At 40.4% G+C, this 125,094-nt stretch overlaps 7 protein-coding genes across 13 annotated transcripts; 3 read left to right on the forward strand and 4 right to left on the reverse strand.

The window, feature by feature from the left end:
- Window positions 1–2,189: 2,189 nt before the first annotated feature.
- Window positions 2,190–12,022, reverse strand: ndufa8 (NADH:ubiquinone oxidoreductase subunit A8). The gene is made up of 4 exons (XM_080873985.1): window positions 11,826–12,022; window positions 9,539–9,702; window positions 3,974–4,139; window positions 2,190–2,650 (listed from the first exon to the last, which is right to left on the reverse strand). The coding sequence occupies exons 1-4, from the start codon at window positions 11,874–11,876 to the stop codon at window positions 2,513–2,515; spliced, it is 519 nt and encodes a 172-aa protein (XP_080730111.1). The 5' UTR covers window positions 11,877–12,022; the 3' UTR covers window positions 2,190–2,512.
- Window positions 12,023–12,232: 210 nt separating this feature from the next.
- Window positions 12,233–25,327, forward strand: morn5 (MORN repeat containing 5). Its single transcript, XM_080861102.1, has 5 exons — window positions 12,233–12,371; window positions 12,494–12,641; window positions 16,031–16,142; window positions 16,455–16,586; window positions 25,123–25,327. The coding sequence occupies exons 1-5, from the start codon at window positions 12,325–12,327 to the stop codon at window positions 25,242–25,244; spliced, it is 561 nt and encodes a 186-aa protein (XP_080717228.1). The 5' UTR covers window positions 12,233–12,324; the 3' UTR covers window positions 25,245–25,327.
- Window positions 25,328–26,348: 1,021 nt separating this feature from the next.
- On the reverse strand, window positions 26,349–40,406 carry lhx6a (LIM homeobox 6a). Of its 2 annotated transcripts, XM_080907918.1 has the most exons (9): window positions 39,878–40,406; window positions 38,890–38,961; window positions 38,443–38,625; window positions 36,581–36,702; window positions 29,780–30,000; window positions 29,335–29,435; window positions 29,145–29,240; window positions 28,114–28,288; window positions 26,349–27,962 (listed from the first exon to the last, which is right to left on the reverse strand). In XM_080907918.1, exons 1-9 carry the CDS (start codon window positions 39,953–39,955, stop codon window positions 27,883–27,885), a joined length of 1,128 nt encoding a protein of 375 aa, XP_080764044.1. In that variant the 5' UTR covers window positions 39,956–40,406; the 3' UTR covers window positions 26,349–27,882. The 2 variants fall into 2 exon arrangements, with proteins under 2 accessions (XP_080764044.1, XP_080764045.1); XM_080907919.1 differs by lacking the exon at window positions 39,878–40,406 and having other exon boundaries at window positions 26,354–27,962; window positions 38,443–38,654; window positions 38,890–39,186.
- Window positions 40,407–41,443: 1,037 nt separating this feature from the next.
- Window positions 41,444–56,979, reverse strand: rbm18 (RNA binding motif protein 18). Of its 4 annotated transcripts, XM_080907942.1 has the most exons (7): window positions 56,772–56,979; window positions 55,688–55,801; window positions 51,106–51,232; window positions 50,231–50,317; window positions 46,684–46,796; window positions 46,051–46,151; window positions 43,116–43,253 (listed from the first exon to the last, which is right to left on the reverse strand). In XM_080907942.1, exons 2-6 carry the CDS (start codon window positions 55,792–55,794, stop codon window positions 46,067–46,069), a joined length of 519 nt encoding a protein of 172 aa, XP_080764068.1. In that variant the 5' UTR covers window positions 55,795–55,801; window positions 56,772–56,979; the 3' UTR covers window positions 43,116–43,253; window positions 46,051–46,066. The 4 variants fall into 4 exon arrangements, 3 of the variants coding, with proteins under 3 accessions (XP_080764066.1, XP_080764067.1, XP_080764068.1); XM_080907940.1 differs by lacking the exon at window positions 46,684–46,796 and having other exon boundaries at window positions 41,444–43,253; window positions 56,772–56,977; XM_080907941.1 differs by lacking the exon at window positions 46,684–46,796 and having other exon boundaries at window positions 41,444–43,253; window positions 50,237–50,317; window positions 56,772–56,976.
- Window positions 56,980–57,087: 108 nt separating this feature from the next.
- On the forward strand, window positions 57,088–85,873 carry mrrf (mitochondrial ribosome recycling factor). Of its 2 annotated transcripts, XM_080874193.1 has the most exons (8): window positions 57,177–57,229; window positions 60,742–60,841; window positions 61,684–61,860; window positions 61,996–62,148; window positions 70,539–70,657; window positions 82,757–82,848; window positions 84,152–84,311; window positions 85,095–85,873. In XM_080874193.1, exons 3-8 carry the CDS (start codon window positions 61,686–61,688, stop codon window positions 85,170–85,172), a joined length of 777 nt encoding a protein of 258 aa, XP_080730319.1. In that variant the 5' UTR covers window positions 57,177–57,229; window positions 60,742–60,841; window positions 61,684–61,685; the 3' UTR covers window positions 85,173–85,873. The 2 variants fall into 2 exon arrangements, with proteins under 2 accessions (XP_080730318.1, XP_080730319.1); XM_080874192.1 differs by lacking the exon at window positions 60,742–60,841 and having other exon boundaries at window positions 57,088–57,229; window positions 85,095–85,872.
- Window positions 85,874–99,597: 13,724 nt separating this feature from the next.
- LOC308391614 (coxsackievirus and adenovirus receptor homolog) lies at window positions 99,598–107,998 on the reverse strand. Its single transcript, XM_080874268.1, has 10 exons — window positions 107,920–107,998; window positions 106,975–107,035; window positions 106,534–106,790; window positions 106,076–106,172; window positions 105,535–105,801; window positions 104,214–104,324; window positions 102,719–102,787; window positions 102,517–102,570; window positions 102,257–102,383; window positions 99,598–101,213 (listed from the first exon to the last, which is right to left on the reverse strand). The coding sequence occupies exons 2-10, from the start codon at window positions 107,027–107,029 to the stop codon at window positions 100,727–100,729; spliced, it is 1,524 nt and encodes a 507-aa protein (XP_080730394.1). The 5' UTR covers window positions 107,030–107,035; window positions 107,920–107,998; the 3' UTR covers window positions 99,598–100,726.
- A 4,068-nt stretch (window positions 107,999–112,066) lies between these two features.
- LOC308391451 (plasminogen receptor (KT)-like) lies at window positions 112,067–117,733 on the forward strand. 2 transcript variants are annotated; one of them, XM_080874047.1, is made up of 5 exons: window positions 112,067–112,161; window positions 112,474–112,570; window positions 115,462–115,592; window positions 115,709–115,818; window positions 116,712–117,733. In XM_080874047.1, exons 2-5 carry the CDS (start codon window positions 112,490–112,492, stop codon window positions 116,837–116,839), a joined length of 450 nt encoding a protein of 149 aa, XP_080730173.1. In that variant the 5' UTR covers window positions 112,067–112,161; window positions 112,474–112,489; the 3' UTR covers window positions 116,840–117,733. The 2 variants fall into 2 exon arrangements, with proteins under 2 accessions (XP_080730173.1, XP_080730174.1); XM_080874048.1 differs by lacking the exon at window positions 112,067–112,161 and adding an exon at window positions 112,189–112,382.
- The last annotated feature ends 7,361 nt before the right edge of the window (window positions 117,734–125,094 follow it).

Genomic DNA, 125,094 nt, shown 5'->3' on the forward strand with positions numbered 1-125,094 from the left:
ACCCTGTTGAAATGTGCCTGTCTGGTTCAACTTCAGCTTTCAAACAGCACTCTTTGATATGATGCACAATTCATAGTCAAATCTGTAAATGCGCTCTGCCCAGTCAGTTAGGCAATAAAGCAACCCCAAACTATAACATTTTCACCACCATGCTTCATAGTTGATTTGAGGTTCTTCCCCTGAAGAATCGCCTACGGTCTGCATCGAGCTGGTCTAACGTCACTGCGGACAAAACTCTAACATCCATCTGTCCAAAGTACATTATTTAGAAACTCTAGTTTTGCATGTACTACTTACACAGAACCCATCACACCAGTTTCCTCCAGGCGCTTGAATAAGATCATGACAAATATTGAAGATTTCTTTTTGCATTAAATGATGTGCTAAGCCACTTCTGAATACCCTTTTAGTCACTCAAGTCCCTGCAATACTGCATATTAATAATTCTTGCATTCTTTATCTTTTTTATATCTTTACATTTGAGTCTTTATTCATCTCGTTTGCACACTGTGGGCCAAAGATGGAACTCTTATTTTGTCCTGTTTATATGGCAATACTGACTTTGATAGTTCTTACATGGAAACTGTTAATTGCAAATAAATGGGAGATCTTATCACAGTCATAGGTATCCAGAAGGCCCCCCCCCCCCGTGAATCCTTTTGCTATCATACCTAGCTTTTGGCATGATAGCATCACACTCTTCAACGTCAGAAAGAAAAGCAGACTGTAGATGTCAGAAGTTTAAGTAAGAGATCGTAGGGCCTGCAATTTTGACTTACTTTTTCCAAGCCCCTTGGAAAACTATACTCAATAAGCAAGAAAACGGATCATTCTGAAAATGACCAAATAATGTCAGTTAAGTGTAATTTCTTTTAAGTATCTTACCTTTTTAAATAGCCACTTCAACAAAGATCACAAGCTAGCTTGTATGAACACATAATTAAAAGGCAACCAAATTTTGGTGGGGTGTATGCAAGGGATTATTTTTTACATGACTGCATTCAGTGTTTCTGTACACAAAGAAAGAATATGATTGTTTTGGGAAATGGGGTGCTGAAATTGTTGTGTGTAGGATAAAATGTAACTTGTGGGAAAATAATAATATATACATATATACATACATACATACGTATATACATACACACATATATATATATATATATATATATATATATATATATATTTGTTGTGTGTAGGATAAAATGTAACTTGTGGGAAAATAATATATATATATATATATATATATATATATATATATATATATATATATATATATATATATATATATATATATATATATATATATATTGTTGTGTGTAGGATAAAATGTAACTTGTGGGAAAATAATAATAATAATATATATATATATATATATATATATATATATATATATATATATATATATATTCATTCTCAGAGACCGTCAGCAGAAAACTATCCTTTGTTAACTCACTTTGTTTTTGCACCATTAAAAAAAGTGTTTTTTAATCGTACATAAAAACCCCAGGGCCACATCTCTGCTTGTGAGTATGAGAAAGATGTCAAATTTTATGTTACCATTTTTCCCACAGAAGTCACCCACATGGCAGAGGTCAGAGACTCGTCTCATGTTTGGAATGGACCAAATCGCGACTGCTGCTGCCAGTATAGATTTTAAACAGTTGCTATGTGGGCTGAGACAAACTCTGAGGCCTTACAGTAAGTTGTCTTCAAACCGGTCTCCCGCACCACACTGTAGATAAGCTTGGATCCTGGACACCATCCCAGTGATACGTGAGCACGTGTGTGTACATTGGCACAGTCTTACATGTTCCACAGACCAGCGGGCCACTTTCAAAAGGCTTCTCACCTCCTTCCACTCAAGGTCATGAACACGTGCAGCAATAAACACACTTCACCGTGCATCTCTGAAAATTACCCTTCTGGTCTTCTTCCAGTCCAGGTCAGAGGCAGGAAGTGAGCCGAGAGAAAATGAGGAAGCAGCAGCAGCGCTCTCTTGCTTCAGGTAGTGACCCTGAACCCTGACCTTTAACCTCACCTTGAATCACTCTGACAAAACACAGACTTGCAGCTCCTAATAACCTTAAAGTATATATTTTTTTAAAAGTCAGAAATGCTTAAGATGTTAAAACACATTAGTAATATTAACTGAGCATTGAAATAAACTTAAAATAAAAACAGAAAGCTCCTTTATAATTTATCTCTTTATTTTCGGACAACAATAATAACAGTATGTTGCTTTTGTTCACTTTTTTACATTTACAGAAGTGGTGGACTCATGGACTTTGTTCCTTAATCAAACTATTGGACAATGTTTGAGGTACAGCTGCAAAAAAAGAAATGACTGTTCAGGCATGAACCCTGTCCAAATCCAGCATCCTTAATGCTCGTGTTTGCAGGTCAGAAATTCAAACCTTAGAACTATCTTAGAAGTATCAACAGTCACAAGAAGCCTAGCTGTTTTTGGACAGAGCCCACGGCTTTGGAGGGTGACTGATTTTCCAGAGCTGCCTCACCAGTTCCAGAAGAATAACCTGCTGCCATGTTTGGCAGGCTCCAGTTTGCCCTCGATGGTTTGGTTGGGCTCTGGACGAGGTCTAGAGTGGTAGGGGTTCTCTGGCAGGGGCCGCGAGGTTGACACTTTGGTGACCTAAGGAAGAAAAGCAACACACAAACCATAAATTCTCAGACATACACAGTATAAACACACTGAAGACTCACTCAAATATTAATTGACACACTGATGTCAAACATGGCAGTTATTAGGAAACAATAGAGCACATGCTCCGTGCCAATCTCTGACAAGAGATTATGCTTAAACCGCATAATAGGTCCATGCTAAAATGAAACCATACAAAAGTTGTCAACAGCTGAAGCCCTGAACATTTCCTTAGCCTTTCACTGGGCCTTCCATCTCATCCCTTGTCATGATTTATATCCCTGCACCTCTTTGTTTCCCCCAAAATCATCCAGACTGTCCCCTTTGTCCCACCTTCACACCATTTGCCTCCTAACCTTTCTTACAAAAAACAGTTTGCTAATTTAAGTTCCAAAATGAGTAACAAAAATGGAATCTGTTTTAAATATATAAGCAGCCAGAAACTTGGTCCAGATGCACATTAACTCATTCACTGCCATTGACGTCTATAGACGTCAATTACGTTTTCAATGGGAGGGGCTAGAATACAACCTCGGGCAGCTTGTCAGTGAACATCAGACTGCTTGAAATGTATTTTTCACAAAAAGCTCGTTTTCTCCCTTTTTTTGGTCAAAACAGGCATTTTTGGTGGAACCCACCTCTCTTCTACAGCTGATTACTAAAGAACGGAAAATGGTAGAAACAAGCTTTTTTTTTGGATGGAAGAAGAGAGTCTGTTCTTCATTTTGGTAGGTTCAGCGTTTATATGATCATAACACACAGTTTTCTGTGGCTCTTCAAAAATGAGTAAAAATGCTCAAAAACCCTGGCAGTGAATGAGTTAAACAAGAACATTTTTCACAGTTTTACAAAGTCACATTTTTGTTCTTTTCTTTGCTGGCTCACATGTTTGAGTCGGTGCACAATATCTCTGTCTAACAAATGAAAGACAGCCAGAAAGTTGATTACAACCATTCAAACGCTCCCAGGTTTTTGGGTTGTTGTTTTTTTTTTTTTTTTGCAGAAGTCCTTTTAAAAGACTACATAAATAAATGTCTAATAATCTATTGTTGGCATCGCTTTTTGGCTCCGTTTTGATTGCTGATACCTAAATTAGTGATTGCCAGTGTTATACAAGCCCCTTAAAAATGCTGGTTTTATGGAAAGAGAAAAAAACAAAGCAGCATAAAACTATTTGCCTGCTCAGAACTGTAGCTGAATGAGACTGCATAAGATGCAATCATACATACCCCACAATCAACATGAATAGAGCCCATCAACCGAGCTACAGTACTCACACTGCAATGGCACAAGTTAATCCCTCACCAGTCTCACCTTAGACAGATCTCCCAAGTCAGGTCTCTCCCATCCCAGTTTCTCAAGGACGCAGCTGTCGAAAGCGTGCTGCTGTTTACGGCAGTGACGGAGTTCTGCCAAGTTTGAGTAATCCAGGCAGGTCCAGTACTCCGTGAAGGACTCGGCACAGTTCCCCTTGATTTGCCTAAAAGGCACAGTGCAGACAGACACACATCATAACATGCAGAAGCAGGATTAATCTTCATACAGACTGAATCTGCAACGCATGAAGTGGAAATCTTTCTCTTAAAATATAATTCATTTTTATCCATCATCCATTATTGAAACATTAAAACCACAAAGATGAAATTCATAATATTGACTGTATTGTTTAAATGCGGTGTTCTCTGGGAAATGATCCCAGCATTCATGTGACTAGCACTTTGACGCACACCACCCATGTCGCAGACAGACACCAACACACCCACTGCTAACACCTTCACCCTCCAAAAAGTGAAAGCACTCCCCGACAGCAGTGGCCTCCACCCTGCGGAAATGTGCCCTGTCAGAGTGCAAAAGTGGCCTAAGTCACTGGCCTGACCTCCAGAGTTCCTAGATCCCAATCTGGGAAGTTTGGAGGAAGCAAACTAAGTCAGATGCACAGAGGCTCCTCTCCACATCCTACAGGACACCATCCAGAGATCCCATCAATCCAGCGACCACTGAGAGATGTTTTGGTGGGTGATAAGGGGTACCTACACAATATTAGGCAGGTAATTTTGATGTTTTGATGCCTAGTTGTATGATACTGGTGCTGACACCAGTCAGCTGACACCAATCAGCACCAGTATCCCACCAGTCAGTGGGATTTTCAAAAGAATGCATATCATAGGAGTCAATAATTCAAGAATGTAAAGGACAGAGCTGCTCAAATTTAAGAAACCAAATGTATTTAAGAACTTATATCAGCGTATGGTTACTCTGCTTGTGAGCAGTCACTTGTTGATTGAATCTGATTGCTATGGGCTGGTTTTCTATAACAAGAACACCTAAAGGTGGCTGGCAGTTGCCAGAAACACCAGAGAATCAAAACAGGCCCCTGGTGCAATTACAACTTTTCTCAAATCTATCTTCATTATCATAATTGCAGGTTTTTCTCTCACAAAAGCACCTCAGTTGCTGCACAGGCATCACAACATAACCAAAGCTCAGAATAAAACTTTTCAGTAAACACAGACACTGCACTTAAGAGTGAAAAAGGCCAGACCACAAAGTTTTATGGACACAATACGCTTCATGGGTAATTTTCTTATTCATGTTCTAAATCGGCCACTTTTTCTACTAAAGAGAGGGAAAATTACTGGAGTGTTTTCTACATCACACTTAATGAGCTCAAGTTGATGATTTATTCTTATGTTTTTGGATAATTTAGAGAAGAGGCTGAGTAACTCAGAACAGAGAAATGACCATCTGGAACTGATTTTTATAAAGTCAAAATCAATATACTGATCAATAAGTAAAGAGAACATGATAAATAAAAAGCTTTGTGGAAACAAATAGTGACTCAACAGGACAAATGATGCAAAAGTGCAAGCGGCTGTGTGATTATCACACATTACACAATGGAAAATAACTCTTCAACGTATGCGGCAACAACCCTAAAGTTGAAGTAACTGAAATTTTGATGAAATATCTATTGAGGCTCATACTGATCTCATTAAAAAATGTCACTGCATAAATCAACCAGCAAAATACAACAAGATTTAAAGGTTTCTTCCCATAACTTAGTGCACAAGTTGAGCACTCATCCTCCCCCATCTTACATTAGGATGTACTTTGGATAATTGTCACACTGAACCACCGACCTTCTGATCAGTAGATGACCAGCCTTACAGGGAGTGCAGAATTATTAGGCAAATGAGTATTTTGTCCACATCATCCTCTTCATGCATGTTGTCTTACTCCAAGCTGTATAGGCTCGAAAGCCTACTACCAATTAAGCATATTAGGTGATGTGCATCTCTGTAATGAGAAGGGGTGTGGTCTAATGACATCAACACCCTATATCAGGTGTGCATAATTATTAGGCAACGTCCTTTCCTTTGGCAAAATGAGTCAAAAGAAGGACTTGACAGGCTCAGAAAAGTCAAAAATAGTGAGCTATCTTGCAGAGGGATGCAGCAGTCTCAAAATTGCAAAGCTTCTGAAGCGTGATCATCGAACAATCAAGCGTTTCATTCAAAATAGTCAACAGGGTCGCAAGAAGCATGTGGAAAAACCAAGGTGCAAAATAACTGCCCATGAACTGAGAAAAGTCAAGCGTGCAGCTGCCAAGATGCCACTTGCCACCAGTTTGGCCATATTTCAGAGCTGCAACATCACTGGAGTGCCCAAAAGCACAAGGTGTGCAATACTCAGAGACATGGCCAAGGTAAGAAAGGCTGAAAGACGACCACCACTGAACAAGACACACAAGCTGAAACGTCAAGACTGGGCCAAGAAATATCTCAAGACTGGTTTTTCTAAGGTTTTATGGACTGATGAAATGAGAGTGAGTCTTGATGGGCCAGATGGATGGGCCCGTGGCTGGATTGGTAAAGGGCAGAGAGCTCCAGTCCGACTCAGACGCGAGCAAGGTGGAGGTGGAGTACTGGTTTGGGCTGGTATCATCAAAGATGAGCTTGTGGGGCCTTTTCGGGTTGAGGATGGAGTCAAGCTCAACTCCCAGTCCTACTGCCAGTTTCTGGAAGACACCTTCTTCAAGCAGTGGTACAGGAAGAAGTCTGCATCCTTCAAGAAAAACATGATTTTCATGCAGGACAATGCTCCATCACACGCGTCCAAGTACTCCACAGCGTGGCTGGCAAGAAAGGGTATAAAAGAAGAAAAACTAATGACATGGCCTCCTTGTTCACCTGATCTGAACCCCATTGAGAACCTGTGGTCCATCATCAAATGTGAGATTTACAAGGAGGGAAAACAGTACACCTCTCTGAACAGTGTCTGGGAGGCTGTGGTTGCTGCTGCACGCAATGTTGATGGTGAACAGATCAAAACACTGACAGAATCCAGGGATGGCAGGCTTTTGAGTGTCCTTGCAAAGAAAGGTGGCTATATTGGTCGCCGATTTGTTTTTGTTTTGTTTTTGAATGTCAGAAATGTATATTTGTGAATGTGGAGATGTTATATTGGTTTCACTGGTAAAAATAAATAATTGAAATGGGTATATATTTGTTTTTTGTTGAGTTGCCTAATAATTATGCACAGTAATAGTCACCTGCACACAGATATCCCCCTAAAATAGCTAAAACTAAAAACAAACTAAAAACTACTTCCAAAAACATTCAGCTTTGATATTAATGAGTTTTTTGGGTTCATTGAGAACATGGTTGTTGTTCAATAATAAAATTATTCCTCAAAAATACAACTTGCCTAATAATTCTGCACTTCCTGTAGTTCCTGAGCCTGGGTGATGTCATGATCGAGATGCTGAATCACCCAGTAATGTTTCACATACTTTAAATTAGCCATTGCAAACATTTTAGGCAAAACTGATTTCGCAACAGCAGTGCACACAGTCTCAAACCAAATGGTAGCATGGATTTCAGGATGACATACTTTGGATTTTATCATTACAATCTTTTTAATTAATTAATTTGTTTAACTGATCTCATGCTGCTCTTTTAGCTGCTTTAATACACTGGCAGCATCTCCTCCTTTTGTGTCTGGAAAACACAAATACATTGTTTGCATATTGATTTTTGTATACCACTTATCATCCCTTGGTCCTTGGATAACACCCATATAAATTTTTATGTGATATAAAAAATGTCATATCACTATATCATTGCTATAGCAACGCCATAAATTTATGTTCCCTAGTGCACAACAACAGGATCAGCACGGCCGTGTCTGAAAGCCAAGCATCAGCCTCCCATGATGAGTACCTAAAAGGCAGCTACCTCAACAAACTCCAACAGTTCTTTCCTGTTCCTGCTAAAGGTGGAAATTAACACATTTATTCGGACTGGGTTGTTTGATACCAGGCTGCGAGAGTTGAGGCTCGGGTGTGAAATTTATGGTTTTCAGGGATTTTATTGTTAGCTTGGTTTCCCTGGGTCTTTTCTCGTGTTGTAGTTGTGTGTCTTGTTTTGAAAGATATATTTACCCGTTACCATAGCGACCAGAGAGCATAAAGGGGCAGAGAGGAGGGTGTTACTCTCAATGTTGTTGGTGCATTTCAGGAGGACGCTGCTAATAAAGTTACACAATTACACAGTGAATTCGCTTATTATTAATAAATTTACAAAATACCACAGTTTTTGTCTTGGTCGTATCATTTTATTTTGTTGTATTCATCCACGGCACCTTAAAGGCTGGTCCGTGAAAATATTGTCTTACATTAAACCGGTCCATGGTGCAAAAAAGGTTGGGGACCGCTGTATTAGGTGATAGTACCAGGTACATGGTACTTTTTTAGTACCTACTCAATCGAGGTTCAAAGCAATCAGAAAATGTGACGTTGTCAGACTGCATGTCACCGATTGGCTAGTCAGTAGCATCACTTGATAAATAATGAGAGTGTCTCCTTCACAAAAATCAAAACCACCATTTTTGCAAACCAGCAACAAGGGAACTAACACTGACTAACACTAACAGAACTAACACTGTGGTCCCCGATTCTGACAAAAAGCCACTGACTGCACTGCAGGTATAACATCACCTCAATGTTGTAGCATTCATGTTGCATACAAATGATGTCACGGGACGTTGAGCCGTGTTAATATAACAACCCCACGTACACATTAGGTAGTACTCGACTGTAATGGAAAATGACTTGCCGCATTGAGACGAGTAGGTAATAATGGAAAAAATGCTTACTTCTCTAGAATCTAGTTGCTCTTCTCCATCCTTGATGTTACATGGAAACCTGATTATCACCACCTTTTTCTTCCCTTGCACTACTTTTAAGTCACATATTCAACTTTACCATGACGTTTACTCAGTTATGTTAATAATTTATTTTAACCAAAAGTCAAAAGATTGAAAACCTTATTAGCAGTAGAAGACACAGAATATGAAACTTCCCAACTCTGCAGTCTTCAACAACTTTGAACTATGAAGGCACAACTGCCCAAGAGCAGCATTGGAAACCTCAGAACACATTCTCTTACCCACATGCCCATCATCAAGAAATGCAAAAGTATCTGACCAGAGTTTCACATGGACTCCCACAGTCTGCACTTTCAGCTGGCTCCAAAGTCAAGCCACATTTTCAATCACTCTCTGACCACAAGCACACTGTTCACTTTTGCAGATGACAACAATGCAGCAGCCCTCAGCTCTAAAAATATAATTACTCTGCCTAATCACCGGAGTATCGCCTTTCTGTCAAATATCATGACAACGTCAAGCCAAGGCATAAGGAAAAATGTTATTCTCGCAGAAATGACAAAGCCCATCCTTTCACCATTCAGACTGCTCAGACAATACGTCTAAGACCTCATCAATCCAGTCCTGTTTGTATATAGTCTCCTGCTTTCAGTGTTCACTTTCAGATATTGTGTCCATTCATACCAGAACTATATGGCACCAAACTACTACCTGAAGAAGTTGAGTGCACACTCATTGACCTTTCTCCCTTCCTCTAGGCACTTCCGGGGATCCTTCTCCTCCCAACGGCAGAGCATGAACTCTTTGTTGGGTTTGTCACATTGGGAGCCATAATGGTGGGCAGCAGCCTTCAGTACCGAAGAGGACACTTTTATCTGCACAGAAAGCAACACATGGAAGACAATTAGAATGAAAAAGGAACATAACTACAAGAGACACTAACAAATAACAATTATGCAATTGGTGTTTTCATGAGACACACTTTAGTTCACTTCAATTTTATGTATATAGCACCAACTCAACAAGAGTGTATATTAAGGTAGCACTTAGTACTAGTTTTATTTTGGTATATCAACAAGAAACATAAGACAGACCACAGTGAAGCCAAAGTTTATTTGCAATGTCTCTCTCTAGATGGGCTGTGTTTAAAAAAACACAAACAAAAGCCTGGATGCAGTTCCCAGTAGGAATTGTAAATGAACCTTGTATTGATCAGTTAATAAAGAAAAAACAGCATGATGTGACATAAAGAAAGAGCTGTGTTGCTACTTTAATATTCCCATTACAACTGCCTTGTAGTGATCACTACTAATGTGATTTAATTTATAGCTGCTATATGCATTATTATCTCATGAAGAGCAGGCACGCTCAACATATTAAGAGCTTCTGCTGTGAAAACATGTCCTTGAGCATCTGAACTGTTGACTGTTTATTTTTGTCCAATAAGAAACACAACCTATACAATAAATAAATACATTATGAAGCAAAACTCTACACAGAAGTACAAATTCTAACATGAGAATGACCACTTTAGCCCACAAATTCTGGCTTTTTTAAAATCTGAATATTTTACTAGGACTGCCCCCATGGTAAAATTGCGGCCTGGTCAGTGTTATAATAAAACTTTAGCTATAGCCAACGCATGCATCTACTTGTTTTGCATTTCCATTTTATCAAAGGAAAACATTTGCTTATTTATTTCTGAACTTTTTTTAATCTCCTCGTCACCCTACACATGTAAACATTTAGCCAGCACAAAATTAATGTGAGAAAAAACAAAAAACAAAACAAAAACAGACATCAACCACTGTTTGCCATTGATGCCATTTGACACATTATGAAATGTAATGATTTGTTTTATTTTTGAAAAATAATGCAAATAATGTTTAAGGTGAAATCAAATGTTCACAAATGAAACAGGAGTGTAAACATTATTTGTGACAGTTTCAGGATTTAAATATACAAAAAGCTAAAGTAAAAGAAAAAACTGAGATTAAATAATAATATCTCTGTTGCTGGTGTTGAATTATGTAGTAAAAATGACATTATTAAATGCTATTTACATTTAAATGATTTATATTATCTACAACAATATTTCTGAGGGCTACATAAGTTAATGATATAGCTGTTTTCTTTGTGTCTTCTCTTTTGGAGGGTAAGGCAGCTTTAACAATATGAATGCAGGTCAGATATATACAAGCATTGCTTCTATCTGACCCTGTTCAGCCATTACTTCCAATATAAGTGAATTTACTATCTGTATCAAATATCAATATCAAAATCTTTCAACAAGGTAAACATGTTGGTGCATTTCTACAACATGTAAATATATCTGTGTATATATACACTATATTCTTCTCTTCATGTTCTCTTTAAAATATCTGCAGGGGTCTTGCCAGGTATTTAACAAAAGTCATACTGTACTTAAAGAAAGTTTGTCTCACAAGCTGAAAGAGTATGCTTTAGCAAAAGCTTGATCAAGTGCTAGGATGTTAGGACAGATCTAATTTAATGGTGCAGGCTCGTTTATTATATCCACGGTGCTATTATTGTTGGACAGGCACAGGCTGCTGCTGCTGACAGCTATCACCTGACTTCCAAGGACAAGTTCAATATGTCAAATAGCACTGCTACAACAGACTGGTATAAGAACCGAATGGAATCGAAAGCTCCTTTCACCCTGACAGGTATAACCAAATGTACATTCTGAATGCACATTTGCTAAACTTAAAAGACTCAAGACGTTAACGCCATATATTGTTGTCAAAAATAGTTATAAAGGCGCCCGAAATATTTAACACCTTCCTGTGCTATAGTAAATATTCACTCACGTGTGTATAGCATTCATCAATATAATATAACTATCTTAGCAAGTAAAGCTAGTGGCTTAAAGTTTACAGCTTTTCAAATGAACCGTGCAGCAGCTATCCCTTCAGCTAGCTACTTAGCTGGCTTGTCCCGTCTTCTTCATTCATGCTAAACAATAATGGCCGCTCACCTCGTCCACCTTCATCTCCTGCAGGGTGGGTACTTCCAGCTTTGTGGGCATGACTGTGTAGATGTGCAGTTAAAGAAATCAAGAAGCTCAAATACCGCTGGTGAAAAACATTCAAGGTCCTCGTCAGACGTGCGAGCGACGAGGCCGTAAAGAAGGTCAGTTAACTTCCCCTGCTACTGTCAGCTAGTGGCCGCGCTCTGATGACGCAATTCACAGAGCGACGCGGAGCCGCATGCGCACTGTCAAAAGACTTTTGAGAAAATAAAATTGGATTGACATTTATCATATTTTATTTAAAAATGAATAAATCCAACAAACTATGAAAAAAACATTTTTTTTAAGATGAGTAGAAACCAATAACTTGTTCAACAGTCGTATTGTTGCGTCATTGCCATGGTAACGGTATACCGCTTCACTGCTGTTTTCAGTTTTTTTTATTGTTTTTAGATCGACTTTGCATGCTTTTTCCACCCTACATAGAAAGCAGGACATTGTGTTAATGGAGCATATCGGAAGCAGTTACAATGGGGCAACAAAATTTGGCAGGTAGTTTGGCCGTTGTTGTGAAAAAGAGCCACAGACACAGTGTTTGCATGTGTGCGTGTGTTTGTGTGTGCTCGTATACTCAAACACAGTTCATAAAACAGTGTGTTTTTTCTCTGCTTCAGGATGGAAGGTAAAGGAGAGTACACCTTCCCTACAAATACAAGATATGTGGGAGAGATGAAAGATGGAATGTTCCATGGCAAAGGAGTGCTGTACTTTCCAAATGGAAGTAAATATGAGAGCACCTGGGAAAACGGCATAGCCAAACAGGTGAACAGTTTTGTATGCGTGTCCATCCCTTCATGTCAGACTGTCTGCAGCCACATGCATAACTGTGTGTGTTTCACATTGGTTATAGCTGATATTATCTGATATTACATCTGGTCCCTTTTAGTAATCACTCACAGTTATTATCGTAGTAATTAGGTTTGCCTTTTTTCGGTAGGATCTTTAGCCTCTCCTGCTCTAAAGTAAACTTTCATGAACCTCACTGCAATAGCAATCACTACAATTATTATCATCACTGCTGTTGCGGTTCATTTGAAATGATAGTAGCTCTTACCCATGACAAACCTTGGCCCAGACAACCCAGCACCTGCTTTTAGTGCCAGTGAAAGACCTGCAACTTACCTCCATGCAGAACAAATCTAAACAATTCAATAAACCCAGAAGTTTCCTCCAATTTTTGCCTTTTCTATGCGATCCTTTTGTAATACCAATTAGCTTTTTTAAAAGAACTGGCAAATGTAATAAAAAAAATAAAAGAAAAATAAGAAGAGCACAGATTACAGGCGCTCAGGATCTTTATTCACAGCCTTAGTTAGAGTTGTGCAGGTGCTGAAACTGCTTCTGGCAGTGGAGAATGAGCAGGCCTGGAGGTTCCAAGGAGCAAAGGTATGAGGTTGGAGCCCAGAGAGGCTATATGTCAGAAATGTGGCTGGCTGGCACACAAAAAGAGCTCTAGAGCACAGAGAGTCATGGGAGCAAAAACTAAGCAAAGATTGTGAGTAAGCATGACACACTTCCACTCAGTCAGACAGTGGCTGCATGATTTGGTCTTAATACATAAGGAGCAGGCTTGAAAACCAGGGATCCAGGAGAAACCAGTGAGCAGCCATGCTCCTGGGAAGACCTTACAGCATTACGACCCATATATATGCTGTATAGTTAACAGCATTAATCAAAGCTGCTGCTCCTGGATCCCTATCAGCTCACTGACATGAGATAATGGTGCACTTCAATGGAGCAGATTTATTGGTTACACACCTAGTGCAGGTTTCAGAGATGTACTCTGAATATGACTTAGACTAAATGTCAAGGTCTTAGCTGTTTTTTGTTTTGGGGATATTGAATTCCTTGTGAATATATTTGAGTTTGGGCTTCTGTGGAGGTTTATTGTTATTTCAGGTGTTTCCCGTTATGATCTCTGTGTTGGATTTCTGGATTCCTGTTTTGATTTCTTTATTGTAGTAGATTGAGAGCTTTATCTTAGGTGACATTCCTGTTTGACTTTACAGTTATCCTTTTCGGATCCTTGTCCTTATTGTCCTTACTTGTATCCAATTACTTTTTTCAAGTAATGAGTAGAGTAAGGGATTACTATTGCAAAACAGTAATTAGATTACTGTTACTTTCCCATAAGCACGCTACGATACTGCGTTGCTAAACCGTGATTTTGTTTGTGAGAGTGTCTCATGACAATGTCTTACAAGTGTGCGACATCTGTGGCAGCAACAGACGTGTGTAGATCAACAATGGATAGTATGGAGTGCAGGAGAGAGCACGACCATGTAGCGTTTAAAGCTTGGAAGTACTTAAATTACTTCAAGTTTTATTCTGCAAAAAGTGACAAAAACATAAACTCCACTGTAAACTCTGCATAGGAGGAAAACTTCTTTCTACAGCAAAAAATTAAACTTCAAATCCGAGCAATTATCTAGGACACTGCCATGAATGTGAAATTCACAGAGAAAGCCCCGGATCCCCCCGCTGACATGACAGTTGCGGCACCTGGCAAACCCCTGACAGCCCCATTTCTGCTAAAAAAGTGAAAATAGATTTAAGAACGACAGGACTTAGTGCTGCTGGATCTTTTATTTTATTTATTTTTTGCTGTTTTACTTGCATCTATTTGAAAGAGTGAGTGTAAACACAAAATTATTTTATATGCTGGAATATGCAGAAAATAGGTTTTGTTACGACTCCTTCTGCTAGGCGGCAGGGGCAGTCTCACTTCCTCCAAGGCCCAGGGCCGTAACAGTTTAAATGTTAAACAAATTTCTTCAAAGTCAAAGACTGTTGCATATAATTTATTTTTTGCAAGATGCGATGTGCATAAAGTTAAAAGATTTAAAACTAATAAAACAAGTTTTAAAAAGAGTATTTTTTATTTGATTACAGGTCTATTGCTTTATTATGTATTCAGGTTGTGTATCATGTTTTTTAAAAGTAACTAATAAAGTAACTAATTACTTTTGAAAAGAGGAAATCAGTAAAGGAACGGGATTACTTTCTTGGAGAAGTAATCAGTAATTAGTAACTAATTACTATTTTCAAGTAACTTGACCAACACTGCTTATGAATGGCTTAAAATATTTTTTCAAGTGGCTCAAAAAGCTTCAGTCGAGTCATGCAGAATGTAAACAACTAAATAAATAACTATACATAATAAATGCCAGGGAAGTCTGTTTATGTTATGTGTGTCTGAAAGGGAAAAAATATCCGCTGATATGTTGCAATACCAGATTTGTAAATAGCCAAATATCAGTATTAATATTGGTCTTGAAAATATCACTATAACAGTTGAACTCTAGTTAAACTCTAATTAAAACTATCCAGAGTATCTAACTCTACTTATGCACTGAAAGAAAATGTGTGTATTTTTTGGAAGATTTTGACAGTTATAAGGATATTTTTATTGGGAAAAATTAGGAAAGCATGGAAGAACAATGAAAAAATATAGATATATAGCTAAAAATGACTGGAAAGTGTAATGCTGTAAAAAACAAACTAAAAAAAACAGGCGGCCGTCTGCCGCCATCTGCTGTGACTGGTTGGGGGGGGGAATGAGGGAGAAAAGAGGCAGAACAACAAACAGCGTCTTTCTTGTATCATCCCTTGAGGATAAATAAAGTTCACCCCAAATACCAAAAGGCATATTTTTCCACTTTCTCCTTGAGATATGTATCTGTGCAGACAGCTTTGGTTTTATCTGCTGAGGTTTGGAGATATTCATCACTGAGAGCTCTGCGTCAATCGAAAGACAATGGAGGGAAATTTAAATTCTTCTGGGTTCTCAGAGAACTCAAAACTGACATTTGAAAACCGCAGCTTCAACTTATCTTTCCAGAAACCATGCCTGGGGTATGCAGAATAACCCAGACCCAGACCTTACATGCAGCAAAGTTTGCTGGAATATTCCGTACGATAACTGTCATCAGTGAGATCTGTGCATTATCTTGGGTTTTTCACTGATTTGAGGAGCACACGTTACATTTCTTTCACTAACAGTGCACTGGGATTGGGGAGGATACAGATATTACAGCTTTGGTAAAGAAAACCCTCACTTTCCACTTGTAAGATATCACTGATAGGTGGTTTTTATTAAGCAGACTTAATTATAAGGATACTTCACAGGTCTGTGTGTGCTTCCACACCAGGGGACATTTACCTTTGCAGACGGACTGCAGTACCAGGAGAAGGACTGGAGCTACTGCAATGGTTATGACAGACGCTTCTACACGGAGAGGTGCAATGGCCTCAGACCTGCAGGTTGGATCTTATTTTCTAGACCACTCCTAAACAAACACACAAGGAATGATGAGCATATAGTGTACAAGCCAAGTCTCTGTATTGTTTGGCTGAAAGCTTCCTCTCAGTGCTGGATAATTTGTAAACTATGAGTTTTATCTGAACAGCTCTTTCTATTTCGGTCCCTGTTTTTACCTAGCAAAGTTATGCAGGCAGTTCTGTCATCCTGCTTCATGAGCCAGAGTCTGTGTTCATCACTGGCCTGACAAATAGATGGTTTTACCTCTAAGTCATTCCTCAGTCAAATCATAATAATTCCATCTATTCATACAGGAAAATCTCAGATAACAGATTTACATCCTCCACGAGCCATTCCTGATGGATGTTATGACTGTGGAGATGGTTTCTATAACCCCAGCACCAGAGTGGTCACAGCCTACACCGGCAGGTTTCTCAGGAGCGCAGGTGAGAGCAAAGCTCGCTAACCATTAGGAGAGGTGTGCTCATTCATATTAATTTTTTGTTATATACTAGTGGATACTTTGTAGCTTGTACCCCTGATCCACACAAGAAGCAGAATTATCTGTATTTTCACAACAAAATCCTCCTCTTTCACTGCTTACCCCACTGCGGTTTTGTGCACATTTTTCCACTTGTTTTGTTGCCAAACTGGCTCTGTCCACTGCTGAGCAATATCCAGGCACCGTGGCCTGTTGCGCCAAGGTAAATTAGAAAGATTAAAGGCAAGCTCAAACACAAAATTTCCATTTCAAATTATGTACACAAAGTGTTACGTCCAGTAAAGCACCTGTCAGTGATGGATTGCTTCATGTTAAAATATATTTATTCAGTAACCTAATAAAGTATGTCCATTTGTTTCTACGACTGACCATAGCTAGAAACAATATTAATTCCAGTAATCATGTAATTAATTTAACCTTAGCTTCAAATTTACCGCATGTGTATGTACAGCAAATATAAGTTTTGCACCTATGTTTAAACTAATGCTTGGATCATAGAAGAAAGCAAATATTTCCTCACAATATGGTTCTGTGTGACTGAGAACACGCGTTGCTGAATTCAAACAGGAGGGAATCAAGTAAAAAACAAGGCTGAGAGGTTAAATGATTGATTGATTGATTGATTTGGCGTGAGGTACACAGGTGAGGAGTCTCTGGTGATCGGGTTTTACTGTAACATAATATTTAAGAGGCTACTGATGGAATGAGCTGTGCACAAATATTCCCTGATGGAGGGAGCGGTGGAGCAGGGCTGAAGAGTGATGCTAAAGAATCTGGACGGATGTGATGAACTTAGTTGGAAGGACAACAACCGTGAACACTGGTGGTGATGTAAAGCGCGAGGCGAAGAAAAGGGTTGCACTAATCGGATGCTGAAATGACCGCTGACAGGAGCAGAAGACTGTTTCAAGACTATCGCGGTGCATCCAGGTGGGAGGTGGGCAATTGTGTGAAAAATATCATATGACACCAGTTGAATTTCACAAACAAGACTTTTCTGATACTACTGCACAAGCTTGATTGATTAAAAAAAAGTAAAAAGTAGGGTATGGGGTGTAGGTGAATTTTTTCACTTTTGAAATGGGCTGTTCTAGACGTTCGAGAGCTGCTGATGAGACATGGTGAGAGAGAGAATGTAAATTGCATTAGTCTTTCTGATTGAACTTTTGCTAAACTTCATTAAACTCTATTGAAGCTACTTTTAAACATAGTAAATCCTCAGTTCCTCTTTCAGAGTTTCATACGTTCTGTTCTGTGCATCTGCCTGCACAGTATGTCTGTCAGCGAGATTACACAAATAGTTCAGGCAAGCGAGACATGGTGGAAAGGTGGATCTGATCAAAGGAAAAATCCACGAGTGACTCACTTTAAAAACGTGAGTTATGGCAATGGCATCAGTGAAGGATTTGCTTTACTAGAGCGCTTTTAGGACCCTTTTTCTTTCATCATATTTAATAACTACAACTCTCAAAGTATACAGTGTGGCCATATGGAAAGGTCTTGATAAGACTGAACCCATGGAGTGACATTAATGGATTATCCTTGCATTATCTGATTGCAGATCACTGTTGCATTTCATCTGATAGGCAAGCCTCTATAGGCTACAGCAGTAATTTTTTTTTCTCTTTTGTTATTTGTCAAAAGTGGAAAATTGAAGACACATTTTTCCACTGAACGAGTGCCCAGACTGGAAGTCTTGATTCGAAGTGAACGCAGTCTGTCGGGTGTCCCAAATTCTGACATCCTCTGTTTGTCGTGTCTCCCTGCCATGATTTTTCATCACTAGAAAATGTAAGACGTATAGTCAGTGTCATGTTTCTAGGGCTGACAACATCAGGCTGTCGTCAGGTGGCTTCCCAGTCGATCCAACAATCTGATCTGGATAAATATCTCAGCTCCCACATAGATAGCTGTGCACTTTATTCAGGCCTTAGTAGGCCTCATGCCTGTGGGGTTTGCAGTCCTTTCTCTGAACATGTGCTCTGCAATGTATTGACAAACTCCTGCAAAACTCTTGTAACACTGGTTTTAATTGCCGTAAGCCTACAAGTCAGTGTTTTCTGACATTCTTTCATTGTTAAATAAGACAGAGTCCAGCTTCAATGTCTGGCTTTTTATCTAACCATTTTCAAATCTGCTTTATTTTGTGTTTGAATCTGATTGACTCTTTTTCCTCTTTAGGAATCACAAACAAGTCTTAAGAAATGATTCTTGGCACAAGTTACAAGGTGACTCACGAGCTCCCTGAGGTATTAATGTATTTCGGGGCAGGATATTTGTATTTAGATGAGCTACTTGTAACACAATGCAGATTACTTCCACCGGTACACAAACCTCATTTACATATGTGTAGAGAGAGAATCAAACAGATCCACATCCTTGCCAGATGTCATCGGTATGTGTAAGAAGACAAAAATTTGGTTCACGATCCTTTCCTTAATGCGAGTTGTTCATCATCATTATAGTTCTGGTATTGATCTGCAGAGTGATGAAGAAAGGGAGATATGGGGGAAAAGAATAAGGGAGGATAAGAAGGAAAGATTTTTTTTGGGGGGGGGGTTGGAAGTTGAGTTGAGTTTATTTAGATAAATATGAAGTCAAACAGGAACTGTTTAATGGGTCTGTGCCTCTTTTTTTCCCCTTTGTTCATATGCAGTTTGTGTGGAGTGATGTGTTGTGTATGTGGTGAATGCTGTTACATACACTCTTTATGCTTATGTGTACTCTCCCTTTTGTCTTGGTATACAATTCTTGAGAAGAATGTCTTCGTATCCTGTATGGATTTATTTTTCAACCCTGGGAGGTGAAGGCATATTTGTCAGAGTGGGTGTGAAGACTGAATTTATTGCCTCGTGGTTTCCGCCCAGGATGAGGACTGCGGGGATGATGGGGCACAGGGAAGGCCCGCCCTCCCAGTGGAGAAGTTTGCATGCAGCAAGTAAGAGGAAGGAGATCCCTATGTCGCTGTGGGGAAAAATTAAGCCAATGAAGACAAAGTCTCATGTTGTTTTAGTTTTGTTTTTAAGGTGCAAAAATTATTATTTTTACCCCCTGGAACCACATGTTGCTGCTTGGATATATCTGGCTAAACTTTCCTTACCCGCCAAATTGGACCTTCTGCAAAGAAGCCGTTGCAAACTTGGACAAACAGTCCTTCTTGGAACAGTGCCAAGCAGCAAAACAATAGGATCTGTTGATAATTTTCCCCAAGAGGTTTTAGATTATTTTTGGAGTCAAAGCGCTTTCTTGTCAGTTCCCGTATGTATGGAGGGATTTGTCAAAAACGGACCATGTAGAGTGATAGTGATAATGGAAAGTGGTGGGAGTGGACACAAAATACAAAATAGCTACAGGGAAGAGGATTCAAGAGTGAGTTCGAACTATACGTTGTGTATTAAGACGGCTGTAGCCAAGCTGATTGTACTTTTTGGTTAGCAAAGTCCATTTGTAAAGACTCGAGATAAGCATGTTTTGGAACCAGAAACAAAGAACTCAAAGGGCATTGTTACTCTAAAACACCTTGTTTTCGCCTCCTTTTGGCTGATGCTGATCATAATTTAGAAAATGCTGTATCCAATAAGAAACCAGTGACTGAGACTGCGAACCTCTCAGAAAAATGTTTACCGAGGTCATTGTTAATGCCCTCTGCTGGCCATTGGAAAGAGTGCAACGCTAATGCACTTCCATCTTTTATATACAGTCTGTTTACAATCTCCAAATACGCTGGCTGTCCACACTCATTCTCAACTACGGTGCTCTTTTGCTTTATAAGCCTCAGATACAGATACAGCTGTATTTCATGAAAGAGGATGCTGGCCATTAATAGAACGATTGGGAATTTGTTCCTCATATTCAAGTTTACTCAAGCTCAGCACCAAACCCTAAACCACTCCTCAAACGTGAGTTACTCTGGATAAATGCCAACGCCAAATAGTTGCAACTCAAACAGTGACAACAGTAATGGATGACCCTCTCTTTCTGAATCCAAGTGGTCTGCTCAGTTAATTCCACAAAGCCCATTACAAATATTCACTTTAATCATTGACCAAAATGACTCTGCAAGCCGACGGAATGATCTTTTTAACCTATAGACGATAAGTGTCCTCCTCCAACACGCTGACGCATGAAGTCAGTGTGTCGTTCTTGGCTGCTGTTTATTATTTCATTTAAGGTCATACAGTCTTGAAAAGCTAATCCGTCCTAAATTATCTGCTAAATTAGTTTTATGATTCTAATCAAGCAAAGAATTATCTTCTTTTTTTTATTATTATTATTATATCTAAAGTTAGTGATTTCATAGCCTCAGTTAAAATAATTTCTCATTAGGATTCGAGAGGCATTTCAAAGACTGGCACAGCTCCGCACAGTTATTGTTTTTGGTTGGATGACACTGGAAGAAGGGAGTTTGGAAAAGGGTCTCGAGCAGGAGTCAAACAGGTCACTTGGATACAAAGCTACCTCCTGCTTTGAACAGAGGACAGGAAAAAAGGAAGTGTGCACTGTGCAGTTATTGAAAGCGATTCAAAATACACATTCATCTATCGCAGATTTTGTTTCTGGTTTTACTACCTCTTCTTAAGTCCCACAGCAGTTTGTAGGTGGTGCAGTAGGTTACTTATTGCTCACCTGGAGAATAAACCAAGGGAAAATAAGAGTATAGTGCATGTCAAGCAGCAGATAGAGGGAGCACCTTTGTGCTCTAACTTTAAGAGTAGGGATGGGTATCGAAAACCGGTTCTTGTTGAGAACCGGTTCCCACTGTTTCAATTCCTTGGAATTGTTTGCCATTTTTGCAAACGATTCCCTTATCGATTCCAGTCACTCCGAATGATGTCACCACGTTGCGGAACGCCATTTAGCTGGCAGGAAACATGGCGGCTCAAACGCTCAAAAGTTTGATTGTACTTTACGAGAACAGGGCAACGTGCAATACTTGCAAAGTAGATATTTAATTAAGGGAGGAAACACTACGAATATGCAAAAGCATTTGCTCACAAAACACATGATGACTTTAAATGAATGTCATGTTTTTAATTCCGCTCCGGACTCGTGAATCTCAACCCAGCGGCAGCGGTAACGTTTGCACGTCCTCTCCCGTTAATGCGGCAGGTAAATAATCAACTAACAGTGCATATTATGTTAGCGCGATCTGCCTTCTTACAAAACCTGCCATTACTGTGCATTTAGGTGACCATGATGAGAGAGACAGACAGAGTCTGGCTGGCTCAGATGCTGGCAGTTCTCGCTGCAGTCTACCGGTAGCGTCTCCTTTCAGGCCAGGATAGACGAATGTCACCGAGCAGTGTCTAAGTTTGTGGTAAAAGGTTTGCACCCATTTGCCACAGAAGATGCCCCCGATTTTCGGTAAGTGAATGTGTTTAATTGTAGGCAGGGACATTACTGGATATTCTTTTGTAATTGCTACAGAATAATTTATGTTATACTTTGTTATTGCTACAGAAGAATATTTATTTTACAATTTTACATTTACAATTTTTTTTCCTGGGGACCCTGTGACACCCCATTTAAGAGCCATAGGCTGTGGATCTCTTAAGATCTCACTGTTGGGTTTGTAAGGCCATGCTACTCCTAAATTTCTATCTTGTTCAAAGAGAAGATATAAAACAAAGTTCTAAGCTAATCGACCTTAGTGTTCTCCTTTTTTAAAAATAAGAATTGATAATAGAATCGAATCGTTAAACAGAATCGAAAATGGAATCGGAATCGTGAAAATCTTATCAATACCCATCCCTATTTAAGAGTGATCTCACTAAATCAGTTGAGATTTTCTAATCCAGTTTAAAAGAACCAGATAGCCTGTAGGTGAGAAGGTTTGATAAATGCACATGATGTGAAAACAAACAACACTATAGATTTTTTTTAGACTGCAGTTCTGAAGCAGTTTGAGGTTTTTTTGTTTAATAATTTCTATTTTCATTATGATGAGATCGTTACAACAGTTGTGTCTTTCCACCCTCACTGTGTCACAGACAAACACAGCTTAATTAAAACCAACAGACTGCAACACAGGGAAATGATTACTGTTAAATGTTAAATCCAAATCACACAATCAACAGACTAAATATTTTTAAATACAAACAGCTCACAAGGCTATTTTTAATCTGCTTTGCTGCAGACTTCCAGGGACATACATTAGTACTTTAATTAGCCATTGCTGATGAAGATTGCTGCTAAAAGTTCGAAGGTACTAAGACATTTTGCACTGCTCTGTGAAACTGTAATTTAAAAAGAATGAGGGATGCATAGGTCACATCTGCGCTGGAAATCTCCACTGGCGAGTGCCTGAATACGTTCTGTTATTACTGCAAACAAACACACACACAATCAGTTGTGAATACTGCATTCTGTCTTGGCAACAGGCAGCTTCAGAAGGGGCCATGTGTTGCCATATTATTTGGAGCGTTTTCCTGTTTCTGGAATAACCGCTTCCAGTTGAGACTCTGGGCAGAGCAAGCTGCACACCGAACACATTCCACTGCCAAGGAAAACACCTCTCTGGTGACCAAAGCGCGGCCCCTCCCTTTGTCCCCTTCCAGCCAAGGTGTTTCACAGACAGATAGAAGTCAGCCGGTCCGCTGGGGAGTGCAACATATCCTCACGCTGCTTTTCCTATAAAACAGGATTCCTGTGTTAATCCTGTGAGCCCTGGCAGATGGATTAATACATTTACAGCTAGAAATTGTAAAACCATCGCTGTTTCATGTTGTATGTGTGTGTCATCAAGACACAAAACCACATTAAAATTGGAGACAGATGACTTATTTATGTATGTTTGAATGTTTGTCTAAGTGTTCATTTTGTTGATTTCCATAGAGCCTTTGCTTAGAAACCAAAAGTGTGCTCCATCGATCGCACCAGTGAAGGGTCAGGTCGTTTCTCAGCGAATCACAGAGTTCCTGTGAATATTATCCAAATTCTGGATTTACTTCAGCAGAACCTTGTTCATCTCTTATGCAACCACTGTGCTATAAGAAAACCCATTTTCGTTTTTGTAGTCAAGCCATGCTGTATATCTTTGTGTGCATGTATACGTATGTATGTATGTGTGCATGTGTGCTACACCACTGCCATTAGGCTGGAAGGAAACACTTTTCTCTCTGAGTGTATTTTGAGGATTAAGATAAACAGACTTTAACAAGGTGCCATTATCGCTTGCACACACTCCCCTCCTCTCACACACTCATATAAAGGTTCTCCATGTAGGTTGTTAGTCGACCAGAAAACTGTTGATGAATTTGTTTCTGTTATTGTTGTGTTGCTTTTCCACTTATAATTACCCCCCCCCCCCCCCCCCCCCCCCACACACACACACACACACACACACGCACGCACGCACACCCCGGGATTTCACTGCAGTTATACCCATCCTGCCTGATAATTACCACCGTCAAAACTGCTAAATTTAAAAATCACAAAAAAGTGCTGTCCTCGCATGTAAATACGCCAGCCACCTGTACCCTCAGCTAACTTTAGGTGCCAATTACACGTGACTTAAATCCAGAGATAAACGCTGCCAACACTGAAGAGAGCGAAATTGCAGCAAATATGAAAATGCCCCCCAATCTAATTATCATTAAGGAAGGTTTTGGGGGGTTGGTGGTTAATTGAGGTCAGTCTCGTGGCCGCTCAGTTATGTGTGAGCTGCCGTAATTACCTTTTCCGCTAACAAAATGCGTTACAAAGATCCGCGGCGGCAGCTGCCCGCGTGTCCGTCGCGTTCAATTGACCTCCCGATCAGAGCAGGTAGAAAAGGAGAGGCAGAGAATGAGGGGAGAGGTCGTTTCACACTTGAAGAGGCTGTTAGTGTTGACGCCCTCGGCCGGCAATTACACACAATCAGCGGGAGAGCTGCAGACCTGCTCCTCTGTACAATGGAGCCCCGCGTGCGGTCGAACCTAGGGGTGAGGCCCGCGAGCCGCTCAAGTGCGTGCAGCTGTGCGCGCTCCAGAGAGAAAAGCCGACTTCCCCTGCAATTAGCTCCTCGTTTCAGTTTTTAACAACGAAAAACTGGTTTATTATCATCTCCTCTGGCAGTCGTTTCGGTTAAAAAAAAAGAAGAAGAAGAAGAAGAAGAAAGGAAAAAAAATTGGCGTCCATTTTTTGTGTGTGGGGGTTATTATTTATTGGTGTCTGAAGTGGCTCTGAGAAGTTATTTTCTGCTAATTGTCGGGCTTATCTTGCTTTGACAGATTTAACCGAGACTTAAATGGCACTTCAACGGTGCTGCCTCGCACTCAGTGCGACCTGCGGTGTGATAATGCTTGCTGTTAGGTTTTTGATTTAAACGTTTTAAGCGAGTTCAACCAAAAATGCTTCTTGCTGTGCGCCTTTATATGATTAAATCTGTACTATTAGAGTGTAGGTCAAAAGAATGGTTAAATGGTTCACTTTTATCTGGAATAAAAAGAAGAATAAAAAGATACAAATTCTAATAATTTCCCTTTGGATCTTTCCACCAGATGACCAGGAGCATGAGTGGATTGTGCGGACTTGTCGGAAGGCTTGGGATGAGGTTTGTGGCGCTGAGCCGGAAAAATCAGCTGCAGCCAGATGTGAGGAGAGCAGCAATGTTAACTTTTAGCATGTTATTTATTAAAACCGAGCTATAGGGAATTTCTGTCTTGTATTACATTTTGCATTAATGACTGAAAAGTAAATGATCAAGTCCATGCTTTTAAATCATCTCGTTTTATTTCCCCCCCACCCACATTGCTGCTGTGGCCTATGAATTCTGGGAGGTGCAACAGCCGCCTTTCAGTGCATTCATCTTAATTTCCATAATACTGTATGCATTACAGAGAGGGAGCTAGAGGAATGGAAAGAATCTGGGAAATACATTTACAATCAGTTTACAGGCAGCACAGAATACATCCAGTTTTATTACGTGCTTTGATTGCCATACTGTATTATTTCAGATCTACATCTCACACCCAGAAGAATTAGGACAGGCAATCAGTTTCCAACTGGGTTAAACAGTCTTTATACATGCTGCCCAAACAACTCTGTTATTCTAACTTTATCCAACAACACATTTCCCATCCCTGTAATAAGAATTGACTTATTTACAGTGAATTAATGATGTGCAAAACACCACAGATTGCTGGTGTAACACAAATGTGCCATTCATGTGTGAGGGTTGGTTTTGAGGGGCTTTGGTGCTTTTTTTGCAGGGTTTTTTCATGCCTAAATGAAAGATTTTAGCAGGCATTCAAAAGTGAGTGTATTAAACTACAATCTGAGGTAATTTGCCAAAGATAGGAAATTAGCAGGTAACATTGACAAGGCTTTGATCTGCTGGGCGAGCGTCAGGCACTCATTAAATTACTCTTCAACATATCGCCATAAACTCCCATCAGCAGATCATCTTTTAAAAAAATATCAAATAAAATTAATAATGAATGAACACCCTTGAGAGCAGGAGAAATTTTCCATAATGCACTCTTTGTCTTGCACAAAAATGCAGACCCAGCACACGCACACGCACACACACACACACACACACACACACGAGGATGTACACTGTTAACCACTAATCTAAGCACAAATGCTAAAGTAAACACACAAGAAGTGAAGTTACAGCAAAACACAATGCCTGACTTTAAAAAATACACATGGAACACAGAGTTACTTTATATTTATGGATTTTATTTGTGTATTTACCATTTGAAACTTCATTCCATCTGAGCCCGATTTAATTGTCTTACACACTTGTCTGTGCTTCGCAGTTGACATGTTTTGGAAAATTAAACGTGAATAATTGCTTTGTTAGTTTATCCTCAGAAATGATCCAAAGCCACCAAAAAAATATCACATTCTATTTTATTGCATTTTATTACACAAAACATTTATGATGCACAGTCTATCAAATAAACTTTTGTTTCATTTCATGTTTTTTTTAAACAAAACAAACAAACAAAAAAAAACATTTCAAATGGGGGAAAAAGTGCTTTACAGGGATTTACCATCTCAATAAATACAAGGACATTGAGGTCTTGTTGGATCCTGTTCTTCACACTATGGCCATGGAACTAAAATACAAATGCACACTCTATACCCCTGCCAAAACTCACACATTCACACACACAGACGCACACACATCTTAATATGTACAAACCCAGTCATTTTATACTGTCCATATTGTACCAATACAATATTCCCCGCCTGCTTGTGTGGAACACACACACACATACAGAGGCTGAACAAGCAACCTTATAAATTATAAATTAGTAACAATACACCTGTGGGAAAATCTGGAAATGTGGTCTGATTTTGCAGGAATGTGAAGTTTGACTTGTATGGTCATCTCAGACTTTCTTCTTTAAACAGGACTGTAACGGTTTAAAGTCTGCAAACTCCTGCTTATAACCGGTGTTTTATTCACGCAACAGCTCCAATGTTGTCCTTTGCAGCTTCATTAAATGGTAAACAGACAAAATGCTACAACAGAGTCTATTAAATAGTTTGTGATTTTCTGCCAATTGAAGATTTAGGAGTCTCATAATTTTTCCTGCGTAATAACAGTTAAATGTTTAGTGAGAAATATCACTTTGGAAAAGATAAGGCACGTAATATTTTCTTGTCTCTAATTCTGCACCTCAGTTCGGTGGGAAAGGAAGGAGGAAGTTTCTGGTTTTCTGAGACGTCATAAAGTCAATATGTCATTCCGAAATAAAAAATATTTCAACAATCAAAGATTCCTGTTATATTTAGATTCCTTCATGGTTGCTTAGAGAGAAAAGAGCCAGGAGCCTTACCTCTAATGTGGTCTACTGTGGCCTTTGGGCCACAAAGATAGTTCCCCTTTAAATTTCTCTTCGTGTTTTGACAGCACTTCAAGAAGTTTCCTTGCTCAGTTTATCCCTTTAAAGCTCCCTTCACCTCCACATTAGGTGGTGGCTGAGTAGAGTGGAGGATGCTGTACACGTGAAGCAAAAGGGTCCGTGTGATACATAGTCTGTGAGTTTAATGATAAACGCTTCAAAGTCGTTTTTGGAAGTCCTATCCCCAGAAAAGAACATAATCACAGATGGTTTTTTAGCTTTTATCTCGTTCATCCATTTCTCTTTTTTTCTGGTTTCAGTGGACAAGGCTCCTGCAATATTTGTCTCCTCTCCACGCTGACTCCTGGATGACCTTCGAGTTGGTTCATGAGACATCACTGATGTTAGATCAGGGGTTGGGATCGGGAGGTCAGGGGTCATAAGGGCCATGTCGGAGAACTAGCGACTGAGGGGGAGCTGAGGCAGCGACATGGCCTGATGAGAGAGACTCTGAGAGGTCAGGACAGAGAAGGGATGACCTGGGGAGCAAATCATAAAAAACACACAAGATTTAAAAAAAGAAAAAAGAAAAGCAAAATGTGTCTTACAAAGTAACTCCCATAATTTAAAAAGTCAAAACAAATACTAAAAATGATGTGCCTATTTACACCACAGTAAATGATAACTCACTGTCAATGTACCCATGAAGGGCCACCATGCGCGCTCGCTCGGGACTGCCAAACGGAGAGTAATGCAGCTCATCGGGCAGAGATGAGGGTATCCTGGACTGAGGATGACCTTGAGGAGCCCCGCTGTGCTGGGGCGTGTGCTTTTTATGTCTTGCTCTGCAGTTTTGAAACCACACCTATGAAGATGCAATGTAACCAGACATCATGTGGCTATATTCTTAAAGTTTGTCTTTTCAGTGTACTGTAAGAATGTGTTCCATTAGTTTAGCATTTTAACATTTAACCCTCCTGCCATCCTTTAAAAAACTCACACCCATCACCCTAGGGACCATTCTCAGCCACGCCATAAAAAGACCATATATCCATATTTTATTCCACTTTAAATTAGCCAACCTTGTAAAACTACTTCTCCCTGAAATATTCATGTAAAGTTTTAATTATATTTTCGTTGTTTTAACCCTTCAAATCCCAGTGTTATTACATGAGCGCCCTGTGTTATAAGCCCCAAAAACCAAAAAACGAAACTAAATATTTCCACAAAAAACCAGTTGAAGTAATATGTGATTGTCATTATAAGTAGGCCTTTAGATGGACCAAAGATTGGCACCAACATACATTTTGACCTGCCATTATTTTGTTTGCATTTTTTTTGCAATTTAAAAATTAAAACTTCAAGGCCCTGAGTCTTCATTGACATCCAAGAAAAGAAGAAAAAATAAAATCATATGATGATAATTTGGGGTTGAAAAATAGCGTTTATAATGGAAGTCAATGGGCAGAAAATGGTCCCCAGGGTGATGGGTGTGGGGATTTCTGCTGCTCAGCCATTTTAGGCTGATTTAAGGAATTCACACTGGAATATTAACATTGACAGGTAAAAACTATCCTGTGGCAAGTTTGGTTATATTCCACTGAACACAGTGGAAATGGCAGCCATTTAACACATAGCAGTGGCACAAAAAGGTCCCAAGAAGGCAGGAAGGTTAATTATATTGACGTCATCCATTCGTGCTTTTTATACACACTGCTCACCTGTATGACTCTTCTGCTTAGGCCTGTCATGTCAGCTAGTTTCTGTAGCGTCTGGGCATCCGGATTGTTGTCCTGAGCAAATTGTGCCTGCATGATCTGCACAATGAGACAAAATATTAGGTACTGTGTCAGGGCTTTGGCACAGTAAATCAACGTTGTGTACTTCGGTGTTGCTGAGAGCGTTTCTCACCTGTAGCTGTTCTGCGGTGAACGATGTCCGTGCTCTTTTGGCCGGTTTGGGTTGACTGTCTTGTTCTGTTGGAACTGCTCCCTCTAATGTGATGCCATTGCCTACAAAAATACACACACACATGCAAGTCAGATAATAGTTCAGTGATAAATAAAGTGACTATAGATGTCAGGAGACATAGGTAGTCTACAGGACTTGAAAAATGTATCATATCAAAGGGACCTCAGGAGTTTTGATGCCCCAGCAGGGACCCAAATTTAAGAGCCGTGGCCTACTTTTCCGCTCTTGCAGCATAACATGCTAATTCTGTAGGTATTACCGTTCTCAGAAAATTAACAGATATCAATCATTTGAAATAGTTATGACAAGGAATGATTCAATCAGGCAATAAATTTGCTGAAAAGCATAGCTTCAGATATATCTTGTCATTTACCCAACCACTCACCGCTCTCAGCTGCTCGTTTGAGGTTCTCCACCATGGTGTCATAGTGGATTCGGCACAAGACCTTCTCCTCCACCAAACCAAACTCTTCTCCCGTGGACAGCTGCCTCTTACACGAGTAGCAGGCAAAACATGCCAAGTGGTATGCGTTTCCCCTTGCACGCCGCACCCAGTCGCTGGCGTATATCTGCCGCCCGCAGCGGGCACACTTAGTACCAAACCTACTGTGAGGGGGATAAGAACAGAGCAGCAGAATGAGGAATTATGGGTAAAAAAAAGGGAAAAAGATCAAATTGTTGCAGAACAGAAAATGAAACATACACAGTGACTTCCTTTTCTTTGAGAATATTTTCTTGAAGTGAAGTTTGACATGAATTTGTTTTTTAATTTCTGGCAAAGCTCAGAAGCTTTAAAGGAAACCTTGGAGGAGGAGGATATGGCTTTCAGAAAAGACTCCTGAGTGCGGCTGCAAGCTGAGCCTTGAATGCAAACAAACCAACACCTGCAATTTCCTGACTGATGCATGAAGCCCCTGACACATATATACACACACACAAAAACACACATAAGCCAGGTTGGCTTTAAACACAGTGGAATATGAAGAAAAACCCAGATGACATCATTCTAGATCGCCTCGCTGTAACTGATAGCAACAGCGAGGTTGGCGGTGAATAAACCCAAACCACCTGACTTGCTGTTATGGATGGGTGGTTGGTGGGAGAGAGAAAGAGGGTCAAAGATGTAAGGCTAGAAATGCTTCAAGACAATTCCTCATTAGCAAGAAATAAGATAGCTGAACATCTGCTTAGTTTAAATGTTTTAAATGAGGGGGATAAAACGGGACACGGGGGTCAAAGAAGAAATAAAGGCTGCTGTAGATTTATAACTAATCCCACAAAAAGGCCTTCCTATCCCGTATGTCGGTGGCCATTCTTCTAAAAAGAAAAAATGTAAATCCCAAATATTAAAAAAGTATTTTCAAATGTAATAGTACATTAGTAATATGTGTGTAGAAATTAGTCAAATTGAGCTGCAGCACTTGTGCTTTATGAAATAAGATATATCAGACATAGGCAATACAGATGGAAAAATGTCGAATATCTCATATCCCTTCACGAGATTGTGTTTACTGTGCAGCTGGGTCCGTGGAGTATCCAAATAAATCTCCATTTTATTGCAACAGAAATATTATAGATGTTCCCTGTTTTGCACAAGAATAAAAAGATATTAAGCGCCTCATTTGAAGGACCCATTATGGGTTTTAATGGGTATCAAACGCTTTAGGTTGGAGATGGTTATGGTTATGTTAAGAGCCATTGTTGGGGTCGGCAGCTGCCAATTCTGCTGGAGGAGGCCAGATTTGTAAGCAGCCTGAAAGAAAGTGCTTCTTCAAGGGTAAAACTGGCGTGGAAGGGGGTGGGGGTAAACATGCGCAGTGTGCTGCACTGTACAGCCGGATTTGTGTACATTCATCAGCCATGCTCACCCCGATATTTCGCTCGCTGCTCCATACACAGCCACAAACATGAGCCATATTTAGAGTCAGAGGTCAGTGGAGCTGGCGGAGGGCAGGGAGCCGGAAAAGAACAGTCATGGAGAGAGAGAGAGAGAGAGAGAGAGAGAGAGGACGTAAGTGACTGAGACAGGGAGTCGTAGGGCTGGGGGGAAATGGCAAAGTGGAGAGCGTAAGCGGCGGAGAGAGCGAGCAAAGAGAGCTGGGGGTGCAGAGGAGCACAAGGGCTGCCAAGTGAGTGGGTTTGGCAGCGTATGCGTGCACTCAAGTCCACTCTATCTAGGATGAAAGCATACTAAGGCCCTGACATCTCACAAGCTTGTAACCCTCCTTATGTGCAGGAGCTTGTTTGCCAGAAGTCACTTTTATGCATGTAGTGTGGTGCAGACTATTTATGGGGCATCATTAGGCGACTACTGTTTGAGGGTCAGCCTAGTTTTTATCATCACAGGTCAACAAATTATGTAGATATCACAACAAATGCAAAAAATGGTATTCATCAAGGGGGAAAAGCAGTGCAACTGTAACAGCGAGTCCTTGTGATGACCTTCAAGGAAAATTGGCTGGCATGGCACCCACTAAGGCCTTAAGTTGTCTCTGATATGTTCAGATTTAACCAAACAACCTCTTATGTGCCATTAAAGCCGCTCCGGGAGACAAATGGAGTGCACGGCTCACTGTACGATATCCTTTCAGACTCTTACAGAGAAGTCGGGCCTGTTTCTACAGTAAAGAGGAAAACATTGTGGAACGTTGCAGCTAATGCAGCATGACAGCTTGTCAGTTTCATGGTCTGAGACAGAACCCAGAAAAAGCTGCAAACCATCCCTTGTTTTAACCCCCTCCTCCTCTTCTGTCTTCCTCCCCTTCCTCTTACTTCTGCACCCATACTTTTTCTGTATCTTATTTTCCATTTGCACCAAAAAACTGATGTTTATTTTGGATCCGTGTCAATCCTCGCAGCCCTTATATCACTCACCGCAAAACTTCCTTTCCTCCTCAGACTTCTCCTATTTGCTCCCCTTATTCTGTCTAATTTTTACTCTTTTTTTATACAGTAATTCACCTGCTGCTGAAAGAGGGGCCTGAGGAGGTACACGTTTTTTGGATTATTTATGATGTGCTCTGAGAACATGCTAATCTCTATTAGATTTGTCCTGAGAGAGGCTGTGCGGTTTGTGTGCGAGAGGTTCACATTAGGCTGACAGGATTCTGAGCTGAGAAAAAGAGGGGGAAATGTTTCATATGCTTTACGTCTTTTAACAGGTTTTAATAGATCAGAGTTTTATGGATAAACCCTGCAGAAAATACAAGTCCTTGACACTCTCATCCGCTGCTCTTTTAGCCTGTAGTAACTAGGAATACGGGCAGTTTTCTTTGGAACAGCCAATCTGATTTTCGGCATGAATAATGTAGTGCAGCGCTTTAACTGAGCAGCGTAACACTGTGTGTCACAGATGTCTTATTATAATTTTAATTCATTCGCTTCTTGATAAAAATCTCTGTAGCTGCTGCTCTCCTTTGTTGCTATGGAGACCTAATCAGCTAACCAGAGGTGGGTGGTTGATGAATAATTATTATTGCAAAAAAATTTAAAAATTCAAGCGCACACACACACACACGCATAAAGAGACATGCACACATCCACATGTGCTCTCATCTCACCCACGAAGTTCATTACATACGTGGACTCTGGTTACAGTGTCAGTGTCACGGGGTGCCCCTGATTAGGGCAACTTCCTGTGTGGCCTGCAGCTCACGGACGCGGATGGGGTTTCTATGGGGCAAGGCGAGGGAGGGCTGCAAGGAGGCGAGGGGGGAAAGGGGAGGAGGCTGATATAGAAATGGTTTGCGTATGTGTGTGTGGTTAAGAGAGAGAGAGAGAGAGAGAGAGAGAGAGAGAGAGAGAGAGAAAGCAAGCCCCCAAGGCCTGACATGGGTTTGAGAGGCACAGCGGGGGCTCTGTCCTGCACCCCTATAACGCTGACATCGCCCCCACCCAACCTCTGCATACACATACACACGTATATGGAGGGAAACCCACTCTGATTTCCTGCTATTACGCCCCATTAAAGCAGCTGTCAGTCCAAAGCCAGATGAGAGGCTGACACAGATGAGGAAATATCTCCAGAGGTTTGAAAGCAGCCCAAAGGATCTGGACTTGCAGCGGTGTTTAGCCTAGTTTAAATCTGGCCTAAACCCAGATTACAGTTTATATTTACAGAAGTAACCATTGCACAGGTCCCAGCCCTGCAGCAAAGCTTCAATGCAGCATTTTTTAAAATAGCATCACATTCTCAGAGTGACTTATAAGGACATCGAATCCAAAAGTACTGATGTTATTGTGCAAAAGAGGGGTTTCGTCCACATATTGTAACCATACTAACTATTGCAGTAGTTTTTAATCTGCGTATCTGCATTATGAACTCTTTTATGACTGTGCTTGTCATCCCTGTCTTTAGAGTCATAGTTCTGTACAGCAGATAGATGACAAATGTGAGGTAAACTGTGGAGCAGTTTAGGTCCTTTGACCAGTTTTTAAACTTCTAAATTTAGGAAATTAGTTGCTTAGCATTTTGTGAAAATAACTATAAGTTTTTCTTATAAAACATCTGTCCAGAAAAACCCTTTTCATTCACACCCTTTATTAAAAAACGTTTTAAACAAAATTAGGAAAAATAACAAGAGTAATAATACGTTTTATTTTAGGGGGAAATGTGTCAGTTTATGTGACAGTTTAATTTAGACCCCCAGTTTCTATGAATTAAATATTTTCTTAGCTTTCTGTGCGTTTAAATAATTAATTAACAACCATATAGGTTTAAAAATGCCACTTAACTACATCTATGACCAAATTAACCAGAAAGAGGCCCTAAGTGACCGTCATTATACACAACAAACGCATTTCATTTTTACCCAGGATGCAGAAATCAACCACTACAGAGCAAAGAAAATTAAATTAGCACAATAATGACAAATGGCTTTTAATATCTGGGGCTAAAATACTGCAGTAATTCTAAAAAGAGATTAGATTAGATTATTGAGGTCTTTTGCGTCTGATTATGTACATTTGTTGCCACTTTCAGGCCTTTAAAACGCTAAAGAGTAAGTGACTAAATATTTGTCAGATGCCTTGATGATTAAAAGAAATAATAATTGCTGCAGTGTTGCACTTCTCCTATAATGGGATGACGCCACATTGCCGAGGTTTTCTCTGTTTTAATTCGTTGGCGCACAGAGGAGAAAGAGAAGCAATCTGATGAAAGACAACTCTACCAACAAATGACAATATATCTTAAAACAATCAAGGGCTTAAAACTCTTTGACTGTAAGAGAGCTTAAACTGTTTTATTCATTACCATCTTTGGAGATCTGATACTATGACGTATTTAAGCGTCCACATTTAAAAAGCATTTCTGAGTCTCTCAGTGATCAGTGAGCAGTGTGGAGGTAAATTCTAAGGGAGCATTTAACCAGAGCTGGGCTGGTAAAATATTATGGTGCGGCAGAGCAAACACAAAAGTCTCCATTTTCGGGAAAATATGAGCAAAATGACTGGCAGCTGCTAAACAGAGATCTGTGTGTGTTGGTGACCAGTGTGTGCGTGTGAGTAGGTGGATTATGTGTGCAGGTGTTTGCAATGGGCATTTCTGCTAATGCCCATTTCAAAGTTTCATATTTGTGTTTTTATGTTTCTTATTACATGTTTGTCTGTGTGCAGGTATCTGTCTCAGGGTGTGTTTTCAGTTTGGACATAAGCCACATTCACACGAGTTACATGCTGACCAGGCACTCGGGGAAGTCTAATTGCTGGTCTGGAGGCTTGAGGGTCTGGGGTGGGGGGACAACTAATTGCTGGTGATTATAAACCTCAGAGCAGTGACTTGGTGTCAGATTTTGATCAGACAAACACTAACGCTCACTTGCAGCTCCATGCACTCACTCCACTCACACACACACACACACACACACACACACACACACACACACACACACACACACACACACACACACACACACACACAAGTGTTAAGCACAAATTGGCACACGTGTCCATACGATTAATACACCAGCTCCAGGCTACTGAACAGAAATTTACCATACTGATGCTGCTGTGGCTGTGAACCCCATTTAACCCTATACTACCACACACACACAGGCCTGCACACATTTTTATATTTTCCTCTTGGCACTCACAAAAACACACAAAAAGGGAATAGAAAACTGAGTCAACACATCAGACAGGCTTTCTTAGTCCAGCTTGTATTGTAATAAAATTGTACAAAATTTGCCTACGCATTCATGGCATGTTGTATACAGACGGTATACAATTTTATTTTGTATTATTTTAGATATATTATCAGAGATATTTAATTTTTAAGGTTTACTAAACAATCATCATTGGGGTTTTTATTATTATTGCTATTAGGCTTGATTCTCTAATTGAAATTGTATTTGTTTTTTAAAAATGAGACATATCCTTTTATTATAGAATAGATAGGCATTTCCTTTTTTGCACTTAAGCTCTGTTTGTCTTTAGGGACCGACTAAATCCGGACAGCTCAAACTGGCATTTCCGCCAATTTCCGTTTACATCACGTGTCCCTGTCAGGGTGTTAAAACAGTTATCCGCGCGCATCGTGGCACGTGGTGTGTTAATTTTGTACCTCATTCAAGACTGAGTCATGAGAAAATGATTTCACCAGCTTTTAGGCACTAAATGCTGGAGAAAGGATCCAATGATCGGGCAGTTGCAAAACACAAAAACACGCCCAGCCAGTCTGGCACGGTGCACTGGAAATGCATAAATAAGCGAAAAGAAACTAAAGTGTGCTAACTTTAATTTGCCTTTTAAGATCTGATATGATCAAAGCGGTAAAGAGAAGCTGGTCATAACAAGGTCAAAAGCGTTTTTCTTTAAATAGCGTAAAACTACACAGCCCACAACTTTTTAAACACTTTAGGGAAATTTTCCCAGAGTGCAGCACTCCAGTGTTTTTCCTTTTATAGGCCTAGCTGCTGAAAATGTCGCGTTTTTTGGATAGCCATAACAAAACTGTGAATCTTTCAGCCCTTCGCTGTAGGCAAAAGCTTTTATTTTGTTACACACTTTCAGTTTTTGAAAAGGCTTTTCAAGAATATATGAGGCAACCCACATGCATACGTTTCAAAGGATAAGCGTGCGTGAGTGCACGTGTGTGCGACAAGAGAGAGAGGGGGGGAGAGAGAGAGCTGTGCTGGCAGAGGGGCGGACGTGGTATTTTGAAAACACGGCCATAAACTTACCCTACCTGAAATAATCCATTTTACAGAAGATCTCTTTGTTTTTGATGTAGCAGCTGCTGTGCTGACGTAGTGACGTCCTGCACACTGAGCACTCCAGACAGCGCACGTGCCAAATCAGGTTGTTCACCTGCAAAGAGACACCAAGCGTGTCAAACACACACAAACTGATGATATAAGGCCGCATTAAGGACTTAGGGTGTCTGCTGTGGTGAGTAATGACTCTGTCACACTGTGGAACACTGACGTGATGCAGCAGCATGCGTTATGAACGCGCCTGCGCAAATCCGATCGATCGTGAGCTTATTTTGAATGTTTATGAGAGCTATAAATAAATTTTTTTAAACAATTTTTAAAAATGTATTTTACTCATTATTGTAAATGAATAAATAAAATACAAAAAACTCTAAATAATAAAAATACCTCACAATTTTAAGCCATTTACGAATATTATGCTGAAACTATAAGGCGCGCATCTTATCACAGATGTTTCTGTATTTTAGCAATATGCTTTTTAGGAGGGTTTTTTTTTTTTTTTTTTGCTTGTTTGTTTTGTCCTAAAACATATTTTATTGGCAATTACGATATTATACGAAATATTAAGGCATCAACCGATATTTTCTGTGACTGAATTTTTTTTCTTCGTTAAACAGCACTATAATCGTTTAGGAAAACAATAATTTAAAAAATGTTTTAAAAACCTTTTTTAAAAAATTATACTTTTGCAAGCTTACAGGCAGCAAAGCCATCCGGCTTGTCTATTTATTCATATGAGAGTTAAAGGAGGCTGCCAAAAACACTTGCCCTAACGTTAGATTTATATTTATAACCTTAAATGATTATTAGTACTTATTATTATTATTTGGCCTAATAGATATATTTTTCGTTGATGAATTTGAGTTTTTTAAATTATTATTTTGAATACGGTGTTAAATGATCAGTCCCGACATTTAAAATCATGGGAAATATGTATTACTTTTTTTTAAATGGCTAAATAAAGAAGACAAACAATTGTTGCACACAAAAGATTTTAATTGTTTAGGTTTTGAGATCGTATAAATTAAACCTATCCAGAGAATTTACAACATGTATAGACAAAACGTCTTCTATAGATAATTGCAGATAAACTAATAGTTCTGGACATGAAAAATACAATAAAATAAAATAAAAATTTCAGCGTGACTAATTTATTATAATAGCATAAACGTTTAATTTAAGACCAGACATTAAATATTTAAATAAAACAATCTCATTTGTCTTATCTGTCCCGCGGATGGAGAACAAAGTAGGCAGATAACGAACTAATGATCTTCACACTTCCTGACACACACACAGGGCCGCGCGCGCACTAGTGAAGATTGTTTGGGGTTGGAAAGCGCACGCGACAAAAGCAGGGCGTCCTGGCTGTGAAACAGCAAAAGAACCAAAACATCCCTGTTGTGACTGTCTGCGGTCTCCCAAACACAGAGCGCCGTTTAATCTCCGTTTCCTGAAATGTTACGGTGGCGATAACATAGCTGAGATTTAGAAACAAATCGCCTCTTGTGTCTTTTCCTGTTTTCCGAGTTGGCTAGATAATAAAAGTTTTAAGTAAGTCAGGCATATAGCTGCTTTCAAATATCATTGCAACCTTTTTTTCTTTTTCTTCTGTTTTCAGTTTGAAGTTGTATTTATTTATTTTTGCTTTCAATCTCCAAATTGCGTTAAATTCCGTGCAAACTTACGGCGGGCCCCCAAATCCAAAAATAAGGGCAGAGTCAGCACAGCATCCTTCTTCATTAGCTCCCGATTGCCTTGTGCAGACGAACTATTTCTGTCTGTTAATGTAAAAAGGAAAACAAAAAGTCTAAAAGTATGGCCGGCCTCTCACCTTCAGCAAGTATCTGTCCAGGATCTCCAGACCACAGCTGGCGCACAGGTTCTTCCCGGTGGACGGCACCGAGCTGGTGGAGGAGGTCGGCGAGCACACGGAGGGGGTGGACGGAGTGCTGGGGGAAGAGCGGGTGTCCTCCCGCTCCATGTTGGACCGCTGGGATTCTCCGTCCGAGTGAGACTGCAAGAGGGCATCAGCAGAGCTCAGCACTGACACACACACACACACACACCGATCATCCTCATCAGCGCGTTGACAGTTTTCAGGTGTCGCCATTTTTTTTTTACCATGCGTTTGCACTGCAGTGCGCGCATAATTCACAAATTTTCGCCAGCGCGAATGCGCGTGGGCCAAACGGTCATCCGCTGCACGCTATCGGCGCACTGAAAGAGCCTTTTTTAAACATATATGTTTTAAAGCATAAACGGGCAATAAAACTCTCACCATTGGCGTGTGCTTAGAGTCCACACTGCAGCGCGAGGCTCCCGGTGTGCTCTGGTGCTCGGTGGAGATCACCTACAAGAAAACGATCAGTGAGCGGCGGGTCATCACTTTCTCCGTCTCATCATCAGCTGAGCCGAGCAATCCTCGGGATACATTTGCGGACAGCTCTCCGAGGCTACTCCTATTTAAAGTAGTCCTGACAATAAACCCCCGGTCAAACCTGTTTAAAAGCCCCCTGCAACAAAAGGCAATGTTTTAATGAAGCTATCTCAAATTGGATTGATTTTGTTCCCCCTGCCCTTAACCCATGCCTCTCAGAATAATAGTATTTTCTTCGCAATCCAGGACACGAGACTGGAGGATGGGGAGTGGTGTGTGTGTGTGTGTGTGTGTGTGTGTGTGTGTGTGTGTGTGTGTGTGTGTGTGTGTGTGTGTGTGTGTGTTTTCGGTGGGGGGGACTACCTGTAATTACAAATAGCTTGAAACGCTGGGGGGATAAGAGGGACACGGAGTGTCAATTTCAACTGTCAATCAGGGTGGAAAAAAGGCAACGGTCACCCAAAGAATTGCAAATTTGATTTTTAATGGCTGTAATTAAAATCTAATTCTCTTCACGCGAGTTGGCAGCGCTCGAGAGGCTCACGGACAGCAAATCACGCCTCACGGACAGCAAATCACGCCATTCATACGCAGAAGAAGCGCGTGCAGCTGATCTCCACATACACACAAGAAACATGATTCTTGTGAGATCGCGGAGAGACAAAAAAATAAAAATCCCCGCACGATCCCCTCCCCGGGGGGCTGCCAAAGAAACTGCGCGCTTCTGCCGTCCGTGCCGTTCAGTGAGAGAAGAAACTGGCATGTTGAAAATATCCCACAGTAAAGCTAGAGCCTAGTATAGCATCCGCACTGCACATATGACTAGCTGCAAGTAGAGTCATTTTAAACCTTTTTTTTTTAAAAAGGCCCAAACATTGCGTGTCAGTACCTGCTTTGTTGGGATTCCTTCGGACAGAATTTTATTTCCCTCTGAAAGAGGGGACAACACTTCATTTTTCCAGTACATGAACCCCTGGCGTCTCAGAGTTTCCAGAGTCTGGGATCAGGAGAATAGTCGGCGATGGGCGTGAAAAAACAAAAGAAAAAGAAAACAAAAAAGTAAAAAATGGGGAAAAACAGTTATATCCGTACCATGAATGAACTGTGGCGCGCACTTTTGTTTTACAGAAAAGTGTCTCTTTAAAGCACGAACACGGTCTGTCACGGCAGTGATGCAGCCACGCAGCGCCGGAGAGTTTTGCTTGCTGCTCTTCACAACAGATTTCTTACGTTTAACCTTGTCTCTCTCTCTCTCTCTCTGTCTTCTTCTTCTCTCTTTCCCTTTTCTGATCGGGGGTCCGACCACAGGAAGTGAATCAAATCGAGGCGCCTCGTAAAAACTCCCCCCAAAAAGAAAAGCTTTTGAGGTTCAGCAGAGACCTGAGGGGCTGCACAGGCGAGCGGAGAACCTGAGTGTCTCTGCAGAGCTGCAGTGAAAGTTGTGCGAGACTCTGGCCTGCCTTATAGTTAAAGAAGGGGGAGGGCGAGTAAAGAGTTTCATGTGCGTGAGAAGGCTGGACGCGCAGTTCGGAACAGTTCTGATTCCTCAAAGCTCTGCTGGTGGATGTTTGATATCTTAGACACTTATAGCAGCAGAGGGGAAAAAAAATAAAATTATACTTGTTTATATGATTGTCATTTATTTGCTACTGGAAATATACAGCTGGCGTTGACCGCGGACAACAATGCGGCAATTAACGCACAAGTTTGCGCTCGAAAACCAAAGTTTTTGTTATATACACGCTGATTGTTGTGTATATGCGGATAAAACCATATGTATGTTCTTATTACTCATTTATATATATATATATATAAGAAAAAAATAGTCATTATTAAAGAGAAGACAATTTTGAGACTGAAATTAATTTAACTCCATGATTCAAAATATAATTCCGTTAATATTTTGGATAATTTTATGCCAGTTGTCGCTATGCTTGCAGTTATTTAAAGAACATAAATATTGCGATTCAAGGCATCATGTATTTATAAAATAAAACTGGTTGAAGTTAAAATTCATTAAAAAATAAGAATAAATTCGATGTTTAAGTAATAAGTTAAAAGATGTATATTAGTAGGGCAAATATTCACGATTTACAGATCTTTCAAACACAGCTGGCGCTACGTTTAAATCCACAGATTAATGTGTTTGTTTGTTTTTAATGTAAATCCTTAATACAATTATGCAAAAGTATAAAGACATATACATAAATACATAAACTATAGGAGCTGATGTAACTGAATCTAAACGCTGACAGAAACTCAGGGAGCCATTAAACAAAAGGCTGAGCTTTATAATTACAGGATATGTTTGAGCCTACAATAGTTTAGATCGATATGTCAATCATCCCGCTTTCCACAGCGGATCCATGATTATCTGTAAATCTACACTTCAGGAATTATTCCATCAAAAATGATCCAAGCGTTTAAAAAAAGAAGAAAAAAATACACCCGAATGTGTATCCATGAACTAAAAAGGATATATTTATCCAGTGGGCCCTTTATTGAAAACAGATAATTACAGGCAAGGAAAATAAAATAAATAAATAAAATAAAACAAAAATAGAATTTAAAAAAAATGCTGTAATGGATTTCACAAATGTTCTGCAGCCGCATGAATGATTTTACAGCAACAAACAAATCCCACGAAGAGCTGAGTGATGTCAAGAGGTAGGATTTGGTCCATCGGTCTGCACGAAATTGTGCTCTTCCGTCTTCTCCAACAATTAGCCCGCTGCGAGCTGTAGACCAACAGTTCCTACTTGGTAACCTCACAAAAACAGAAAAGGCCATTTGGCCAGCAAATTCAATCATCTGCCAATTAAATCCAGTTTACAGTCTCATCGGGATTTCGTCTCTTTTTTTTCTTTTTCTTTTTTTAAAAAAAATCATAAGAGCCTCAAACTCCAATAAAGAAAAAAATGCCCAATATGACAGCAAATGAAAAAAAAAATGCAGTTTATAATAAGGAAAATGTGTCCACATTAATCAGTCTTACAAAAAGGCCTACAAAGTATTGGAAGTATTTACAGGAACTGCACAAAAATAGTAAACTACTTAATATTCATCATACCAGAGTGGGAAAAGTGAGCCTCAAAAGGCTACAATAGCTAAGACTATATGATTATTGTGGATAATGTTGTTACATAGATGCTCTTTCTGGTAATAAATAAATGATTTGATCCATGATGGCTGATTTTCCACAAACAAAAACCCCCAAAACGAAAGGGTTACATGTGGTGAGGAGAGGGAGCTTTTGGGCAATGGAAACAAAATATTTTAATGGCAACAAAGAACACCATCAACATGAAAAACACAGGAGCGAAGTGATTATTTACCTTTAATGGAGAATTTTAAATAACAAGAATGCGACCAGGGATGGATCTAAATGCTACGCAAAAGTCATTAAAAACAGTCGTATAAAATTAGATCCAAGAAAAAAAACAAAACAAAAAAAAGAACAAAGGGGGGAGAAATCAAGCGCGCCCACACACACACACACACACACACACACACACACACACACACACTAAAACTCGCAGTGAGAGTCGCTAAGCGGCTTGTGGCTTATTATTTTTACACTCCATTAATAGTAACCAATTAGGACAAACCGAAGCCCAACCCGCCCTCCAAAAGAAACATATTCCTTAATTAAATAATGTGATCTGGAAGTTAGAAGATGTGTTCAAAACAAAACGAGAAGCAGCGTTTACACCGCTTAACACTTTCAACTGTGTTCAATCGCTGCAAATCGTGATGAGGCAGGCCGACGAGAGGCCCGACCTGCACGTCAGCCAGGTTTGGGTCACATGTCCGGCTAAATAATGACCGATGATTCTGAGACCTGAAATAATTTAAAAAAAAAAACAACCCAAAACCCATTTTGGGTGCCGTCCATGATGGCTGTGGTTACTCCTTAACAGTCAGGGTTCACCTTCGAGAGCTTTTATTTTCCCCACATCGGACAGTCGAAAGTACTGAATGTGGAAACTGTTTGTGTGGAGGTGGGGGCTGAGGTGTAGACGCTGGCTTTGGGTTTAGAGAGGAAGGGGTGGGTGGCTGGGGATAGAATAAGTGGGAGGATGGGTCATCTCCTGAACTTGCGGGGCCTGCTCTGGTTGCTGTGGTGTGATTTAGAGTAGGGCTCCCAGCGTTTCCTCTCTGGCGGCTTGTTGTAAACGTAGGCAGACGGGCCTGAGTAGCTATCGTCTGGATTCTCCTCCATCATCTGGAGCTTGGCTTCGATGGCGCGGATCTTAGCACTCGTGCTGGAGGAAGAAGGAAAAAATGAGAGGAGGTGTTAGCAGCGAGGCTGGGGGGGAAATACTAGTGTTGATACTGAGTGTGAGGGACAAATAGGACTGATGTACAGACTCTGGGGGACAGAAAGAGGAGGTAATAGCAGTCTTAGTGAGAGGGGGGTGGACAGGTTTAAAATAAAATACAGAAGAATGAACAGTGAAACAGAGGACTACTTTTATTTAAATGGTGAAACAGAATTTGGAGAAGCAGAGGAGATAAGATTGTGAGAAAAAATTGCAGTGCTTGTGGGGAGGCGGTGGGGAAATGAGGGAATGAGTATGCGCGAGAAGTAGCAAAAAAAAAAAAAAAAAAACTGGAGAGGAAAACAATAGAGGGGCCATCAGGGAAAAAAAGAGAGCTATAGTGTATATTTCCTCTCTTGTGCTGTGTGGATAGAGTGACTTTGAGGTTTGCAGCAGATAGATGAGAGGTTCCTGCACAACAACACGAAATTACTTCTTTTTTTTCAACCACGACATATTTACACAAAATTAACAGCTTCCACATTTAAAGGGTAAAAAACACTCTGCTCAGTGAGTCTGCTCACTCCGGGGAACCTAATTTGGCATTTGACCATTTTTACACTCCATTTGTCTTATTTTAAATAGGCTGCAAATGCATTATTAATCCCCCTAAAACTGTTGTTTATGTTAAGGAAAAGATCATTGATCAGCGCACTGCTTTACCTCACAATGGTAAGGTGAATCCACCGTGAGGCCAATTGCTGAGTGTCTTCTCTTTAACATCCCATCAAAATAAAGGGTAAAAAGGCCCCAAAATAGTAAAGGAAAATATCATAGTTCAGGTTAAAGTCCAAGAGTTGCCTTTTTTTGGTTGCCAGTGGGATGTATACTCACTGAGTAGCCTGCATAAAATTCATGCTGTGTATTTCACGTTTTGCTGTGACTCTAGGCTGGATTACCTCAGTAGGAGGCGAAAACGCCACAGAGTGACTTAACAGCACTTTATTTATTTAATTGGTTGACCTGCAAGTGTGTATATGGGAATAAGGGCTGCAAATGTGGCTGCTATAATGGCATACTTTGGAGTCGGACAGAATTTCAACACTTCCATTGATGTCTTTGGAGCCAATGTGGTCTTTCAATAATTTCAGCACCACAGTTGAGTACCGTGAAGAATGTTTTATAGCAGAGGTGTCAGACATGCATCCTGGCAAAGGGTCAAATCCAGTCCTGCTGGACAGCTTTACAAAGTATCAGAATGGCTGAGGAGCTAATAATAACTCATTTTCTTTAACAAATTGCACTGCTCTTGCTGGAGAGGTGGAGCTGTGAGGATAGCTAAACTTTTTCTAAATCATAAATGATTATTTCAATCATAAATGAGTAAAATACTATTGTTTAGTTTCAAGCGTGTGCGTTTTGCGTGTTTTTTTTTATAAGATCCACTTTGATCTGTAAAATTGTAATGCAAGGAAAAACTGAGGAACATTGTTGAAATAGCTCTTTTTTTCTTCTTAAGACATCTCAGACTGTTTTTAAAATGGATGTTTCATTAAATGTGAATGTTTTCAGAAGGTACTTGGACTACACTAAAAGAAAGAGAACAGCTCTTGAGATAACATTAGGCCCGTATGCGGTCCAAAATATGTCTGAAACTTCTGTTTTTCATGTATTTGTGCTGGCTTGGTTAATTAAGGTTTAATTACAGTATGTCAGAAGATAGACGTGATCGTGGATGTAACAAAAGGTCACACTCACAGAGTGGGTGAAATGCTTCATGGGTTTCTCCAGCCCTCCCCCCAAAGTTGGATGAGTGGAAAAGAATGAATGGAAAAAAATAAACAAGTGTTTTCTACTGATTGCATTTACTTTTTTTAAATTTTTTCCCCCATTCAGTGACCCCCTGCAAGTAGTTATAACAACCAACTGGTCACCCAGAGCTTAAGCATTCAACACCCTAACCTATGAGTGCCCACTTTCAATCAATGCATAGGTCACCGAGTGGAAGGCAACCTGCCTCCAAACAATCGCAGTCTGACTCGGACTGAGTGCAGTCACTCTCAGACAGATCGGAGAAGGCTTGCAAATAACTGCTGTTTAATTTATAACGTTGCCATCACACTGGTGTCAGTTGCAACTCGTCTGCAATTGGTCTCTTTGCAGTTGGGGACATGACTCAACTGGTTGCCAACTGGTTACAATGCTATGTAAAAGTTAATAGATAAACAGAAATATCTGAATTTCTGTTTCGGATCTATGAGGTTCTTGCTAGACTCTGAATGTAAGCAGTTGAAGTGCATTTACATTGAAGGAGATAGCACCAAATTAGCGATCTTCACCGATTTATCACAGTTAATCAGATATAGACTGCATGTGTACATGCCAACTTAATCCAGTTCAATCACAGGCTGACTGGTAGCAGACTGTCTTATTGCCATTTTATCACCTTCTCAATGCAATAAAGTTTCTCTGAGGATGGCAACTGTTATGAGGCTCAGGTTTTAGTAGTTGGAGCTCTCTCTTGTAGTAGGAGACGGTAAACTTCAGCAGCATTCTCACTGCTAGAAATTCTTTCTTAGGTTTAAGCAAGACTGACAGGTAGAGAAAGAAGAAGGCAATTCGATGCCCACTGGCTCATCTTTGCACTGGGTGCCGACAGATTAGAAACCAATTCAAATCCATTCAAATACAAAAGTTCAGGCCTTCAGCTCATATGTGAACACACTCAGAGAAAAACCAAAACCTGATACAACAGCAGAAAGTTTATATGTGTGCGTGTGTGTCTGCTGTTGATGCCAACCTGAGGTGGTTGGTTGTTATGGATCCATCCTCTGTTGAACCGCTGCATGACGGTTCCAGGCTGGGAGGCATCGTCTTGTCATTACGAAAACCTTCAAACCTCTGTAAACAACATACGTGGGCAAAAACAAACAAACAAAGACCCACACAAACAATGATGGAAACGTGTATGGACAGACAGATGAAAAGAGATAAACAGAAGGAGTAAAATAACAAGTAGAGTAAGTAATGGCAGAAGATACACAAGATACAGGGAAGCAGACAATCAGTGGAAGAGACTGAATATGTCCTAAAGATGTAATGTGGACTGTGATATAGATTACAGCTCACAGTACACATCAATCAAACTTTAACTTTCTAAAAATTCCAATTCCTAATCATTAATATCAGTTTAACAGCATTTTACCCCTGAGATACATTTTAGGTCTAAGTTTGAACAGGGCCAAATAAAATAAGGCAGACATTTAGAAAACAACAGACCTTCTAATAAATACTAACAGCAGGTCTCTGAAGTCAGCTCCAGTTTTCTCCCACAAATATGAACATTACTAAACTACAGTATTGATCTTGTTTGTTTCCGGTCAAACAGACAGTAACCAAGCAGCAAGCAAGCACGTCCGGCTTGTAATCACACCCTAAGGGATGATCGAGGATAAAAGTGGGACCAGCTGATGAGCAACAACCAACGCGTGCACTCATTCCTTTCAAAACCACCTTCCAAACATCTCCAACAGCCAAAACTGAAACCTGTGGAGAAAAAAAAGAAAGAAAAAAGAAAAACTAAACAAAGTAACAGTCACATGATGGGTAATGATAAGCTCCAGCACTTGGCGCAGCAGTTTCCGTGTGCAGTACGTTTGGAAACCATCTGGCGAAGTTCAGCCGGTGGAAGCGAGACAGACTCACATGACATTACATGAAGTTACATAAATGCAGCAGAGCACACGCACACACATTCCTACATACAGTCCCATGAAATAAACAACATGTATAGCCAAGAATAAGAGTAAAAACAATGACCATGCAACCAGCCAGGACCCTTCCCTTCCACCTATTCCTAAAGGCATGTGGCTGGAATGCATAGAGATCTGAATGCAGCCAATAAGAGCACACTGAATCTGAAAACACTCCAAAACCTGCAAATAAAGCTAAATTTGGGTTGTTAAATTTGTTTTTCAGGAGATAGCATTTTAAATTAGGTTAATAAAACTAAATATCTAAATAACTGCACTATAATTGGCTGACAAGTGAGAAATGCATAGCAAATGTAGTTAAACTTTTGTTTTGTAAATTCATTCAGTGTTGGATGTATCACCTTACAATATGACACCAATAACTTTTACTTTCTAACAAGTAACAAGTTCACCCAACCGGGTGGTAAAATAGTTGAGGAGGTGCTGGAAATATCATGAAGTAAACTCAATATACTAAGAAGACTTCACACGCTCAGGATGAATAATCAACACGCACAAACTAAATGAAAACCGTTTATTGTTTCTGGTAAAGCAAACAAACTCAAACGAGTAACTAATGCATACATGATGCTTTAATGTAATAGATTACTTTTAAAATATCAAGTTGTTTTAAAAGTAAAAGCCTATTACACAACACGGAGTACAAACAAATAAAGCCAAGAAGAAGTGTACAAAACCGTAGTTCCTCTCGTGACCACTTGAGGTTGGCTCGAAAAAGGAATGAGACCCCAAAGACTCCCATGCTAAAATGCTCCACTTTGCAGCATTAAAAAGAAAACTTGCATACCTGGTATTAAAAAAAATAATAGTTTACCCTCAGATCAACTCCGAGTGAGGGTATTTTTTTTTACTCATCCAACTGGGTAACTCAGTTACAGGTAGGGTCACGGCAGGCGCCCTGACACAAGCATAAAGCTGATAAGTGTGTTTGTGTGTTGCACTTGCTAACTAAGCTCACTAGGATAAGCTGATAAATTAGCACTGCACCCTTTTAGCCACACAAATCATTTCATCTCCAAAGGTGGCATGCATCATAGATAAGCTTACTTATATAAGTATGGGTATAAAATACGCCATCTTTAACAGTTGCATTTGCAGGTTTGGAAATCTGAGGATTGTGGACATCCTTAAATAAATAATCATCAGAGTAATTCCCTCCATTTCAAAGCTTTAAATAAAGTCAAGATGTAAGCCTGGATGATTGGATAACTTCAACACCACCAAAAATTAGTGACTCGCACTTCACAGACTAGTCCACTTGAAATATCAGTATACCGGCTTCACTGGAATTGGCAGTGATCTGCAATTGACCCCATTTTGTAATCTCTGTAGCTAATAAGAAACATAACCCTTGAAATTATGCATCAAACAAAGGTTAAGAAAGGGGAAAAGCGCACATATTGCATGCTTTAGAAGGAGGTTTAATGATCAGATACCTCTTAGGAAAAAGCTCCTGAGGTGATGGGTGAAGTTGAGCGTTGCGGTGCCATCTTTTTTGGAACATACGACATGGGTCATGCTTAAACCTCTAATCTTTTCCTCGCCTAAAACTCACAATAAGAAAATGTGGGGGAGTCTACAACATGAGGGAGAAAGATTGATGAACAATGTGAAGATGACTGTGGTTGAAATATTAATTTATTTTCACAAAGGTCATGATAATGGTGATGTGTGAATTCATTTCTGCCAGGAGGGAGGCAAATCCATGTCTGCAGGCTAGGCGGAGATACTCCCTGTTGTGAAACTTTAATTATAGCAATCAAGTCTAGCAGGACAGTTTGCTGGGTCACATGATCACGACCGTCCATCAACACACTGCAGCAGAGTGGAAAAATGGGGTTGCGCATATCTAGCTTACTTTAACAGAACAAAGCTTAAGAATACCAACAACATTCGCTGGAAGCCGAGGTCAACCCCAGTCTATAACCCACTGACAATTTAATTATAATTAAAAAACTAATTCCTAAAAAAACTTGCACTTTCTCTGACTCTGTTAGTCACGTATGCGGCAGAGAGGACAGCAAGATAAATATTCTCCAAGACTGTGTTTTAACTGCCTGAGCTGATAGACAGAAAATGGTATTTACTGAGAGGAACCAGCATTTACTGTATGCCTGCCATGCAGGCAAAGAGTCAAAAACCTGTTTATTCATATAAATCCTCACATTAACAAACCTGACGCTACAGTCTGGGGTCTGTTGAATCTAAGATGACCCCAACTTGACCCTGAAAAATACTGTTAATATGTCATTTTAAGCTTTAAAAGAATAAAACAATTATTAAGTTTGAGAATTATTTATATTAGCCTACACGTACTGCTAATTATTAAAAAAAAGAAGAAAAAAAAGGGGTCAGAACCAGACCCCATTCAGCTGATTATATTCACTCACTACAGTACACTAAATTATTCACAAGATTAACCGTGCTCTCCTGTTAGTATAACCTACGCTAGAGATGCTTCTTGCATGGAAGTGTTTTTACATGCAGCAGTTATGCAAGCTGCATAACTGACTTGCATAACTGGACAATAGTTATGCAAGGAAATGTTTGATTTCATAGTACCGCACCTAAAAAAGTGCATGTGAGCTAAGGCGAGTGGCAAAGATGTTGGGAGATTGTTACTTAAGTGGTTCAAGGTCATTTTTATTAGTGGCACAAAAATTGTTTTTTTTAAATGAACACTTGTAGAAGCATGAATATAAACAGCCACTACTTTTGCTTGAAACGGTTGATTGAACTGTTATTAGGTAAATCTTTGAGCAGATTTATCTCACAGCGTGTTCTCTTAAAGGCGGCAGCGTTGACCTTGACCCCCTTCTACCATGTGTTTGTGTGTGTGTAGGGCGTGATTCGTCTCTATACAGGATATCCTTTCACCCTTCGCCAGTAGGCTTTCTATTGTTAACAGACAGGCATGCTGGTTGTGCTGGGATCCCTGTGCTCTCTGTAAACTGGCTCTGACAGCAAAAACACTAAAATTAAAACCACTACTGGCGGATCATTTTTATCTTTCACCCTAAGCCAGATTGACCTCTGCCATCACATATTTTGGTGATTTCTCCCAACCCTTCGGTCATTAGAGAGCCTAACATTTTTCTAATGCACAGATCTAATATTTATATTTAGTCTCTATACCTGCAGATTAAACCCAAAATGTCAGCCACATTCAGAGCAGTATTGTATGCTGGGAGTGAGCGTGATACTTACCCTCACCTGTGCGTGCGCCCAGCGCACAACCAACTTCTTGGACAAAGCTAGCTTCCCATTTAAACACTGGATAGCCCTCTCAGCCTCCTGCATGCAGCCACAGAAACACAAACACAGAGAAAACAAGGAAGAGGAAAAGAGAGAAAGACAGAGGGGCGGCTTTTAAGTCGTGATTAAAAATCAGCTTTGATGATTGCATCCGAGTGATTAAATCATTAGTCCTCATAACAGCAGAAGGCCATAACTGAGGTGTCTGAGTGTGTGGCTGTGTGTATGAGAGGCAGTGTGAATAAATACAGTTTTATCTAATCAAATGTGCAAGTGGCTTTGTTGCTAAATTATATTAATGCAGTTCTTTATCCAAGCGTGTCTACATGTAAGTGTGTGTGAGTGTGAAAGATAAACACACACTTCCTCTGTATAATCCTTTTGGGAGGGCTTCATATCCCACTGATAGACACTAGCTGTGAAACTAGATGCTTATCTCAATCCCACAGCACGCTCCAAAACAACCTGTGAAGCTTAAACCTGCTCCCTATAAAGCCCACTTCAACAGGACACACACGCACACTGCTTCAGGTTGACTCATGAACGTTTTTACACTCAGTTTGGGTCATTTTCATAAAACATCCAACTCATAGTGGATGAAAATTGTTTCTCATCAGATCTTTAAGTTCAAATATTTTTCCTATATTGATGAAATGACTCGTTTTACTCCTGCCAACTGAGGATTTACTTTTAGAAATGATAAATCTGGTATTTCATGCATCTGAGTTTACGTACTAGTGTACAAAGCCACATTCTGTGGGTTTAAAAAAAACAAACAAACTTTAACACAACTGACATTTATATGCAGATAAACATGCTGCACGTACCTCCCTGGTGCTAAAGTTGACAAAGCAGTAGCCTCGTGGCTGTCCCTCCAAAGGCCCAGACTTGTGAAACAGGAAGTCAAACTGTTTCACTTTGCCAAACTTCTCTAACAACTTCACCAGGTGATACCTGTCGAGAGAGAGCGAGAGAGCGAAAGAGAGAGAGAGCAAAAAAAAAGTGTAAGAAAAGACTGCTCCGTAAAGACAGAAAATGGGAAATAAGAAGGCAAAATGACTTTGATATTTTGCAAAAGGGTCTCAGTCCATGCTGTATTTGGCCCCCGTAAATCTGTCAAGTGGGGCTAATGAGAATGACAGCTTTCTCTCCCTGACACCTTTTTAGCAGCAGGCCAGCTGGTGTGGCAGGCCGGTGACAGTAAATCTCTGACTGAGACAATGCTGAGGATACAGTAGCAGGACAATGAGGGAATAAAACAGAGGAAGCTTAAAATCCCCCCTGAGCACAGAGATCTGCACAAACAACCTCCACTGACTGTGCGGCGCTGCTTAGGACTACAAATGAGCATACATGTGGTCACTGAAGAGCTATGCAGTGTTTGTGAGATTGTAGGTGTGTGTGTGCGCGCGCGTTTAACCAGCAATTTGCAGCCATGGGAAAAAAACATTTCTTTTGACAGTACAGAAAAGAGCAATGAGTTCAGGGTCACTTGGAGACTAGATTCGCTGCTACACTACTGTAAATACCCCGGGGCTGATTGATTGTTTTCAACACAAACTGAGCAGCACGTGCTTTTCCATTTCGTTAAGAAGAAAATAGGAAAAAGTGTCCATCCCAAGTTCCAATATACTGACACATTCGAGATGCTGGGGTCAACTGTGTGAGTCAGGCTCAAAAAATGACTGAAATGGTGAAATCAATTAGCAAAATTGTAAGAGTGTCAATGGACTCATGTAACTGTTTGAGGTCCAAGAACAAGTTTGAATCACTGTGAAAACTCCTCAACAAGAAACAACACATCGCCCTGCTGATTAGTCACTGAAACCACCACAGAATTAACTCCTCATGTTCCTGAGTGAAGGCAAAGAAACGGCTTTTAGCAGTCCTCACTGTATGAAAGACGACAACACCCGTAACTGTTTGCAAACCAACTCAATCAGCAGTTTACGAAAAAAAAAAAAAAAGGTTACAGTTACACATTTGTATACTTTAATATTTTGTGTCAACCCAAGGAGCGTGCACATGCACAAACAGTTGAAGCCAAACATTTTCAGCAATTCGTTGATTTTATTTTTGTTTACATGTTCTTGTCTTCTGTCACAGGGGAAAAAACTGAAACGCTCGAAGAAAAGAGTCCAACAGACGCCCTCCTGTGTTCTTGATTTGGTGCCATTGCCTTGTGTGACTGTCCAGGCCTCAGAGTGACCCCAGGTGTTTTGTATAACTGTTAAAGAGAAATTAATGCTTCAGCCTTTTATTGTTTAGGAGCCTGTTATTTTTAATCCTCAAGTGGTTTGTGTGTGTGTGAGAGACCAGAAAAATGTCAATGTGCAAGTGTGCAGTGTATGTGCAAGGGACTTGATGTGGCATTCTCAGAGTGAAGCGAGGTTCTAAGCTACAGGTTGTACTAATGTCTTCTACGACTCCCTGGGGGGCTTTAGACCGACGACAGTTTCTGCTTTTCCCAGACAACACCCTGCAAGCCTCCCCATGTGACAGTGGCTCATCTAGCCCTAGATTACACTTAAGTTGTTGTTTACACTTCAGTAAACAAAAACTGTGCACTAGTGAACTATGCCGTCCTTTGAAAAAGCTATATAGTTAGACGTTTGAGCATATGTGTATTTTTAACAGAGGTTACACACTAAGAACCTTATTGGATGCTAAACCACAATGGAGAGCTCCTCCTGGGGGCTGTAAAACCCACCAGAGGAAGAGGGGAAGAGAAGGGGGAGGAAAGGGAGGGAAAGGTGAGCAAACGGAGACTAAAGTTCAGAGAGGGGATATTGATGGCAAGGTGAAAGGTGTAGGAAGAGGAGCACAAGGCAAAAGAAAAGAGGAGGTGAGAAGCCAGGTATGACAGATACAAGAGTTAGGAAACAAGAGGAGAGGAAGGAAGGGACAGGGGGGGATGTGAGTCAAGTCCAGAAAAAGATAAGACAAAAGGTTCGGTCCAGAAAAGTGCAGGTCAGAAGGGAAGAATTTGGAGAGGAGGAGCTAGGGTTTGACTGTTTGACAATGCAGCTATCTGCAGTTGTAAAGAGTAAAAGAGCGTGCAACTGACAACTAGCACTGTGACAGGAACTGTGGGATTTTTACTGAAAATTTAAAAGGGAAACAACATCATAGTTTCCCCATAACCCAATGGATATCTGAACAGGATGAAAAGCAGAAAAGGTCAATTTAATTATCACGCGTGGAATAAATTCTTCTCTCTTCATTGTAAGAGATGAACTCATAGGAAAATTTCATAATTCTCTCAACAGGGAAGCTTATAATCAAACAGAACGGTGCACAGGACTTCACACAAAATCACAGTGCTGCTTTTCACTGTATTCAAATTAAGTGTAACGTTTTACCCTGAACCACCTAAAACAGCACTGAAAACATGAAACAGAACTAAATCTCACCTAAACGCCAGCACTGAAAAATGCAACAATTTTACAAGAAGTCTTTAGGAATAGTTCTCCAGGCTTCCTGAAGGATAGTCAAAGCTCCTCTTTGGATGTTTCTGCCTTTTGTTCTGTTCTCTGTCAAATATGATCCCACACTGCTTCAGTACTGTTGAGGTCTGCGCTCTGGGGAGGCCAGTCCAGTGTTCAACTGTGTCTTTGTCTATCCAGGTATGCTTTCACTGCATTGGTAGTGTTTTTGGGAAGCCGCTGCTATTCAAATGTTTTCCAGATGGTATTGCGTTGTGGATCAAAATCAAAATGCCAAGTTTTCAGCTGATAGTTCTTTGGAAATCACCTTGCTACTGCAAAATACTGTTTCCTCCAAGTCAAACCCAATTATATTTGGCAGTGTAGATTCAACTACAGAAATTGGAACAAACTATATACTTTTGTGACAGGCTGCTAGTCACAATATACCTAAAGATACACATTAAAATTGGTTCATTTCTAAGTTGTGTGTTATGTGTAGACACAACATTGGTTCATCTAGTTTGTTAGGTGCCTTTTTAAAACTTTTCATAGGTGAGTGTTAAGTGTCATAACAAACAAAAAACATTCCTTTGGGACGACCAGGTACAAGGACTGGACTGAAGATGGGTGCAATCTAAAAAAAAAAAAAAATCATTCAAACACCTTCAGAAAGCCTGGAGAACTACTGCTTAAAAAAAGACAAAGTGTGTATCACTGGAAGCAAAATATAAAGAAATCAAGTGGGGCTTAAGACTTTTGCACACTTTTGTATTTTCAAATGATCCAAGCTCAAAGAAATAAAATTTCACCCTCACAGAATAAATTACTCATGTCATCTTTTGTAATAAAATGATATAAATTAAGATTGGGGGCAGTTTAAAGTTGTATTGATTTTAAATGCTGAGAACAGTTTGTTTCAGTTCAATCATTTTTCCTTGTGGCATCAGCACCTTGCATCTGCAGGGAGTTTGGCTCACCCAGACAAACACAGGGGGTACTGCGTGCTATCCCGGAGCTAATTAATCTTCCCAATCAGCAACGGGGGCCTTGAGCATTTCTCTTGTTTTCCCTCCATACTGAGAAGTAGAGGGCCATTTAAGAAGAAGCAGAGCAGAGCAGGGAAAGGGGAAGGAAACGCCTGTCTAGACGCCCACCAGAGCTGCTGCCCGTACATTCTCCAGCAGCCCCCACAGGCGTACAAACACACCCCTCACCCCAAAAAACTACCTCCTCTTCATCACAGCATATGCAGGGATGTCTTTAGCATTCAGCAGCAAACACAAAGAAGGAGGAACAAAAAGGATTTGCATGTGATGCTCTGTCAAGACTCTTCTGGGTGTCAAAGCCTCTACCAGCTGCCACCCAAACATCACACACACACACACACACACACACACACACACACACACACACACACACACACACACACACACAGAGCTCCAGGTTGACACAGAAACAGTAAACAGGGCAGGTGATTGAGGAATGATGGCTGCTCCTTAGCCGAGCAGGTCTCCGCGCTTCACTGCCTCTCTTTCACACACCCAGCCCTGTCTGCTCAGTCTCAGCTTGTGACACACACACACACTCTACACACACAGTTAATCAATCATATACGGACACACAATACATTGCCTTTCTATGGGGTAGAAGGTACAAACCAATGCCTCAGTTTCATACCATCTATTACAGTGACCACAGATCACCCACTAAAAGCCATCACTAAATGTTACTCCATATTAAAGTGGCGCTTTCGCACATTTGACGCTGAAAACGTTACATTTAACTCCTAAAAATGCTCACTATGGCACAGCTCTATTGTAATCCCAGTGGCTCTTTGACTATGAGCTCAGATCCCTGTAATCATTACTAACGGATTAAAGTGTTGTAGATAATTTACACTATCTAAAGTGATATCTGGTGGATCAATGAAGATGAAATATGAGCTTGCGTTAAAGCAGAAGCTGACTTTTTTTTTACTCACTCTGTGATTTTGGGATCAATGTTTCCTATCCACAAGCGGTTTCCATCATGGGCCGTGCTCTCTGAAATAATAGAGGCATTTTCGACTGTCTCTGCTGCCGATGACATGTGGAACCTGTGGGATAAAAGAAGCAAAAGGCAGAGTTTTTGATTATCGCAAGTATGAATTTGCATGGAGCTGAGGAGCTCAGACACTCAACAGCTGGGCGTTTGCCTCTGGAAATCTCTGGAACATGAAGGAACCTACCAGAGAAGACCTGGACACCTATTGGGCATCTGCACGCTCAACCAAATACAGATATTCAGCTAATTATACCCTCATTGAAGGAAAAATCCAGGAAAGGTCAAAAAAGTAAAGCGTCAGATAAACAGCTTCCACATTAACTGCACATAAATAATAAAGAGTCTCAAAACTTTGCCTTTCAGCTGCCCTTTATTGGACGCCACAGTTGATCATCTTCCTTCATCTGACACTATCCCAAGCATCCTCCTCTGTCACAACAACCCTCCTTGTCCTCCTTCCCTACATCCACGAACCTTTTTCTTCCTTCTGCTTGGCAGTTTCACCACCAACATGCTTTCTACGACATAGCCACTACCACGCCAATGATCTAATCTCTGAAAAGTGTCCAATTAAACAGTGAATTTTAGGGATTTTCTAATCTAACTCAGTTAATTTCATTCAATTAAAATTTAAAGCAGTTGTGTGCAATATGTGCGCAAAGGTTGTGCCGATGTATGTATTCATAACAGGGGTTTTAACTTAATCAGGAAACAGAATCAGGAAACGACGTAGTGTGGGTTACTTCCTCGCACTGTCAAATAAACACATAGTTCCTGAAAACATCTGAAAAAGCAAAACTCCGACTCCACATCTGGGAAAAGCTAAGCAAATAATCTTAGTTTAACAAACCGTACAATTCTACTCCTTAACTCCGGAACTTCTTCGGATAGATCCGCCCGGGTAGAGTTAAACCAGACACGGTTATGCAGGTGGTAACATATGTGATGAAGATGAGCTCTCAGTCACTTCGTTATAGAAGAGCAGTGGATTGCAGCAATTAGCTAAGTGAGTTTCCGTTTACCTCGTTGTTTGTCAAACTTCCTCTTCGCTGGCGAATTCTTCGAATTGATTTACCACTGATCCCACCTTCGGGATGATTCTGGTGCGTCAAAACGTCAAATTAATCATTTCCTAAACTGTTTTCGTTCTATATTAGAGACTAGGCGAGCTAGCTCTGACGATACCTCGCTACCGTCTGACAACAAAGGCGCGGGGTGATGACGTAGTTTGTTTGAGCATGCGCAGAGTCCTATGGGAGCACTCGGTTACTGTTTGGTATCGCCTATATCATTCTCCTACAACGCTTCCAGTGTCCTCTTAGTCGGTAACCCCGCCCAGTCAGTGTAACCTGTACGGATATCGAACATCTACCAGGTGGCCATAACGTACAGTCTCGTGGTGATGACGAAATAGATGTCAAACGCGTTTTCCCCGATGGTTGTTGCCCAGGCTGACACGCTTCTGTGAAGACTTTTTGAAGTAAGTGTGTGTTCTGGTGCACTTTACAGTTGAGGCTTTTATTTTGCTGGGTTGTTGTTGAAATTAAGGGTAGCACTGTGCTGAACACAGTTCACTTTGGTTCAGTTTGCCCCCTGTAAGAATGGAGAGAAGTCTTACTGACCTTCTCAACCCCTCAGCTATAGAGTCGTACAGTTGGTTAACCTAAATGTGCATGGGCTTGTATGATAGCTCCCAACTGCTGTAACTGCTGTGAAATTTGCACCGAATCGTTCTGGTGCTGTATGCAGGAGCGAGTCCACAGTAATATAAAAACATGTGAATTTTTAACGTCATGTTAAGTTGCGCATGTGATGTGCCCCATAGATGGCTGGGGCGCACGTTTCTTATTGATTTGTGTGTTTGATTTGATTAATTGTGAATTTACTGTTGGTGTCAGTAAAACTAGGTGATGCTGTGTCATGTTGCTCTAGTTTGTCCTCTTATAGTCGGAAAAACTACAAAATTATCACTTTCATACCCAGCTGGGTAACAGGAAGTCTGTGAAAAGGTCCATTAAAACACGTACATAAGCAATAGTTCCTGTTTTTACATATTTAGACTCACTGGATATTAGGTTCATCTTACCTGTATTGGATTGGGGGCCATTTGAGTCCAGTAAACCCACTGTCATTTTCAAGAAACCAGTGCTTTCTGGTGTTATTTGAGCTATTTAAAACTGTGCCATGGGTTGCATCATCATTGCTGATTTGAGGCAGGATGGATGCTTGCTGCAGCAGAAATCAAGACTCATCTTCCAGTCTTCTGTTGTCTAATTTTGGAGAGATCGCGTTTATTATAGCCTCGCTCTCCTGTTCTTAGCAGACAGGAATGGCACCCAGTGTGGTCTTCTGCTCCTGTAACCCACAGTGTTCGGCGCGTTGTGCACTCAGTGATGCTGTTGTCTATACCTTGGTCGTAACTAGTAGCTATTAGAGTTATTATTATCTTCCTGTCACCTTGAAGCAGTCTGACCATTTTTCTCTGGCCTCCAGAGACAGTTCAACCAGAGAACTTCTGCTGACTGGATATTTACTCTTTTTCTCTGTAGACAGAGTGTGTGGGGGAAGCAGGGATGAGACACGTGCCTTTGTCTAATTGTAAAGCCATGTCATTTAAATATGATGTGTGACAAAGCTGAATTATGAATTGTTGCTGTATAAATTGTGTTCATTATCACAGATATAACATTCTTCGTGACTTTTTTTTTCAAAATTTGGGACTTTTTTCAAAATTAAATTCACAACATGAGACAGTGTGGCAAGATATCAAACCTTATTTTAATCGCGCACAGAGTGTAAAGACAAGAAGGTTTAGTCACGCATTCAATCACCCAAAATAAACAGCTGTGTGCCACTCCTGTTTTTGTACTATGATGGTTTAAAAAAAAACAAGAAAAAAAACCACTTTAGCAATAGTAGCACTTTTGCTTCGTTGAGTAAAGCTCTGCCAGAGAACCTTTTCTCTACTCCAGCTGCACCTTTCAACACTGGGTACTAAGACTTGGTCACAAGAAATGAGTCTCCATTTCTACATTATGCTGTGGTAAAAACATATTCATCAACACATTATGCTGATTGATTGTTATATCAGTCGAACTGCAGTGCTACTATGTGATGAAATGATTAGTTTGAATTGATGGCATCCTCAAGCCTGTAACAATGTGAAGTATTGTCTGGTGCCTGCTTCTAAAATTTGGGGATCTTTTGCATTTTTGGTATTAGACAAAAAAGAACATTTGAGGAAAGTTTAGGAATTCATTACACACTAAACCAGGTGCGCTCAATGGTTTTTAATGAGAAGAAAATAATTTGTTTCGCTCCCAGCATGAACATCTTGTTTGAGGAGGCAGAGCCACGCAGAACATCATCAGATACTCTGCTGTGTTGTTCGCTGCTCAGGCTGCAGAGCGAAAGGAGAGAGAGCATGCGGGTTCACCAGCTGGTTTCTGCTGCTGGAAGACACAGGGTGTGTCTGCAGCTGCTGCCGTGTGTGTGAAATCTACAGGACGTGAGGCTACAGTATCCCACTGAACACCTGTGCCTCACTCTTTCTGCTCGGCTGGCTTCTTAAAGAGATCTGTCACCGTCCCGCATCTCGGCCTATCGTCTCTGCCACATTGTGGCGTGTCGCATCATACTTGCTGGGAAACCTGCCGGCCGTGGATGCCTGTTTTGGGCTTGTACTGGAGGTGGTGGTGTACTGTGTAGCCTAAATATTGCCAAAGGAATGAGTTTGGATGTTGGTTAATATCTGGAGTGAGCGTTGGATTGACTCCGGGGGATTAGTGGTAGCTGGAGGTATAATGGCGAACAGTGAGGTCAGTGTCATGTCTGGTTGGAGACAAACCACACCCAGTGGCTTGTTTAAAGCTCACTGTGACACAGCCTTTGACTTAAAATGTTCAATTCGGGTATTAAGACTGTTCAGACGGTGTGTTTCCCCTCACAGGTCGCAGTTATAAATACACGAGGCACAATAGAAGATGTCAGGCGGGCAGCAGTGCACCGCACGCTGTTCACAACCACTGACTGTGAAAGACAGGCTTTAGAGTCTTGTTTGTGTCTGGGGGCTTAAATATCTCCGTGTTTTTCTGCACTTGTGTGTGCACACCGTGGGTCAGTGACACAGTTCACAGTCAAGAGCCTATTTGTGAGGTGGGGTGTGATTCGTCCATTGAAAGGCAGGGCCTGCTGTCATATTGTTGTTTTTTGGGGGGTTTTTTGAATAGGAGGTTCCTCCCTCAGGAATGCCCAGACGAGTGCGCGTGGGCTGAGATAATGGTTAGCTTTATCCCACAGATTTATGAGAAATGGCATGTTTTTAAGTGTATGAGTGTAACTGAATGTAATGTAGGTGGTAGAGCTGACTGTTGAAAGCTTCACAAAAACAGTGACGTGTGGATGGATTTATAAGAACCAACCGTCTGTGTTCTACTTCGAGAGAAACTCTGGTCAAATGCATGGGCTGTAATTCAGGTGGAAAGGATTCATTTTTTTTGGAATACCAGAAAAATAATAAACTTTTATTTATTTAGATCAGTTGATGAGTAATTTTTGAGCTGCTCTCAAGAATTTCTTATTCATAGGCTTTTATCTCTGTTTCACAACCCAAACACGCACATGATTATTCATGAAAAGAGTTTATTTCTTTTTTTTATTATGTTCTAAGGGGATCGTGCACATTAACATGCACACCGAGACTCGTGTAAATGTGCTTTAGTTACACTGGCTGATTTTCATCTGCAGTCCCTGGCAGGTTTACAACGTTTGCACAGAGTGGGGAAAAAGAAAGACTTAGTTACACTATAAAGGTAAACGTAGTTGGCCACCTACACAAACCCACTCCATGACACTTTAAGCACACAGTTTTTGTGCTGATGTTAATACCAGAGGAGGTATGAACAGTTATCAAGACCATTCACCTTCGCACCTGCGACCAGTTTAGAATCACCTAGCAACCTAACCCCATGCGCATCTTTGGACTGTGTGCAGACACAGGAAGAACATGCAACAAAGGCCCCAGCTGGATTCAAACCCAGGATCTTCTTGCTGTGAGGCGACAGCACCGTGCTTCCTTGGCTGTGTTGCTGTGGTATTTAAAAGCTTCTATTTTGCAATAATATCACTCCACTCAGGGCTGATTGTGGAATATCTACAAGGGAAGAACTTTCACAAAGTGACTTTTTGAAACAGCGGCACCCTTTTACAGCACCACGCTCGAGCTCTTTAGAGTGAACATTTGTAAAGACAATCTGCACGGCTAGGTACTTGAATTTACACAACCGTGGCAAAGGGACTGAAAAAACCTCTATCGGATAGTGTAACATAACAGCATGTTCACAGTCAGAAACAGAGTAAAAGATCACTTATAAACCTCACAGGGAAAAAAATTAGTTACAGAACTTTGGAAAAAAATTAGATCAGATCAGCTGTTTATCAAGCAAACAGTTTATGATGTCATTATGTGCTCTCACTTAATAACAGGTTTCATTTACTTACAAAAGAGCAAATATTGATCATTCATCTGCAAGTCAATCCCTTTTATTTGATTTGAATGCTTTAATAATTTATGGAGACCGTAACAGAAATGCTACAAAGCAAATGTAGAAGATGACAGATTAGTAGGTTGCATTCATTTTGATTTAGTTGCACTTCTGTCAGAAATTATCATGCATTTACTGAGGTGCACACAGACTAGGGTGCCGTACTGTTAGAAGAAGATGAAGGCCTACCTCCTGCTGGCTGATATGAGCTATTACCTCATTTTGATTAATATTACCAGCTGTGCTTTCAACTGCTTTTCTGATTGAATTGTAGCTCTGTCGAATGTAATCACATGTTGCCCTTCCAAACTCAGCTGTATGGCATTTATCTACTTTAAAATGTTTTGTTAATTTAAACTCTTCCCCCCCCCCCCCTTTCCGGTGTCAACAGTTATGGCTTTGAATCATCTGAGCTTGCTGCGGCCTCTCCTGTGTCAGCCCCTGCTGCGACATGTCAGGTCTCCGCTCACATCCAGAGTCAGTCTTAGGCCTCTTCTGGCTCCTGACGCTTTCCACCACCCTGCTCCTGCTGTATGCATCAGGCTCTACGCCACCAAAAAGGCCAAAGGTCAGTGAGGAGATTTCTGAAGTTAACTTGTACAACTTCCATGACTCTGCTGGCACAAATGTGATGTTATTTATCTAGATAAGTCTCCACTCTTCCCTCGGCTTTTTCCTTCTTTCTCTCGTTTAATCTTCAAAGCCAAGGCAAAGGGCCAGTCAGGGAAGGTGAACATTAATTCATCTCTGGTGGAAGACATCATCAGTCTGGATGAAGTGAAGGAGGACATGACCACTGTTCTCGATTCGCTCAAAGATGACTTCACACGAAACCTCAGCATCCGAACCTCGCCAGGTAGTGAGCTTATCGTACTTTTCTTTCTTTCTTTTTTGGACTGTGCCTTTCATTCCTCTTGTTTTAGTACAAAGTTCAAAGCAGAGAACAAAGGGTTACCAACAAGGCAGATGAAGCATGAAAGCATTACCTCTAAAGTTAAAAGAAACGTTCAGACATCACTTCATGTACGTACAGTCCAGACTGAAAACATTAAGACAGTTAAACACGTGGCAGCTAAACTTTACCTGTGTGCTCGTCCAGCTTTTGTTCATGCACAGAAAAGCTCACCAGTGCCTCACATAACAAGGATATCACAAAGAGGAATCTTCCACAAAGGCCTGTGGATTCTGTGTGAAATGTGAATGGAAGCAAAATGCAGAAACAACATTTTAAAATAGAACATAGATAATATCAACTATTTCAACTGAGGAAATCTAACATTTTAAGAAAATTATTGTCTTATTTTGAATTTGAGATGTGGTTGCAGCAACAAGTCTCATAAAAGCTTTAAACTGCATTGCATCCTCTCTTCTTTTAACAACAGTCTCTAAGCATCTGGGGACTGAGGAGTCCAGCTGCTGGACTTTTGGGAGAGGAATGTTGTCCCATTTGTGTCTGCTATGAGTTTCTAGCTAAGCAGTCCTAGGTCTTTTTTGTCATATTTTTCATTTTCAGCTGGTCAAAGGTCTGAAATGCCAGCAGGCCTGTTCAGCACTGCACCCTTCTGCTACAAAGCCGTGCTACTGACTGGTTGAGATATGATGTCTGAATTGAAGCACATGTTGCTCTAAAACCATTGAGCGTTGATGGTACCTTTCCAGATGTACACGCTGCCAGTTCTGTAGGCTTTAATGCACCATCTGAGATGCTGGCTTTTAAACTGAGTACTTATAATAAGCTGGACGGTCCCTCTCCTGTGTAGTCCAGTGTCCATATTTTCCAAATAGAATTTCACATTTTTATTCATCTGACAACAGAACAGTTTTCCACTTTGCCGAACAGAGAAGATGGCAGCATTCCTGGATCGCGTTCATGTGTGGCTTCGTCTGACAGAGCTTTAACCTGTATTTGTGGCCATCACGGTGAACGGTGTTCACACACGGTGGTTTCTGAAATGTTCCTGAGCCCATGCAGTGATTTCAAAGACAGAATCATATCAGTCTTTAATCCACATTGCCTGAGAGCTTGGAGATCACAGGCGGCCAATATTAATTTTTGATGATGTCACCATACAGAGAGTCTTTTGATGATATTATGTACTGCAGATGATGTTGGAGAAACCTCTGCTCATCTTTACCACCACCAGGGAGGTTATGTTTTTGACATTCTGTCTGTAAACCCGATAGTTTGAAAGGTCTTCAATCAATTCTGATCAAACTTTGTAGTAAATGATCCATTAAAATTGAACGAGAGAGAAAGAGAGAATCTAAAAGACGATGACGATAAACAGTTAAAGCCTTGGAGAAGTCGATAGACATCATGCTGGTAATGGTGTAAATGATTCTAAGCATTTATTATTATTGTTTTCCTTCACGGGCATCTTTCCATTTACTTTTGTGCTCCTAAGCTGTTAAAAGAATTACGTCTCCCACTTAGTTCTTTTCAGATTTCTGCAAACCTGCTCGAATTACAGCTGAAACCTTAGAGTGTTTAGGTGAGCTGCATGTTTTTGAGAGGTGGGGTTGGGGCTAATTTTCATCCTAAAATGTGAAAACTTGCTCTTGTTCACATCTTTAGAGGAAAATATGTATTTATGATGAAGACAGATGAGTTTTTAGGGGTTATATTAATGCCAGAGGAAGACATTTAATGTGGTATCCATTATTTCGTTTCAGAATTAACATACTGGAGGGAAAAAATGGGTAACTGTCCAAATATAGTGTGCACAGCGTGCACTGTAGTTAACAGGGGGGCTTTTTCTTAACGTTTTTAAAACTTTTGGAATCAAAGTCTTTCTCGGACACGGCGCCAAAAGGCTTAGCATAAAGAGATCCCTATTTGATGTTACCTTGACCCCGCCTTGGCCCCTGTTTCCCCAAGTACATCCAGGTCACAGCCTTTTTCTTTTTTTTTTTTCCTCTCTGCATTTTAATAAATGGGGGCGCGCTCGGGGAGTCAGAGGTGGGGTGTGTAATGGAAGCTCCCCGGGGACGAGGCAGCTGCCTGAATCGGACTTCAAACTGAAATTACTTTGAATTTGTTCCACTTTTCTTCCGCACACGTATCTGATTTGCTTTTAGTGTAATATTCCTTTTTTTCTTTTTTTTTACACAGAATGAAGACACATACAATATCATGAACCCTTCAGTGTCCAGCTTTGCTTTTCACATTCCCAACTTTTCTTTTTTCTAATCCGGTTATCACTCAATTGATTTTTGCTCTGAGTCATTTTCTGTGTGGAGCCCTGCCTCTATTACTTTTGTCTTATAATTTTCCAGTGCTTCTCAGCTTCATACTTTGTCTTTTGACTAGATAAGACCACATAAGAAATTTTTAAACCACCTTTTTACAATTTTATAACACGTTTCAGTTAAAAGTTCCCTTCATCGCTTCCTCTTTTTCCAGTCCTTTCTACCGTTTTTTTGCATCCATCCCTCTGTTCTGTCATCCTTCCTGTGTCCCCTCCCCCTAATCTATATATCCCTCGCTCCTTTCCTCTGGTCCATTCATCCCCCTCTCCTCTGTCCAGCTGGACAGTAATCCAGGGAGGCAGCAGGACTTAGAGTTGACAGCAGAGATGAGATGGTGGAATGGGATGACGTCAGCTGTCCGAGCGTATGTGTGTGTGTTGTTCATGAACCTCTCATCTGGCTCTCATTAAACTTATGAGAGTGAGTGTATGACTGTATGTACTGCTGTTTGTTGCCATGAGTCTGTACTTATGTGTGCAGCAAACACGTAGCAGAAAGTCAGACAGATAAATGCAGAGAGAGGGAGATCAGTGCTACGCCCACCATCTCATGGTCATCGCAGATGGGTAATGTGACTTGGAAACTAGCGCTGTGTCCAAGAAAACATTGTTTAAAGTAGACTTCACATTCTTGTTTCTCGCAGACGGGTAAAAACAACAAGCTGAAACATGGATATCGCCATTTCTTAAGCTTTTAATCAGCATATACTCTCATTGCGGTAATTGTAATCCGCCCAAGCTGCAATGCATGTGGACACCCGCTGCTCACATCACATGTAGGAAATCATTAAATTACCGTTTTGGAAAGAGCACGGCTATGAGGATGCACTCATTGGATGCATGTGTGTGTGTGATTGAGCTGGTTCGGAGCGTGGATCTGCAGAAATTAAACTGAATAAAAACATGTCCAGCTGTCTTTGTGAGAACTGGTTTTGGACGTCAGATTTATGAAATTTTTACAGGTTTTTGTAAAAGAGTGTTTTGGCCTGCCTCCTTTTTTTCACACTCCTTCAAAAGCCTGTTTGAGGGTGAAGACTTGGTTTTAGGGAAACTTTAGAATTAGGTTTACCGAGTTTTTCCTGGCTGAAAACGCGGCTCTGTGCTGAGACTACACACAAAAGCACATCAGTCCACATACGGTAATGAGTCTTACTTAACAGAGCTATATACATTTTCCTTTTACCCCTGGCCATTTGATAAAGAAAAGCATATTTATCCTGGAGTAAATAAAATAAAACCACTTTAAAAAGAAACGTCTGAAGTATTAATTTATCACAGCCCTGGTGATTTTCTTTTGGAAGAAGGTCAATAGAACAGAATTTTATATGCAGGAAAACCCCAGAGTTTAGTTTAGTTTAGGTTTGGACTGGAGGTCTCAAAGTTTTCATGACTAAGAAGCCGATGTATGATTTAGGACAGCGCAAAAAAAAAAAGAAGCACTAATCCAACATATTTAGTGTTTGTAGCGCGTCAGAAAATGGTTATGTTGGTAATCGCCCTTTTTGTGCTGTTGGCATTTCTCGACAGCACCTATATTTGTAAATTTCTTCTAACAAGGACACTTATAATCAGACACAACCGGGCACAGGTCAGAGCACTTACACAAAATCATAGTGCTGCCTTTCATTGGATTCAAATCAGTGCAACATTTTGTCCTCAACAATCTGAGCAGAAGTAAAGCTTTTCACGTGTAAACGAGAACACCGGTCAGCACACACAGATGCAGTATTATTACTCCACAGCTTTGCTGTTATGTGAAACAAAAACCATTTACACTATTGTTCAGAAGTTTTAAGCCGCCCCTCGTTTTGTTAATTTGCTAGGAAAATTGGAGACTTGCAAATCCAAAGTCAGTTTGTACAAGTTTGAAAGTCAGTATTTGATGTAATCATCTTTATTCTTCAACACAGCCTGAACTCTCTGAGTCACACTTTCTAAGAATGTCTTTATGTAGTCCTCAGGAATAGTTCTCCAGGCTACTTGTAGGACATTCAGAGCTCTTCTTTGGTTGTTGGCTGCCTTTTATTATGTTCTCTGTCAATGCGACCCCAAGCTGCTTCAGTAATATTGAGGTCTGAACTCTGGGGAGGCAATCCATGACTCAGTGTTCCAGTGTGTTTTCTGTGCAGATGTGCTTTTACTGCAGTGAAAGCATGCTTGGAATCATCGTTATGGTGAAAAATGAACCACTGTCAATCAGAAGATGACAGAGACTCCACTGTATTTTATAGATGCCTGTAAACACTCACTGTTGTAGCCTAGTCTTGATCTCCTTCATACATACTGATGATAATTTGAAAAATTTCCACTTGGATTTGCATCCCATTAAGAACTGTTGCTAAGAATGGATTCATTCCTGTTCTACTGTAATTTGGCATACACTGCACAGCGCTCCATGCCAATATATGACAGGTTTTCAGTTAGTAACTCTTTGGTAATCACCTCGTTGGTGCAAAAATATAAATTGGTGCAAATTTCATTTCAGCAAAAAAGTGCATTTAAAATTGGTGTTTTGTTAGGTTGGGCGTTCATCCTTGAACGATTCTTAGGACAGTGTTAAGTGACTTAAATAATTACAAAAAAATGGGGTGCAAAGACTGGACTGAAAATGAGTCATTGTTCAAAGAAAATGAGAACTATTGATCAAGATCACTTTTATAAGAATTACAATAAAGTCTGGCTTCTTGGAAGCAAAATATAAAGCCATGAGAGGTGGCTCAAGACTTTTGCACAGTACCCCTTTCCTCAAAAAACTGACTGGAGCAGGCAGCAGTCACTCCAGGAAAGGGAGAACTACCAAAAGGCGAGAACTGCTCATCCAAACAACCTCAAACTGAGCACTGGGCTTACTCGGGTGAACGACATTACAGCCAGCAAGTTTGCAACGGTTCAGACAAACACTCGCTGAGATAGGCGAAGGAGATGGGAACTGATATAAATTTTTACAGCACCTTTTTAAAAGGAGAATTTGACATGACAAGACGCAGAGGGAAAAAGTGCAAATTAATGTGGTACGTATCCTGATTACACCAACACCCAGACGCAGCATACAGCTTAAAATCTGTTTTTGGTATCGTTAAAAACTCAACGTGTTTAAAAAATAAAGAGCATTTTAGCCAAATTTCATCCGATATCTCAACCAGCTGCCACCCCCTCTCACCATCCATCTTTGTAGCAATGACCGACTGTCTGCCGGCCTGCCTGCTTAAAGTACTTGCAGATGTGCTGGTGCTCGTTGTGAAGGTGCAGGTACCAAAGTCAGACAGGCAGAGATATGGGCATGAGCAAAGTAAAAAAGGGAGACTGTATAATTGGCAGCAAAGTAGGCAGCGTGTCAGCTGATATCCATGTTATCACATCATACCAACCTTTTATTTTTAATTCCTTGCAGCTGTATCTTACTTTTTGATTGGATATGTCTCTCTCTTTTAACCCTTGAAATCATATGATAAATTGATCTTTTAGAGAAAACTACACCACTGGCTCACCTTCGGTTCACCTCACATTTCCACAATCACACACCACTAGCGCAGCCCCCCACCGGGTGAGCCGGGAGGGAGTGATGTAAGGCAGAGGTGGAGAAGAAGGAAACAAGCGCGTCTGAGGTTAGCCAGATGGAGGATGGAGAGGAGTGGGTGGATGCAGAGAGGGAGGGAGGGACAGAAGTCAGCTTGTGTTGGTAAACATGCATTAGTTTCGTTCAGTGTTGACAAAGAGGGGAGACAATAGATCATGGAAACTTTTAAGAGTCTGACAGTGGTCTCAAAATGAATATTTTTTTACTGTGCTATTGCACGTTCCTCTGTCTATCTGTTAATCTGTCCAAAGGACTAAATGATTTTTCCCCACATCTATTCCATTACACCATAGCAACATCTTATTAACTATGTGCCAGTGCTGGTGTTAACACACAGGGTGAAACTCTATAGTCAGACCATTTTTATTTTTCAATTTGAGCTATTTTGCTTCCATAGCTTAAGCTCCAAAATACACATTTGGGACCAAAACTGGTCTTTTGGTCGTTCTTCCAGAGTAGTTAATATCTAATGATAAAATACTCCATCTGTATTATCATACATATATTTTCAGAAAGGTTGTAATGAAAAAAAGCCTCTGATTGATTTTCAAAGTGATATAAAGCTACTTGCAGCTGCTTTGTTACTCGTAAGTAGTCGCCGTAGCATCGCTCCGCATGTTTGATTTGGTAGATTTTCTTTTATCTCCTGAGACAAGCCCAAAGGCGTTGTTTGCCTCCTCCATGGATCAGACTGGGAATCATTCACTTGTTAAGCAAATGTGCAAATCACTGCAATACAAATGCTGGTTTAAAATTGACAAATCGAATGTTACAGTACAGGATTTTAGAAGACCCGATCAAAAAGAGATCTTTTTTCATACTCATAGCTTGAAATCTTCCAATTTAGGAGCGCTAACAAACTCTTATTTTCCTCTCTGTTTATATTTTGAAGGCTTTTACAGAAACCATTTGATAATATATCTTTAAGAGACAAATTTTACTTTGTTTGTAAAAGACTTGATTTTTTTTTTTATGGCTCTTGAAAGTATTTTCTGATTTATGGAGTGATTAAAGATAGATTTCCCTCCATCTGTGAAGCAAGAATGAATGATTAACCTGGCTTTAACCAGAAATACAGTTACTGTTCTGTTAGTAATCAACTGGGCTGTTTCGTGGTGGTAACTGCTGCTTTTTTTTTTTTTTTTTTTTTTGATTTGCTTTCACCTGATTTTAAAGCTACAATTTACAGCTTTCCTCTAAATGCGTCACAGAGAGGCGATAATTAGGTTACTGTTTTGAAAAGAGGACAGCCATAAGCATGCATGTGAATATGAATGCATGTGTGCGTAGAAATGAGTTATTAAAACATGTCCAACTACAGTGCTGTGCAAAAGTCTTGAGCCAGCCTCCGTTTCTTTATATTTTACTATAAAAATGGGGAAACGAGTGCAGTTATTCACTCAAACATGTTGAAATATACATGGAAATACAACATTTAAGACATTTCATTTGAGTTTAATTCAAAGCTCATCTTTGAATGTTGGCTGCCTTTTGTTCTGTATCAAAATGATCCCACACTGTTGAGGCCCAGGCATTGGGGAGGCCAGTCCACGACCAATATTCAATTGTATATTTTTCTATCCAGGTATGCTTTTACTGCATTAACAGCGTGTTTGGGATCATTGGCATTGCTGATAAATGAATAACTGCCAATCGGATACTTTCCAGGTGCTGCTGGAGCAATTTTGAGACGATTCTGCCAACACAACTCACTTAAATGCGTCCCCAGACTGTGACCGAGCCTCCGCCGTGTTTTAAAGATGGCTGTGGATGCTGACTGTTGTACCTCTCTCCTAACCATGATTTCCTAACCATGATTTGCCAAGTTTTTCGCAAAGAGCTCTTTGGGAATTACCTTGTTGGTGCTAAACTATTATTTCATTCCCATCAAACTATGTTACATTTGGCTTTTTTTTTTTCCCCCCAACTATACAAATTATGTGTTTCTGCTAGTAACAAAATGCCTTAAAATACATTTTAAAATTGATTCTATGGTCTTCAAAAATGGAAAAAAACAGCCAATGTCCAAAGAGACACTCTGAAAGACCTTCAGAGTGCCTGGAGAACTACTACTTAATACTACTTAAAAAAAAAAAAAAAGTCTGGTTCCTTCAAAGAAAAATGTAAAGAAAATGAGAATGAATCTATAATTATAATTCTGGGGTCAATGCATATCATATCTTTCTGAAAGATGGATTTCATAATTAAAAACAACAGTAAGAGAAAAAGAATTAAAGTACATTAAATGTATAAGTTAAATCTGCCTTACAGTAGAACGGTTAATCCTGTGATACGAATACAAAGGAAAAATCGGGATGCTACAGTGCACACAGTGAGAACAATGATGCCTAAACTGTCCATGAAGGTAAATAAATGAAGAAAGTAAACACTGGCATTGACCAATGACCTGTATTTGTTTAGGAGCTCTGGATCACATTGTGGTGACGACTCAAGATGGGAAGTTCCCTCTCAAGCAGCTGGGCCAGATCTCCATGAAGTCACCTCAGCTCATTATGGTCAACATGAGCAGCTTCCCTGAAGTAAGACGATCACTCTCTCTCACACACACACACACACACACACACACACACACACACACACACACACACACACACACACACACACACACAGTCAAACAGAACACACACACACACAGTCAAACAGAGCACACACACACACAGTCAAACAGAGCACACACACACACAGTCAAACAGAGCACACACAGCTATGATTTCTTCCTACCGGTATCAGTTTGTCTCATATGGACAAGCGCGCAGTAACTAAGCTTTGTAAAAATAATCAGACGCACAGACAGATAGATGGTCCTCCTCACAGAAGGAAAAGTAAGCCAGACCAGAACTCGAATCTCACATCACTCTGTAAATGAAACCTGACCTACCTCTCTCTCTCACTATGCTGTGTCTCAGATGCTAATTGATTGATCACTCGGGGAGCCCTTTGTTCTGGGGTGAAAGATAGCAACAAAAGTCTGTATGTGTGTACTGCAGCGCGGATATGTCTTAGTGTGAGTTGTCACAGAATAGGAAATGACCTCATTTTACCCCCAGGTTAGGAAGGAATGGATTATTTTTCTTTTTTTGCTTCTTTTCGCTGCCTCCTTTGCTTTGTAGATTTTCACGTTTTTTGGTGGCCAGACTTTCTGGTGGTCTGGAAAAGCTGAATGTGCTTGCATGTGTCACTATACAGTCATATATCCAGAGACGCTAATGACCGATATGCTCAACTTTTTCTGCTGTCTGCTACATTTTCTTTGATCTCATTAAATATTGAACGGAAATATGTGCACAGTCCTTTATTCTTGCAAATTTTTCTTCTTGTATTATTCTCTTGTATTTTGCTCGTTTGTGTTGTTGTGTTTGCACATCTCTGTTGCTTGTGGGGCTCGCACACAAGAATTTCACTCGCATGTGCTGTGCCAGTGTGCCTGCACATGTGATGTGACAATAAAAAGTGATTTGATTTGATTTGATTTGAAATGACAAACAAGAAAAAAATGATCTGAAAATGTTGCAATGAAAATATCTCCACATATGTATGAATGAGGAAAAGTGCTTCAGACAGGATACAATACGGAAATATGCATAACCAGGGTTTTCCTGGCTCATTATGGGCCTTTGGGGGATTGGCTGTGCACAGCAATAAAGCACGGTCACCGGTTTCACTACAGAGACACAGAAATGTGTGCAATTTCTTACTGTTTAGGACTATTTCATTAATAAAATTGACTATTTTGCCTGTGTAAATAAACCCAAATTAACATGTATTTGTTTTCCATTTGGCTCTGGTTTAAACCCCTTTGGATGGATGCCAAAATGTCATTTATGTGGAGGAAAAACTAAAAAAACCAAGCCCAGCGGTGTTGGTATAATCTGGAAGCACACAACAGGAAATAAATGATTTCACTTCTTTAAACAGTTTGCTTTATTTGAGGGTGATTCTTAAACTAAATTTAAACTCTTAGTCTGAGTTTAAGCCCTTATACCAGGTCTGAACTCTCAAACAGACCTGAGAGAGGTGGAGTGAAAAGTAAGGATGGGCTGATTCTGGTAATAGTTTGTTCTAAAGGCCCATTTCAGTCACTCGGAATGCCTATGAGGTGTTTAGAGAAACTCTGCCCACGCCACCCACAGCCACCATATTATCAACCTGCGGAAAACACCGCTCTGAAATTCGGGCACTTATGAAAAAAGAATGACTCAATTCTCAGGAGTTATGTCTAAGATCGTAAAAATAAAGTAAAACTAAACTTCCCGACAGTCTATTTTTTTTCAGTTAAGTCATCACAGTGACATCATCAGACAATATCATAAGTTGGTGTTTTTCATAGTGGAAGGTTGGGAACAACAGAAACTCGTACAAACAATCCGCTTTAGTCCTTCTTGAATCATAACCACCAGTGTTTTCCCAGCAACCAGCAGCCATGCTGAGGTCTAATTACTGTATTCTGTTTATTAAGAGACACCGACACACGCATGAACTTTCAATGATTTTTAATAAAAATGCATTTATTTTCTTTTGATTCATTTTTTAAAAAATTATTATTTATACTGGTTTACAATTCTACTGTTTTCTACTGGGATGGAGTTTACCTGGAAAACTACATGTAACATAATGTTAGTCACTGGACCGCTGTGCATACCTGAGAGGAAGAGGCAGTAAAGTAGAAGGCTGATGGAGGGAGACGATGAGGATGAAGGAGACGGAGGGAGCTTGGAGCCAATAAAGAGAAAGTGGCAAGGAAGAGGAGTTTACTTCACCGTCCTATCTGCATTTTTTGTGTTTCAGCTGCTTCCTCTCATCCTTTTCTGTCTTTCCTCACATCTGGTCCAATTTTCAGTCTCCATATTGGTCTCCTTCAGGTTCTTCCTCACCTCCTCCACTTTCTTTCCATCACTGCCTATCCTTTTTTTCTTGTATCTTCCATTTCTTGTTTGACTGTATCCAGTTCACTTTTTTGCCCTCGGTTTCCTTCTGCACTTCCTTTTAATACTTGTTTTGTGTCCTCCACAACTTGTTTTTCCTCACCAAGTTTATTTTTCTTTTTCTGCTTCTCTCAGCCACTCTTGCACTGCCTTTTGCACTTCCTCCAATTCTTTCTTGTCTTCCCACGGTTGCCTGTGCTTTTCATTAAGTCTTTTCTTGGCCCCTTTCAGCTTCGGTCTTTTCATCTTTCTCTCTCTCTTGTCATATTTCCTATTTGCTTCTGTCACGTCTTTCTTTACCTTCTTCAGTTGTTTTTTTCCCTCCTCTTTCAGTTTTTTGATTGCCACCTTAACTTCTTCCTTTTCCTCATCCAGCACTTTCTTTCTTCCTACAGTTTATTTTGTTCCTCCACAGCCTTCATCTCCTTCTCCAGTTTTTCTCTCTCTCTGCCATCTCCTTTGTCAGACTCTCCAGAGTGCTACAGTTTGGCATCCAAGTCTCCTTTTTTTTTCTCTTTTTAAGGTTTACATTGAGCCTCCCAGAGAGACTCCTTCTACTCGTTGAGCTCCAGTATTCCTGAGCTGCTCCCTCAAGCATTTCCCTTCCACCGTGTCTCTAAACAAGACCCCTCTAAACAATCTTCATCTTTCAGGTGGTTGTTTTTTTTTTCTCCCTCCAAAAGTGTTAACATCCTGTCATGGTGCTGCTGGTTTTCTAGTTTTACAGTTATCTGTAATAGACTGTATTTGTTTTGTTGTTAGGAATTTTCCTTGACTTTGTTTGTGTGAAGGACACAAGTATTGGTGTTAAGACTCGCAGGTCTAGTGCTCATCGCTAATGACTTGTCAATCAGAGGTTAGTAAATGAGCATATCCTGGGTAATCCTTCTTACGTAGAATGACTAAAATATCACCTGAAATGGGTGCTTGAGTGAATAATCTCAGCAGGAAAGTGTTTATAGAGGTCAGGGTTAAAGGTCATTTTCCCATAGACTTCTTTAGGACCGGGTGTCTGTCTGTGACCACAAGCATCACACAGAAGCTACATACTTCTTTGGTTTTAATGTAAAGGCTTTAAAAGCATGCAGGACCTGAGCTGCATGTCACATAAGTTGGCTGAAACGTTGTCAGAATTGAACATTTTAACATTCTTTGTTATTTTAACGTTTTGAACTGTTGGATGTTTGACTGAGATAAAACCCAGCACATACTTTTAAAACTGTATTCCTGTACTGTTCACTTGCACCGTCATTTTCTTTTCTCCAAAAATACTCTACATTAACCAATGTGCAGTGAATCTGGATGGACTGCGAAGGATCCACCTGACGCATTCTTCCAATTGCATGTTTGGACTGCCTTCGTTGCGTCGCTGTGACATAACTTGAGTTTGTACGCAGCCTACCTCCGTGTTTTGTACTTTTTGTGGTCGAGGGCAGTTGAGACAGAACTAATGGATGCTGCTTATAATAGAAAGTGTACTTTAAGCTGAGAAATGACCGTGGAGGATAAGTTAAGAATGGTTAAACTTTTATCGTTTAGCCACAATTAATGCAAAAAATGTGCCAACAACACAGTTATGCAACTATATTGGCAAAAAAATACTTAAATGACATTATGAATGAAACGTAAAAGCACTTATAATGCCGTAAAACGGTCCTTGTCAGTGTTTCACAGAAGCCATGTTGACACAGATTAGTAGTAGTAAACACAGGTGTGACTAATCCGAAGATTCTCAGACGGAGTGTTCATTAAAACAGGGCTGAATGATGACGAGTAGAGTGTGAGTCACTCAACTTTACACAGCTTTTTCATGCTACAGTCACACGAAGGGGGAAGCCGTAGTACGCTGTCACAGCAACGAACTCACAGTCATGTTTCCTGTGAAGACAGGGACCAGGCCTCCGACGACTCGCAGTAAGTTGTCTTCAAAGCGGAGGACAGTCAAGTGATGGAGTCAGTCTGCTGTCAGTCTCCGATTGAACAGGGCCAGTCGACAATCATGTGTAATCTGTGTTTGATAACACAGGGATTGGGATCAATCAGTGAAAATCACAAATCTGTTGTTGTTTGTAGAAGATTTTGTTGCTGTCTGTATACATAGAAATTCATATTAGCATTTACATTCAGATTCAACCTCATCAGAATAATACTCATTCAGAAATCCCTCCACAGATCGTGCCACGTTTGCTTTAGAACAGCAATTTAACTGCAACAAGACACTCAGCAACCTTGCTTCTATGTAGGAATATAACCAGAATATATTGAGTCGAGTTTCCTGTGGCAGACAAGTTGCACTCACCGCTGCAGACTGACTCAGATCAGTCTGCAGTTATTTGCAAACCTTAATAAATCTCTCAGTCCTTGCTCAGGTGGATGAGCAACACCCTCAAAACATGGGTAACCAGTTGGTCACCCCAACTACTAGGAGTCAGTCTCCAGCAGCAGCAAAAACCTCATTGCAATCACCGGGCAACCATTAATTCTTTTCCTAGGAGGTTTGGAAGAGGCCGCCATACTATTTTTACTCTGTAAATAAGTGTGATTGAACCACAATGGGTAATAATCAGGCTTTAATAATAATTAGCTTATAAATTAGCACTCTACCTTTTCAAATATGGTCACTTGCGGCCCCAAAAACACCAAAAATATTTTATATGCAGTCTGTCGTTAAAAGTGTCTGGTTATGCAGTGTGTGGACAAACTGCACAGCTTGCTGTTGTGCTATGTTGGCTACAGAAATGTTCCTGAACATTAACCTCCTAAGATCCGAACTCTTCAATGGCATGCATTTGTAATTTCTCTTTGATATTTGGGCTGATTGGGACCTGATGAATGTAAAAACAAAGAATTACCAGGGTTTTTTTAACCTAATTATTGTTTCTAAGAAAAATAAGAGCCACACATGAGGATATTCGTTTAAAATTTCAATAGAACAGTGGCAATTTAATGTCCTCGTAAGTGGATATCAGGCCCTTGTAGAGCAAAATTGAGGATTTTGGTCTAAATAACCCAAAATGTGATGTCCACATTAGAGATGGACTGATCCGATATTATGTATCGGTATCGGTCCGATACTGACCTAAATTACTGGATCGGATATCGGAGAAAAATAAAAAATGTAATCAGGCTACTGACCTGGTAGCCTGGCTGGCCCTGGGTGGGTCCGGGATGGGCGTGAGGTTCTGGGGGCGCTCCGTCTCTGGGCTGGGACCCGGACTGGGCCTCGGGGGCTTGGGTCCTGGTTGGTGTGTTGCCGGGGTTGTGGGCGGGTGGGTGCATGGGGGCCCAGCCCTGGAGCAGGGTGCCGCCGGTGCGTCGAGCCACCTGGGGGGCTCTTCAACTGGTGGGGGAGATTGTCACATCTTGCAGGAGCTTTCCTCTCCTCAGGAGCTGCCTCTGCAGGAGGGGGAGATACAGGAGAGGTGGAGGAAGATCTCAGCCTGGGTGTTTATTGTCTTATGTAGTCTGGAAGATGAGTGGATGGTGGGGTGGGTGCAGTTTTCTCTGTGGTGGGGTTGGGTGGACTGTCCCGGGCTCTGTGGGGCCGGGCGGCGCTGCTGCACTGGGCCCGGTCTGGATGGGCCTGGGCCCCCTTTCCCTGGCAGGTCGCGGAGTATGGGGGTGCCTACTGGGGTCAGCGGGGGAGCTGGCCCCAGGGAGGGGTCACTTGCCCCTCCCTTCCTTCCCTCCCCATCTCCAGCTGCCTCCCTCTTCCCGCTCCACCACAACCACCCACACATGCAGGGCCTTGGAGTAGGGGTATGTCACCAGGGTGCAGAGGAGGCTACCCCCCCCCCCCCCCCCCCCCCTCTGTCCCCTTCTGGCTGCCTCTGCCTCAATTTTATCCCACAACTTAGACATTCACATTACTCACACTCTCATTACACATACATATAGGATCTTGGGGGTGGGCACGATACACGGAGTCCAAAGTACCATCAGGGTGTACACCCCACCCCTGGCATCGTTGCCCACCTCTCAATTTTAAATACACGTAGACATTGAGGGCTAGCAGGAGGGACCATGCGCTTACCTGCTGCTCTCTGGCAGGTAGCTCCATGCCCTCCTGGGTTTTAAATGCACCTTAGAACACACATGCATCAACATTACAATGAGCGGGTGGAGGGAGGTTTGGAGTCTTCTCTCACCCCCGTTCTCTGCGACCTGCTGGAGCAGGGGGGCTAGGAGGAGGAGTTGGCCGTCCGACTGCGGTCTGGAGTGTGGAGCCTTCCTGCTGCTGCGGAGTCGGGGCGGTCTGCCTCCCCCCACCGCAGGGAAAAGGGAAACACCACCGGGTCTAGGTGCCCTCGCCCCTGGAGGGGGGAACTGCACCCAGACCCGGTTTGTAGAGTACGCTTGGGGAGTGTGATCGTGTGTACAACGTCTCTTTATGTCTGTCTCCACGTTGGTTGAGTGTGGAGTAAGTGCATATGAGAGCATGAGGGTGGGAATGGATGTTTGTATCTGTGTGTGCCTGTATGTCTGTGTCTATATGTCAGGTTGGGTGTCAGGCGCCACCTCTCTGGGGACATCTCAGGCCCTCCAAGGTTTGGAGGCCTATCTCCCCCTACCACCACTTCCCCTGCCAGTGGCGGACCCCCTCAGACATCGGTGCGTTGGTGGTTCTTTGTGTCCGGGGATGGGCGTCCAGGTACACACCGGCTCACTCCTTGGCGGCCGCTTATCGGGGCCTGGAGCCTGGGGCTCGCTCGGGCCACTTCGGAGGTGGGGTGCCCCCGGCCTCTCGGCCTGGGGCTCGGTCACTCAGGCACAGCTGGCTGCCGGCGGAGCTCACGGGCGCGTCACTGCAACTCCCCCTGGCTTCTGCTCCGCGGCTGCTGAGTGAGCCCTCATCTGGGACTCTCCTCAGCTCTTTCCGGGACAGTGGCGCAGCTGCCCCTCTGTTGGTCTTCCTTGGTCTCTTGTGTTCTGGGGGCCTCTGGATGTCTGGAGTTTTGATCTCCTCCACACCTGCTTCACGCCCTGGAGGACGGGGCTGTGGCCCCCCCACACCCTCTAGCAGATTATTACATGAAGGAACCTTTTAAAAAAACAAAAAACAAGCGCGTCCATGCTCACAGGTGTACACACGGGTGATCACACCCACAAACTACACCCTTTTTGGCTCCTACCTCAAAGCACACTGTGTTCTGTTGATCTTATGTGCTGCACAATAATGTTTAACATTTAGTATTTACTGTCATATTCCCATATATCATTGTGATGTTGTTTATTCTATTACTCTTGTTCTCTTCTGCTTGCTTTCTTTTTTTTCTCAGCAGGTGATCCAGGTGATTGATATATGCATTTTTTTTCTCTGCCCGTTCTGTTGGTTTTTGTCTTTTGCCCTTCTCCCCCGTCCCTCTTCTCAGCTGTTTCTCTTTCCCTCTTTCTTTCTCCCCTTCTTTCCCCCAGTCAAGTCTGTCCCGTATTCAGTAAGTGAAAATAAAATAAACAATAAAAGGTGAATCAAATGGACCATTACGGCAAGGCTGGGATGGTCAGTTTGGTAAAGTAAATCCGTTGGGCATCTTTCTTTGCCTTTAGACAACAATTCTGATGGCAAAAGAGCCAAACGGGACAGGCCAAAAAAAAAAAAAAAAAAAAAAAGTAATCCGATCCATTAAATATCACGAAAGCACCTCACAAAACTTGCAACACGCCGTAACTCACCTCAGAACGTTAGCACGTCGGAGCAGTATGCATCACGTGATAGAGCAGCTGTGGCATGCGGGACCTGTCGGTGGTCTGGATAGCATGTGGAGCTTCGCTAGCAACCCGGCATTTCATCTCCGACAAAGTTATCCCCGAGAGAAGTAAAGCAAGTGTGTAAGTCCATCTCTGAATGTTTGTAAAGCATTCCTGCGTTAAGCTTAACAAACGACTGCCTCTTCTTGCTGCTACTTCAATCATGAAACTGCTTAACGATCAGCTGATCGGCTTTTCTGTCGGGAGTACGTCTCTCTTGTTTGCTTTTGGCCCACTTTGCACCAGAAAGAGGAAACCAGCGGCTGAACAACTGCAGCACGTTTAAGCTTGATCAGCTGTTGTTAGAATGTATTTAATATTACTTTCTACTCAAGGATCTTTTTCTACGTAGCTGACGGCTGGTAACTGTGCAGGGGCGGATCTAGCAAAGTTTAGCCAGGGGGGCCGATAGGGCATTAACAGGGAAAAGGGGCACAAAGACATACTTTTCTTTCTTATTCTCATTTAAAATGTCTAGCTTTTAATAAATAATTATCTGACAGCCAAAGTTTTAATTTGATGCAAAATGAATAGAAGTCCATTACTGTATATAGTAACTATTAAGTCTAATATATATATATATATATATATATATATATATATATATATATATATATATATATATATATATACCCTAGTAAGCTATAGTACTTTTTCCTTTGGGAAGGTACCATCTGTGCAGTCTGCAATTTTGTTGAAGAAAGATGTTGAATCTATTTAATATTTCTTGAAAAATAATTGATTTCTGTGCATTTTTTTTCACACTGCATCAAATTAAGGTTGATTACGTCGATTAAGCATCATGAGGTGGAGCGTGAGGGGTGGTTCCCTATTTTTTATTTATTTATTTTTGTTGTTGCTGGGAGTTGGAACCCTATTAGTTAGATTGCTTAATATTTACACTAAGTACTCTTTAAAATACCAGAATAGGGAGGATGGTGTAGGTTTAAGTTTATTAGATTGATCAGTATTGCTGAACTATGAAATATTTTTTTTGGATACAGGTATAACAGAATAGCTTTAGTGTAGTTGTTGTTTTAAACTTGAGTATGAACTTGCAGACTTGCAAAATGCAGCAAGATATTTTAAAAAACAGTTTTGTTGATTAAAAAACACTATATCGGATTCATATCGGTATCGGCAGATATCCAAATTTATGATATCGGTATCGGTATCGGACATAAAAAAGTGGTATCGTGCCATCTCTAGTCCACATATGTGGACGCCAGGTCCTAGGAGGTTAATGTGACTGTGGCAGAATAATTCATTGCTCTCATCTCTGTAAAACAGAGATTCCTTAATTGGGGGCATTAGCAGGTCCTAAGTAAAGTGACTGTACACTGGCTATGATGACAGCAGATACAGCCTGCATCTTTTCTTCTATATATAAAATGGGTAGAAGAGGCAGTGAAGGCAAACGATAAAAATCTGTCTCAGTAAAAAAAGTTAAAAGAAGCGTCTTTGCACACGACATCCAAGAGCTTTTCTTTTCCTTTTCTTTTTTTTCCAGTACAACTTGCCAAACAAAAACCTGTTTTTAAATATCTTCCTGCACCTTCTATTTCCACAGCCAGTCACCTGAGGGCTGTGGTTTCCCTCATTTGTTCTCCAGGTGAAACCACAGCATACAAACAACATGCAAATCCAAGTATTTATCAACACCTCAAATCTGTGAAGTCAGTTTTCCACCTGAATCCGGAGTCTCTTTTTTTTCCTTCCCAGAAACCCTAGAAACCACAGACCACACACACACTGACGGACACACTCATCCACACGCACGCTACCCTGTCATGTCCCGTGTTACCCATGTACCACACAGAGGTGAGTCGTCAGTACTCAGAGCTAACAGGCTTATAATGATGCCTATGCATTACCAGGAACTACAGAGGCCCTGCCATTGTTTTCCATTCATTCATTAAGAGCAGGCTGGGACGATACAGAGAACAACATCTAACCACTACGCTCGGATCCGGAGGCAATTTGGTGTGTGTGTGTGTCCATGTTTAAGCATTAAATTTTTTTTTAGACACACACACACACATTCCTCTCCCTTCGCCTATTTGCTTTGAACCAAGTCGTGAGCGTTTGATGTGAAACTTCAGTGTAATTTCTCTTCCTTTCCAACATATTAACCAGAACCTGCCCAGCCTTCACAGAGAAATTCCACTCGGGTTTTAGTAACCACCGGAGTGGTCGTCAGAGAGGGGAAATGGTGATGAATTTGATGCTGAGAACAATCAAACATAGGTATGGGATGAATCTATCACCCCTCGCTCAAAGAGTGCAACTGCAGGCCTGTTTCCCGAATGACTTTAACAAAAGAAAAGAAACCCCTTGAATTAATTTAATGCACACAAATAAATTCCTTTAATGTTGCTGCCATTTCTTTCCCCCAGTGGATGAGGCCAGAAGGAGCTGTTGAGAAAGCAGGATGGGTTAGTGACGGTTGAAGTAAGAGGAGGAAATCTTTTTTCTTTTTCTTTTCTCCACATGCATTGCACATTTGCTCGCTTTGCAAACTGAGTTATGAGGCTGTTGCGCTAGCTTGAGGAGTGTGGCTTTGTTCCTCTCCATTGTGTCTATGCACTCTTTTAACTGTAGCTTTATGGTCCTATGCAGTCATTGCTTAACTTAAGCTTCACTTGGTAGATAATGTCTCAGTTTTACACATGTAAACATGTCTTAATATGTCATTTTGAGTTTTAAGTGTATTTCTTAGTTCTGGGAAAAAGACCAAAATCCAGCTTCTCGCGTAACTGTTGTTGTTGTGTGTTTGTGGTCCAGTAGTTTCTCTGATCCTGTTGTTCTATCTCTATGCAGCACTGCTGCCTCTTCAACCAGTGTCCACACAGCGCTCTCCTTTTAATCTCCCCCAATCTTAATTCATTATAATGATGACAGCTCCAGTCTGGGGGGAAATTAATAAATCTTGATAAATTCAAGACAGATCCCAAGCTGTTGTTTAAGGATTCAACGGTTACCATAGAGATGCAGCTAACAGTAGTTGGATGTTGTATTATTATAAAAAAAAAAAAAACGATCCATTGGTTGGGTCTTACTTCTAGACTGTGACTGATATAGCTGCAGGCTGATATCAGTATCTGCATTCATAAAAGTAAAAATGAGAGAAACACCCTTCAACCATGCTGTGAGTGTTCATGTTGCATAGTTTGTCCACCAGAGGGCGCCCTGCAACAAACACAGCATCCTGCTGATCTGAGCAGAGTTGAGCACTTCCTATTTTCTTGGTAAGGACTCGTAAAGGGCAACAGGATAACAAGTGTTAAGGGAGGAGTGTTTGTTTTGTGTATCCGAAGCGGGGGGGGAAATTATACACAGTAATCATTCTACATATACTTCAATATAACTTGTGTAGTTCATGCTTCATGAGTCTTTCACATCTGTAATTCATAATCTTATAGCTCCTGTCTGTGTCATGTACATATGTAAAACATGTTTGCATTTACTGTTTATTAAGGTGAATAAATATATACATGTTTGTCATTGTAATAAAACAACAATGCATAAATACACCCCCCATATACACAGGCGAACAAAGTATAAATAACTTTTATTAATAATAATAATAATAATAACAATAATGTGGTAATGATTCTACCAGAAAACCTTCAAGTACAACTGAGCACAAACTCACAAAGTTTGTGTGTGTTGATCTATCATCCACAAGCAGACTCTCCTGTGGGGTCACCAGGAGTCACCACCCTGCCCTGCAACCTCTCAGTCCTGTCCCACGGGGCCGAGTGTTGACAGTGGCCCGAGGCAATTCCACACTACATGGGATTTCCCTGACACACACACACACACACCATATACACACCACACACAACACCTTAATGATTGCCAGCTGGAGCTAAGCCACTACCTGCACTTGTAGATTTGCTTTTTATTCACTCCAGTGTGTGTGTGTCTGTGTGCATGTGCCCCCAGGCTACAGCAGCGGCCACCCGTGCCCTCAGAGAGAGCAGCATGAACTTAAACCCAGAGGTGGACGGGACGATCATCAAGGTGCCCGTTCCCAAGTGAGTCTCTCTTTGACGCACTCGCAGACAAACACGCCGGAGGCCAGAAAACATTTTTGCTCCCTTTAGCACTTTCTGTCTTTCACTTCTTTTTTTTCTCATTCACCTTTATTTTTCTTTTGGTATTCCTCTATTTTCCTCCTCCACTCGTCTCCGTGCTCTAAACTGACAGGTTTATTGACTTTTGCCTGTACATGTATAGAGACCCCCGGTGTGACGACGTGAGGGTTGGGCCAGTCTCTTTCTCTTTCCCCCGGCCAAATCAAACAACCCGACACAAAACAATCAGTCACTCACTCACTAAACCGCTCTGCCTGTGTATATAAAGTATGTTTTTTTACATATACACACGTGCACGTGCGTCTCAGTGCATGAATGCTGTCTTGTGGTTATGTGCATGCATTATCATGAGTGTGTGTGTGCGCATGGAGCAGCAGGTGTTATTCTGGCAGAGGAGGGACACGAGAGTCAGACTGCTTTTCCCCCTGCAATCAGTCTCGGCACGCTCCAAGCCTACATTTGCATTTCCAAAGAGAAGGCGCTTCTTGATTGGCCCTGGAATCGGTAATTAGGCCGTATTGTTTGCAGTAAATAGACGGCGCACTTGGATTGTTTGCAAATAGTCCCTGAGGCAAAAAACAAGGGGAAAAAAAGCCAATTAAGGACAAGGAGGGAGAGTGAAATGGGAAGTAGGACTTTCTAAGTGATTAACAAATGCAGAGCGAATGCAAAGTTGTTAGGATGACGGATGTTTCGGCTCTGCTCTAAGGTCTGAGGAAGATTGTTTGGTGGTTGCTGCAAGTCAGAGCTAAGAGGATCAGACGTCATGCTTATAAGCACTTAGCGTCCCCATCTGCACAAGTGAGGACCTTAGTTTTCATTATTTTGTTTTTCAGAGTGTATTTGCTCGTGCCACACAAAGTTGTGACTGCTTGTTAGTGTCTCTTACTGAAATGTTGTCGTTTCCAGGATATTTTTAATAAAACCTTCTTACCGTACTCTACAAAACACAGTAATTACTTCCTAGCTCGTGCTTAAATGCGGTCAAACCGAGCTGGTATTAGACTTCATCTCGTCTTAAATAAACATGGTAAATACAGATGCATAACAGGCGGTTTGTGCTTGCAGATGGCAGCATACGCCAAAAGTGATGTCAAAGCTGCTGGCATGCAGCAAGAAGTCTCATTTCAGTATTTAGACCATCTCCCTTTTTTTTCCCTGTAACTTTGAATTCTATATTTTTTTGTACTCTCGTTTTTTTGTTTTGCCTCTCATTTCTGACATTTTTCCCGTTTCCCTGCAGAGTGACTCGGGAGCACAGGGAGAACCTGGCCAAGGTAGCCAAACAGCTCGGCAACAAGGCTAAAGACTCACTGAGGAGAGTGCGCTCTAATGCTGTCACACAGGTCAAAAAAGCAAAGGAAGCACACTCAGAAGACACAATACGACTCGTAGAAAAACAGGTAGGAGACGAGGGATTCCCTGAGATTTTTAAAAAAAAAAAAAAGTATAGCTTGAGGTGAGGAAAAGATCAAATAGTTTTTCCTCTGTCAGATATGTTTCCCTGAATGCAGCACGACCAGAAGTCACTTTTGTTGTGCTGCACAAAACTCTAAGAAAATATATTTGAAAAACTCATCAGAAATGTGTTGCTCTGAGGTTTTCCCTCCAAACCCCCCCCCCCACCAAACTGAAGTGCCTAGTTAGAGTTTACCAGCTGTTGCAATCAAAACATGAACACTGAAAGGATACAGCTGATGACAAATGATAACTTTATCATCGCAAAGTTACAAAAAGTTTTATTTTATACGGGGACATGGTGAAGCCTCTCAGTTCATCTTCTATCCAATTCAAGCAGTTTTAGCTCCTCCCACTTTAAGAAACATTTGCCTGATTGGCTGCCCCTTGCAAACAGGTTTGACCAGCAGGAGCTGGTGAGACGACCATAGGATGTCAGCTCTCTTTGAGCTTGATCAGCATGCACTGTCATAAGAGCACATATTACAGAAAATAAGGAAAAGTGTAGTGAGTCCACTTCACTGATAAGTTAACTATTGATCGTATTTTCTTTATTTGAAAACTACATTCAAAATGAGAAACTAGCCTCCACCCGAATGGAGCTCACCTCCGCTCACCCTCATCCTTTTCTGGAGCTGTTTCACGCCACCTCTTATTAGACCTCTGCTCTCTGAAGCGTTAACTTTCATTACTTTTGTTTTTTTCCTCCCCTCTCTCTGCCTACACAGATTCAGCAGATGGCAGACAACATTGCAGCAGACATCGACAAGCAGCTTGCAGCCAAGACCAAGGAGCTGTTAGGCTGACTGTGGAACTTGTTATTTGTGTCACTGTGAAACAGAGGACACACTGAAAAGCAGCAACATATCCTCCTTTTTTTTTTCATCTTGTTAATAGACAGTGACTGGATCATGTTGGGGAGGTAGTTTTTGTTCAAACCACATCTTGGGCTCTTGTTCCTGCCCACATCACTGGGTAAGACCACCTTTTTCTTTTTCTTTTTTTTTTTTGCTGCGTCGTGATATCTGCATAAACAAAAACTGGTACAAAAACGACAACAGACTACCCGTCACCTCCCTCCTCCCTTGTTACTCTTCCTGTCTTCAAACAAACAGCGAGAAAGCAACGAATGGACTTTTAATGGGATTTGTGGGCCTCCTCCTAATCAAACCCTTTGCCACAGGGCCTGTCTGTTTATATAAAAGCAAGCGCACCCGTCTCAATGTAAACTGGCTGCGGGTTTGTCTTGGTGGCAAGAGCGAGAGCGAGTTTGTTCCAGAGACGTAGGAGTCGACCGAACAGATGCCATTAAGATGCTGCCAAACATTTGTTTCACATTGATTCCAAGTCTGTTAAAAATGCACTTGAGGGGGGGAAAAAGGGGGCTTTAATTTCTGTCCATGTTGAGGATTGATAATATGGCTACTCTCTTTTTTAAACACAATAAAGTTGGGAACGTAACGTTATTGATGGAGTCCATTAAAGAAACGCTGCTTTGTACCATGTGCGTCATCTTGTTCTCTCTTGTTTTCTTTTCATTTTCTCCACTTTATGTTTGAAGTCGCTCCCTCCTCCATTAGTTGGAGTGATAATGGACTTTTCCTGCGCACAGACCCCTAGGCCCTGGCACCACAATTGTCCATTAGGAGAAGGCTTTTAATGTTGTGCACTTGGCCTTTGCCTTGAAATAGCTGCACTCAGGAACTGTAGCGCAATAGCTGTTGAAACCAACATATGTTTGAATGAGAAACCCAGCGACACTCACACACACAAACCCTGCTTTCATGTATGTGCTGTTTACAGCCATTATGTGGTCGGTGTCATCGTCTTTATCGTGATTTGTTTTGCTTCTTCCGCTACTGGTCACAGGCGGCCCACAAGTCAGACAGGTTTTATTTTAAGTTTGCCCACACACTTGGTCCTACAGCTACACAGTTGATTGGAGACCACAGAGCTCCAATTTTGCATCAGCTAATTACATTTTAATCAGAGTGCCTTCAGACTTATTAAAAATGAATTGAGAAACCGTAACAAACCACATTTCTCTTTGGTATTTGGTAGCCACGCTGTGTTTCTGGTTAGAGGTTGTGACTTTTTTATGTTGTTATATTTGCTCTGTCTCCTTCAATGGCTTTTCTTTAATGGCCTAAACAGTCCAGAGTCACTGGATAAACAAGAGTTTAGCAGAGGAGTGGCTGGGTTAGGACAGAGGAGGGGTGGGGTGGAAATGGCAGGTTTTCGTGGTGATTCTAGGTCCATATGTCAGCAATTTGAGGGCATTGTGTACCTTGGCCTAAAACAGAGGCTTCATGATCGATGGAGGGGTGAAAATCTCCCAAGTTCCTGGCACAGAACACAGGCAAGCACAAGGAAATTGCTTTCAGCTGATAGCTTCATTTTGGTTGACATTTATCAAGTGAATTACCCCTGTTCCTTTCAAATGTTTACTACTACTACTAGCACCGCCTTTTGACGTGCGTGCATGTGCTTGAGACTGCGCTCGTGTGCGAGCGAGAGCGGCGGAGGTTTGTCTTTGTGTCTTTGGTGTGTCCTTTGGCGATTCCTCACAAAAATATACAAGTCTAAATTAGTTCAGTAAACGTTTGATTTGATAGCCGAGGCTTTTATCCCAGGCTGGTGTGCAGAGGAAAAGATAACCAGACACACACCCAAAAATCACTGCTTTTACTCACAACGCCCTTTATAAAAATGTCATTTTACTGAAATAAAAAGTTTTTTAAAAGTGTTGACTATTAAAACCAGGTTTTCAAGAACAAGGACCAAAACCAACTGAAATAAGAATAATTTCTACAGCAGAGGAGTTAAAATCCATGAACAACCTTTATGACTGATATAAGTAGAAAATGTGAAGTTTGCTAACATACAGTTAGCCTGTAGGTGCTAAGCTATTTGCAACTGTTGCACCCTAACAGCCCTGTTGATGGACTAAAACCAGGCTGCTCATATTCAAACTGATAATTGGATCTATACTACTGTAAGTCTCTCGAGTGCTGTTTGTTAAACGTCTCTGCTGTCCACAAGTATTAGCTTACTGCTTTAACCAATGGAAGCATTGTTTCTGTATTTAAAAAAAAAAAAACAAACAAACCTTTGCCACGCAAAGTTTAATTTTTGATGTATTATTTCAATCTAAGTTTTAGTTGGTATGTAAGTTGAGTTTTTGACTTACAGATGGCAAAATTATCTTTTTTCAGCGGTGGAAACTAGCTTTCATGAATTCCTCTGTAAAGAATGAAAGGTTGAAAGGTTTGTACTGCAGGCTAACAATTTTAGTGATGTTTCTTTTTTTGCTATTTAAATTGCTTTTAAAAAAAATTAGATATAATCTTAGCCAGTGTCTATGTATTTCAGCAGGTATTCACTATATTTACTGAATTAGTTTTAATATATTGTTAGCTAAAAGTTTAGCTGCTAGCTATACTTTTAGCATAATCGCAACTTTTTTTTAATGTTAGTTAGCTTCTGTATTAGTTATTCACTATGTCTAACTAACAGTTTCATGTATTTACACATACAGTATATAAGCTTGAGTGATGACATAAAAAAACCCTGAACTCTGACAGAATTTCAGCAGAAATGCTGATATAAGTTTAACTAGCAAGAGGGAAAAAACTAGTCTCAAAATGCTCAATGTTTTTGAGCATCTTTGTGATATTTGACTGAACATAAAGCATCTATGTGACCAATGAAATCAATGTTTATTAAGATAGTGCTTCAAATTAACTACCTAGGTAAGTGCCCAAAAGCATTTCAAAATGGCTGCGAAGTGTAGACCCTTGCTGCTGTGAAGACTTCAGCATTGGCTTATACATGTGAAGTGTTTACGAGGTTTAGTAAGTTCAGCCTATTTATCAAATATTCTTGGCTGTTATTTTCTATGACACTCAATTAGTTGTGATAGTAGCACCCCTGAAGAACAGGTACCATCAGACCTAGAGAGGCTAAAGAAAAAACGCTGTACGGTAAATTAACTAAAAGTGCATTTTAGTGCTCAAAGTGTTTATTAGAATAGAATAGAATAGAATTCAACTTTATTGTCATTGCACATGCACAGGTACAGGGCAACGAAATGCAGTTTGCATCCATCCAGAAGTGCTTTAGTGATATAGATATATTACAATATATATTAGCAATAATATAGATATGTGAGTATATATTATTAGCAGGGAAAACTTTCAGGTTGTTTTTAAAAACATATATATTCTGGTGTCTGAGCGTAGCACGAGAACAGCAGCTTCCGTCCTCTCTCTGTCTGCACAGGAAGTGTTCAGGCCCAGAGCTTTAGGTCACCCGCGTTTGGCAGAACTCGTTGCCCAAACACACAATTAATTTAATCACAGGAAAATGGACCTGAAGCATTAAAATGCATTTGGGCATGGACATATAGTGCAAGTAAAACTAAGCCAGCGTGCGTGACTGAAAAGTGCATGTGAAATGCTTGGGTGTGGACTCGCCTGCGCTCACACTCGTGCTCTTTCTCTCTCACCTTTCATGCAGATTTGTCTCCTGCATTATTCATACATGTTGAGGGAATCTGGTGACAATAGCGTAATATGAATTCTGTTATGTTGTGTATGTCTCGAAAAAGGAGCAGGAGTCTATATTATATGGAGGCTCTCTGCCTGCTCTCTTCCTTCTGTGCCGCCTCTGATTATAGCCCGAGCCGCGGCGCTCCTGCTGCAGCTGAAACCGACGAGGAGGACGTGGAGTTGGGCGATGACGGAGCAGACCACTTCAACGTAGTCAGAATTGGATTGATCCCACATACACACCTCTCATCTCCTCCTTCTCCCCTCTCTCTCTTCTCATCTCCTCTGGAGTGTGAAGAGCACCAGAGTGTGAGAAGCCACCCTGAAGATCTCATCAAGGATCCAATCAGTGTATGAATACAAAATGCAGGCTCCTCTTGCGATGTGATGATGGGGGAAACGAGAGCCTGTTTGGAAGGAAAAAAAATCTCTGCATATGCAAATTGAACTTAAAATTTAAATGAATTAGAGTGTCTCTGACCCTTTCAGGGATGTACTAACAGGCTCTGAGGAAAAGAATCCGCGCAGATTAGCCTATTAATATTTATGTGTGTAATTGGTGGGCTGCGTGGCGTGAGGCCTGGTTGCGTCTGGTGGCATGTGGACCACGTTCAGGCTTAATCCAGGTGGGCGCTCTTGCTGCCTCTAACAGGGAAATGATCGACCATTTTAGGAGGAAGCTGGATATCCTAATAATCACGTAAACCAATACTGGGTAGTGAGAGTGTTTCCTTCCGGAGCTGTTGGCACGTCAGTCATTCACAGAATTGCTCCTGTCTGGTATGCGAGCCATTTTAACTCAATGGAGCGGCCCCACCCCCTCGGTGCGTTTAGAGAGGACCACACGGGGCCTCTTTGGATAGCTACTACACCCGCGAAGAGGCTCCCCAACCATCACAGGGACCAACCAGACGTTCCAGCGCACACACACTTGCGCGCACACACACCTCCCGGTTCTCAAATCTGAACAAAGCGTGCCTCAGTCTAAAGTGGTTAAACTGTCATTTCAAATCGTCTGGACATCGTGATTACCGGCATGGGAGGAATTATATATTTAGCTTTATGTCCGTCGCCATTTCCTCCCCCCGCCCTGATCTGAAGTGACTAGCCAGTAGTGCCCTCGATATTACTATCTCTGAGGAGTTTAAGCCTTCCCCCAGGAGACGAGAGTAATCAACGGCTGCCAGCAGGAGAGAGGGAGAGGGAAGGAGAGAGGATGAGAGGTGTGGGGTGGGTGGTGCTGGAGGCTTGGAGTGATGAGATGGTGGAGGGAATGGCAATGGACTTGGTTTCTAGATATATCAGTTTATTTAATAGAAAGCATGAAAAAAAATTCTTTTTGAGCAATGTTGTTATAACAAATAATTTTTTCCTCTTTTTTTCTTCCATTTTCAAATCTAAAGATTAATAGAGCCACCTGTGGTACAACAATATTATATTGTATATATTGTACTATATCCACAGCAGGTAAAATATCCTTTGGAAAAGGCTCTATTTTAGTAGGTCATCTGTCATTAAGACCATTAAGTTACATTTTATCATTTTTTCAGCACCTTTAAGACATTTTTAAGAAGTGAAAAATCCTGTTGCAATGAACTGCAAAACATTTAGCCTTTATTTTACCGATGACCTAAATGTAACCCAGTTTGTACTCTGTAAATCCTCATGATAAGGGACAATAGCTGATAAAAGGAAAAGTGTAAGTGTTGATGCTGGTAACACTGTTTTCTCCACACTCCCGGCCAGTCTCCAGCATTTCATCCATCCTGAAGAGACCCATCCATCCTCAATAACGTCACTGCTCGGTCATCAATAAAAGTGACCTGTAGGAAAGCAGATGAACGCAGTCAACGGACTGGACAGGAAGCCTGTTAATCTGCAACTCAATCCAGCCCTAGTCTAGTGAAACCTGGCTCAGCTTGGCTGACCGAGGCCTGCGAGGAAGGAAGTGAAGGACTCAGGAAGCAGTGTTCAGAGCTTTCACCAGTCATATCCATCACATAGCACAGTGTTGGAAGCATATGTGTGCGTGTGTGTGTGTGTGTGCGCGCGCCTGTTTCGCCAGTCATATCCATCACAGGGCTCTGTCTCCAGGCCTGGGCAAGAAAGCTGGAGGGTCATTAGAGGGGCCGGGCTGTAGGCTGCTGCACTGCACTTTAACTAAACATCTTTTCCATAAAATAAATGCTTCCAGGTTACCGCGGGTCCTGGAGGAACCCTGGTCGCTTCGCTTTTGCTGCCACTCATCTGATCCCAATTACCAAACAGACTGGGTCAGTGCCAGCACAGAGAGTGTGTGGATATTAACTGGAGTTGTGTGACCAGACTCCAGTGAGGATTCAGAATGGACCTCAACAACCCCAGTGGCATCTTCATTTCTTTCTTTACTTTCTTTTTTTTTTTAAGCTTTGTGGCACATCAAAGAGGGGTACTCACACGTGGCTCCATCGTTCCTAACACTGTCCACTACTGTAATCTAAGCAAAAAATAATCCCTCAAGTGACCTTGTACATTTAGGTTAACCGTCCAGGGCTTAAAATCTGACATCTCGATCAAACCTGTGACCTATTTGCAATGAGACTGAACCCACAGTGCCAATTTAACTGCCAAGAAATTTGATACTTGAGCTCTGGTGTCCTGGTTGACCCCTTTCACTGTTCTCCAAGCTCATCTTTTACTGAATCTACTATTTAAAAGAGATATGTTTTTGTGATAAAATGCAGCGTCAAACCACTTCAAGACAATTTCTAAATTATTTGTTTTCAATACAATTTTTGTATCTGCTCTTTGGTCTTCCCTGCTGTCCAGAACCTTGCATAAGCTGTAGTAGTGTATTGTGCGTTCCCATAACTTGCTGCTATGTGCTGTCGTGGGGGTGTTTCATATCAATTCCTTTCATAAGCTGCATGCATGTAATATATTGTCACGAGAAACTTTTAAAGGAGATTTTGATTCTATAACCTCCTCACAGTGTTTGCATTGATATTTAAAATACTCAGTCTGAGTGAACGCACCGTGCTGACCTCGGAGTACACTGACTTTTTTTCATTTTCTGGTGCTTTAATGTGATAAACGAAGATGCACGTTCGCAAACAAAGCCGATCAGCTTGCGAGAGCTAAAACCGCGGTGCTCCGCGTTGGATTTTTGCACGAGAACACCCATCACAGCTGAATCTCTGAGTGTTTGTGTGCAAGCCAGCACATTCATTGCTTTCACTCCAGTTGTATTAATGTATGAAGGTAATCTGATCTTGGAATAGAGGAAGAGTCGATCACAGTGATGTATATGCCCTTGTGCATATGTGTGTGTTTTTGTGTGGAGGGAGTGTGCATTTACATTCATACATTATTGAATAATTGTTTCCTGATGCTCCCCTCTTTCCTAGAATATTAATTACCAAATGATGAAGCTTTGTCGGTCTGAGAGGTTGACACTGAGGGAGGAAGTGCGGGAGGGGGGCACACATGAAGGAGATCGTTCTTTTTGATGGGGGTTAACTCTCGTTTTGCATGTGTGCGACTTGTGGGTCTGTTGTGATGTGGAGCGTAGAGCGGCTGAGTTTGGTTTCAGGGCAAGGTTTGGGTTTTTTTGAATGGGTGATGAGAATTTTCTGGGACAACTGGACAAAGTGGATCTTTACTGTTACTGGCGAGTGATTGATCGCTTATCAATAGATTTACGTTGATTTCAAAGAAAGTTTTTTTCAATTAGAACAAAAAGGCATAAAACCAGATGTCTAATAGTTGTACTGTAATATTTATGCGCTCTTTTGGCCACTGTTTTGATATTTTATGTACTCTTTTCCTTGTTAAATGAAGTTCAGTACAGGACCATTACATTTACAGTGACAACAGTTTGATCAGTGACTTTAACTGATTCAGTTTAGGCAGGTTTTTGGCAGACATCAGGGTTTCTTAGGGGATAAATCACTTTGAAGATAAGACAGAAGAAAGGAAGCTATAAAATCCTTCCCAATGAGAGAATCACAGCAAATATTGCTTGCTTTTGTTCATGTTTTCTTTTTTTGAAATCCAGATTAGCCACACAAGTAAATCAAATTTCATGGATTGAGTAGCAGACCAAGTCCACAGCTCTCACTGTGAGCCTGCATGAGAAGTGCAATTGCACCATCTAGTGGGACCCTCGTGTACAGTGGCTAAAGAAAGTGTCTGTTTTTGTGTGTGTGCATAAAAAGTGAGACCAAGATCAGTAAGTTCAGAACTTTTTCCACCTTTATCGTGACCTGTAACTTAATACAGCTGAAAACTGAAATCCTTTACCTGGTTGGTAAATAAATACGGACACCCTTAACCTCCTAAGACCTGAACTCTTTCACGGCATGCATTTTTAATTTCTCTTTGGTATTTGTTCTGATTGGGACCTGATGAATGTAAAAACAAAGAATTACCAGATTTTTGTTTTTGACAAAAGTGAGATCCACATATGAGGACATTTGTTTTAAATTTTGATAAAACAGTGGGAGCATAATGTCCTTGTAAGTGGATATCAGGCCCTTGTAGAGCAAAATTTAGTATTTTGGTTGAGACAATCCAAAATGTGATGTCCACATATGTGGACATCAGGTCCTAGGAGGTTAAACTAATTCTTTGTGGAAACACATTTTTGGTTTTAACACAGCATTCACTTGTTTTAGGGAAAGTTTCTTTCATCGTGGCACATCTTAACTTTGTAATATTTGCACTGTCTTCCTTGTGGAAGTGCTTCGGATTGTGAGGGCATCTCCTGTCCACAGCTCTCTCCAGGACCCCACACAGATGTTCTGCTGGGTTCGGGTCTGGGCTCTCACCGGTCCACTCCAAAGCTTTAATCATCTTCTGGTTCAGCCATTTTTGTTTTTCCGTGGGTGCATGTGTAGTGGTGGTGTGCTGAAAGGTGAAATTTATCTTCTATTTCAGCTTTCTAGCAGATGCCTCTGTTCTAGCTAAAGAAGAATAGTCACTACCTTGTTCAGCAGATGTTTGGGCTCATCAGATCACACGCTTTTTAGTGACTTGCTGCAAAATTGAGCCTAAATGGATGTTTTTCCTCTATAAGAAAAAGCTTCCATCTTGCAACCCAACTCCCCCAAGCTAATGTATATACAGAATATGGAGCTTGTTGTCACATATAGTACATGACCCTGCTACTTCTCTAATGTTGCTGCAGGCCTCTTGGAAGCCTCCCTCACCAGCTTTCTTCTTTTCTTTTCACCAGTTTTGGAGGGGCTTTCCAGTTTTTATGTAATGTGCCATATTGTCCCTGTTTTCTTCACTTACTGATGACCGTCGTCTTTGTTTTCCGTGACCCATCTCATGTCTTGGAAATTCTTTTGTGTTCCAACTGATCTCTTTGATGCTTACGCAGATGATGGATTTTGCTGCAACTAAGTTAACGTCTGGAAACTCCTACTGGAAAGTAAACTAAGAGATGTTGGTTTGTTTTATAACAGGACTGTATAGCTTATAGGACACATTGAATGTGGAAAAAGTTCTGAAATGATTTATCTTGGTTTCTTTTTTCTTTTCTTTTTTTTTTTTTTTACATTTTTTACAAACATTTTAATGACTTTTTATAACCACAGCAGGCAACGATGGATCCCACAGTAAGTAGGCTTTAATGGCTGGACCAACATGCTTGTAAACACCGATTAAATGAACAGAAATCTCTGAAAAGTAAATTCCCAGTAAGTACTTAGCTTTGGTTTACACTCACCGTTTAGCTTTATAAACCCAGACGTCACCCAGACTTAAAGCCATGAAATACATGAGGCTTCTGATGTAGGCGCAGGCTTGTAGCTGAGAGAGAGCACGTATGAGCTCAGTTTTTGTTTCTTTGGCAAATGGTTTTCTGGCGAGAGCTGAGGGTGGTGAAATTATGTTAACACAAAGAAGAAGCCCCTCTTGCATCATTAACCACTTCTCTTCTGTCTGTAACCATCTCCAAAATATCGCAACACATTTGGTGCTTCCCGTAAATTTGGGTTTTCCTAAGAATAAGAAGATACTAAAATGTGGAAGCTATGGAAGAGGCATTTTTGACTAAATGAAGCTGAGTCCTGATGTTTCTGAAAATGTGGTCAAACTGCTTCGATTATGCGGTCTGTTATGTGTCTAATGTAGAAGAATGAGGATTGATGGATTTTTTTTGATGTGTGTGTGTGTGTGTGTGTGTGTGTGTGTGTGTGTGTACACTAAAATGTAATGATTCAGAAAAAAAAGGTTATTTCAGCTCCTGACTCTTTCATGGCAGTAAGTGTTTTTCCCTCCTCTTCACTCAATCCCAAATGATGAAGCCCTGTCAGAGACAAATGTAATGAAATTTCCAGCAGTTCCAGTGAACAAAGTAAAGGCGCAATGATTAAACTAAAAAATGATCCATTTTTGAATTTGCTGCGAAGAGCAGAAAATCCGAGGCTTACCAAAAAACCCCGAATAAGCAGATTCTGCTTTAGCAATTTAGAGTTTGGGGGAAGTTGTTTTAGATCATTTACAGGCAGCTGCTGATCAGAACAAGGCAATAAAATCTGATAATGTGTAATAATCGTGGGTGGCTTTGCTGTTCAGTCTAGTCATATTTATTGCCTTTCTTATCTATTTCTCTGATCTCAAGTAAATGTGGCATTTATTTGGATTTGTGTTCGTGGTTACGAGGGACTGATATTTCTCCTTTCAGGGCAGATTTTCTGTTGCTCACTGCCAGGGTAAAACCCTCTTTTGGCTTTAAAGAAAAAGCCTCCTGTCTGTGATGGTCCCTGGGATTTGTTATTTTTGTGGTTTATGGTAAGGTTGGTTTCTGTTTCTTTAGTGCTGTGTTGTTGTTTTTTTTGGTCATTATAACTTCCTGCTTTTGGCTTTATCATTTGAGACTCAGTCTTGTATAACATTTCGCTTTCTGTTTTGACTTTATTTCTTATTATATTATATTATACTGTTCTTTCAAAACTTCTGTTTTATAAATTGTCGTGTTTAAATAATTGTCTGTCAGAAATCAAACAATGGTTAAATGACAATTTCCTCCAGTTAAATGCAGATAAAACAGAGACCTTGATTATTGCACCTGATCACATGCTCTCAGAAATTAAGCAGCATATCAGTTTTTTAGACCCTTCATTTCAGTCGAGTCTCAGAAACGTAGGTGTTATATTTGATAGTTCAATGTCTCTTGAGAAACACTCTAAACAACTTGAACTGTTTTTTATCATCTAAGAAACATTTCTAAACTCAGACTACTGGTGTCAAAGGCAAAACTTGAGATGATTATTCATGCTTTTATCTCTTCTCGTTTGGATTATTGTAACGGTCTTTTTACTTGTCTTAACAAATCAGCTCTGGATCGCCTTCAGTCTGTACAGGATGCCGCAGCAAGACTTTTAACTGGCACAAACAAGAGGTCACACATTACTCCAGTTTTGGCTTCTCTTCATTGGTTGCCTGTAAATTTTAGGGTTCATTTTAAGATTTTAGTTGTAACTTTTAGAGCTCTGCACGGTGAAGCTCCCCAGTATGTCTCTGACCTGCTGAAACCTCATGCTTCATCCCGAGCACTTAGGTCGTCGGGTCAGAGGTTACTGGTGGTCCTGCGTACTAGGTTTAAAACACGTGGGGGTCGGACTTTTCAGGCACTGGCACAGAGGCTGTGGAACTCCCTGCTGTTGTCTTTACACTGTCTAGACTCCATTGACTCCTTTAAAAAGCAGCTGAAGACATTTATAAACAAACAAGCTTTTAATTAATTTTTTCACTGTTTTATATTATTTTATTTGTATTTCTGATTTTATTGTGAAGCACTTTGTGATTTTTATATGTGTGAGAGAGAGAGAGAGAGATAGCCTTTATTTGTCAGTTGCAGGTCTTTTGCCCACAACCGAGATGACAGACCTTGCCGACCGTACATACAATACACAAACATCACATTGGGGAGACAGGTTAGGCTAGGGGGAAAAAAAACTTTGAAATGTGTAACACAAAAGGATAATACAGGAATGCACAGATATCAACACACCATAGCACAATAAACACAGACAAGCAACATGGGAAAGAGTTCCAGTGTGAAATGTGCTATATAAATAAATTTTACTTACTTACTTACCTTCCCACTCGATTAGTTTGTTTCCTTTCTGTTGTCTGTGTGTTTAGTCGATATATTTTGGATTGCTTCCTGTTTTGTTTTATAAAAGTTTTCACTGGTGCCTTGTTTCATTTCTGACCTTCTGATTGTCGGATTGTTTCTTGTTCCCATCGAGTTGTAAGTATAGGCTATAAATAAAACAGTCCTCCCTTTCTTCTTCGACATGTCATCTGCTTTGGGTCCATTTCTGTTGTACAGAATTACCTTGTCTGACTCGTAGTGTTTGATTATATCGGAGGTTTTTGGACTTTGTGTTTTTGAATTTATTTAATCGCCAATTAAAGCGAGAGTTTTATTCGAGTTCTCTCCCTCCTGCGTTCTGGATGTTGCGTTTTCCTATCTGCAGCCCACAAAACCACCTTACTGTCTGCTGTCTGGCTTTGCCGAAGAAGTTCATGAACAAGTTTGTGACTGAAAGGCACGTAAACAGATTTATTGCGTATGTCGTGTTTTCCCTTTCACATCACTAAATTTTGGGAGGAAAATATTTAAGTGAATCATAAACGTACCCAGTACGACACATGCAGGCTGCCAAGTTGCTCTTTACATTGAGCGTGTTGAGTGTGTCAGGGTGCGTCCGGTTTTAGTCTCAGTTTTACACAGAGATCAGTCAATAATGAAAGCTGGAAGAAGAACCAAAACGTTTGCAGAGCTCTGTGTGCAAACTGCTGAGTTTGCACACAGAGCTCTGCAAACATTACAAATGTATTCTTAAATACATTTGGCTTTTATTTTTCCTCCCCTTTATTCATGCTTGAATGTTTTTCAAGATTGTATCGTGACTGAGACAGAGCTGAGTTAGCAGACCAGCAAATTGTAAGATTTAGACTTATTCAGCTGTTCAGATTTTGCAGAAATTGTTGTTCTCAGATGACTCTGAGTCAGATTCTTCCCTTTGACTTAAATATCTGCAGCCTCACATGTGGGGGGAAAATGATGAGGATGATACCATGGCATAGTAGTCATGACTTCACCAACTTAAGGATTTCTTAGGGTCTGATTGGAAGTAATGATCTGTGTTTTGATGACGTACCAGTTTCCAGTTTACACTGCACCCTGGTTTTGCATTAAAGCAGGTTTTCTTGGATAATGCCTGCGCTCCAGATTGTGTGCCAGATTTTTCCAGGGAACAGCAGCCTCTAAGATCCCACCCAGCCCCACCTCAGCTTCTTACAGAAGGTTTGCCCTTACATCACAGTGTATAGATTATCTGTTATCTGCCTTTACTTGAGCTGTCTGTGAAAGTGAAACACATGCATAAAATTAAAAAAAAAAAAAATACTGTTTTATGCTTGTTATGTTTGCCTAATGAGGACTGTGATCATCTAATTTACAGTGCTCTTGTTGGTTTGCATTATTGAAATAAATTAGTCCACATCGATATTTTTTTACAGGTCATCGGCAAAGGTTTCCAGGATTGTTGCTTTTTGGTTCCCCCTTATTTGCTGATCTAATTTAAGCCTTTTCTTTTAAAATTTCAAAAACATCCAATAATCTTCCATTTTAATGTATAAAAAAAGTTGTTTTTTTTTTCACAAACAAATTTGTATACAAATTAATTGGCTTTAGAAATCAACTGTAAACTACTGTGGAACTGCTTAGTTTGAAAAATGATAGAGATGTGAGGTGAGCTTAATGAAAAAGGAGACATTTTCTCAAAGAAAAAGTTTGTTTGCGTTAAGAATATGCAAAAACACACACACATAAAAACACTTTTTCATCTTTAGCAGTGGTTGTATTGTCATAAAAGCATATCATCTAAAGAGGGGATGATATTCTGACCAGTAAAAACCATGAAGTCACAGATTGTTTCAAAAATAATCAGTTAATCAATTCTACTGGATATAAAGAGGGAGTTATATAGAAGAATTTTTTTATAAACTCCAGGAGTTAGACAGCCGGGTATTCCCAGAGTTGTGTGTGATTTTCCACACAGATCTGACAGAAGTTTGTATTTTTAAAAAATGGTGAAGAATTGAAGTCAAAGCGCACAAGGGCAAAGCCTGGAGTTGGGTAAGTCTTTTTTTTAAACAGATGCTGTCTGGGGTAAAGGTCTTGTGCTGAAAGAGAAGTAGATGGCTGACTAGGTTGCATGCGCTCTTTCTCATTTCTGACCATTACAACAGTTCCTTCTACTGAGAAACGGCCCCATAACATGATGCAGCCTCCACCGTGCCTTAGCATTGGAGTGCTATTAGCCATCTTGGCTTAGAAAAAAAACAACAAGTAATAAAGTGCTGTTGAGATGGTTCTCCTTCTTCTATCCCACTTGTAATGATCTTTTAGACACTTCTTGTACATCCTGGACTCTCAAAAAAATCTGTCAGGAAACCGAGCCAATCAACTGCCAAATGGGGAAATAAAGCAAACATATGAGGTCTTTTTGTGACAACAATTTAAATTTCTTTTTTTTACTGGGTTTAACTACTATGGCTGCTAAATGACAAATTGCTTGGATGCTTCCCTGATTCAGGCCCTTCTTCCCTACATGTAAAATTATGTGATGAGTCTTTAGGGATTTGGTCTTGTTTTAGCTTTCTACAAACCCATCTCTGCTGAGTTTCCTTTTTTAAAATCACATTTTAGTTGTGTATTAGCTTAAAGACAACAAACTACTTTGGTGGAATATTTCCCCGTCTGTTTTGTTGCAGTGTTAATCGCACATCACGTGTGTGACTGTAAACTACAGTAAGCCACATTATTTGGATATCATTCTCTTATTTAAAGCATGTTTTCTTTCACTTCTCTATTTACCACACAAACGTTCATCGCTTTTTGTGCATTTGATAAACGAAACAACAACATGCTGTTTACTGCTGACTCAGGACTTTTTGAGATCATGTAAAGTCACCAGCCGTAGCGAAAAAGCGCACAATCGAGTTTAGTAAAAGATGATGTCGACCAGTGCAACAGATCAGGGCTGAGAGAAGTTACTGGCTCGATGCCATTTGAAATTTTGTAAACATGCTAGCTTTTCCACAAAATGAAGAACCTACAAAAATTTTAAAAAAAGAATTTAAAAAAAGACCCTTTCTTTTTTTTAAATTAAATGTTACTGGCATAAATGATCTCTTGTCAGGAACACTCAAAGTGTCACTTCCTCTTACTCTTGACACCAGAGAGAAGCTGTTGCTGCTTTGATTGCAGTCTAGCTGATGCCTTAACTATGACCTTTCTCTTTTTCATGCACACACACTGAGCTAAAACAGAAACCACTGCTGTATCTGAACTGTTACATGTATTGAAAAAGGAGATTTTAATTGCCGCGTTCATAGATTCTGCAAACACCAGTTTCTTATCACTGCTTTCACTATGCAGCTTTTCCAGTAACAATGATGTACTTTCTCTAAAAGAATTTTGAAAAAACATATTGCACAGTAATGAAAGTGACAAACAAGACAACAAAGAATACAAAATTATAATTTGTTGCACGTCTATAACTTCCCAAGCATCACTTTGAATACACATCATCATGCAGTACATACATTCTGCAGCATATCTGGGCTTATAAAAAATCTAAATGCCTATCTCTCTCTCTCTCTCTCTCACACACACACACACACACACACACACACACACACACACACACACACACACACACACACAAAACTCTTGCCTCATTTGTTAAAAATCTAACTCATGTACAGTGTTTTTTTTTTTGGTCACAATATTATTTTTAAACTCAGTACTTTGCAGGTTGTACTTGAAGCTTTCGAACTCCTTCATTCCCAACCGTTTGCCTGAGCACGGGGCAGTGTCCTGGGCTGGCCGTGACCAGCACCCTGCAACCTGTTCGTTCACTTAGAAACTTCCTTAATGAGTCGTCGAAATATTGGTTTCCTTCTTTGTAGCTGTCCAACAAAAGCAGAGCCTTGCCAGATGTGATTAAAAGAGTTCTCAACTTTTCTGTTGATATATTTTTGGTGAGTGAAAGCTGAGTTGTTATCTCCTGAAACAAGTCGTCTTTCACGGAGCTGCAGTCAACATATAAGAGAAGATGAAGTGCGCTGAGGTCGAGGAAGTTGGAAAGGGAATCTGTGGGCCATTCAGTCCAGGATGAGATCAGGATGTGGGCTACAGTTGTTTTCCCGCTTCCGGGAAGTCCCTCAAGGAAAAATGTCTCACCAGGACCCGGGAGTAAAGCAGGAAGATTCACAGGGTGGCCTTCACTGAAAATAAAAAAAGCAAAGTCGAGATTGTGAAGTCAACAAAACCCCAAACAAATTTAGAGCATGGTGTGGCTGTGAGGTTTAAGTTCTTTTTCGAGATCCTGGGCTTATTACAGATTACTTTTACTTTACCTCACAGTGACTTCTGCATAACAACGTTTGCATTTAAAAACTTTACTGCGATACATCGTCATGTACTGTAGCTATCAGTGCATTCAAAAAATGTTCTTGAGCTGAGCTTCACAAGCTCGCTCACTGATTTCGCAACTGCTGCCTTGGATAAACCGATAGCCATGACAATGTCAGTCAACTATCATAAATTAGCATTAAATAGGCAGAAGTACTGTTCGCAAACACAAATGTAGGAACAAAAAAAAGAAAACAAAAGCCTTGCCATGCCATGGTCATTCCCTTTTGTGTATTATAAAAAGTTTTTAGCTGTCACAGGAACTGTGTTTAAACCCAGCATTTCATTAAGTTAAATCTGTAAGTAATCGAAGGCTGTGGCTGAATATACAACACAAATTTAGTTGAAGTCCACACAGTAAATTAATTGTGACCATAAACTTGTCTTTATGAGTGACTTATGTATGTATATATACGTATATATTGTACTATTCTTAGTTAGTGTATTGTCTGTCTTGTCTTAATGTTGGTTTATAATGGAGCACTGTAACAAAAAATAATTTCCCCCAGGGATCAATAAAGTATTCTGATTCTGATTAATAACCCCTAAAAATACAATAACCTCATTATTTTTTAAATGTGCTATCCATTACTGTAGATTCATAGAGGATGGTGTTACTGCTAACAAGGACCACTACCTAATAGAACACTAATTGAGATGACTTCATGTAGCACGCCACACACAGCTCTGCACAATGCTGGGTGGTTGCAAGTAAACGAAAAGAGGATTCATTGTATGCGATTTTCTGGAAAGAAGAACAATTTTTTTTTAAGGCTGCATGTACGGGAAATGATATCGGATAAATGCATAGTCGTCTATTTCCCAATCATTTTGGACGCATGTATTTATGACTCACTTGTTTTGCAGTCTGCAAGGCAGCTCCTCCGCACTGAAAGTGGTGCATTGATTCCTTCGCTCTGCACTGAGAAAGCTTTCTGAGTAATGCGTTTTCACATTCAACCCCAGATTTTCCTCAACGTCGCCTGGAGACAAAAAGAAGTCCAGTCAGTCATTTGCTGAAGATGTGAAATATCCTGCAGGTCTTTCTTTTCAGATAATCTTTCAGTGGCACATAAATCCTGTAAACTATATTTCTCAACTTGATAAGCTACCTACCTTCATTACAAGGAGCTATCTCGTTCTCATAGTTGTCGTCATAACTTCTCAGACCTGACAGGACGGAACAGCATTGTTAGAAATATGACAACACGGAGGACAGTAAGATAAAAAGAAAAACACTGAAGAACTCAGTTTTATTTATAACCAGTGTAGAAATTCAACAGCAAAACAGCAATAAAAACATAACCACTGAACTCACGGGAAGCAGCGGTAGGAGCAGGTCTTTCCAGGAGGTTCCTGGTGCTGTGAGTGCTGTGATTGTGGGACCCTGTAACAAAAAAGTGCACTTTAATGCAACGTACTGGTACAGCAGGTGATGTAGTCTTTAAGCACTGATACACTGAATGTATGGAGGTTGTTGGGTTTGGTTTGTTTTGAATTATACATTCTTTAATTGATCTTATATTTGCTAAAATAGGTACGTATATTTATACCTATATCTCTGTATTTCTCTATATTTTTGTATCGATATGTCTGTTTCTACACTTTATTTTAAATCAGTGCTTGGTGCAATGGCAGATATGATCACTCAATTTCCCTCTGGGATTAATAAAGTCTCTGTGATTCTGATTCTAATATTTTGGCTTTGAAGTTTCAATTATTCCTCAAAATGTCCAATATTATCATATGCTCTTGAAAGCACCACAATAAAGATCCATGCCTTCCTGATAACTGTGTGACAGTTTCCTGATCTATCTGTAAGTAAAACGTCATTTTTACACATTCATATGTGAAAATATGTTTAATAAGTTTTCCAGTGAACTTGAGTGAGGTGTGTGAACAATAATATAAACTCGTGCTGAAAAAATCACCCATGCGTTTACAATTAGCTTTGAATTCCCCTTGTAGATAAACCAAAACCACACTGGGTGTTTCCCACAATCTAGCCGGTCTGGTCTGATAGTTGCGAAACGCAGTAGAATGTAAAAAGCTAAGTCATGGTCACACGAAAAAGAAAAAAAAAAACACTGCAGGTCACATGCTAAAGAATTTCCAGCAAAGTTTTGTTCAAATCACAAGCATTATAGAACAAATCGGACAAGAACCTCCTGAAACGTTCACAGATGCTTCCTCTTTTACATGACCTACAGTGTCACCAGTGTTCCCGGGAGTATGCATGTGTTGTTTTCTTTTCTTTTTTTCCCAGTCAGAGCTGCGCAGCCTTTGACACAGGAAAGATACGTTTTGCAGTGCTGAGTAATGAATTCAGATTGTCTGTGAGCTGTTTGGCACAAGACCAACAACAAAGTTTTGGTTTTTCTTGGGCATTAAAGTTAAAATCATTTAGCCGATGTCAGCTCTGTCGTTGCACATTTTATGCAGTTTTACTGAATGTTTAAAATGAAACCAGAGCGAGCATTTGCAGCGAGGTGTTAAATACTTTGTCTGTTTTTGTGGCAAAGGGAAATGCAGGTTTGCATTAAGATCACCTACATGTTGTATTACAGGTTTTGCAAGATGACTGGCTTTCATTTTGAATTTGTTTCTTAAATATCTTGCAAAGTATCCATTGTTTGAGATAACTGTTTTTATCTAAGCCCATTATTCAAGATAACTGCTGCTATCTGTGGTATTTTAACACCTCACTAAATTGTTACCCATCATTTTGTTTGAAACCAACATTTCTGTCTGCAGCATGACACAGGATATGTAAGCATTCCTGTCTGTGCTGAACTGAGGGACTGATTGGTTACCTTTTCGTCGTCGATAGGTGACCACTCCGACAGAGACGAATGCCACTATCACTGCTATGCACAGTATAATGATGACAGCATCACTTTTTGCAGGACTAAGTGGTATTTCATCTGTGAAAAGAGTCAAAACATTGTGGGATTAGTATTTCATGGTAATATCTATGCTTTAGCAATTTTAGCCGCTCTGGAAATAACCAAACATACCAAAGGCATATAACCACAAACTTCCCCTTTGCTGGTCAAGGACAAAACCTTATGGCAGCTATAGTGCCTCGTTATGCTGGTGCAATGGCAGATATGATCACATAAAAATGTCTTCTTTCACATATTTTATGTATTTATTTATTTGTTCTTGTATTAAAAATACATTTCTCTTACTCTAGCATTGAACATTTTATATGTATAAGAAATGAATTAAAATATATTTCTCATTTCCCTCAACAGGATCATCATTAAACCCTTTTGTGTTTATCATTACAATATGACTTACAATAAAGCTTCCTGTGGGAAATACCGCATGGGAAAATGTGGCTAGTTTTTCATCAAAGAAATAAATATGACACACGCAAAGCAAATTAAAAGTGAAACGGTTTCGATACGTGTTATGATTAAATATATATTTTTTCCATATTGGTGTGAAAACAATGAGCACCCTACATGCAGACACGGAAAAGTCTCACATTTGAAGATTTGCTACGCACCTACATCCACACACCAGACACACACCACCCACCGGCTTCACAGAAACACATGGGAGGGTCTTTGAATTCCAGGAAAGCGGTGGAAAAAGTGGGGGAATCATATCTACATATCTAAGTCTCTGCAGTTTGATGTAGGGTGGGGATAAAAGCCAACATGTACAAATCAAAATTCTAATCATAACAGGAAGTTGGTGATGACAGGAACACAGGTTATGAGAACATATTTCCTGTGGTAGCTTTGAACATTTAGAGCTTCACTTAAACTTTAGTGTCGTCTGCTCTTTTGGGGACTGTTTAAAAAAAATCTATTTCACTTTCTGATCAGTTAAACAGGCACAGTATGTAATGTTGGAGCCTTTTCTCTCCTTTTTTTTTAAAGGAGGCACACAGTACAGCTGGATGATTCCCACCTGGAAAAGCTGGGATTATGTTACATCCCCCTTCCTGTTAAATATTGTGAGTATTGTTTTGGAAGAAATCCACTTCTGCAACGCCTTCCTGAAAGGAAGCCCTCCTTTTGATCTCAAAGGCACAGCTATAAGCTGCATCTAACTCTCATGCACACGCAGGAGGACATGTAAATACCATGTACCATTTCAAGACTGGAAACGAACGCTTACCTGGAATATAAATTGTTGCAGAGCTGCCGTCTTTTGTAAATTTACAGGTGTAGTTGTTTTTTTCTGATGAGCTGACTTTTATCTGGCTGGTGATTCTAAAAATCTGGTCTGGTGTTGATTCAGCAGTGGTGTTGGGATTGAGTGTCTTCAGGTTTCCATTCTGCCATTCAACCGTTGACTTAGGGTATCCCTCAGACTGGCAGGTTATCAGGACCTCATCACCTGTTGCTGCCCTCTCAATGTGTTTGGTCACTGATTTATAAGATGCTAGGGAAGAAAATGACGTTCTATTGTAACGCAAGATTGATAACAGCATGTGCTGAGTTTGTCAAAGATTGTTTTCTTTTTTCTTTTCTCTTTTTTTTTTTTTACAAAATTGACTAATAGTGGTCTTTATTTCATTTTCAGTTTGAGTGAAACTTTAACTGGCCAGAAATGACCATGCGCTTTGGCAGTTACGAGACCATTCCCAGAACAATGCTTGTGAAATCTTCAGAAAAGAAAAGTAACAGGCCTACACTGCAACACATGTACTTCTCACCTTCAACAGACAAGGCTATAGTTTTATAGTCGGCTCCATCCGCTGAATGAACCACACACTGGTACTTCCCGGCGTCACTGATTCTAAGACTGGACATCTGTAAAGTGACAAAAGAACAAGAGTCCTCTGTTATGCCCTCTTAAAGAAACCAAAATGGAAAACTTTTCAGCTCTATCCCTCCCTCTGCCTCTCTTATTAGGGTTTTATTCTGTACTATAATATAAAAAATTAAACAGACTTAGTCATTTTATGAGTATACACCCCTGTAAAGTTCCAGTAAAGTTATCCTGTGGCACTTTCTAGGGAATTTAAACCTGTTGAGAGTAATTTTTAAAAAGATGAAGAAGAGCTGGCAAGTTTAAACAAGCTTAATGCTCGGAGTAAAGTTAGTAGGAATTAAGTGGTAAGCCGTCCAACATGTGTTATGTAAGTCTGAGTAGCTCAGTGCCAGGAATTACCTTCAGCTTAGCCCAGCCTTCCGCCAGCTCCTCGGTCAGAAGCTGCACTCGTCCCCGATACTTTGGAGATTCCGAGCGCGGCACGCCATTATCCAGCCGGATCACGTCCTGAACGGAGTCAGAGTTGATCCAGTGCCAGGTCACGTTCAGGTCAGGATGAGGATAGGAGGGTTTAGGGTTGAACTTGCAGCCCATCACGACACTTTCTCCAAACTCTGACGTATACATGCTTTGCTCTGCCTCAACAGTGAATAAGACTGCACGGAAATGACACAAAATAATGCCAAGATGAAGGTAAACACTCCAGTCTTAAAATGTTTACAAGCATCTTATACTTTTTACATAATCTCACTCTGCAGCTGTAAGTGCCTCACGTGTCAAATATGTAGTTATTGTTCTGACTTTGCTTCTACATATCCAAAAAATGTATTTACCACCCACCTGAGAGAGAGGGCTGAAATAACACTTGTAAAACTATAATAAGGGCCCAGTCCATTGAGATCTGAGGATGAAAAAAGGGATTATTACCAGATGCTGAGATTCTTTAGTGATGAAACATGAGTCACTTTACCGAAGAAAACCAGATGTGCAGTGTGACCTTGTTTGCCTCTTAATTTGGCAAAAAGCTGTGTGACACTATATCACATGGTAATCCCAATCTAGCATGACTCAGCTCCAAAGAAGTACTTCCCTCTTCTTTATCTTTTATAACAGGAAAAAATAACACAGGGAAGTTTTTGTTTTGACACTGAAGCCATGCCAGCACACTTCAACCGCACCATCCTCACATAACAGCCCACCTCTCTACATAAAACATCTTTCCACCACACCATTATATCTGGAAGTGTAGCTGTACCAGGCTTCTATGGAAAAAATATAACTTAACAGCAACTGCAAATGTGTACAAGAGCATCTTTGTTTGCTTACACAGTAAGCAACTTTGATAGGTGAGTAAGTAGGATATAAATAGACATTTTCTCCGGGATTTCCTCCCCAAGTGGAAAGACAACTACAGTTCTGCAGAACTCTGATTGTTAAGATCTGTCATCTGTTTGGTTAACCATAGTCTTATCTGATACGTGATAGTAAGGGAGTTTTAGAGTACGTGTATGCATACACAGATAAATCAGATGAGTCGAAACAGAATCCAAAGACAAAAATAAATGTTAACGTCAAAAATAGATGGCCTGTGTAAAAACAGAAAAAATGTACATGGCTCATTTGTACATGCAAAAAGATACAGAACATAGAATATCTTTACATTATTATTTTTATCATTATTAATATTGTTATTATTGATGGTGTTGCTCTAGTGTTAAAAATATATATGTGTATATATATATATAAATTTTTGAGTTGTCCTAAATAAATAATATGTCCTCTTACCTGTAGGTCATTCAAAAACAGCCAGCTGTGTTCTCATTAGTTATTTCCTTCTTCCTTGAGCTCTAAATGTGATCTGAACTCCCTCCGTCAGTCCCTTCGAACAGTTAAGGCAGGAGAAGTGGCCACGCCTCCTTCCTTTACTGTACTCAGCTCAACTTCTTTATGAAATTACGGCGTGTTTTTTCGTGGAAAGCTTAGACGGCTCGAAATTAACTCTCCGCTGCTCACACGGAAGCTGACTTGTGATTACTGTAACACACCGATAAAGAAGCGATCAAAATGTTCCCGACAGTAAACTCCTCCAAATATAGTGGCTCAAACATTAATGATCAGCAAACACATATTGAGCAACATTCGAGTCCTGTAGCTTGTGTCCGAAACTAATACTGGTTAGTTTTTTGTGGGTTTTTTTTTAACGCACTTGTTTCTGTCTATGTGGTCAGGACTCCCAAACTATGGCGTCCTTTATCGGGAATTTTTTATACTACCTTAGTATCACCCAGTTTGACCACTTACTGTAAATATTAATCCAGGTAAAACTCATAACAATATCATCATTAGTGATGAAAGAGTTAGCAAAGATATCCTCTACTTAAAGAAAATAGGCTGTGTAAATATTTTAGTGTAAATAATAAGTAAAATTCCAGCAGCAGCACCTGAACTCTCGGTCTAAGGTCATAATCCTAACTCTATAACTTGGGGGAAAGAATCAAGAAGGATTTTTTTCTTAGAAAATGTATTTATTTATTTATTTAATGTACCACTTATAATGGCTAATGGTTACATTTCTCTGGTTATCAAGACTTGAGAAAACTAATTAACTACTACCATGGGTTGTGGTTAAGATCAATCAATCAATGATGTCGTTGGCTTTTTTTTATACTTTGACTCAGGGTTGAAGCAGCAAAAATTAAATACTATACTATAATACTTTGTAATTTTTGTTCATTGTCTTCATAGATGTTCTTTTTAAACTGCATTGTAACTATTTTAATTTCAGTATGCTAAGTTAAATATTTATCATTTACAAATTGCTTATTAATAGCACAGTATCACTTTATTAGTAACTTATTAATGCTTTATCCTTCCTTTCCATACTTAACACCAGCAGGGCCAGTACCTAAGGTTTTCCCCTCTACTACATCATAGTAATACGCTGTTGATGGTAAGTAATGAGCAAGACATGATCTTATTAACCTCAGCTCAGTGTTTGCCATACTCATTCCCCTTAAACGTGTTTAGTATAGTTTATTATCACGTAACACCTTTAAAAACTACAGTTATTAATAGTGTCTCTGTAACTCTTTGATTAAGTTTTTAACTCAGAATCTATCCATCTATCGATCTTCTTTTCTGGATCTGGGTCATCAGAGTTGAAGTCTAAGCAGAGACATATCCCCTCCTAGGCCACCAGGCCAGTGTGTCCTGGGTCTCCCCCATGTCTTCTTCCTAGCAGGACATGCCTAAAAACCCCTCACCTAGGTGGCTATGTGTCTACACGTTTACAGTCTATATGTGTTTTGTGGGCTTGGAGAAGACATTTGACTCCACCAGGGTGTTGCTCATTGTTTCAGTTCCAGTTAGAGCTTGGTTCTTGTGCTGGCAGTAAATCAGGCACATTCCTGGAAGAAGTTGGATCCCACCAAAGCTTCTCTACTAAAGTTTTACTTTTTCAGTATTACTAATGACGGCAACAATAAACAATATCCAGAAAGAAAAAGAATAAGATAAAATACATAACTACTTGATCTAAATTAGGTTGGGTTGCAAAATTCATATAGCAAAGCCAACGTATTAGTTTTAAGGGGATCATTCAAAGTCAACCAACAGACCGATTGACTGATGAAGTTGTGTAGTGATCATGCATTAAGACCATGAGAAGAGCTATAGGTGGGTGCTGAGTCCACCTTTGGTTGTGAAGCTGTTAAATGAGCTCTGAAAGTACTGCTGCCTCAGCATTTCTTATCCATCCATCCACCCGACTGTGAGAGGAAGCAGGAATACCCGGTGTAGACCCACACACGGGGAGATATGGGGAGAACATTCAAAGTCCACGCAGGACCCAAACCCAGGACCTTCTTGCTGTGAGGGGACAGTCCTAACCATGACAGCACTATGCCACCCTAACATAACAGCTACTCTGATGAGAAGTATTGCATATAAACACAAAAGCCATAGTGCAATATTAACAAGTAAATTTAAACAAAGCAGAATTTTGCCCAATGAGTTTAAGCCACATGTATTTGACTCAATACCCCAGAGCAGTCAATACTGTGGAATTTTCATTTGGCATGTAAATGTATTTGTAAAAAAGTACCGTTTAAATCAACACACGCGCAAAACCAAGATGTTTACACAACACTTAACAAGTCATGTGCTGAAAGCTGGAAAGCTGGAGTTGAATGAAATAACCTTATCTGAGGGAATTTTTACCTGCATGTCAAGTCATCCCTCATGTGGAATATACAGCAGGGTGTCATCCAGACATTATCCTGTGCCAACCTGCATAACATCGAACCATAAAACATTTCTGGGTTTCCCATGTGCTTACCTCTTGGCTGAATCAGGAATATCAGCTAATGTGACGAGAAGCTTTATTTTCACAGTCTTTTTCACTTACGGAAAACAGGTAAAATAGCTGTCTGTCTGTAAAAGGTACTATGACAAAGACACGGTGTTGGCGAGGCAAGGATATCTGAAACACTGACATGACATCTTTTATTTATTTTTCCTTTAAATGTAATTAATTAAAATTATTAATAAGTAAATTATTGTATTCAAAAAGAAAAATAAACAGATGTAATATGGAGAAGTTTTGTCCGCAGTGACGACCGTTCACACATGTACTTAACACTGTGACTTCTCTGTGTGACATATCTCTACACGGTTTATTTAAGTTAGCATTTGTCATGTGAAGTTGCCAGGAAGGTGACAGATGAGAAGTTCCCACTGCCGTTGTAATTCACTGATGGTACATGATAGCTTGGCTTGATATGAGTCACTGCAGCATGAAACTATCACATAAGTCCAGTTCATTTTGCTTTTGATTCATGAATTCAGAGGGGAAAACTGAAGAAGAACAAGCATGGGATGCTATTTTTCCCGCAAATTCATGGTAGGATCATGTCACACCTGATGGCTCAGGTGGTTCAAAGTCCAAAAACTCCAGCCGTGACTAGATGAAATTTCATCTGGCAGTTTAACTTCTGTTTCACTTTCAGGAGAGAAGAAGTTTCAGAATTCATCAAAGTCCACCGCAGCTCCGAGTATATCTCAAACTATATCACTACTAGTGCTAAATTAATGCTACTCCGTTATTCAAATACAAGAATAAATAAAACTGACAGGAATTCATTTTGAAAGTCAGTCCCTCTCTCTGCTGGTCATGTATCCACCATCCACACTGTTAAATATTTAGCTTACAAATTGGTGTCATATGCATTAATATATGTATAATTTTCATTGAATCTTGAATGATCTTCCATTGATGATCATTCAAGATTAAAACTATACTGTCAATGATTAAAACAAAGCTATCTGAAGTAAAACCCTTGTATAATTAACCCAGTTACCATTCAATCCAAAGGTTTTAAGAGACTACTAGGCTGCTATATTATTATTAGTAGTAGTAGTATTAGTATTATTATTATTATTATTATTATTGCTTTAATAAAAACTCTCCACCACCCGGAGTTTACGTATCTTAAATCAAGCCATTCATTCAACGAGTCAACGTGTAACGCTACTATTTAAGTGACCCATGAGAACCAATAGAGGGAGCCAAACTACACCATCTAAGTCACTTTAGCCTTCAAGTAATCATTCTGTCCCTTCCTATACTTTGACAAAATCATCATAGATTTGTTTTGTTTTGGTTGATCTTGTCAACTTGCTTTTGTGTTTGTTTTAAAATAAGTGTTTTACAAATGTGACTAAAATTAAAACTGAAATGAAAAGCTATAAAAACTATTTCCTGTGTGTTTTAATTGTATTACAGTCTTTGTTGTTGTTGTTTTCTATTATTTATGTTTTATTATTTATTATTTTCATTTCGTTCAACTTACTCTTTATATTTCGAATGCAAATAAATGAATGAATAAAACAAAAACAAACAGTTAGTTTAGCCGGAAGTAAGACGTCATTTCCTTCCGCTAAAAAGGCAGTGCGCGTGGCTTTTATTTTGACGATCCACTCCGGAGTCCTTTCCCCAGCATTTAGCTTACAATCTTCAAAGTGTTTGGGGTATGTAAAGTTTTTATTTTAAGTTCGCCAACTTGTCATGAAATATAAAAGTTTATACGGACAACAGTTTCATTTAGGTTAAAGACAGTAGTCGTGTTGTTATTCGCTAACTTAACGGGAAAGCTTAAAATGAGTTGAGGCTTAAAGCTAAAGCTGAAGTGAAGAGACACTGAAGGCCTGAAGAGGTCACTACATGCTGAAACAAATCCAGTTTGAAGCAGGTGGCTTTTCTAAGCCCGACTCTGGAATTTTGTTTGCTGTTGTGATGAGAGCAGAGCAGCACGTTTGAATGACTGCGTGTTTAATTCACAGAAACGCCAACGCAGCCATGGGTGTCCTGCTGTCCAAATCCATGGATGACAATTTAAAAAAGCAACAAGAATTCATGCTAACGAATGCACGGCTGCAGGTGAGTGAAAGTGCACCCACTCGCACATCACCTCTGACCTCTGCTGTGACATCTTTCACTAGTGAAAGATGGTGAAAGTGAAAAAGCAAAAAAAAAAAAGCAGATTTTTAATTATTTTTTAACACATAAAATTGCCCCAAACCTTCCCACCAAAAGGTTTTACCTTCATACTTTGAAATTGTACTAGTTGCAGATGCTGAAATGATGTCGGACTAAGTTTAAATTGTGCACTTGTTTATTTGCATTATTTTTGTATCAGCTCCATGAGTACAGGAGACATCCACAGCAACTGTAGGTCTGCAAACATTTTTAATCTCTATGACTACAACCAAATCCATTTAGACCCACTACTTTCCCACTACTCTCTGGAGGAGGTAATTAACTACACTGCTCATTGTCTGAGTAGTGTGATCACTGTGCGTTACTTCCTTTGTCCCACACACTGACACAAACCCCTGTCCTAATGATGACACGCATACCATCTTTCTTTTAGTGTTTAAGTATTACTACACACCAAAGTCAAAAACCAGCCCAAAGTGATTTCACAGCAGGTACCACTGTGATTCTACTTAAAGAGGAAACTTGCACAGGTAGAAAAAAAGTTTGTTACCCTGGTGAAGATCATGCTATGGCTTCTGGACTGGGGTGAGCATACACTCAGCTTTAACCTCACTCTTCCTCAATTTTTAGTCACAAAAAGAAATTCTTCTGTGGAAATACGCCACTGGGCTCAGATGTTCATATTGCTGTCTTAAGCAGGAGGAACTTTCTTTGGAAAGATGGAGTCAAAGAGGGTCAAAGCTTTCTGAAATCTTTCCAAATTACTGTAACTGTAAGATGCTTTTTTAAATGCCTATTTTCAATCCCCTGGCAATATTTCAATAGAATTGAAATCTTAGCATTGGTTAGGCGCCTCAGGTCCTTGAGTCCTTTCTTTGTGGATTTACTAGTGCATTTAGGAACATTACTCCATATCCAATTTTGGACAAATCATTTTTAAAAGCATGAGAGCATACAGAGTGCCCAAAAGTCAAAGTTTGCAAACATGCAAAAAAAAAAAACCTTAATCCACAAAAAAAAAAACCCTAACATGAAATATTTTGTATTCATCAGGAATACCTGCTGCACATATTTTCCGCATGTATTTGCTCTGCTTTTCTTTCTCACATGTTACATCTGTTTCTTTTCCTTCTTCCAATGTGTAGATCATGATGATTTGTGTGCATCTGTTTTCAAGTTAGTGTCCCGCTTTGTGTTCATACTTGCACCCTTCACAAATGTCACCCTCAGACTGCGTTGGTTCATTTCTGCTTTTTCCAGTCCTGTCCCAGAGTCACAGTCTGCTGCTTGTCTGAGCTTGCCAAAACCAAATCTTTTCCTTTTGATATTCCCACCAGCAGATATGTTTGTCTAGTTTTGAATTGCACATCTACACTAATAGGGCTAATTTATCACTTATGGGTTCGTAGCTATCCCATACAAACAGCCTGTAGAAACAGAAAATGGTAAAGAATGTTATACAAAGACCCTGAAGTCTTTAATGTAGATGACACATTATCATTATTATTGTTGTTATAAGTGTTCATTATTATAAACACTCATGAGTCATTTGGCATCAGCACAAAAATGAGAGGGAGATGGGCAGAATATTGAAGGAGCAGAGGCAGTGAAAGTGGATGAGTTTAAATAGCATCCAACCATCCAAAGTAACAGTGGGTGGAGACGAGTGTCAGCGGTAATTTGTGATGGATAGTTGCAGACTGAAAGGAAAGGTTTTTAAGATGCTATGATGTGTGGTTTGGAAAACTGGAGGTGACAGAGTTGAAGATGTTAAGATTTTTTTGTTTGGAGTGACCATGAAGGACATGATTAGGAATGAGTACATCAGAGGGCCATTTCAGGTTGAGCGCTTTGGAGACAAACTAACTAATAATGTGAAACTGGTGGCTGAGCAAAGATGTGCAGTGATCTTTACTTATGTTACGTATTTGTGTATATGGGCATATTGAACTGCTTCATTTTTATAAGATGGAGACCCTGCAGCATCTATGTACTTAGATGCTGGAGTGAGTTTCAGGATAGTTTATTCAAATTTAACATCCTCTATCTTCCATTTACTTCCTTTTTTGTGACCCAGATGAAGCCGTCATGAAAGCTGACCTTTCAGCGAACGTGTCACCCCATTTCCCGTTCCTGCAGCTCATACACATGGTGTGGAGGAGCGGGAAATGCTTTCTTTTCATAAATGCATTCTTCACTCATTCACAACATGTGCCATTAAAGGGGGACACCCTTAAGTGTGCTCAGACTACTCACTAGTTTGTTTCAGCGGATGCTGGCTTTAAAAGAACAAACACTGTCAATTACAGAAGTCATTCCTGTAATTTCCATTGAACCTAAAGAGTGTACAGCCAAGAGTCGATGTCAGGAGTACGAAACACCCAGATTGTGGAGATGAAAAGTTTGTCACTTCCTCCTTCCCTAGAGCGTAGTGTTTGTAGTTGGCATGTTTACAGCAGTGGATTCCAGGGTTTAGTTTCATGACTTAAAAAAAATTCCAAAGAAACTTCTCAAGCATACATAGAAGTTCAGTCTGTGCTCCCAACTAATCACATCTCTGTTCACGTAATGTACACTTCCTACAAGTTTTTAGGGGCTTTTTTTTAAAAAGTACTAAGCCTTTGGTGCTTATGGAGATCTCTTTAAACTGTCTGTACTCTCATAAAACAATTAACTGATGAATCAGATGATTATTACAGCTCTGATCAACAGTAATTGACTGAAATTGATTATAACTGAAAATGAAATCTTACCAAGCAGGGAAAATTTTATTTCATCATTTCTTCTTAATTTATTTTTGTGTGTCTGTGTGCGCGCGTGCATGTGCCCAGATGGAGCGCCAGATTCTGATGCAGAACCAGATGAGAGAGCGGCAGATGGCGATGCAGATCGCCTGGTCCAGAGAGTTTCTGAAATACTTTGGCAGTTTCTTTGCGGTGGCCACAGTGGGACTAACTGCAGGGTGAGATTCTAACACCTCACAAAGATCTGACACAAACACACACAGACTCATCTCTGTGTTGTGCTTTTATCTTTGCAGTTAAATATTGTCTTCTATTTATCATCATTTTTCTTTAGAGCTATTAAAAGAAAGAACCCAGGCATGCTGGCTCCCATCATACCTCTCAGTTTCATATTTGCCTACCAGATGGACAGCGCCTATGGAACGCTTATTAATCGTATGAGAGGTAAAGCTACACACTTACAGGCATCATCATCTTAAGGAAACCTGTTTAACATTTAAAAAGAGGGTGCACAGACGGGTAAATAAATCCTTATCAAGCATTATATAGTGATTCTTTGCTTTGGTTTTAGAGGATTATTTTACTTTGAACAGCAGAACACAGACTCACTATATCCAGAAAACACAGGCTCTAATATACAGTTAGGTCCATATATATATTTGAATACATGAATAGTGTCTGTTTACCAAAACAATTTCCACTTTCCGCTATGATGGGCATCTATATAATGTGTAGACGCCCAGCTTTCATATGAGAAAATCCACATTCAAATCGGATGAAGGTTTTGGAGTTCCGGCCCCTTAACGTGTGCCCCCCGCTTTTTAAAGGGACAAAAAGTAATTGGACATTTGACTGAAAGGCTATTTCATGGGCAGGTGTGGGCACTTCCTTTGTTATGTCATTATCAATTAAGCAGATAGAAGCCCTGGAGTTGATTTGAGGTGTGGCGCTTGCATTAGCACGATTCAAATGAATACATTTTATTTTATTTGTCCAGTTACTTTTGATGTCCTGAAATGATGGGATTGCATTTTAGTTCTCACATTTTTGTGCAATCTTTTTGTTCAACCCACTGAATTAAGGCTGACAGTCGGCAGTTCAACTGGATCTGAGTTAATTATATTTAAAGTTGTTATATTTAAAATTAATTGTGGTAATGAACAGAACCAAAATGCTAAAAAAGAAAAAGTCTCTGTCCAAATGGACCTTACTGTTTACCAAATAATGCATCTAAATGTTTAAAAAATATTGTGTTTAGTTATTCATTAATGACATTTTTAAAAAAGATTGCAGTCACTAATTATACCCATTAAATGTGTTTTTCATGATGTCTTTAGGGGAAGCTGAGAATATCATGGAGACTGAAAATGACCGTCTACAGTTACCTCAAGGGACTCCAACCTTTGAGAGCATAGAGAAGGCCCGCCGTGCTAAAAGCAGCCTCAGCGCCTTCTTGGAGAAATAATGTAATTAGTTATTGTCTAACAGCGTGGTTCCAGAGAGGAGCTGCAGCCACTGTACATTTCGTTTTCAACAAACCACAAAGACGGGGAAGTGGCTCACAAAGAAACCTCAGGTTTAGCTGTCCAAAACATACCCACTCCCTAAACGATACACAACTATACTTTATGTAGCATTAAGGTAAAAGCGGCCTCAGCTCCTTCTTGGAGAAATAATGTAATAATTTATAGAACAAACGTCCTCTATCATGGAAAATTTTAAGGCTCTGCTATTTCTCTCTGTCAGGTTGACCTTTATTGAACGAAAGGCTCCTTATTCTGTCTCATTTCAGTCTTTCAGATACACCAATCGGGCATTACATTATGACTACCTAACTAACACTGTGTTGGTCGCCCTTTTGCTGCCAAAGCGGCCCTGACCCATCACATGATATCTGGCACCAAGATGCCAGGTGTGGCCTCCGTGTTGAATAGTCTGAATCAGTGTTACTCACTTTGCTAGTGGTCATAATGTTATGCCTGATTGGTGTATGCCACATGTTGATCCATGAGTTAAGTTTTATTACAGTGTTAAGAGAGCATTGTGTGACCACAGCAGATAACTTGTCTCTAAATATTGCACAATTGCAGTTATATCATCAGTGTTTTCTTTAGGTTGTTATTTTCCAGGGTTTGCTTTGATTATGTATGATGGACTTGAAGGGAAATTGATAGTAATATTAATCAGTTTATGTTATCTCTCTGGGGGGTTTTGTTGTATTTAGATGAACAAGAATACCAGCTGCTATAAGCCTGGTTCATGAATGTAATGATGATGATTGAACAAAGTGGTAAGACAATGATTGTTGACTTTGGTCAAAGCTGCAATTAGACCAGTGCAGAGCAGAAATTCTCTTAAACACTCTTCATAACAGCTCATTTTATCTGGCTCTTATGTGTAATACGTCGCCTTTAAAAAGCTCCTGAAACACTGATGACTGTTGCAGGTCACTTGCCTCTCTGTTTAGATGATAGACTGTATGCAAAAGATGGACGTAGCATCCAAACCCTCCACTTTTTCTCCTTTACATTCAGCTCCTGCTGTCCTGGAACAGCAAAGGCTTGCCCTTTCTTTCTCATTTCAGTGGCTACAATCCATCCTTTGTATTCAGTCTGTGGTTCTTTTCTATCCAGGTCATAGACGTGTTACTTTCTAAGAAGCTTTGTTTTGATGAAATGCCCTCTGCCAGGCTGGTAACTTTTGCAGTTGCCGATAACCAACAGCTGAAGTGATCAAAATGTAATGGTGCATTATTGGTAAAGATTCTCAGACATTTGTATTGACAGATAAAATGTATTATTTTCAACACTAAAATTTTAATTGTAGGTGTGAGGGAGCTTCAATACAAAGCTGTTGGACCTCCAAATTTAAGCCATCACAGTAGATTCCAAGGTGCTGATATCTATACTTTGTGTTTGACATCTGGAAAAAAATTTAAATTAATAAAAAAAGAAAATTGAAAAGATTTCAGTGTCTGAATTGATCTTTGTGACAAGGACACCCCCTGAATGCAAAGCTGTAGAGCAGGGATGTCAGTGTTTCTGTTAATGTAATGAGATCTTTTAATCTCAAAGAGCAGCAACTTAAGCAGTATGTGGGGTTTGTTTGTTTTTTAACGTGATAATGAAATGCTGCATATTAAATGACATTTCTCAGGATGACTCTTTGGGCTTAAATTGTTAGAAGTTAATGTGTAAAGTTATGTCCTCTTTCATATTTTCCACAGCCATTCAGTGGACTGGAGTGGAGCATATTTCACAGTTTGAGTGTGAGAGGATTCCCCAACAGAGAAACAGTGAAACTAGCAGAGCCAGAGCTCAGCAAAGGCCAGAAATATTAAAGATCCTACTTTGTGCATCCTCAAAACACGCTGGCACTCCATCTTCTTGTGAGCCCTTGAGGGTCGGCCTCTGTTTCCTCCCAAAGTTGTGGGGGCCTGCTGCATCCTCCACATAATATCTGTGTGGCAACACTTGATGTCTACCAAGAAGAAGGAGAGGAGGCGGCACAAGCAGGACAAGCCGAAACAGTTGAAGGCACAGGTGCAGACGGGGAGCTTTCAGGAACCTGTGTCTGAGCCAGGCTTGCTGCACAAGTGTCTCCTGAACAGCTACCTGCATGATGTAGTGCTGCAACTGAGACCCGCCGTTTGTCTTTTCTGGTCGGCGAGTGGAGAATCACACAGGCTGGTCTGCAAAGAGAGCTTTAGGATGCTTCCTCCCACTGTCCACTGCATCGTCCATCCACAGGGTTTGCAGGGCTGGCTCAACCCATGGCTGCCACACCACTAAGATGTTTTCAGAAATATGCAAGCATGCAACAATCATGTTTTACAGTCCTGTGGTCTCAGCCTCAGATACTTATTAAATCACACAAAGCTCATGTAGAAACAAACGAACAAAATATGTTCTCCTTAATTTCTGTCAACCACACGTTTCCAGCTATCATGGTTGCTAGGCAACCTGGGCAGCGCGACGGAGGCTAGACCGTCCCATTTCACAAGCCTCGCACTTCCGGCCTTAGCGGTCTTTGAGTACACGGCCCTTGAGGACCATTGAGGCTGCGTACTTTAAGGCTGCAGACCCTGAATTGGGATACAGCCATAAAAACCATGAAAAAAATATTGCCGTAATATGAAGCGATAGACTTTTTCATATCGTCATCCATATGTGTCGTTATATCGAACAGCCCTATTTTGAACTCTCCTCGTCCTTTGAGTGCGCAGTCGCCTTTGTTATATAGCAAGGTATTTAAAATGAATAAATAAATATCCCGTTCATTTCAATGCGCATGATCTGAGCATGCGCGAAATGACACGGAGCTATTCTTTGATCCTTTGATCTTCTCAAAGGGGAGACTGTGACGTGACGGTCGACCGCACGTCACAGTCTCCCGTGACGGTTGACGTCACTATCTCTGCCACATGAGTCTATAAATAGAGGTGCTTTAACACAGTTTACCTTTAGGACGGCCGCACGTAGAAAATAGTTTTCATTAATCTTGCGCTTGTAGTTAGCAAATATAAATAAATCACGTCTTTCAATCGTACAATACTGCAAGAATTAAGGAAAGCAATAGAGAACTCGTCATCTGTAAACATGTCAAACTCCGTTTGGGGCGCGATTTGCACTGTGGGCACTTATGCTCACAAAATTATGAGAAAAACGTTGGGATTTGATGACCAACGTTCACCCACTGCTGACCAAACTGTATGCGAGGCACCTGAAGTTCGCTGTGGTAACCAAATTTTACACGCGGAACATGAGGTACCATTGCCAGATCAGCATATACCTGAACCCCGCTTCAGCAGCTGCAGAGGACAGCATAATCAGAATAGCGGTTTAAACCAAGTGTGTGAAATTCTTCACCCTGAACATATACAGCAGCAGCCTTCTGTGATTCAAAGACATCAGCTATGGGAAAATTCAAATCGAGATGCAGCAGACCCTGCTGAATCCAGGATCTCAGACCTAAGACCTAGTCAAAGAGTCTCAGAACACCATGATGAAATTCTTGGTAGCAATAATAGTTTTGTCAATTAAGCTTTCTTTCCCCCCCTGCAGCATGCACCTATTTTCCACTTTTCTGGATTTGACAGCACTAATTAGAGCATCTGAGTGCTCACCCATCATTTGGTTCAGTCCAAGCCATAGCTAATTGTTTGCTGGTGGTTTGAGTTGGTTGTCAGTCCACGCAGGAGTCTGATTGCTCCGTAAGGTGAGAAACATCATTTCATTTTATTTTAAAATTTCATCAAAATACTAAATTCATTAGTTCACTTTGGCAGCCCCCAGTTTTATCCAAACCACAGAAGCCACAGGTGTGCTTAGTCATTGCATTAAGCCTGTACATAATTCAGACAGTTTTAGAATATTGGACCTCCTTTTTAATCATAAATTTAAAAACAAATCCTTCAAAATCTGTCTCATCATAATAAATATACATTCAAGTGAACATTAAATTCTCTTACTTTAGGCTTAATTACGCAGAACGTTTGATCAGGAGGACATCAGGTGTTTTAGGAAAGTGATTTGGAGGTATTCATGCCATTTAGGGTCCAGTAGGTGGCAGCATTGACCAAAAATTCTCGTCACAGTCTCACAATTTTTAATCTCCTTTTCACACATTTTTCACACATATCCTGTTAGTCAGACAGCATCTCTGTATGCATGAAGCTGCACGCATGTATCACCTTCATTTAAAAAAAAAAAAAGGAGCCAGCTATTTTATTACTGTTGACCTTGTAACATTTATCATTTCAAACATAGCACAAGTCTAAAAGCATACCTGATCGGCAATCATAAGATTAACTAAATGATACGTCACCTACTGTGTGGACTGCAGGTGCGTTGTTCTGTGACGTCACTGAAAATGTTTCCAGCTTTAAAGTCTGAGGCTTTCTCTGTGTGGTGTCTGCACTCCCACGGGTCAGACATGCCAGTTAGGAGAAAACAGGAGAGCATATGAATGGGGCAAGAAGCTTAATTATTGCTACCAAGAAGCAGAAGACAAAACTGAAGTAAAAGGATTCTGTGAAGTTAAAGGAATCAAATGAAATCCATTCATTTCATTGAGAATTCAAGTTTATTTATGTGGCTTTGAATGCAAACAACAGCTGCCTGTCTCTAATACTGTAACATGTAACATGACAGAAATTCCTCCAATTAGTAGTAATACTTTAACATAACACAAATGTTATGATTTGGCACAAAAATCATGATTTGGCAAAAATACTATGATTTAGCAGAAATACTATGATTGAGCAGAAGTACTAAGATGTAGTAAAAGTACTTTGATTTAACAGAAATACAATTATGGAGGAGTAATACTTTAAAATGGGAGAAATATTGATACACACACACACATACACAGAGCCTAAAGGGAAGAGTATTTGTGCCATGGAGTGTTAACAAGAATGTGAGGTCCATATTAGAAAAGCTGGTAAAATCATAAAAGTTTGCAGAATTGTAATAAATGATGAATATGAATTACTGGTCTGTGACAGTGTATTAATTTGTAGGGAAAAAAACATGTTGACCAAGGTGGAATCGAACCCACGATCTTTGGCTTGCAGACCTGTGTCATTACCAACTGCGCCACTGGGAAAGAGAAGAGCCGCTTTGAAAAACAGGGTGATGAGGAGTCAGAATTAGATCGCGGTGAGAGGCGAAAAACGCCGTTTTTTGGAGTTACAAAATGTTGTGTAACTCAAAAACTAGGTGGACTAGAAGCTTAATTTTTGTACTGGCTGAATCAGCTTTGGTGTACTTTGACTGCGATTTTCATTGCTCTTTGTACAACCGTCACTGAGATATGACGAGAGAGGAAACGGAAGACCTCAGATATGATTGGCTGGCTGGGGACCTGGCAGAAATATATAGAAATAGTATGATTAAGCATAAATACTACATTTACCAGAAATACTATATTAAGCACAAATCCTATAAAAAGCAGAAATACTATATTAAGCACAAATCCTATAAAAAGCAGAAAATACTATATTAAGCACAAATCTTATGAAATAGCAGAAATAGTATGATTTAGCACAATAGTAATAAGTTAAACAGAAAAATTGGAAAAGCAAAATGGACAGCTGAAAAAATGCTGAACATGCTGAGGGTCCCTCAAATATACTTGTTAAATGAAAAAAAAAGTTTATTTATGTGGCTTTGAATGCAAACAACAGCTGCCTGTCTCTAATACTGTAAGGTAGTCCCTACAGTATTAGAGACAAGGCCAGCAATCTGATGAAAACTCCCCGTTGGGAAGAAACCTCCAGCAGAACCAGGCTCAGGAAGGAGCAGCCTTCTGCCGTGACTGGCTGGGTTTTCAACTGTTGTTTGCATGACTGAGATGGTAAGAGCCTAATTAACCCCATTATACCCCAATTATTAGTTATTTCCCTATTAAAATCGTCATAGTCCAGTTAGAGCCAAATAAAGTTGGCACTGACATTAGGTTTGTCTTCACCTTTTCCATTTCCATAGAGGAAAATTAAAGGTATTGTGTTAAAAATGAAAGTAAATAAATTAATATAGCTTGAATTTTGTTGACCAAGAACAATAAAATGCAAAGGCAAACGCAAGTACATCCTACAGCATGTGACATCATGTGTGCCACATAATGTCTGACCTCTTGGACCATTTTCCAGAACATGGGACGAATAGCCACAATTGCTAACTTGCACATGTTGGACACTGTGGTAAGGGATTGTCCTAAAAATCCAGTTCCTCTCCTGATGATAGAAACCCCTCTATGAAGAATCCCATTATGTTCTTCTCTCCCTTCCAAGGGACTAGGTCTTAGGTCTGGGATCGTGGATTCAGCAGGGTCTGATGCATCTCGATTTGAATTTTCCCATAGCTGATGTCTTTGAATCACAGAAGGCTGCTGCTGTATATGTTCAGGGTGAAGAATTTCACACACTTGGTTTAAACCGCTATTCTGATTATGCTGTCCTCTGCAGCTGCTGAAGCGGGGTTCAGGTATATGCTGATCTGGCAATGGTACCTCATGTTCCGCGTGTAAAATTTGGTTACCACAGCGAACTTCAGGTGCCTCGCATACAGTTTGGTCAGCAGTGGGTGAACGTTGGTCATCAAATCCCAACGTTTTTCTCATAATTTTGTGAGCATAACTGCCCACAGTGCAAATTGCGCCCCAAACGGAGTTTGACATGTTTACAGATGACGAGTTCTCTATTGCTTTCCTTAATTCTTGCAGTATTGTACGATTGAAAGACGTGATTAATTTATATTTGCTAACTACAAGCGCAAGATTAATGAAAACTGTTTTCTACGTGCGACCGTCCTAAAGGTAAACTGTGTTAAAGCACCTCTATTTATAGACTCATGTGGCAGAGATGGTGACGTCAACCGTCACGGGAGACTGTGACGTGCGGTCGACCGTCACGTCACAGTCTCCCCTTTGAGAAGATCAAAGGATCAAAGAATAGCTCCGTGTCATTCCGCGCATGCTCAGATCATGCGCATTGAAATGAACGGGATATATATTTATTCATTCTAGATACCTTGCTATATAACAAAGGCGACTGCGCACTCAAAGGACGAGGAGAGTTCAAAATAGGGCTGTTCGATATAACGACACATATGGATGACGATATGAAAAAGTCTATCGCTTCATATTACGGCAATATTTTTTTCATGGTTTTTATGGCTGTATCCCAATTCAGGGTCTGCAGCCTTAAAGTACGCAGCCTCAATGGTCCTCAAGGGCCGTGTACTCAAAGACCGCTAAGGCCGGAAGTGCGAGGCTTGTGAAATGGGACGGTCTAGCCTCCGTTGCGCTGCCCAGGTTGCCTAGCAACCATGATAGCTGGAAACGTGTGGTTGACAGAAATTAAGGAGAACATATTTTGTTCGTTTGTTTGTTTCTACATGAGCTTTGTGTGATTTAATAAGTATCTGAGGCTGAGACCACAGGACTGTAAAACATGATTATTGCAAGAACATTTTGAAGAACAGCAGTGAAGTTTTCGCTAAAGCGGCGACAGATGTTGTCTTGGCAGGGATGCATTAAATCAACCTCATCACACAACTGGAAATGAAAAGAGCAGAATAGACAAAAGAATGACATTTTACATTGAGGATTTAAACTTTTGACATGTTTAAAGACACAGACTGGAGATAAATGTAAAGTGCTTTAACCCTTGAACAAAAATTCTAAAGATAATGAACAGATTGATTAATCAGTTAGTACAGAAAATAATAATCAGATTTAGAGACAAAAAAATCATTAGCTGTTTCCCCAATCATCTTAACAATTCTTACCCCTGCAGATGTCCCCAGGAATGGATCTCTCTTTAATAGGTCCACAGTACACATTCCTTCAGCTACCTCTCGACGTCTCCATGCAAAGTTTTTTGTCATGCGGTCTTTCACCAGTGCTGTGTCAGGATGTAGCTTCTTGTGCTGATCATTTAGCACCTTGATATGAGCATCAACGGAGGCTGCATCTTCCCCCACAAAGCACGAATCCTTTGTCAAAGCAGATATCAGTATTATCATAAGTAAAATCTGATAAGTTAATGTTACTCGAAATGCGGTAATTTGTACACCAAATGCTTTGAAAAAAATGCAAAAATGTTGAATAGGAATTGCAAGTTGAGCTGACTTTTGTTAAATCAACTGTGAAGTTCCTTTTTCTATGTTAATGTTATCTGTTAACATGTTTCTTTCAATTAATGTTTACTTTTAGCTT

The sequence above is a fragment of the Rhamphochromis sp. 'chilingali' genome, assembly GCF_963969265.1.
Source record: "Rhamphochromis sp. 'chilingali' genome assembly, chromosome: 2".
Lineage (NCBI taxonomy): Eukaryota > Metazoa > Chordata > Actinopteri > Cichliformes > Cichlidae > Rhamphochromis > Rhamphochromis sp. 'chilingali'.

What these genes read in the sequence shown, in the direction of transcription:
- lhx6a (XM_080907918.1), bottom strand. Translation starts at nt 39,955, where the DNA reads ATGTACTGGAAAAATGAAGTGTTGTCCCCTCTTTCAGAGGGAAATAAA. An exon ending in TAAGCAGAAGAGTCATACAG is followed by an intron (nt 28,289 to 29,144) that starts GTGAGCAGTGTG and finishes GCATCTTCATAG; the next exon opens with GTGTGGTTTCAAAACTGCAG. An exon ending in CCTTCATGGGTACATTGACA is followed by an intron (nt 27,963 to 28,113) that starts GTGAGTTATCAT and finishes TTTGCTCCCCAG; the next exon opens with GTCATCCCTTCTCTGTCCTG.
- morn5 (XM_080861102.1), top strand. Translation starts at nt 12,325, where the DNA reads ATGGAGCATATCGGAAGCAGTTACAATGGGGCAACAAAATTTGGCAG. An exon ending in GGGGCAACAAAATTTGGCAG is followed by an intron (nt 12,372 to 12,493) that starts GTAGTTTGGCCG and finishes TCTCTGCTTCAG; the next exon opens with GATGGAAGGTAAAGGAGAGT. An exon ending in CAGGTTTCTCAGGAGCGCAG is followed by an intron (nt 16,587 to 25,122) that starts GTGAGAGCAAAG and finishes TCTTTCCACCAG; the next exon opens with ATGACCAGGAGCATGAGTGG.
- LOC308391451 (XM_080874047.1), top strand. Translation starts at nt 112,490, where the DNA reads ATGGGTGTCCTGCTGTCCAAATCCATGGATGACAATTTAAAAAAGCAA. An exon ending in ACAGTGGGACTAACTGCAGG is followed by an intron (nt 115,593 to 115,708) that starts GTGAGATTCTAA and finishes ATTTTTCTTTAG; the next exon opens with AGCTATTAAAAGAAAGAACC. An exon ending in GCTTATTAATCGTATGAGAG is followed by an intron (nt 115,819 to 116,711) that starts GTAAAGCTACAC and finishes TGATGTCTTTAG; the next exon opens with GGGAAGCTGAGAATATCATG.
- rbm18 (XM_080907940.1), bottom strand. Translation starts at nt 55,794, where the DNA reads ATGTCATCGGCAGCAGAGACAGTCGAAAATGCCTCTATTATTTCAGAG. An exon ending in ATTGATCCCAAAATCACAGA is followed by an intron (nt 51,233 to 55,687) that starts GTGAGTAAAAAA and finishes CTCTCTCGACAG; the next exon opens with GTATCACCTGGTGAAGTTGT. An exon ending in ATAACAACCAACCACCTCAG is followed by an intron (nt 43,254 to 46,050) that starts GTTGGCATCAAC and finishes TTCTTCCTCCAG; the next exon opens with CACGAGTGCTAAGATCCGCG.
- LOC308391614 (XM_080874268.1), bottom strand. Translation starts at nt 107,029, where the DNA reads ATGGACTGGGCCCTTATTATAGTTTTACAAGTGTTATTTCAGCCCTCT. An exon ending in ATTTCAGCCCTCTCTCTCAG is followed by an intron (nt 106,791 to 106,974) that starts GTGGGTGGTAAA and finishes ATTTCCGTGCAG; the next exon opens with TCTTATTCACTGTTGAGGCA. An exon ending in AAGGCTGGGCTAAGCTGAAG is followed by an intron (nt 106,173 to 106,533) that starts GTAATTCCTGGC and finishes GTCACTTTACAG; the next exon opens with ATGTCCAGTCTTAGAATCAG.
- ndufa8 (XM_080873985.1), bottom strand. Translation starts at nt 11,876, where the DNA reads ATGCCCACAAAGCTGGAAGTACCCACCCTGCAGGAGATGAAGGTGGAC. An exon ending in AGGAGATGAAGGTGGACGAG is followed by an intron (nt 9,703 to 11,825) that starts GTGAGCGGCCAT and finishes CTTTCTGTGCAG; the next exon opens with ATAAAAGTGTCCTCTTCGGT. An exon ending in ACTTGGGAGATCTGTCTAAG is followed by an intron (nt 2,651 to 3,973) that starts GTGAGACTGGTG and finishes TTTCTTCCTTAG; the next exon opens with GTCACCAAAGTGTCAACCTC.
- mrrf (XM_080874192.1), top strand. Translation starts at nt 61,686, where the DNA reads ATGGCTTTGAATCATCTGAGCTTGCTGCGGCCTCTCCTGTGTCAGCCC. An exon ending in CGCCACCAAAAAGGCCAAAG is followed by an intron (nt 61,861 to 61,995) that starts GTCAGTGAGGAG and finishes TAATCTTCAAAG; the next exon opens with CCAAGGCAAAGGGCCAGTCA. An exon ending in CAGCATCCGAACCTCGCCAG is followed by an intron (nt 62,149 to 70,538) that starts GTAGTGAGCTTA and finishes GTATTTGTTTAG; the next exon opens with GAGCTCTGGATCACATTGTG.